The sequence below is a fragment of the Watersipora subatra genome, chromosome 1, assembly GCF_963576615.1.
Source record: "Watersipora subatra chromosome 1, tzWatSuba1.1, whole genome shotgun sequence".
NCBI lineage: Eukaryota > Metazoa > Bryozoa > Gymnolaemata > Cheilostomatida > Watersiporidae > Watersipora > Watersipora subatra.
In genome coordinates this window covers 69,458,918-69,593,225 of record NC_088708.1, presented here as the reverse complement: position 1 = coordinate 69,593,225, position 134,308 = coordinate 69,458,918, and the positions used below count along the sequence as shown (strand labels likewise).

At 36.7% G+C, this 134,308-nt stretch overlaps 6 protein-coding genes and 1 pseudogene across 6 annotated transcripts; 6 read left to right on the top strand and 1 right to left on the bottom strand.

The window, feature by feature from the left end:
- Positions 1 to 2,074: 2,074 nt before the first annotated feature.
- On the top strand, positions 2,075 to 22,920 carry LOC137385561 (folliculin-interacting protein 1-like). The gene is made up of 19 exons (XM_068072045.1): positions 2,075 to 2,223; positions 2,968 to 3,100; positions 3,284 to 3,394; positions 3,555 to 3,661; positions 4,684 to 4,749; positions 5,514 to 5,686; positions 7,421 to 7,623; positions 9,047 to 9,253; positions 12,290 to 12,462; positions 13,582 to 13,696; positions 14,100 to 14,263; positions 17,393 to 17,559; positions 17,730 to 17,908; positions 18,715 to 19,451; positions 19,656 to 19,772; positions 19,872 to 20,010; positions 20,222 to 20,434; positions 21,195 to 21,310; positions 22,071 to 22,920. Exons 1-19 carry the CDS (start codon positions 2,135 to 2,137, stop codon positions 22,147 to 22,149), a joined length of 3,288 nt encoding a protein of 1,095 aa, XP_067928146.1. The 5' UTR covers positions 2,075 to 2,134; the 3' UTR covers positions 22,150 to 22,920.
- A 1,039-nt stretch (positions 22,921 to 23,959) lies between these two features.
- LOC137385562 (glycerol-3-phosphate acyltransferase 3-like) lies at positions 23,960 to 42,038 on the top strand. Its single transcript, XM_068072046.1, has 10 exons — positions 23,960 to 24,135; positions 24,276 to 24,539; positions 27,349 to 27,391; positions 27,497 to 27,692; positions 28,800 to 28,889; positions 35,244 to 35,337; positions 36,095 to 36,210; positions 36,418 to 36,559; positions 38,731 to 38,939; positions 41,128 to 42,038. Exons 1-10 carry the CDS (start codon positions 23,998 to 24,000, stop codon positions 41,216 to 41,218), a joined length of 1,383 nt encoding a protein of 460 aa, XP_067928147.1. The 5' UTR covers positions 23,960 to 23,997; the 3' UTR covers positions 41,219 to 42,038.
- On the top strand, positions 30,012 to 31,684 carry LOC137385434 (tigger transposable element-derived protein 6-like; annotated as a pseudogene).
- Positions 42,039 to 47,922: 5,884 nt separating the features above from the next.
- On the top strand, positions 47,923 to 58,171 carry LOC137390875 (QRFP-like peptide receptor). Its single transcript, XM_068077193.1, has 6 exons — positions 47,923 to 48,295; positions 49,644 to 49,808; positions 50,853 to 51,121; positions 53,195 to 53,296; positions 56,014 to 56,134; positions 57,942 to 58,171. The coding sequence occupies exons 1-6, from the start codon at positions 47,923 to 47,925 to the stop codon at positions 58,169 to 58,171; spliced, it is 1,260 nt and encodes a 419-aa protein (XP_067933294.1).
- Positions 58,172 to 62,828: 4,657 nt separating this feature from the next.
- LOC137385632 (uncharacterized) lies at positions 62,829 to 74,733 on the top strand. The gene is made up of 9 exons (XM_068072135.1): positions 62,829 to 62,955; positions 63,325 to 63,376; positions 65,734 to 65,864; positions 67,251 to 67,353; positions 67,618 to 67,755; positions 68,005 to 68,122; positions 68,647 to 68,880; positions 70,968 to 73,658; positions 74,005 to 74,733. The coding sequence occupies exons 2-9, from the start codon at positions 63,347 to 63,349 to the stop codon at positions 74,712 to 74,714; spliced, it is 4,155 nt and encodes a 1,384-aa protein (XP_067928236.1). The 5' UTR covers positions 62,829 to 62,955; positions 63,325 to 63,346; the 3' UTR covers positions 74,715 to 74,733.
- A 311-nt stretch (positions 74,734 to 75,044) lies between these two features.
- LOC137385633 (26S proteasome non-ATPase regulatory subunit 9-like) lies at positions 75,045 to 78,461 on the bottom strand. The gene is made up of 6 exons (XM_068072137.1): positions 78,369 to 78,461; positions 78,160 to 78,262; positions 77,721 to 77,908; positions 76,376 to 76,477; positions 75,718 to 75,806; positions 75,045 to 75,180 (listed from the first exon to the last, which is right to left on the bottom strand). The coding sequence occupies exons 1-6, from the start codon at positions 78,459 to 78,461 to the stop codon at positions 75,150 to 75,152; spliced, it is 606 nt and encodes a 201-aa protein (XP_067928238.1). The 3' UTR covers positions 75,045 to 75,149.
- Positions 78,462 to 85,591: 7,130 nt separating this feature from the next.
- Positions 85,592 to 116,344, top strand: LOC137386030 (DNA topoisomerase 3-alpha-like). Its single transcript, XM_068072683.1, has 22 exons — positions 85,592 to 85,628; positions 91,427 to 91,612; positions 91,748 to 91,881; positions 98,016 to 98,091; positions 98,260 to 98,368; positions 99,439 to 99,582; positions 99,980 to 100,147; positions 100,539 to 100,584; positions 101,314 to 101,443; positions 101,531 to 101,711; positions 102,233 to 102,339; positions 102,430 to 102,540; positions 103,368 to 103,493; positions 110,365 to 110,554; positions 110,715 to 110,784; positions 110,883 to 110,911; positions 111,008 to 111,145; positions 111,239 to 111,459; positions 113,056 to 113,491; positions 113,579 to 113,828; positions 115,269 to 115,525; positions 115,827 to 116,344. Exons 2-22 carry the CDS (start codon positions 91,436 to 91,438, stop codon positions 115,862 to 115,864), a joined length of 3,138 nt encoding a protein of 1,045 aa, XP_067928784.1. The 5' UTR covers positions 85,592 to 85,628; positions 91,427 to 91,435; the 3' UTR covers positions 115,865 to 116,344.
- The last annotated feature ends 17,964 nt before the right edge of the window (positions 116,345 to 134,308 follow it).

Below are 134,308 nucleotides of genomic sequence, written 5' to 3'. Positions count from 1 at the left end.
TTTGTTCAACATACTCTCAGTCAAGTTTAACAAATAAAATAGAAAAGCACAAAGTATCTTTACTTTTGCATATCTATAAACATGACAGTAGCTATAAACATATTTAACCACATAATAAAGCGATCAACTTTTTTACTTCCATGGCTGGCGATGTTGACTTTTAGCACTAAGAGATTGGCGTAACGAAACAGCGTCTTGTCGGCTCGGAGAGTAATGACCTGCTCGGTCCATCGAGTCAAACATCAATGGTGTTGAAGTTCTGGAGCTATCCCAAGGTGCTTTCCACTCCTTATATTCCGAGACCATGGGTTTTCCAAACAACATATCATCACACTCAGAGGGTTTACTCATCCTCGGTCTGTATCTATTTTTAGTTTTAGACATGCTTTGAATTGTAGGACTGTGTACACGTTTATTCTGATAGGTTTCACACGCATCTTTATGCTGTAGTTGTTGTGGAGTAGCTCTAGTAACGAGAGAAGCATTTGGTACCGTTTGGTAGCTAGATGGCCTGTGCTGGAGACTAGCATAACTGTCATGCCCCTCAAAGGTCTGCAACATTATCCAACCGGGTTTAAGAATAAAAATGATTTCAATTAAAGCAGCCTTCACCTTCTATTTTAGGCAAAAGTTAAAGATCAATTCTTTAGGCTACTGACAACAACAACTTAAAAAATCATAAAAAAGTTGAAAAAACGGAAACATAGTTAAGCCTAATTTTATATCACTTCTTCACATGAATTTCTTTTAATCTACTGGCATGAAAATGTGACATATCTTGAATATTGACATGCAGATACATTTCAAGCTGTGAGTACTAAAAACCATTGGACAGGTTAAGACACTAAATTGACAATCTATTTGATATCTTTATTCAACATATAAAGAAAATAAAAGTTAACACTGAAAAGATTCTACTAGCAAAAGTGAAACGTGATATATAGTTGTAGTATACTTTGGTTTGTTTATTTGTCACCTATTGTTTCAAGTAATATTGCCCTGCTCTATGTTATAGCATGCTACCTGTTTGCTTGTTTTTTTCCATAACATGCTTGCAATATTTTAATAATCTTTCTTATTAGTAGCCTATAATTGTTTTATGTGATATATATATATCACATAAAACATATCATATATATATATATATATATATATATATATATATATTTTAGTTACATATTATATTATGTTATTTAGCACCTTATTGTTTTAAAAATATTTAAGCAGATCGGTTAGATTAGGATTAGTCAAAGCTTATAAGACTAATAAAATGCTTGTAAGATTTAGAAGTTTCCACAGCACCCATTTTACAGTGAAAGTTGTCATTGCCAAAAACCGATAGAGACTACAACCAACTAAAACACATAAAACCTAGTGCATAAACTTGTGTCGATGAGTAACTTTCATGAAGAAAAAAGGTGTAGCAGACTCCCACCAAATACCGTTTTGAGGCACAGAAATCAAAGCCCTGTTCTCTTGCTTAATGTTACATACAAACAGATTACATAAGCTACAAGTCTGCATACAAACGCCTTTTTAGGCTTTTAACTAGCTGTAACTAACAATAACCTTTTTATTGTAATAAGTGATAGATTGTCGATCATGTCGCTGATCATGGTGATGATCTTCCAATTGAGAGTCTACGTTCCTAGAAGTGCTTGGCAAACTATTGTCACCGAATGCATCACGCTGACTATGTAGTTCATATAGTCGAGATGTTGTTCGAGAAGCAGGCCTTCCGGTAAGAATTAAATCAGTAGAATAACTCATTGTCTGAAATTCTTTATGAATAATAAGGTTAGTTTTGAAGTGAGTCACGCTGTGACTGTCCCATATAGGAAGTAGTGACTCACCAGGCAACGGAATGCTAGGTAGCGGATGCGATAATTTGCTATTGGGTTGTCGCCGACGCTGAAGTTCGCCCAAGCGATGACTACGTTTGTATTGATCACATGACCTATCTCACATGATTGGTCTATAGTTTGACGATAGCTCAGTGCAACCATCACATGACCTATATCAAACAAAAGTGTTATATTGTATATTGACCTGTAAAATAAACGTCTGTGGGATAGCAGTGGTATATCCACTACATGATGAGTACAGTGTGGTATTGTTACTAGTTGTAGAAACTATGGCACAGGTGTTTTATAAGATCTTCCAAAATAAGAAATATCAAACTTGTAGTCAAACCGCAAATCAGCAGAAAAAATCGAACACAAAGTAAGTCTTTCAAAACGATGATTTGTGTGATATTTATACAAAGTAGCTTTATTAATTTTCTGTTATTTATCTATTTATTGTTAGCGATGTATCGTATCTATAGAATGGTGGGTTATCAAGGTTACAGGCCTATTTCAATGAAATATGAAAGTACCCGTTATATATAAATCCTCGTACGTCTGTAGTCGATTTTTTGTTGTAAATCTTGGTTCTAAATTTTGGATTGTCTGCTTTCAAAATAGTTGTTCTGTATAAGCACCAGTATACATATGTTCAGTATACTATTCCTGTTAGGCAACTGAGAATGAATTACTTAAGACCTGTGGAGTTAAAATAAAGAAAATATGGCTGTGTTTTTTTGCAATATATATATATGTAAATATATAGTGTAAAGAAATTTTTATTAAATATATTTAAAGTAATTTGCTAATTATTTATTCAAAGTTCTGTAATCCCTTTACACTTTAATTATTTTATACATACTTAGTCACAATGGTTTTTACCAATGATATACAGCCCCCTGTAAATCATTGGGGGCTTTATATCATTGTTTTTACTAAAGATATTGCGAAGATAATTCAATGTGAATTTGTTTTATTTTACTGCTGTAACAGATATTGCTGAAAGTTATGTGGGTACATATAAAAGATACTTAAGTTTTTTGAGTTTAGATTGGTTTCAATTCAAGACTGAATTTGGGTTTTTCAAAACTAACCAGCGTAAAATGTCATCTTGGTGTTTTAGATGGCATGTTACACGGTTTACCAAGGAGGATATAAATCTGGTATTGTTCAAGGACTGTGGAAGCAGCGAAAAACAGGCTATCCTAGATTCTCGTTGTCTTCGACGAGTCACCCTCGATGACCTGCTTTGTGATGTAAGTTTTTGTTACTATAATGATGATCTACACAATGCAATCTGCTACAACAAGAGAATTATCGTTAAACTTTTGTCAAGCATTTATTGCTGCCATGGTGCACTAATCAACTTTTTGGTGTACTCTGAAATGCTGATACTCAACTTGCATTGTTTATGTTTGTATCTCTTATTGACGATATAGAAATGCTTAAAATTGAGGAAATGCGGGAGAAGGCCATCATTATACAGGCCAAGGTGTCTCGCGTGTCCCGGTGTAAATGCCACTATATCAAGTCTTCCCAAAAAGTATAAGGTGAGCGATTTTGTGAACTTGTTTAGATTCATAATTAAAAGGCTTTTGCACTTGTAAATCCAAGTAAGGGATAATGCCTAATAGCATTCATGAATTCTATTGTTTGATTGCAATACACATATCTACATGTATATGTATGGTGATTTTGTCATCACTGCAGAATGTATGTACGGGCAACAAGAATGATGTAACGCTGGTTGGAGAGATGATATTTGGCACAACTCCTCTGGCTGGCTCTGGAACGACTATTAAAGTTCACTCTCTAAAGTATGTGATCACCACTTTTTCCTTGACAAGCTGAAAACACACTTCAGACATGATTTATGACCTTGCAACTGAGTATGAAGTCTCCTTATTGCCAATGGTGTTGTTAATCTTAGTTTTACTGTTCATTATTAGGCCTACCCAATTTCAAAATTGTTTTGAAATAATGGTTAGCATTCTACGTAATAACATGCGAACTCATTGGCTAATAACATGCGAACTCATTGGCTAATAACATGAACAGGTTACTATATAGATCATTAGCTAGCCCCATGTCTAACTACTATCTGGTCTCCCATTTTCTAGCATGTGATTTTGATTCACTGATGGGAGAGCCTTGGCGACTATGTCATACCAGAGTTTCTAGTATGTTGTTTGTTGTCTCACCAACTATCAAATCCTTGGCCATGGCCCTCATCAGAACAATCTCACATGGCACCGGAGTGCATTACACTCTTTATTTCTATTCTAGGGATTTAGGATTTGCTGATCAATATTTCTTATCTTCTTTTTAACACAATGAAGTAGGAGCTAATGTTTTTATTGGCTAACAGAAATAAATTTATCTGTGGTTTACGAATAAAAGCTAGTACGCGATTGCAGATTCAGCTGCCTTCTTAACTGAGGAGCAATGGTGCGCACCACTTTTCTTTCTTCACCCATAACGGCACACCGGCGGCATTCCGGTTCTTGTGCATCACACTAATCTTTTATACGGCTTCTGCAGTAGTTTGTGCCAATCTGGTTTCATACTCCAACTCCATTATTTTTTACATGTAAAAACATTTACTGCATTTGTTACACTCAATTAGTGACATTGTCTCATAATTCGACCGAGGAAAAATTAACAGATAACACATAATCTACTGCAAGTCATGGTATGAGAATTTGGGACATCATCTGTGATACCTTTTAGCATCTCAGGTCAAGTTTCTTTATCTAAAATTGTTATCTTCTGACTCCCACATATGATGAGAGAAATAGAATGGTGCATAGGGATGTGAAGAAACACTTGTCTTTTGCAGAAATCCACATCAGCTCATGTTGTCCAGTGTGTTTCAGTACAAGCGTTGCAAAGACCAAGCTCCGAAGTAAGTGTGATAAGTACCTGTACCAGGCAGGGATGCTTGCTCTAGCATGACTACAAACTTATGGTTGTTCAGCTTATGGTCGTCCTCTGTTATCTAATCCTTGGACCACCCTACTGAGTCACTCAATCATATGATCATTTTGTTTCCATTAGGCAACAGTGCTTCCTTCTATGCATTAAAATTTTATGTTTAGACTTTGTGAAAAGCCTAATCAACGGTAAAACAACTGATATAGAGGTTTAAATATTATAAATATTATTATGTTTTGTAATTTAGGGTCTTTATTGGTTAAGAGTTTGTCAAAGCAGTTCCATACAGATAATATATCAATTAACAAGATTATGTAATGCATTTCAGTGAAATAACCCAGAGTGTGTTGATCAACCACTATTCAATGTGCTGGCTTCGTTCCATTTGTCAACTAAATTTTCAGCATACCACTCTTTCATATAACCTCAATGATTGTGTGAAACTTGTGTTACCTGGGAAATACCTGACTTTCAGGCATATACCTGTCTTGATTTTTGTCGCAAACTCTAACAAATAAAAACGCTGTTTTGTCGGAAACTTCAAGGTAAGGTGAACCCAGTTTATTTTTTTATCATCTATATCGTTTGATGCTACGGGTTGATGCGGTGCTGGTAGATAAATTGTTTCACCAGGTTACGGGAGCAAAAAGTAGTGGCGTTTGTCACGCACTCGATATATGTATCTCTTATCTTGTATGCCATTTAGTAAGACAGCTCATCTTCCTTCTCTTGCAGCGACTTCGATGAACTTGATTCATTTGAATCATCCATGTATGGGCTGCCGAGAAGAAACAGTGAAAATAACCTTGCTAGCCTTAGTTCCAATACGCCTATTGGTAGTCGTCCCATGGACATGCCCTCATTAGATTGCAGCTATTATGGAAGTGACAATAGCCTAAATCTCTCAGGTATGTTTTTTTATAAGCATCTGCAAGTTTAACATACAAAGGTTTACAGAAATCTATGTTGCTGCATGTTGTAGCTAGTTCAGTGAAGACCTTTAATTCCAATCAAGTCAAGGTCACTTGAGTCAGGTTTATCTTTTCAAGGGAGCAACCAATGAAAATATTAGACCTACTCAATGGTGTCCTATTGGAAGCTGTTGTTCTATCCCTTCATGGTGATCTGATGGTTTGAAGGAAGTTGATCCAATATATGTATGTAGCATAGTACAATAGGTTAGACTCAGTGATTCACTAGATGTGTTGCAACAGCCTAGTTAGTGTGCTTTGATTACTAATGTGCCCATTACCTTGAGTTGCCTTGGAACACATCATCGCCAAGAAAGCATTCACTGCCAAGAATGCATTCTTGGCGGTGCGCCAACTGTCTAGTCTTGGCGTTTCTCCAATGAACAAAATTTCTTAGCCCACTCTTAGAGCAGATTACTCCTGACTGCTGTTCACATGTCAGGATTGGATCACTCGAGAGAGCACTTGAATTAATCTTACTTTTCTATTTTTGACTGGCCTATCTGCTAGTCAGTTACGATTAGCTGGAGTTATTTTAGCAGCGGAATCCTGATCTTATTACAACCTTGTATTTCCTAGTTTGTGTAGGCTGCGCTGGTAGATAACGGTGGTTTATCTACCTTGGTCAGGTATGCGCGTGACACATGACCCAGAGATAATGACACATTATAGGCTGCAAATTGGGCACTTGTGGTATTGTTAGTTTTTAAAGGAAATGTGACACATTTTCTAGATTTGAATTAACCGAGCAAAATGGTTTTTAGAATTTTAAGAGCCCAGATTAGACATTGTCTAGTTTTCCTACTACTTATGATCTCTGAACGTCCATCCTTGGTACTAGTCATTATTCTTCTGAAAATATAATTCACTTAATTTCCTATAGTTCGAAAAAATTTTTTTAGTTAAATTTTAGTCGAATGGCATGTCGGAGAAATAATAAATTGAACTATTTAATTGCTGAGCACATGTTACATGATGATTGACCTATCACACTCCTTCATCATTGTACGATGTCGATAAGCATTTCTTGCAAGGGATTTATAATTAAAAGTTGATTAGTAATGATTGTTGTTTGTTGTTTACAATAAAGTTATGTTGATTTATTTTTATTATAATAAACTTGCACGAATAGCTAAAGCTTTCATGTACACCCGCAGTCGTTACCGTGTACTAATTGTCTCACACAAGAATTATCATATCCAATCACTTTCATTGATTTCCAATCAATTTCATAGGACAAGCTTCTTCTAAAGGAGCGAATCTTTGTAGTTCTGTACAGTCCCATACGTCACAGGAACAGTCTAAAGCACATTCAATAACTCCTAGTATCACCTATAAAATTGCCCTGCATCATTTTTATATTGGCGACATTCCTAGTTGAGTCAGCAGGGAAAGTTTCCAGCATGCTGCCTGATGGTTCTTTTTTACAACAGCCAGGAATATGAGTTGCAGCAGTAGTGCTGGCAGGCCACCCAATTCAATTTTACCTATAGGTTATGGATGGTGTATGAACTGCAGTCATTCAATCACCTGTCACTCGGAGGGGTAGTGGCCTGGTTTTAAAAGGTTACTCACTCCACAATCCTTTCAAACCACCTTTTGAGCGTCTGTGGTCTTTCTTGCATTGCTACGGGTACTCGTTTGCCTAACAGTCTTGCTGTTATTTTTTAGCGGCATCAGCTAGCAGCTTACACACGCCACTTCCTTCCCCTGGTGCCAACTCCGCAGCGAGCATAAACTCCTGCAGCAGACTTAGCATGATGAGGAGAATACGACGTAGCTTCAACTCTAGCTTTCAATATAACCCTGCAACTTCAAGCAGTGCATCAGCGCATGTCTCTGGCTTTGAGTCGCCCCAACATGCCCTCAGTGAGGTAGGAGCCTAAGGCTACATCCGGAATTCAAACACAGTACAACTAGTCTGGTCAGCGAGTTAACTTTGAAAGGAACTGAGTAAAACGATGAGGTGCATCTAGCTCACCATAGGAACCCTAGTAAATTCAAGTTCTCAGACACCTCATTGGGTTACCCTAGGACACTTATGTATATGCGTCATCTAACTTTCGCGTTTTCGCGGAGTCATCCTCTCTCGAAAATTTCATGAGCGAAACTAAACTATCATAACGAACGAGCGAAAACGCGATTTAAATAGCTTTGTTCATTGATATCCACAATGAAATCGTCACATAGAAGGACCTAGACGTCATTGATAGTTTAAGAAACAAATGGCAACAAGTGTTCAAATTGAATTATGGATCTCGCTCACACATTTCTACCTGCGGTTTACAAATACAAACTAGTCCCAAATCGAAAAATTTTTCTTACTAGCGAACTGGACCTGAAGAATCTAATCTGTTTGTTCCACTGCATTTATTTTCACATCACTGTATTTTCGCACTCATCAGAGCTGCGAAATTAAGTTGCAGCGAAATTTTACTCTGCGTGTCCTATTCAGGAAACTAAATACTAGCGAAATAAAAGTGCCCTAGGGTATGCGAGCTTTTCTTGGGACTAAAGCTAGTCAGTTACGATTAACAATCTTATTACAACCATGTATTTCCTTGTGGCTTCATGTAGCTTGTGTAGGCTTCGGGTTGATAGCGGTGCTTTATCTACATCGGTCAGGCATGCGCCCGTCACATGACCCAGGGATAATGATGATACATTATAGGCTGCAAACCAGGACACCTGAAGTATTGTGAGCTATTAAAGAAAATGTAGTGTTTTCTAGATTTGAATTAGCCGACCAGAATGGCTTTTAAAATTTTAAGAGCTCTGATTAGACATCGTTTAGTTTTCCTTCTATTTATGATTTCTGCGCTACCATCCTTTTTACGAGTCATTATTTTCCTGATGATAAAAACAAGTTCATTTCATTTCCTATAGGCAGAAAAAAATTTAGCTAGCTAAATTTTAGTCGAATAGCACGTCAGAAAAATAATACATTAAACTATTGAACTGCTGAACACATTTTATGTGATGATTGACCTATCATCATGTAAATCGTAATGTTCTTGGGACAATTTCATTTTTAAAAAACAAAAGTTTTTTAAAAATGACATTGTCTCAAAAACTTTTAGCCAGTCCAATATCATTAAGAAAACCTTTATTTATTTGGCCTCTGCCCGTATACCAATCATCTTATCGGGATGGGTTAGAATGGGATGTAAACAACTTAATACTTTTATAAAAAAAACCTTGAACCTATTATACCAAGCATATCATTAGGTTAGATTAGTGTAAAAAACTGCCTCTCATGCCATTTTTTGTTATGGTCCTGTTTACGTATTTTTGCAGTGCAGCCTATCGTCATCAGGCCGGAGACGCGGTGCCCGTATTGGAATGGCTGTAATCTTCACTCTCGACGAATTTGATGATTCCAGAAGAGACTTTGAGACATTCTTCTTCTCACACATAACATTGATAGAGGGACAGCTGGTCGCACTGCGGACTGCCATAGAGAATTACGCCTGTGAGCCCAAAGTCATTGAACTAGTCATGGAGGTACGTGCACAGCTCTTACAATAATCTTATCTATTACAATTACAGTGATGCTTCAAAAACATTTTCATCAATTCCTATGCTCGTGTGCTTCATTTAATAGTAGCATTTCTCATGACCGCTCTATAGGCTCATAGCAGCTTGTACCACTCTATTTCTGCCACATTCTGGAGGTTCCACGTGGTTGTTGTGCCAGGCAGCATTTACAGAATAATCACTGAGTATTGTGAACAGTCTTGTCGTGCTTTCCTTGCACTGAGTATACGTTTATTCGTAAAGCATATATTCAGTTTAAACAGGCCTGTATTCCTTTTATAACTTTTCAGTTATTTTTGGTGGATAAGTACTAAGAATTGCAGTCTAAGCTCATTCACTTGGAATTTCCAACCACTAATACAGTATACCTACTAGCAACTAGCATTCTATATTCTCTTCATGGTGGTCTCGCCAAATGAGTGATCTTGTGAGACTTTGTTAAGACTTGGAAACTGAACTTTATTGCTTATAGTGGGTGTGTGAAGAAGACCCCCCAAACTTGCATTTTCCTTATCATAACATAATTGAATCAGAACATCGATGAGGAGCACTATGGGGCAGGCTCGTCTAAATAATCTTCTAATATTACACATATATAAAGATGTTGAAATAGATACAGAATCAGTTTGAAATATTTCTGCTATGGACACATTGACAAAACAAGAGCTATTGCAACAAAAAAGTAATAGCTCTTGTTCTGTCAATGTCTCCTACAGAAATCTGTAGTGTCATGAGTTTTATATCGTAATTTTATTATCGTCTGTTGAATAAAAAAAAAGTTTTGCTTTCCGTGAACCATAAACAATATATTTATGTAGATTTTGAAGCTTACTATTGATTGCATTTATGCATACTTTGCGGGTTGTTCATGCTTAAAAGGTCCAGAGCTTCAGAGGTCCAGAACCCAGTTGGGGGGAAGCGTAAGCCCCCCAAGCCCCCAGGTGTTCATAACTAGTCTCCTAACAGTTGCCACCCCAACTTGCAACTAGGGAATACAGGCCTGAGTTTAAATTTGCTTTTTTACAATATGCCTGATCTTCCAGTCTCTTATTAGATGTATGAGTTAAGGAATTGATAGTATATTCATTGCTTGAGAAGCTTTAGTCATCTGATCTCGCCATAGAAAGGGAACGTTACGCTATGTAGGTAACTTTCAAGGTTGACTCGCAACAAAATTCACATTACATATATTTGGTATCAAAAGATTCACCATGTCTTACTCTGCTGTGTTGTAGGTGCAAAATATGTGAAAATGTGATTACAAGCTCTTAAAAGCTACAAAGCGAAAAGCCGCCGTAGATTTGAATCAGTTTATTTCTCTGACGTTGTCATTACATTTGGTTATTGTTTTGTCGCGTGATGTTCTCACGTAAATTGAAAGGCCAATAAAAGGCTGAATATAAAACTTCTCATAGCACTAGTTTATGACAAACACTTCGTGTTTTATTGAAGACCCCGTATCAAATATAGATACTCGCTACTTTACAGTTTTGTTTCGGCTTGGTCTAATCGTCAAGTCGTAATCTGATCATGTGACCCATACTTCGTGATTATTTTCTGCAGCATTTTTCGATTATCACAAGTGACCAACAGGCTCGGCATGTTTATCAGACAATGATATGTACTCCTTCGAGCTAAGGTTAAAAAATTGAACGAATTTTCACGGTAGGTTATAAGATATCAGTGCTGAAAGTGACAGCATTACAATGACGATAAAATAGACACGTAAGAACAATAGACATGGTTTTATTGAATGCGTGAAGTATATTTGTGAAAATATTTTGACGAATGAGGTAGCGTAAAAGTGTAAACAGAAGCCATATTGTACAACTACGTCCCATTTGAGCCGTTTTGGAAAGAGGTTCTAACCTATGGCGGTCTCGTGATGGCAGCGATTAACTGTTCGTTTTTGAGCTTTTATGAGCTTGCAATCACATTTTCACATATTTTGCACCTACAACACAACAGAGTAAGATATGGTGAATCTTTCGATATCGAATAACTATAATGTGAATTTTGTTGCAAGTCAACCTTTAAGCATATGAGAAAGTTTTTTTCACCTATAAAATGCTGATCCATTTTTTTGAGTGGGAATATGTTTACTTGTTAAGCGACTATACTGGCCTTTGGATAACTGAGACTATCTGGGACTGGAGAGTTGCAATACTAGTGAATCAAAGCTGTACATGAAACATAAGTATGTGATCGTGACGGCCTTGATTTTGTTGTTTCTACTCACGTGCTTCCACAGTTCACTCATATGTCATGTGATGCGCTACCTTGTCTCTTCGAGCCCATTCATCAAGTCATATGACTGACTATCCACTGGAAGAAATCTCTCTCGCAATTTTAGAAACCTTCTCATCTTAGCAATTGCGATAGCGCCCAACTGCTGGCTGCTTGGTAGAGTTCAGAGGCTATTTGACCATACATTGTTGTTGTCCTTTGTCAGTCTTAAAATGACTTGACCCAGCTGACTTTTGTCACTCGTTGGTTGCCTAGTTGTTTCCTAGGTGAGCGGGACCCTAATCACCATCACGTGCCGGGCAAAGTTCAGACAATGGATTTTCTTCCTATATACTTTTCGCTTCACCGATTCTGCATTCTTGTCTGTCATTCGCGTCTGGAATAAATCCAGATAGCTTTATTGCTGGCTAGCAGAACTGCTGGCTAGCAAAATTGGTAGCTAGAAGAATTGGTAGCTGGCAGAACTGAAGGATGAATGAAAGCAAAATTTCCATAGAAAGCCTCTTAAAGCAAAATAAAGCGTAAATGAGAGAGTTGATTATTTTTATTGCAAAACTGAACATTTAATGCCATACAATTTTCGCTTTTCCATGTGAATATTTTTATTAATGAGATGACTTTAGAAAGGTACAATCACTGCACCTTCAGCTAGCAGCTAACAAAGAGGCAGGCAACCTGTGGATTTATTTTATGTCATTAAATTGGTACAGTAGCCATTTGTGCAGTGAGCTCATAAAATGCTGTCCTACTTTGCAGGCATTGGATGAATTCAAGGACAAAGTGTATGACCTATATACCGCACGGCGCCTTGCAAATCCTGTCTGGCTTGCCATGATGGCCACCTCAACCCACCGGTACAAGGTCTGTGAAAAGTTTGTGCGAGAGTTCACCGTACTCATAGAAAGATATGACACAAAGTCTACAAACAAGTAAGCTATGCTTTTGACTTCTATGAGCTAGCATAGTTTCATTCATTCCATTCATTCGTAGTTAGACACAAATGTAACCTAGAAAGATTCTAGCAGAAGCCAGCTTGTACCAGTGAGTATGTCACGTAGGGAGAAATTATTTTAAGAATGCGCTCGATACGCGTCATTCATATGGCCATGCTTTGTGTATAATAGGAATAGTTACGCGTTGCGATTGCTCTTCATGTTATTAGACAATTTTTGTTGTTGTCGCATGCAGCTTCCCGTTTGTAATCGCGATTGAAAAACCTGATATTTTGTTGTTGAAAGAAGTAATAAAAAGAATGGTAATAAATTATTGCGATAGAGAACCAGCCAAAACATTGGCCTGCCATATCAAATATTTAAAGCAAGACCTCTATGTTCTCCACATGGCAATCGTTGTCACTATTCGTTTGCAATCGAATAGTGACTTCATCATTTGAAAGTTTTTTATAGCTTGGCTCAGCCAAGGATCCACTAGTTGGTCACATTTTGTAGGCCAACATTAGTTGGTAGCATCCGCAGCATCTCTTCCTAGCGCTATTCTAGAGATAAGTTCGTTGATTTGCTGATCGATTTTGGTAATATCACTCACTGCAATACGCCACCTTGTTGATAGTTATCTCCCTTGTTGATAGTTATCTCCCTTGTTGATAGTTATCTCCCTTGTTGATAGTTATCTCCCTTGTTGATAGCTATCTTCCTTGTTAATAGTTATCTGCCTTGTTGATAGTTATCTCCCTTATTGATAGTTCTCTCTTACTTGCTGATAGATATTTTATTAATGTGAATTTTTTCAAGTTGGCTTGTGAAGTTTAAAAGTTTCACCTGGTTGCAAACCACGCCTTTTTGAATGAAGTTGATTCAGCTAGCTCGAGGGTGTAGCAGTTCCTGGAAAATCTCTGCAAATAGGTTTGATTGTGCAATAACCTCTGCTACCTATAAAATCAGTGGGTGATTTGGTACAAATATGCTTTGACATCAATGATAGTTGAGAGACCTTGTTGTCGGTACTTCAAGCTGGTAGGAAGTTGTTATGACAATCTGCAATCCTGTTTATTGCTCAGTCATCCCATGCAATACTTCTCTTTTCTCTAGCTTTGTGAGTACATTACTCACCGGAGTCCTCATGTACCACTTAGCCTGGGTGCCTACGGTTACGCCCTCTGGTGAAAATAACTCTAGTTATGCTGACCGACATTCTGCGAAATGGGTGAGGAACAGTTTGCTTATCTTAATAGTTAGATTAGCTTGAATATTCTTGCAAAGCATCATCATGGTTTATGGCTAGTTAACTTTGAGTTTCTTCTGGATGGCGGTTGTACTTGAGTCAGAGTCATGAGACATAGTTTCAGTCTTGTTTATATGACGCTCACGAGCCCCAAGTTCCTACTCTTATTCACGTGTGGATTCTAGAGTATCATGCTATGTTTATAATCTTATATGACTCGGTAGGTCATTCTTCTAGCATTTTAGCGCCAACAATCTATCAGGTTTGACAGATTGTTGTGGCACGCTATCATGTGACTGGCCTACCAACAGAAATCTTCAATCAATATTACCCTGACTATGTAACACTGTGAATCCCTACAAGAAATATTGTTATGTTATTGTAGTTGGATATGTTAGCCAAATCTCATCCGTATAATCCACTATGGGCCCAGCTGAGTGACATGTATGGGGCCATCGGTATGCCACCCCGACTTGCACGAACTATTGTCACGGGTAAGAAGACAGACACCATCGTGAAGTTTCTCTTTGTACTGAGCTATTTCATCAGGTGAGTGGCAATAAATATGAGGGTCTACATGATCAACTCTCGATGCTACAGTACATGGTTGTTCATAATTTTGGCATTCTAATAGCATGTAAAAGTCAGTTAATGCTTGACTTCCTGCTCAGCAGGTCCTTATTTCAGTCAGGTGAAGGTTGCTTGAGCGTGTCTCGATATAAGCTATTCTACTGTACCTACTTGCTTAGCGTCATATTATTTTCATGTTATTAGTTGTGCATTTATACTGGTTTTTTTCAAAAAGCAAATTGCTACTAAATATTGCTAAACTACTAAATATATATAGAATTTGACGGAGTACTATGATTGTGCTCTGATTACTAGTAACTATCCTAATAGTTTGGAATAGTATACAGAGATAATAACATCAGCGACTACTCATCTTGAAGATATAACCATTTACTAGGGCGTATGATATGAATGTTATTAAATAATGCATTGATTGCTGTTTGTTGATTAATATGCTTGTTGATTAATATGCTTGTTGATTAATATGCTTGTTGATTAATATGCTTGTTGATTAATATGCTTGTTGATTAATATGCTTGTTGATTAATATGCTTGTTGATTAATATGCTTGTTGATTAATATGCTTGTTGATTAATATGCTTGTTGATTAATATGCTTGTTGATTAATATGCTTGTTGATTAATATGCTTGTTGATTAATATGTTTGTTGATTAATATGCTTGTTGATTAATATGCTTGTTGATTAATATGCTTGTTGATTAATATGCTTGTTGATTAATATGCTTGTTGATTAATATGCTTGTTGATTAATATGCTTGTTGATTAATATGTTTGTTGATTAATATGCTGATTAATATGCTTGTTGATTAATATGCTTGTTGATTAATATGCTTGTTGATTAATATGCTTGTTGATTAATATGCTTGTTGATTAATATGTTTGTTGATTAATATGCTTGTTGATTAATATGCTTGTTGATTAATATGCTTGTTGATTAATATGCTTGTTGATTAATATGCTTGTTGATTAATATGCTTGTTGATTAATATGCTTGTTGATTAATATGCTTGTTGATTAATATGCTTGTTGATTAATATGCTTGTTGATTAATATGCTTGTTGATTAATATGCTTGTTGATTAATATGCTTGTTGATTAATATGCTTGTTGATTAATATGTTTGTTGATTAATATGCTTGTTGATTAATATGCTTGTTGATTAATATGCTTGTTGATTAATATGCTTGTTGATTAATATGCTTGTTGATTAATATGCTTGTTGATTAATATGCTTGTTGATTAATATGCTTGTTGATTAATATGCTTGTTGATTAATATGCTTGTTGATTAATATGCTTGTTGATTAATATGCTTGTTGATTAATATGCTTGTTGATTAATATGCTTGTTGATTAATATGCTTGTTGATTAATATGCTTGTTGATTAATATGCTTGTTGATTAATATGCTTGTTGATTAATATGCTTGTTGATTAATATGCTTGTTGATTAATATGTTTGTTGATTAATATGCTTGTTGATTAATATGCTTGTTGATTAATATGCTTGTTGATTAATATGTTTGTTGATTAATATGCTTGTTGATTAATATGCTTGTTGATTAATATGCTTGTTGATTAATATGCTTGTTGATTAATATGCTTGTTGATTAATATGCTTGTTGATTAATATGCTTGTTGATTAATATGCTTGTTGATTAATATGCTTGTTGATTAATATGCTTGTTGATTAATATGCTTGTTGATTAATATGCTTGTTGATTAATATGCTTGTTGATTAATATGCTTGTTGATTAATATGCTTGTTGATTAATATGTTTGTTGATTAATATGCTTGTTGATTAATATGCTTGTTGATTAATATGCTTGTTGATTAATATGCTTGTTGATTAATATGCTTGTTGATTAATATGCTTGTTGATTAATATGCTTGTTGATTAATATGCTTGTTGATTAATATGCTTGTTGATTAATATGCTTGTTGATTAATATGCTTGTTGATTAATATGCTTGTTGATTAATATGCTTGTTGATTAATATGCTTGTTGATTAATATGCTTGTTGATTAATATGCTTGTTGATTAATATGCTTGTTGATTAATATGTTTGTTGATTAATATGCTTGTTGATTAATATGCTTGTTGATTAATATGCTTGTTGATTAATATGCTTGTTGATTAATATGCTTGTTGATTAATATGCTTGTTGATTAATATGCTTGTTGATTAATATGCTTGTTGATTAATATGCTTGTTGATTAATATGCTTGTTGATTAATATGCTTGTTGATTAATATGCTTGTTGATTAATATGCTTGTTGATTAATATGCTTGTTGATTAATATGCTTGTTGATTAATATGCTTGTTGATTAATATGCTTGTTGATTAATATGCTTGTTGATTAATATGCTTGTTGATTAATATGCTTGTTGATTAATATGCTTGTTGATTAATATGCTTGTTGATTAATATGCTTGTTGATTAATATGCTTGTTGATTAATATGCTTGTTGATTAATATGCTTGTTGATTAATATGCTTGTTGATTAATATGCTTGTTGATTAATATGCTTGTTGATTAATATGCTTGTTGATTAATATGCTTGTTGATTAATATCAGTTTGTAATTTGATTTTTTATTCTATTTTGGCTTTTCATAAATTTATTAATAATTTTTCATAAATCTGCATTATCAATTATTAATAAAGGTTTACTATCTCTTGCATTCTTAGTTTTACATACAATAAATTGGTTTGAGTGCTTTATAACAACTTCGCTCGCATTTCTAACTCTCTATAGATTATTTTATTACATGTAAAGGTTGTATGGTTGTAAAGGCTGTAAATTGTTTTATATTCACGAAACTATTCACAACAAAAACTGTCAGTTATTTTAATAGCAAAATACATGCACATATGTTTTTGTTTCTCAACTCGAAGTTATCCTTAAAGTATGTAGCTACTCATAAATTATAGCGGTTGTTTAGTTGACCTGAATAATCTAGAATCTATAGCCAATGTGACACAAGATACATGTAGATAGCTAACGCATTACTACTCTCTTCATAGCGCATCTGTGCTGTGTAATCATCATGCATACACCGTTAGACATCAGATGTTGGGTGCTTGCAGGTGCTCAGAGATTCATGAAACACTGGACGAGTGCTTTGATGAGGAGAACCTACTTCAACAGCTTGAGTCAGCGCTTGATGACATCTGTGTCAATTCAATGGAGAAGGACGCTGAAGGCAGGGCAGACTTTGTTTTAGTCGATGCGCCTGCCAATTCTGTCTTGCAAGGTAAGACCCCATCAGAGATTCACACCTACAACATGCAAATTATCCAGCCATTATACTTAGAATATGTTCATGTCTTATTGGTTGCTGTAGACACAGAGGGTGAGACCGACTCCAGGCTAGTCAGCCATTATACTACTTAGAATATGTTCATGTCTTATTGGCTGCTGTAGACACAGAGGGTGAGACAGACTCCGGGCTAGTCAGCCATTACACTGGTCAAAGCAAGCAGCGTCGTAAGTCCTGTGGAAAGCAGGACACAGTTGGTGGCGAATCTGGTTTCACCGAGTCTCTCGGAGATGGATCCCTCGCGGATGTACAGAGGGTTCCCTCTAGCTCTCCTGCTGATAAGGTACAAAATTGGATAATCTAGTCTGGTTTTGTGCATCTGTAAAGACTGGTTGACTGTCTAGCTGATTGCAGTGAAGATTGTTCACATGAATGGGAATAAAAAGGAGGACAATCTTTACAATCAGTTTATTTGTGCTGTTATGACCTTATGCCCTTGGACTCTGTCTGAGAATCTGTCTGTAACGGAGGTGCAGCCCTTTTAAACAACTGGGTTGCAAGATTACTAGTAACTCTCCAAAGTGTCAACGATTTTCTACTTGAATACAAACAGGAAGGGTTATAGAGACTCGCGCAATAGAGTTATTTTTATTAACTCATATAGTACCTTTTTATTGACTCATATAGTACCTTTTTATTAACTCATATAATACCTTTTTATTAACTCATATAGTCCCTTTTTATTACCTCATATAATATCTTTTTATTAACTCATGTAGTACCTTTTTATTAACTCATATAGTACCTTTTTATTACCTCATATAATACCTTTTTGTTGACTCATATAATACCTTTTTATTGACTCATATAATACCTTTTTATTGACTCATATAATAACCTTTTTATTAACTCATGTAGTACCTTTTTATTACCTCATATAGTACCTTTTTATTAACTCATATAGTACCTTTTTATTGACTCATATAATACCTTTTTATTAACTCATATAGTACTTTTTTATTTACTCATATTTAGCCCGAACCTGACATCTGTAGAAAGCGGTAGTAACGTGAACTAGGCTTTTTGTCGTATCACTAGCTAAAAAGGCTACATGATGGAATAATTGAAATTAAATGCTATGCCTTGCAGGTAAGCGAATGGATAATCTCAAGTCAACTCAGTGACTCCCCCAGTGAAGACGGACTTGTGGAAGCTTGTACAGACTCTAGCATTAATCTCCACAAGTCTGCTACCGACTCAACCCTGGTAAACAGCCTAGCCAACAGTGCGGGCTTGACTCCTATGTCTCCCGCGAGGATAACCTGTCTGCCATCACCTACTGAGGCTAGAGTTGAGCTCGTTGCTCCAATATGTCGGGCACCCCTCATATCATCATCTCCTATTCCTGAAACGCCGGACACCAAACCTTGGATTAAAGATGGTCTCAATTCTATTGGTAATCTTCGAAGACTCTTTTCATCTGAAATAGACGAAATGGATGACATCTTTGATGGTAAGCCTCCTTCGTTCAGTCGACAACCCTCCAGCACTAGCCAATTTGACGATTTGTTTGATGGCTCCAACCTTGACAGCTTCTCCATGCTTGTGCCTAACCCGGCTGAAGAAACAGAGACCGAGCCACCGACTCCCACCAACAATAGGAACATGCTTTTTAAAGTTATGAAGGAGGCAGGATTTCACCAACATAACAGTTCTACGCAACATTCTGACTCTACAGAACAATCAACGAAAGAATGTAAAACTGGTCCTGCCAAATTCACCCCCATGTCTCCGGCCGTATCCAGTGATGACCAGTTTCGTGACCGCAATATGAGCATAGGAAAACAGAGCAGCCGGTGCAGCACTCCTCAGACTGTGCTTTGTGGGTGAGTCTTGCATAGGAGAGTTTGACTAGTTGTAATCCTTTGTAAACTTCTTTCCTTTGCGCTTAGGCCTGGGAGCGGAAGCTCGCTTTCTACGTAAATGGATAACACCGCACTGCAATGTTTGCGCAGTGTAGTTACTGCATGGTGAATAATCACAATGGCATTACCAAACCATACATTATATTATCATTTTTGACTTCACAGAGGGACTACTCAATGCTCAGGTGGACGATGCAGAAAATTGTCCGCTTATCAGACCATGGAGTTGGACGATGAGGAACCCGATCCTTTTGCTAAATATGAAGAACTAAAAATGCCGAGGTAGATAACTGTGATTATTCCATATTTGAACATTTTTGATCATATTAGAAGTATGACTCGTCATGTCTGGTATAATAATTTTAGCTTGCACTCTCATAGGTCTACAGAGGTGTCAAAACTGGCAGACACGTCGATATCTACCACCAGCTTTGGCAGGCAACAGTTGGCGAGTTTTTCTGATCACTACCTCTCAGACTTTGTCCTTCATGGCACCTCTGATGATGAGGTCTTCACTAAGGTATAATGATCATTTCTGATTATTATGATTGGACTGGGTTATACGTATTTTTCTCACTATTGGATAACTGGTTCATGACTTGTAGGCTGTAGCGCATTTAGCTAAATGTGTGTTGCGAACTTGTGCTTGTAGCAGAAAATGCATTGTATGTCTGAAGTGGCGCTAAAATTGGCCAACTTTTTATTGTGTACGGTTTTATTTTCATTTGCAGGTGCAGAAGGACCTAGTAGCATCCGTCGAACATTCAGTTCTTGAAGACAGGATAAGTGAGGCTGTGTGTATTGTGGCAGACACAGAAAGATGGTCTGTAAATGTTTCCTCTAGCATGCGAGAGCAGCCTAAACCGTTATCTGCATCACATCTGGTCATCAATATGGTTGAAGCTGTTAGTTCACTCTCAAAGCTCAAAATGTCTCCTGAATTTGTAAGTAACACTTACTATCAGTGCTTGCTGATGCTACCCAAACGTTTGAATTTCCATTTTGATTATAAAGATTTGCTAGCGTGCCAAATTTTTTCAAATGCAAAGCTGGTGATGTTATTTTATGTAAAGATGATATCAATTATACTTACTACTATATACTGTACTATATACTATTCTTCAAGAGTATTTCTTCAGTGTAGTTTGTAATAATATATAACATACATCTAAAAATCTAGCATTTACAGAGATCTATAAGCATATACAGACCAACCTTGTTTTTCAAACATCTCAGAGCTGTGAGAGAGCACAAACAGCTCCCAAAGCTTCAACTCAAACAGAAAATTTGTGATTTCTGTTGCTTCAGAAGCCGCACGAGTTATTTCAGATTATATCAAGTTTTTATGTTGCTAAAACTAACATGTAAATGCTTCTGATACTGCCATTTTGTCCACAAACAGTTTTGGCACAACATTAAGCTACAAGAGAAGACAACTACCCTAATTATTTTTTTTGTAGTCGAAGCAGTTATTGTATATTTTTAGTACAACACTAAAATATGTTTATATATAAATACAATTACATGCAAAACTGAGACCCCTAAATTATTTAATTTATAAACTTAAACATGGTTTTCCTTTCAGAACCTTCTCTTTCAATCAATTGATCTTCTCTTGTTTACTCTATAAAATGTTAGCTTCTCTTGTTTACGTTATAAAATGTTAGCTTTTGAGATATCTGTTTATTTTTTCTTTCATTCCAGATACTTATGCACATGGAAGACCGGCTACAAGAAATGTTTTTTAAAAGTCGAATGCTCTCCAAGTACATACACAGTAGGAAGAAGGTAGACATGGATGAATTGGATGCGATGTTTGGGTGAGTCTACTGTTAATTCATTTCAACATCTGCTTTATTTGTCAAAATTATTGCATGTTGGAGCAGCTATCATATAAGAATACACCTTATTTAATTTAGTTTGTTTGACAGCTTGAAAGACACTAAAGTATTATTGTTTTTATACAGTTTCGTTTTTACATTTGTTGTCTTTTAATTTCATCTAACATGATCACAGCCAGGTTGTCGTTTTCCCATTTCAGGCCTCTTTTTGCATCTCTGTCATTTTATTCCTTATGATAATAACCTTACAGCTGGGGAGATTTTTTTTAAAAGTGATCCAAAGATATATGTTTGTTAGTAGTAGTCGGATTTCTAAAAAAGTTTTGTTTTTATTCCTATTTACCACTTTTTACCACCAGTCATCTTAGAACTGTGATTTTAAAATTGCCAAAGGATGTTGTGAGTTAGTATTAAACGTTGTTTGAGCGATGCAGAATCAAAGCATGTGAATAAGAACTGCTTTATGTACTGATTTAAAGACTGCTATTAAAATAAGTTTGAACATCATTAAATTGGAAATTACTTTGTATGTTGCGACAATTTTTGCTCAAATTTTATGTTTTATGCTGAAAAATTGGTATGTTGAGATGATTGTAAGTCGTAATTTAACTGTATATTCTATTCACTCCGGAGGTGACCGAGTCCCTGGCTGACTGGTTGAAGGAACTATAGAGTATCCTCTATGAAACATCCGTGTGTCTAATTGTAGTCAACGCAATAGTTAATATTCATATTTCAGGTTGGAGGTAAGCGATATAAGATTCCTGCTCTCTGTTGCTGCTACACACTCCATGGTGAATGTACATGGTATATACTAACAGTGGCTGTTATACCTTTCAAGTGTGAAAAGACGACTTCGACTCAAAGCCATTTTTAATAACGGCTACTTGGAAATATTCTATATTTTAATTTGGTGATCAAACTGTAAATATTTTCCTTTATACATAATTTTTAACTTTGCTAATTTTTGTTTAATTGTGTAAGTCTATTTGTCCGTGAATTGTTCATGGAGGATCCATGCTTTTTTTTCAGACTGATGCTACCTAGTACCATGTAGGACTTCTTAGCGCTAGAGACTAGCATATGAATTCGGATTTTGTTTCTTTGATGTCTGTGATATGTAGTACACTCCTTACTTGCTGTTGCTACTTGGACTACACAAAAGTATATATCTCGCTATTTTGTCTGTTCACTGCGTTGTGACAGAAATTGTTAACTACAAAATTTTTCTACTGTTACTAAAATATAGCATACTATGTATGTTTTGTCAGGATTTTAGACTTTACTTCCCCTCCTCGCAATATTTGATTCTGACAGGTGCCAGACCAATTCTTTCTTTGTACTGGTTACTTTCCATCCACCCAGTCATAATGTTATTGTACACAACATTTGCTTCCAGCTGTGTATATTTCTATTAAGCAGTTGCTCACTGCCTATTTATTTATTTTGTGGTATCTCTTTGTCCCTGTACACTCTGCAGTATTTCCATATTAGCCATCCTTAACTTATTTTGTTAAAAACTTTTATTCTAGTTAGCGATGTGCTTTTGTGCATTTGATCTGTTCAATTGAAATAAACATTACGCTGAACTTAATATCTTGTATTTGTGTGTCATCTGTTTGTTAAGTGATCAGAATTTAAGAAGAGCCTTCGGACATAGGTCAATTTGTAAAATGTTTTATCATCTGTGATTGTGTAAAAGAAGATAACTGTCCAAAACTATGATACCTATAATTTACCTTACCTTCGATAATTTAAATGCCTTAATTTACAAGGTTGAGCTTATCCAACCCTTTTCTTCATAACGCACATTTGTACACACTTCACAAAGGTTGTCATTAAATAAGCGTTGGCATTACTAATCACAATATTCACTATAAAACATTAGAGGGATGATGATAAAGCTACAAGGAAAATGAGTATGCAGCCTTCAATGCTTTTTACAATCTTGCTGCTACCAATGATCAGACCTGCCAACCTTGGAGTGGGGAAAGGAGTGAGAGTCTATTTTGGGGGCAGTGGAAACCCGAGGATTTCATAAGTGGGGTAAATTTTCATAGCGTATAAAAACACCATAGCGAAAGATAATATAACTCCATATGGAAACTACATGTCGTAGAGGTAGAGATTATTGATAGATGAGAATGCCACAAATATGTTTATACATGGTTGTTTATTAGTAGTAAGTATATGATTACTGTTTGAAGATTGGGGCAAAAAAGCCGGTTTGCTTGGGTAAAAGGGGCAAGTGCGTGACACGGGCGTGAGATGCGTGAGGCGCGTGAGGCATGGGGCAATTGCGTGAGTCTCACGCATAATGCGTGAGAGTTGGCAGGTATGCCAATGATATACAGTCCCCCATGGGGGGCTGTATATCAATGCTGCTACTCCTATTAAATGCTTCACGAGTTGTTCAACCTTGTCCTACGTGTACCGTAAATATTACATCATACCCGGCATAACTCGCAGATGTCAAATTGCATGCCGAGTTTCACAGTTGCGGTCGAAATGGTAGGGACGGTCATGTTAGAGTCTCGCAATTTTACCGACGAAGTCGCTGAAAAACGTCCTTGGTTGATAGCTAAGAAAATGTATTGCTAGCATGGCTTACAAATTGGAAGCGTAGAACGAAAAGCCTCTGCGGATCGTCCGGTCACAGCTAGATTATGTTTTTTGGCACCGCAATTTTTGCTACTGGTTTGGCTGTAATGGCCCTAGTTGTTCTAGCAATAATTTTAGCCATATTAGGCAAGTCATTCGGTCTTCGTAAATTCTATGTGAGCGTGTTATTAAAAGTTTTTAATGTAAGTATTTTCACATCTGAAATTTTGCTAGTGTATTAGTTCGCTTGTATGTTATTTATTTGGTTTCTGTCAAAACTAGCTTGACATGCGTTGCTTATTCAGATTTTTTGGAAAACTTCTGATTGTTTTGTTTGTGATAGTTTGGAATGGAGAAGTCTAACAGCTATGCAGCATTGCAACCTCCACCAGATGATAGCTCATCTGACTCAGACGATGAAAGTGCTACAGCTCCAGTGTCTTCGAAGTCGTCTTTCAATACTAATGGTGACTCAAGGGCTAGTTTAATAGCTCGACAGACTAAAACACATACAAGTGGTGTAATTCCTAACATAAGATCATTGGCTACAATGGAACACGAGTTTCAGCTGGATGACGCAATGTATTTCTGCAAGAGTGGCATCGAGGTTTGTAATAATAGCTACGTTCTATGATACTAAAAAGGTAGGAAAAGATATCTGTAGTTTGTTTACTATTACTAGAATAATAAATAGATGATCGGTATCCTATTAGTCAGTGTGTTTATTTAGTGTCGTCACAACAATTTTTGTGTTGTCTAACGTTCACTGTTGGGCTTCCTAGTCTGGCAGCTGAGCTTTCTTAGATCTTCTTAGCTGTCAACTGGTTACTCTGGTTTTGGCATTCGATTTATTATGCATCTGGTATCCAGTACAAAACTGCTGAGGAGGATATCTGTAATCACACACACACAGTTCAATTCTGGCGGCTAAGCTGGTTATTATGATCATATTTTACTGGTTTGGTGTGCATGTTGCCATAGCAATTTAGAACCAGGGTATTGTGATGCTTTTCCTATAGGATCTTCACTGGTTCATCAAGCTAATAGTTGTTTTTTTCCTCTGCTTGTATATCAGATTCAGTCTTGATTTCCCTTACACTCATAGAGTAGCGTGATTAATATTTTCAATAGTTGAGCTTGTACAGGACTCCATCCTTTATGTCTCATCTTTAGCCAAATCACTTTAGTGTTTTTACATTCAGTGCGTGTTTCAGTTAATCATGTTTTAATGTCAAGATTGAGATGATATCACATATATGTATCAGCATTTTACATGGCCGAATAACGCATGAAAAGTCAAGTACAGTGCATCCTCGAGATACGATGTTGATCCGTTCCAAGGTTGGCATCGTATAGTGAAAAAATCGTATGTAGGGGTATAGAAACCATTGTAATTACACAATGCAAAGATGAATGGTAAAAATCGTCCAAAGTTTTATAAAAATGTTGTACATATTAAAAATTAGTAACAAAATAATATGTTAACTTTAGTAACTATAGTTACCTACAGTAGTTGCATTGTATTAAGTGCACCTAGTGATTATAATCTGCAAAACTGTAAAATGCAACATCATGTGTGTACGAAATGCTGTACGCACGGTAAGGAGTTCTTACTATCAAGACGTACGTACAACATAAGCTTTTAATTCACTTCAGATATGTTTAGCTTACTAAACACACATTCAAAGCTGATTAAAGCTGAGTTTTAGTATGTATTTTTAACTATTTCATTAAATTTTAACTTTTCATCACTAAAATCTTTTCGCTTCCCAGCTTTTACTATAGCCTTTAGTGAGTCTGGTTAAAATCTTTTTAAACCTAACTTGACCGTAAAAGCCGTGCGTTGCAATCTTCAAAAGCGGCCTCTCGTACACTTGACCGTATAATGGCCATCAAAAATGAAATTTTATTTACTATACAGTAGTGTACGCACATACCTTTGGAAAAACGTGACTTGAGCTGTTGATCTAGTTTATTATTTTTGGGTCGTGAAAAGCAGAAATTGCCAGGAAGACACAGTTTTGCTGCTGGTACAGAGAGTGCTCGAAGAAAATAAGCTAACTAAGTGCAGGTTATTACTTATTGAGGATGGCGCTTGCTCGTGCACTGTAAATGCTGGTGCAGTGCAGAAAATTGCTAGCCAGCTAACATTTGTAAAAGGATTCAGAGAAGGTTGTACAGTAGTTTGTCTTGAATGAAACGTGCACAAAAATCAATGTGCCCATACATACAGAAGTTGGTACGTATTTATACCCTAAATGGCATGGTTTTAGCATATTTTAAAAAGTAATATGGATGCGTCAACTATCTTGAGTAGCTAGTTATATATGAGTTACATACATACGACGATTTGTATTTACGTAGTAAAAAACAGGCCCATCTGCAAAGACATGGTTAAACAAGAAAATAAAACATAAAATCAAAATGAAATAGATAAAACATAAAATGTATTGAATAAAGCACAAAAAAATGCCACACAAAGAAGATAAATAATGATATGCATTGTACAGTAATGTTTTCATGTATCAGTTCACATCGGTAAATTAACACTTAACACTTTTCTGTCGATGTAGGTTTTTATGTCTCCTCTACATTCCGTGTATTGCTTTCAACTCCTGCAAGTTGTCAGTCGTAAGCTCCTCCTTGTGCTTGCTTTAACAAATTTCTTATTTTTAATAATTGCAATTGTTGACTGGCTGCGAACATATTCCTTGGCAATATTAACAATACAGGCGTCTTCTTCCTATTTATTTATGACCTCCAACTTTGTTGTCATGGTAATCATTTTTCCTATGTTTTGTAGAGGGATTATAACGCTAAAAATGGATATTCGCTCTATTATGTGCTTTTCACAAATTTCCCACGTGGAACGCTGACCTGAGAGAAGTTGGTCATCGTGTCTCTTCTAAACATTGTGAAATGTTTTCGGCAAACCGCATTTTGGCGTCTCTGTTATTTCGACATGCGTTATGAGCACACCGACCGCCAAATTTTAACTCGGGCGAAACTTTTCTCAAATTCGTATCGTGAAATAAAATTCGTATAGTGAGGTGAAGATCTCAAGATGTTCAACTTTGTAAGGTGAAAAAATTGTATATCAGGGTAATCGTATCTCGAGGGTGCACTGTAATGAAAACGCTGCTTGACCTCAAATTGTCCTCTAAAACATTAAGTTTTACCAGGATACTATTTTATTCATACTAGTTAAATATGACCAGTTTGAATCCCTTATAATGTGATTTTTTTCTAACCTTGACCTTAGACGAATTGTCATGGCTCTTATTATAATAAATATTGTCATGGTTTGAATTAAAATAAATTAAACTATATTTTTCAGTGTATGGAGCTTAACGTATCTGCAAGATTCTCCGGATTCTTCTAGAATATTCTTACACTTTTCTTTTTTTTTTCTATAGGCCATTGTTGAAGATGATGTCACGCAACGATTTCTCTCATCAGGTAAAATCATTTATTTAGGATATATGAGTAAAGGTCCTATTCAGACGGATGAGTTTATTGTGAGTGATTAATAAATGATTTTTAATCTTGTGCTTTTATTTTCAGAACTGCCATCTTGGAACCTCTTGACAAGGACAAATGAAAACTATCAACATATCAGCAATAGACTAACTGTTCTCTGGTTCCTGGGAGGTCTCTTTAGATATATATGTTTATTGCCAGTTCGTCTCTGGATTGTCTCTATAGGCCTCATTCTGCTTGTCATCACCACAGCAATCGTTGGATATATTCCAAGCAAGAGGTATTTCTAAAATTCTTTGGGCTGTTCAGTTGGCCTTCACTTTCATCCATCAATAGGATGGGGCAGGCATAGAAGTACATGTGTGCTCGCATACATGCATTTGTGTATACGGTATGTATGCGAATATATTCTACATAACCTATTGATAGCATTGTGTAAAATCTTTTTGCCAAGTTTTTGTAGCTCTTGAGTGTTCAATTCAGTGGTAGCCCAATATAAGACGCAGCAGATCGGAAACAGATAGATTTAAGGCTTGAATTAATTATGTATAGTGCTCGAAAGCCATTTTGGAGACTGTCTAGGAGACCTGTATTTTTCAACAAAATATTTTCATAGCAATTGTTGATAATTGTGTTGTAGGTGCTCCGATACCATTTATGAGTCACTTGTCTACACAGTATAATATTATGTTTTAAATAACAGCTGAGATTCTTGTAGTTTATATCATGCGTTGTAACATTTGGAAATATGTCCTGGTTTTATTCGAGACTTCACCAGCCTTGATGTCCTCTAAAAAAATTTGTTTTCACTTTTATAATATTCTGGATAGGTTATTTATATTTAGATCACAAATTGTCTAAATATCTTTAAAACTTGTAGTGTTTGTCTAGCTGCTGTGTATGAACAAGAGTCATACAGTCAGAGCAGCCATGCAGTGTTTAGTTGAATCATATTAAGAGTAAGGAGCAAGACTGTGACTCATTGCGTCTACAGTCCACTAGTTTATCAAGCTTTTATACTTGCCGCTTAAGTTTCTATATTATTTGTGTCCATATACATCTATTGTGTGTTTCTATTTGAATCTGTCATTTGAGTCTATATACATCTATTGTGTGTTTCTATTTGAATCTGTCGTTTGAGTCTATATACATCTATTGTGTGTTTCTATTTGAATCTGTAGTTTGAGTCTATATACATCTATTGTGTGTTTCTATTTAAATCTGTTGTTTGTGTCTATAGACATCTATTGTTTGTGTTTGCATTAACAGAGAGTACCAGAGTATACTATACTTTTGGTTCCCTCACTGATCTTACACTACGACTTTTATATGCAGCTATCAGCTCTGGATGGTTTGGCAAAAGTACTAAATATGAGAGTGTTTGTAGGATGAGGTATGTGGCCAACAGGTACTTTACCATGATGAGCTGCCGAGTGATAACTCGAGCCTTTGGAGCTGTTATTAGATTTCACAACACGTGGGTATCCAGTCTCTTCCCCTTTTGCATAGGCTGTCAATTGTCACAGGATTTTTCATAGAGTGGTGTGGTATGTATATCACACCACTCTGAAAGATTCATAGAGTGGTGTGGTATATCATGGCAACTGAATATTCATCCATGCATGACATCCAGCTGACTGGCCTTTTTGCATGCTGCTTATAATTGGACATTGATAAGTCGTAACTCTGGTGGAAAATTTCATTGAGAGATATTGAGACTCGGCAACCCAGTTCCCTCTACAGTGAGCAGTTACTCCTGTAAGGTGTGCTTGATCAGCTGGCAGTCTTGTTCGGTGTTTACCTCAGATAACAAATATAGTTGTTGTAACCTAAAAAAAAAATCCTTCCGTGGTATGGGCAAGTGTCAAAATCTCCTCATCGTCCCTCCCCTCGTGTACGCGACCAATTGCAATCAGCTGTTGGCTTGTTTCCCATCAGTTTTTTGTACTATGGAATGTTACCGTGTACTTTATACACATTGTCTTATCTCCTATCTACTATATGTTTGCTAAAGTGCTTGTCCTTTGCTCTAAGGCTCACCTCTATGACTATATCAGTGAGTTAAATTTGAAGTTAACATATACAGTCAAACATGGCTAATTCGGCCACGGATATTTCGAACACATTGTTAACTCGAACGGATTTCTTTGGTCCGCCCCTATGCAATGATACATTGCTTTAGATAACTTGAACTTAACATCATTAACTCGAACAGTTTTTTGCCGAAAGAACAAACTTAAAACAAACCAAAGTTTGTTTTAATCCGAAGGAATTTACATTAGTCGCGGAGCTACGACAACTCTGCCTTCCTAGAAAAGCGCTCTCTATATGTATATAGTGTACATATATTTCCCTCGTACTGTATAATGGAACCGAATAGGAAACCGTATACAACCTGATTAATGGGGTCGCTAACGCGTCGGCTAAGTTATGGCCAAACTAGATAAGGCTAAAAAGTATTAGCGATAAAAATTCAATAAAGATCGACACAACATGCAAAATGCATATTGTAGGAGTGATTATATACGGATATATAAGGATAAAATGCCAAAAATAGATTCGTGGCCTCGCGTCTGCTATACCAAACATCCGCTTTGCAATGGCCTCACGAAAACAAGGAAAAGCGTGGAAACCTTTGGAAAAACTTAAAATAATCGAGGAAATTGAAAAAGGACAAAAGCTATCTGCAATGTCAAAAAGAGAAAATCTTCTAAAAGTACAGTGTCAACATAAATTAAACAGAAAGAAAAGATAAGATCATTATGTGACCAAAGTTCATCAAGGCTAAGAGATCGTTCAACGTCGCACGATGATTTGGATGGTGTGTTATTGACTTGGTTTAGACGAATGCGTGGTGAAGGCGTACCTATCGATGGGCCAATTTTATTAGAAAAGGCTAACAAGTTTCTACAGGATTTAGGGAAAGATACTATTGTTTCTCGCGGTTGGATCGACAGGTGGAAGAAAAGGCATTCTATTGGCGGTCAGAGTTGTTGGAGAGTCAGCTGCAGTTAATGTTGGATAGGTGAAAGAGTGGAAGGAGGAAGTGCTAACTCCATTACTCCAACTGTACACTTATAATGGCATATTCAATATGGATGAAACTGGGTTGTTTTACAAGCTCGTGGTTGACAAAACGTTGCACATTAAAAGGGAGAAGTGTAGTGGAGGGAAGTTGTCAAAAGAAAGACTGACTGTGACACTTTGCGCTAATATGTCGGGCACTGAGAAGGAAGTTCCTATTGTAATAGGAAAGTTTGTACAACCCCGCTGTTTCAAAAATGTTACTAACCTTCCATGTCAGTATTACCACAATAAGAAGGCTTGGCTGGCGAGTGACATCTTTCAAGCATGGGTAAGAGATTTTGATCGGCGGATGACCAGAAAAAACAGAAAAGTGCTTCTCATCATTGACAACTGTCCAGCACACCCAACTATGAATAGGCTTATTTCAATCAGGCTTTTATTCACACCACCCAATACCACAAGTGTGCTGCAACCTATGGACCAAGGAATTATTCAAAATTTCAAATCTTACTATTGTCAGCAAATTTTGCAATTCACTGTTGATTACATTGACACTCATGGAAAGAAGCCAGATGCATCTATCAATGTCTTACAAGCTATACACTGGGTGCACAGAGCATGGAACTGTGTCACGAAAGAAACCATAGCCCGTTGTTTTCACCACGGGCTTGGTCATACCAACCTTGATCAAACAGATGTGATTTCAACTGTTGATGATAATGAAAAAGCTGACACTGTGAGAAATCTAAATCTGCTACTACGTACCATAGATCCTACATCAAATGTGACAGCTAGTAGGTAATCTTGAAATAGCCTATGCGGTTAAATTATGAATTCGACCCAATAAACGGCTACATTTATGACAGTCAATGGTGCTTAACAAATGTTTTAAACATAGTGTTACTTTCCCTTAAATTAAAGTTTTGTTTTGCAGATGAGCTTTTAGTGGTTGATGCGAACGTCACTGTTGCTGAGCATATGAGTGATGCGGAGTTTGTGCAGTCTGTGACATCTTGGGGTACTCTGGATGATTCCAATAGAGAGGATGAGGCTGAGATTGTTGAACCTAATCCACCTACCATGGCTGATGCAAACAATGCTTTAGATGTCCTCAGACGTTTTATTGATACGAGAGAGTGCAAGGACTATAATAACTGCTTAAAAGCTATATCTACACTCAGTTACACTGTTGATCTTTTTCAACAAAACATCTTTTCACAGACTACATTCGATAAGTTTTTTTAAATGAAACAACTGATCAGATGTAAAGCATGCGTTTTTGCATTGGTCGTAAATGTGTACTCGTGTGAAGTTTTAAAAATTATCCGAAAATTTAGATATCGTTTTATCAGCTGAGATTTGTTTGTCGTTTTAGGTGATGTGACTGCCAGGATGTTTTAAGATTAAAATTGGCAAAATTGATCTCTGTTAAAACACTCAAAAGAAAAAGATGGGTCTTTTTCTGAGTGTTTTAACGGCGATCAAGTTTTTCCAATTTTAATCTGAAAACGTCATGGCAGTACATCACCTAAAACAACAGACAAATCTCAAGTGATAAAAAATATCTATACTTCCTGATAAATACTTTTGAAACTTTACATGAGAGGCCCTATAACTTGCAACAAGCAATCTATGATTTTGCTTTATACATAGTTTGTATATGTACATGTATCTTCTGTTAAATTCATGCACTTGTGACAGTGCTCTGATAACTTGAACGCTCTGATAACTCGAACACTTTTGCTCGGTCCCGTGAAGTTTGAGTTATCCATGTTTGACTGTATTTGAGGCAAGAGTTCAACCTGTTATCCCGCGTATGAGACTGGTTATCCCGCGTATGATGTGAATACAAAGGCAATAATGGAGGATGAATTATTCTGTTCACTGACATAATGCAACACCTGCATTGCATCATTGAAAACAATAGCTACGCATTAGGGCTTCGATGGCTCTTGCCTGCCACTCAATCTATAAGATAATCAATAGATTCAGGTTAAAGGATGTACATGTACATGAAGGTCTGAATCAGTTGTGACAATCATTCACAAGTGAGTGTAGCTGTTTTTTTGAGTCCAGTGTTAGGTCATGCCCAGACATTCTTATCTGTCTACCTACCACATACGCTCTTTACTAGCAGGTTTAATAAGGTTTATCCCGATCAAGAGATTGCTAATGATATATCAAAAGGGCGCCATTTGTAGGAATTTACTATCCGTGTGCTGTGATTTCTCAGTGGCACTCATGCCTTGCCGCGCTTTGACCACAAGTTATGAAAATCAAGTGATATTCTGCCTTGTGAACTGAGTATTTGAATGTATCATTCAATATTCAGGCCAACAAAATTACAGATTAAATATATTATACAAGCCTGAAGGTATCTAAGAAGATCCAATATTTTAGTCATTGGTCTAACAATAATGAAATTCTACATTAATCTAGAGTTGCCCGGATTGTGGTATTGGCATTTTTACCGACATAGAGGTCAAGTATATGAATCCGTATCTCTACTGACATGGAGGTTAAGTATATGAATCAGTACCGCTACCAATATGGAGGTTAAGTATATGAATCAGTATCTCTACTGACATGAAGGTTAAGTATATGAATCAGTACTTCTACCGACATGGAGGTTAAGTATATGAATTGGCTTCTACAAGTTTCCTGTTATTAATGGTAATAGTAGGCCTATCTTATGCTCCTGACAAATATAATATTCTGCAAGCTTTTATCCCTCAGATACAAATATCTAATGAATGCTGGTACTGGTAGAATATGTTTATTCGTTTGTGCCTGAACAATACGACTAATCAACTAAATGAGCAAACCTTTTGGTTAAGATTATAATACTGCCCCGTATTTTCTCATTTACCGTCATGAGAATTCTTACCACCAATTACTGGCTACCAATGCAGAATAACACTTCTATTTTACAGCATTACTAAACTAAGATGACTATTTTCTCTTCTTAAAAGTAAAGCAAATCAATCAATGTAGGTCTGTATTAAATTGATGTTTTTGCTATAAAAAAAACAATCAATTGGGGAACAAAAAAGCTTTGTAGTATCTGTGGATCAGATCATTACTGGATTGGCTCTTATATTTTGAATCTTAAAGTGTCTACATTAACCTAGGATTAAACAATTGAACAAGCCAAAAGATAACACATTGTATACTTGTATATCATTGGTTGTTTAATGTAGCTTTTCACTTGAAGAACAATGACTTGAGGTTGCAGTTCCTAAACAAGCAATAAAGCAATGTTGTGCGATGATGTTGCATTCAATAGTGCTGAACACCAGACTTCATATATCATAGGCGTACTTTTTCATTTGAATTGCCAACTAAGGAAATGGCAGATGTTATGACTCATAGGCACATTGGACAGCTCAAACAGCAGTGGGGATTAAAATGGCGAACTAACCTAATCAAACAGTAGAAATACGTAACCTCTGAAAACAGTGAATGTAACCCGCTCTGATTTTAGCCTATGCTAAAATCTTCATACGCTACTCATGACTCACCTTTGATCGTACTTTGCCCCCTGATGGGATGCCTTGACCAGTTATCACTATATCGAAAATGTTATGCTTGTTGCTCTCAGGTATACCTTGTTATTATCAACGTACATGTGCTGGTATCATTTCTTGCAGCATTCTAGTGGCATTGCAGTCAGGATTTTTCAGTTGGTCTGTGGCTTTTCTTAAAAATGACATTATTTTAATTGGTTACGTAATATTTTCTTCTGTCGGTAAACACTAAAGTAATCCGTCTAGCGGTCATGCTAAAGCATTGTCAAGGTCAGTGTAAGGTCAATACTTAGGATTATTTTACTTTTTAAATGCTGTTACCTCAAATTTCTAGCTGTTATATTTATTGCTTTCCAATGATGTGGCTACTTATTAGCAAATTCCTGGATAGATATTTTAGGGCCATAAGTTTTTCATGAGCCATATTTTTTGACAGAATCATTGTATGAAATCGGATCATAACAACTGTATCGACTCTATTCCGATTGATCTTTGGTGGCAGAGTCAATCTGGCGGTGTTTTTAGCAATCGTTTAAAGTATCGACCTTTTATCTGTGAAATCTGTGGCAGAGACAGTTGGTCATTGACTCCTGGAAAACAGGCGCTGTCTGAATAGTTTGGCTGTCTGAATAGTTTGGCGCATGAATCCATGGCATGAGGGTTGCTGAGGGCATGAGGGTTGCTGAGTGTCATCTTAGTGAGATTAGTATTAGCCAGGCTATTTAGCTGGCACTCTGTATAACATCTTCGTTGCCTGACACTCCCCTACCCCACACTAAACTTTCGTTGACTATCATCTACTTAAACTAGTTCTAATATTGCGGTCATGTTGTGAAGTGTAATTGAGATAAAACTGCACGGCTGCTATTTGTAACTTCTAGCCTCTGACTCGTTATATGACTCAGTTGAACTGTTGACCTGGACCTGACCCTTAGTCAGCATCAGATAATTTGCTACTCACTCTCTCATGCTTATCAATTGCTTGTCAACTATAAGCCTGCTATACCTCGGGAATCCTTATAAAAGAGAATTTCTTCTAAAGTTATCACTTTAGCAAGATCTTCCTTTGAATGTAATCCACTCCTATTATTACACGCTAACACCGAATGCATAACTCTTCTTTCTTACACCTACTGCACTGTTGTTGCAATACTTTGCTCAACTTCTTTGCTCAAGTGTTAGCCTTGGCAGCTCATCACTCGAGTGCTGTCGCTGCCATGGAATAAAGAAACGAACATATGTGGCTAGTTTCCTTAAAGTTTTGGTTTTGATTGTAGTGAGAACCGCGCAAAGCCAGGTGGTATCTGCGTCGCTAACCACACATCTCCTATAGATGTCATCATCCTGCAGAATGACAACAGCTATGCGCTGGTAGGCTGACAACTACTGTAGGTTACTATATAAACTCGGACATTAGCTGTTTTTCAAGGCAACTCTTGTGCTATGCCATGTAACTAGGTTGTTCTTCAACTAACCCATGGCACTGCAGAATATGTTATATAGAGTGATCCCTTGTATGTTGACCCTGTCACACTGGAATGGGACAGGGTCAGCATGAATTCAGCAAGGTTTGAACAAATAAAAAGCGAGCTATTCACCGTTAATTGAACTCTTTTTAAAGTAAAAACTAGATTTAGAGAAGCATTACCGAACTAGCTTATTGTTTTTTAAAGGAAACATGGGTGAAGGTCATTCGAAAATTTTTTAAAAGTTGTATGATCTCCATGAAATAGTTCTTACGGTTAAAAGATGAGCAAGTGAGATTGGACCATGGTTTTTAGATAAAGCAATACGGTGAGCCAAATATTTTAATTATACGTTATGATCATTTATACCAGCTGCCTCACAATGGTTGATATATAGTATTTACGCAATAGATTTTATAATTATGCCAACTGCCTCACAACTTGTAAATTACAGTTGATTTAATGTACATAAAAGCTAGTGTTGGGCAATGCAATTTCACAGTTTGTCACTTGTCGCCATCTGCGCTGGTCCCCATTAACCGTGATAAATGAGCAACTACCATATGTACTCTTTTTATTCTCGCTCTACTAGGCAAAGCCAGTTGTTGTTCGCTGTTAAGTTGGTGGTATGTTACCACAAAGATTTTGTGCATCATTTCTAGATTGGACAGAGACATGGAGGGTTTATGGGCATGGTGCAGAATGCCCTCTCTAGGGCTGCAGATCACATTTGGTTTGAGAGATCGGTGTCAAGAGACAGAATATCAGTTGCCAATAGGTAAGGGCACTTGCTGTTGCGCGGCTCACCTCTACAACACGCATGCAATGTGATCTTGTTCATGGCATCTGTTAATAGTCCTGTGTAGCCTACCCTTTCCTTGAAAAAATACTTGTGCTATAGAAAGTTTGCTGTTGACAGGATTTCCTACATTAAACTTAGTGAAAGAATGAACACGTCAGTTTAAGTGTTTCTTGTCTTTTTCAGGTTACGGGCGCATGTTCACGATACAACCAAACAGCCTATCCTTATATTTCCTGAAGGAACTTGTATCAACAACACTTCTGTTATGATGTTTAAAAAGGGTAGCTTTGACGTAGGGGGAGTTATCTACCCAGTAGCCGTCAAGGTACGTTTATACAAAAAGGAAAATATTTCAGAATAAACCTGATTAACAAAATTGTAACCACTTGTTCAAAGTAGTACAGTCAAACATGGATAACTCGAACTTCAAGGGACCGAGCAAAAGTGTTCGAATTATCAGAGCATTCAAGTTATCAGAGCACTGTCACAAGTCCATATATTTACTTATTTATTAGTAGATACATGTACATATACAAACTATAATATAAATCAAAAGCACAAATGGCTTGTTTCAAATTAAATGCTTCTAATGTAAAGTTTAAAACGTTTTCATGAAAAAGTATAGAGATTTTTCTATCACTTGAGATTGGTTTGTTGTTTGAGGTGATGTTATTGCCAGGACGTTTTTCAGATTGACATTGGCAAAACTTGATCGTTGTTGAAATGCTCAAAAGAAAAGACATTTTTTTCTTTTGGGGTTTTACCCACAATCAATTTTGTCGTTTTTTCTTGAAGTTTATGCAGATTACCTTACTCTACCTGGGATTCGTTAAGAGCAACACTCCAAGGCAGTTCAATTAGAAGTTTTACGAGGTTTTACGGTACATTCTATATCACTCACGCTTTTTTAATAGATACTTATTGAATGTACACACGTATTCTGTGTTTGGGTCAAACGATGAATAGTTTTTTGTAGCTCAGACAACGTATACGTTTAATTACAACATTTTTTAAGACGTTTTAAACATTCAACATTCCGACGTTGATTCAACACGGAATCAACGTCGGAAAACTATTCATCACGGGCTAGCCGAGTCACGCACTCAAGGGTTTTCGCCACGCACATACAAAACAACATGCGATTTTTGTTTTGTATGTGCGTGACGAAAATTCTTGCGCGCGTGACCCGGCTAGCCCGTGCTATTCATCGTATCGCAGTATAAATCAAATTTCACCAAACTTTTAGAAAAGTCGTTGACAAAAATATTTTGCCGATGGTGGTAATAACGACGCTTATGAATTACAAAAAGATGAAGTTTACCTCTATGACTTTGAATAAAGTGATTTTCTAAAGCGAACACAACCGTTTCGGTAGCTGTTGGGCAAAAAAACAGTTCGAATTAACAGTGTTGAGTTCGAGTTATCTATAGCAATTTATCATTACGTGAGAACGGACCAAAGGAAATGTTCGAATTAACCATGTGTTCGAGCTATCCGTGGACGAGTTATCCATGTTTGACTGTAATTATAAAACATGAAAATTATAATAAATGTATCTGGTGTATTGGAGTGAGCTAGGAGACTTGGAGTTATGGTTCTGTTAAATTAGATACTATTACATGCGAAAGATATATCTTTTACTAGGATTCTAATTGGATAAAAATTTCTTTAAAAGGTTGAAGTATGAATACAAACTGCTCTAGTCGTGATCATAACAATTATTTGTAAATTGCGTGCTCAATTTTGGTGCATGCAGTGAACAAGTTGACTAGGTTTCACGTACTGCGAATCTTTTAAAATGGGTAATGGTTGGCATTTTATATTTTAAAGGCTTGTACTGCTCCTCATTACATGGATAAAACTCACGAGTATATTTACGCGGTACATTCTAAGCTCAAGTCAAATAGAAGTTGTTTTCTCCTTTACATATATTTTGACATAAAGGTGGTGAAGTTCTCCACATTCTTTATACATATATAATGTAGAAAGCTAATTGAATCTACAGCTATAAAAAAATTTAAGGTCACGAACCTAACTTTGGTAAAAAGGTTTTTCTACTTGTCTATCACTAAAAATTATGCCAGGCTGTTACGTTCAATATTTTTCACTTTCACATTTTGTGGAGTTGAGGTATTTTTTCAGTAAATTGTTCAGGTAGTGTAGGCATTGTGCAGGTATTTGCTGGAGGTGATTGCTTGTTGGAGAAAGCCAAAGTTGTGTTTCAGATGCTGGTTATGTACAATTCAGAATATTATACCTATAAATTTTAAAATGCTAACTGTTTATTTTTATAATGGATTTGAATTATCTATTTAACATGAAATGGTACATATATACAGTAATATCCTGACATATTCCTGGCTATATGTTGTTGTATTACCTTGAGACTGTTAAGTTCTGATTGAGGAATTGATGAAATACTATTTCATTGGGTAATTGGAAGAGATATCATATAAACTGATCAAACTGTTTATTCATAGCAGTACTATTATACAGTATGACTCGAGATTCGCCGACTGTTTCTGGAACTCGAGCAAATATAACATGCTCGAGCACATTGGCATGCTGTTGACGAGCTGGGCTATCGTGGCAGATGTATGGTATCTGCCTCCTGTTACCCAACAGGAAGGGGAGTCGTCCATAGCTTTTGCTAATCGTGTCAAGTCTGAGATTGCGAGACAAGGAGGCCTTGTTGACCTTGAGTGGTAGGTCATCTGTCTTTAGCCATTTGTGTATTTTACATTTGTCTGTGTCATTATTGCTTGCTTATTTGAGAATGAAATTTTTATATATATGAATTTTAGACATTTTTAAGTTATGCCGTTTTCAAATTCTAATTTATGCCTAAGCTAAATTTGGATTTGTCTCCACTGGCATTCCTTTTGCATGGTGGTGCATTCAAGCATTGCCAACCATGTCTGTTTGCAAACATTTAACTCTAGCTGTTTTGATATAAATTATACAAGTCAAGTAAACAAGTTTACAATCTAAACTTTTATTAAATCCATTTATATGTAAATTTTATTACAAAAGTTTGGAAATTGTTTTGTAGTAAGCTTTCCAACTTGGAGAATATTATTATAGTAATATTACACGGTTGATAATAATTGATGGGACTCAGAGTAGACTTGAATTACTTGCTTATGCAATTAGGGAAATTAGGTTTGGGAACATAAAAACACTTACATAGATAGTAGGTGTCATTGTTTGTACTGACTCTGCCCAAGATTTCATAAAACATAAGATAACAAACAGTGAGACAATGATATGTCACTTATAGCATAGGCCATTGTTAACATTTTACATATGTTGTGGTTCCACTCGTGGGTATGGGTGCCAAATTTCTAGAGATTATTCCTCAAAGAGATTACTCAAGAATAATTTGGGGTTGTCTGTCTCATAATCATTTGTGTAAAACTCTAGACTTCATTACATTATTTTGCCTCCTCAAACACGCATGCGCACACACTTATCAAGCATTATAGAATATTTGTTGTGATCAATTACTTAGTTTTGATTGGCTAATCACATTCATAGCGACTTGTGATAAATCTGTGTTTAAGCTTGGTTCCAATGGAGTTGGCATTGCTATCTCACTTCAATTGGAATGTGTTTCACTTCTGACTCGCTGATAGATAGGAAAAATGTAGTCAAATAGAAAATTCGAAAGGTTTTTACCTTATGAAACTGACAATTCACATCATGGACTCTAATTCTCTGACCGAATAAGTTTATCGCAGCATAGCTTACAGATTTGAAGGTGAAAACTCTCTAGCCTTGTATGGATTCTATTGCCAGAGAGCATGTACCTCATGAGCCACTATCGTAAACAAACGCACTGCCGTGACTTTATATTAAAAGTGCTGCTAGTGCAATGAAGATTTCTGATGAAGAATTATGCACATTTTTTTAGCTTATGGAGCTGCATGATAAGGAAAAAAAATATTGAAAACATACTGGGATCAAATGAACGTTAGCTGAATTTATTTTTGCAAGTCTCTTTGGTTTAAAGTAAATAATTGTGAAAAAAACTTGTTCTTTAAGTGCAATAGTGTCTACTTGTTTCCCTAGCTAAATAGTAGCATCCAGAATTATTTGTTTCTTTGCAATAATTAGTGCAAATGTTTGAGCTAATATAGTGCCGTGTGAGTGTATGAATTCGTAACCATTGTAAACCAGACCTCAACTCTACATAAATATTCTCATTCTGTTACTAAATATTTTCAGTCAGTGAACTCTGTTGTATGGCTAAACACGAGCAACTCGAACTGTTGCATGTTTAGCGCGCTCTGTCCTACAGTTTTATATGTATCCAGTCACTGTAGAGGTTGTTTAAGCTTGCTTAGGACTTGTATGTATCATCAAGTTTCAATAAAGGATTAATAGCATTAACCTCTTCCCTTAGCGTGAGTTGATGAAAAAGTTCGAGTGTATTTTTAATTAATTGGTCCAGCTTGATTTTTACTTGTTAACTTGAACTGATTTCATTGTATCGTATGTATTGTTTGATTTGGGTGGTTGTTATAAAATACAAACGTGACCACTACAGTCACCGATCAGAAAAAAGACTCAATCCGGAGAAATTCTTTTGATCAAAAGTACCATCAGAACAGATATTTTGAGTATTCTCAGGTAGTGAATAGTTTGGTTGTTGAAGCTCTCTAAATATGCTCACCAATTCCATCGTTATTCCCTGATTATTTATTGCGGAAAGGGTGCATGTCTATGGAATACTTCGCTGATCAGAGATGATTTATGCACCGCTTGTTGGCGATAACCATAAAATAATTCATTTGTTCGGACTGCAGCCCTTTCACTCATTCCATAAGATATACATGCATGCCTGGACAGCGTCTAACCAATTGATTCAGTTCTGTTCTCTAACACTCACAGGGATGGAGGTCTGAAGAGAGAGAAACCCAAGGCCTCGCTCAAGCAGCTGCAACAGCGCATGTTCTTTAACAAGCAGCTCACAACAGATTGAGTGCACAATTCCAACACCTATGCTCAATTGTACAGACCTCTAAAATTGACTATTTTTTATCTCGATGAACTGCGTAGCTTGGTAACGCAGTTTCGAACTTTCATAATGTAAAAACAATGAGTGAGTTTTTTTCGACGGAATTTGGAGCTTTGGAGTGGACCCGTTTCAAGGACTATTCATTCCATAAATCTTTGAAGTGCTCCATTTTCTACATTTTGGCTAATTACATTATTTGATGAATCTAGCTGTAGCTCTAACATGCATATTATGGAGTGAGTTGTATAGAAGAGTTGTTAGTCTCAACTCATTACCTCTTGGTGGCCTTGACCTTCCACGTGGTCATTCTGTGTATAGACAGGTCATAGGATATTGAGCCTGTTTTATAAATATTCTTGGCCAACCTACAAGCGTAGTCATGAAACCTCAGATATCAATGTATCGGTGCTTCATACATACGAGATTCTCCTATGGTTTGTGATGAAAAAGATACTCAAATAGCTCTTGTCTAAGGTGAATGGGCATTTTCTTATCAAGCTAGATTCGTATTGGAGGCTCATTTTTATATCAGACTAATTTTTGTTTTATTGACCCTCTCTACTCTATTGGTCTCACTTGTGTCCGCTCACACTGTTAGCTCATGTATATCTATGTGTTTTGTTGAGATCTGGGAGCTGGGGAAGACCTTGGAAGCTTTCGTACCTCTCAACATATTCGTGTAATTACTTTTCTGTTACATTTTTTGCTGCCAGCAGTATCTGTGTTAACTTTGGTCAGACCGTACACTGTTTTTATGCACTAATATATTAGCTATTAATTCTTATCTTCTGATCACCTGCGATAAGCTCACTGCATGGCGTATGGCCACCTGCTCTACCGTGTCACTTATGCATGTATAGTAATGGTAGAACCACATAAAGTCACTTTCAACTCTAGGCCATACACAGTAAGGGTTCTTGTAGCAATTCCATACTAGAACATTCTATAAACAATGGTCGTGTATGGTTTAGCAAATTTAGAGTACTAGTAGGGTCCAGTTAATACACGATACGCGAGTTAAAGTTTACGTTAAAGTGAAGCTATGTTAAGATGTACCGGTTTGAACAAAAATTTTTAATTGCCGCAAGTGTTCAACCAAGCAGCTCTGCAACACAAAAATAAATATACACACACATCAGCCACATTTGGTGACCATGCAGAGGAATATGGACTGGTGTGGTAAATTAAGTAATAAAGTTTGGTAACCATGCAGAGAAATATAGACTGGTGGGGTAGATTAAGTAATAAAGTTTGGTAACCATGCAGAGGAATATGGACTGGTGTGATAGATTAACTAATAAAGTTTGGTAACCATGCAGAGGAATATGGACTGGTGTGGTAGATTAAGTAATAAAGTTTGGTAACCATGCAGAGGAATATGGACTGGTGTGGTAGATTAAGTATAAAGTTTGGTAACCATGCAGAGGAATATGGACTGGTGTGGTAGATTAAGTATAAAGTTTGGTAACCATGCAGAGGAAGATGGACTGGTGTGATAGATTAAGTAATAAAGTTTGGTAACCATGCAGAGGAATATGGATTGGTGTGGTAGATTAAGTAATAAAGTTTGGTAACCATGCAGAGGAAAATGGACTGGTGTGGTAGATTAAGTAATAAAGTTTGGTAACCATGCAGAGGAATATGGACTGGTGGGGTAGATTAAGTAATAAAGTTTGGTAACCATGCAGAGGAATATGGACTGGTGTGGTAGATTAAGTATAAAGTTTGGTAACCATGCAGAGGAATATGGACTGGTGTGGTAGATTAAGTATAAAGTTTGGTAACCATGCAGAGGAATATGGACTGGTGTGGTAGATTAAGTAATAAAGTTTGGTAACCATGCAGAGGAATATGGACTGGTGTGGTAGATTAAGTATAAAGTTTGGTAACCATGCAGAGGAATATGGACTGGTGTGGTAGATTAAGTAATAAAGTTTGGTAACCATGCAGAGGAATATAGACTGGTGTGGTAGATTAAGTAATAAAGTTTGGTAACCATGCAGAGGAATATGGACTGGTGTGGTAGATTAAGTATAAAGTTTGGTAACCATGCAGAGGAAAATGGACTGGTGTGATAGATTAAGTAATAAAGTTTGGTAACCATGCAGAGGAATATGGACTGGTGTGGTAGATTAAGTATAAAGTTTGGTAACCATGCAGAGGAATATGGACTGGTGTGGTAGATTAAGTAATAAAGTTTGGTAACCATGCAGAGGAATATAGACTGGTGTGGTAGATTAAGTAATAAAGTTTGGTAACCATGCAGAGGAATATGGACTGGTGTGGTAGATTAAGTATAAAGTTTGGTAACCATGCAGAGGAAAATGGACTGGTGTGGTAGATTAAGTATAAAGTTTGGTAACCATGCAGAGGAATATGGACTGGTGTGGTAGATTAAGTATAAAGTTTGGTAACCATGCAGAGGAAAATGGACTGGTGTGGTAGATTAAGTATAAAGTTTGGTAACCATGCAGAGGAATATGGACTGGTGTGGTAGATTAAGTAATAAAGTTTGGTAACCATGCAGAGGAATATGGACTGGTGTGGTAGATTAAGTAATAAAGTTTGGTAACCATGCAGAGGAATATGGACTGGTGTGGTAGATTAAGTATAAAGTTTGGTAACCATGCAGAGGAATATGGACTGGTGTGGTAGATTAAGTAATAAAGTTTGGTGACCATGCAGAGGAATATGGATTGGTGTGGTAGATTAAGTATAAAGTTTGGTAACCATGCAGAGGAATATGGACTGGTGTGGTAGATTAAGTATAAAGTTTGGTAACCATGCAGAGGAATATGGACTGGTGTGGTAGATTAAGTAATAAAGTTTGGTAACCATGCAGAGGAATATGGACTGGTGTGGTAGATTAAGTAATAAAGTTTGGTAACCATGCAGAGGAATATGGACTGGTGTGGTAGATTAAGTATAAAGTTTGGTAACCATGCAGAGGAATATGGACTGGTGTGGTAGATTAAGTAATAAAGTTTGGTAACCATGCAGAGGAATATAGACTGGTGGGGTAGATTAAGTAATAAAGTTTGGTAACCATGCAGAGGAATATGGACTGGTGTGGTAGATTAAGTAATAAAGTTTGGTAACCATGCAGAGGAATATGGACTGGTGTGGTAGATTAAGTATAAAGTTTGGTAACCATGCAGAGGAAAATGGACTGGTGTGGTAGATTAAGTATAAAGTTTGGTAACCATGCAGAGGAAAATGGACTGGTGTGGTAGATTAAGTATAAAGTTTGGTAACCATGCAGAGGAATATGGACTGGTGTGGTAGATTAAGTATAAAGTTTGGTAACCATGCAGAGGAAAATGGACTGGTGTGGTAGATTAAGTAATAAAGTTTGGTAACCATGCAGAGGAATATGGACTGGTGTGGTAGATTAAGTATAAAGTTTGGTAACCATGCAGAGGAATATGGACTGGTGTGGTAGATTAAGTATAAAGTTTGGTAACCATGCAGAGGAATATGGACTGGTGTGGTAGATTAAGTATAAAGTTTGGTAACCATGCAGAGGAATATGGACTGGTGTGGTAGATTAAGTATAAAGTTTGGTGACCATGCAGAGGAATATGGACTGGTGTGATAGATTAAGTATAAAGTTTGGTAACCATGGGGAGGAATATGGATTGGTGTGGTAGATTAAGTAATAAAGTTTGGTAACCATGGGGAGGAATATGGACTGGTGTGGTAGATTAAGTATAAAGTTTGGTAACCATGGGGAGGAATATGGACTGGTGTGGTAGATTAAGTAATAAAGTTTGGTGACCATGCAGAGGAATATGGACTGGTGTGGTAGATTAAGTAATAAAGTTTGGTAACCATGCAGAGGAATATGGACTGGTGTGGTAGATTAAGTAATAAAGTTTGGTAACCATGCAGAGGAATATGGACTGGTGTGGTAGATTAAGTAATAAAGTTTGGTAACCATGGGGAGGAATATGGACTGTTGTGGTAGATTAAGTAATAAAGTTTGGTAACCATGCAGAGGAATATGAAGTGGTGTGGTAGATTAAGTATAAAGTTTGGTAACCATGCAAAGGAATATGGACTGGTGTGGTAGATTAAGTAATAAAGTTTGGTAACCATGCAGAGGAATATGGACTGTTGTGGTAGATTAAGTAATAAAGTTTGGTAACCATGCAGAGGAATATGGACTGGTGTGGTAGATTAAGTAATAATGTTTGGTAACCATGCAGAGGAATATGGACTGGTGTGGTAGATTAAGTAATAAAGTTGGTGTGCGCTATGTAAGTAACTAATCGCTTTAATCTTTTGATTGGATTCTGGTCAACAGTGATTAGTTCAATGAATGGTAACTTAGTAAAGTTGGTAGTCGCTGGCTAGTCAGGAGTCACGAGATTAAGTCATTAACCACAGCGAGTTTATTAGTGGCTAGGGTATATACTCAACAGGACCAGAAGTCACTGAGTGAAGTCAAAGGGTCTTAAAATATGTCAGCACTACGCTGGCTTAGTTCTCAAACCAGTCATGTGGGACACAAAGGTAAATTTACAAAATAGATTAAAAGTTTTGGTCTTCTGTAATTCCATTTTAATATTAGTTACAATTTTCAAAATCCAGTAAACAATATCTTAACAAAGATGACAATGAATAAAATATTCTTATCTTATCGGTATACTTTGTGGCTAAAACTTCTTTCCATAATTCCAGTTGACTGGTTTGTTCACAAACCAGTCAACTGGAATTATGGTGATTCTAAGCAACTAGTGATTCTAAGCAATGATTGTCAAGCCATTGCTTAGAGAAAAATGCTTAGAATATGGTCAGACAACATATTAATCACTGCCCACAATATATGACAACATATTAATCACTATTCACAATATATGACAACATATTAATCACTACTCGCAATATATGACAACATATTAATCACTGCCCACAATATATGACAACATATTAATCACTACTCACAATATATGACAACATATTAATCACTACTCACAATATATGACAACATATTAATCACTACTCACTATATATGACAACATATTAATCATTGCTCACAATATATGACAATATATTAATCACCGCTCACAATATATGACAACATATTAATCATTGGTCACAATATATGACAGCATATTAATCATTGGTCACAATATATGACAACATATTAATCACTACTTACAATATATGACAACATATTAATCATTGCTCACAATATATGACAACATATTAATCATGGCTCACAATATATGACAACATATTAATCATTGCTCACAATATATGACAACATATTAATCACTATTCACAATATATGACAACATATTAATCACTACTCACAATATATGACAATATATTAATCACTATTCACAATATCTGACAACATACTAACCATTGCTCACAATATATGACAACATATTAACCACCGCTCACAATATATGACAACATATTAATCACTATTCACAATATATGACAACATACTAATCACTGACCACAATTATATGACAACATTAATCACTGCTCTAAATTTATTAATATGTGTGGATGTATCAGCAGCATGTATATATGTATGCTGCTAAAATATGGTTGTAGTGATGGTGATGGTGGTGGCTGTGTCTGGCAGGTTGCCAAAAATATCTGATTGAAAATGGAAGAAACCCTGGCATTGCCAGGCATACCACTAGTTCTAGCTAAAATATTTCAATGACAACAGCTCTTTGTTTTTCCTCATGCAGAATTAAACAATCAACTGCAATAGCAGCTTGTTTCTGTTGGAGGGCTTTACAAACAGCTTGTTGAGATGAGTGTCACACCTGAAGCTCAGTGCAGAATGTCAGAAACTCAATTGTCCTTAAACTTAATCGCTTGACCTTGCAACATGATGCAGTGACATTCTTGTTTCTGGGGATTATTCAATGTTTATTTAATTCAATGTTTCATTCACAAACTCACGGATTAAAATTGACTTCCTTGAAAATTATACACCCTGTATTTTTCATCGGCTTTGCTGTTCTTAGATATTAGATATTGTTGATTATTTGATGTTGTTAGATATTTTGTTATCTAAATTGTATTTTTTCTGAGTTTCCTTTACTGATTACCGTCCTACATGTACTCATAGCATTAATGTTCCCAGCGCATCTTGCTATACATAAAAAAAGAATGACTAGCTTTGATTATAGAGTGTGTATGTAAAGTCCATCGTGATTGCTTATGCATCTGTTGTAAATTTCTATAAGTACTATTTCACTTCAGCTAGAAGTTTTAGACAGAAGTTGATGTCAATTTGCTCTTCCATAATTTATTGCTGCCTCTTTAACCCAGTACGGAATAACATAGCCTGGGGTCCTATGATTATTCATAATTTGCTGAACTTACTTTACACTAGAGCTTGAAAGCCTATTCATGCAGAACAACATCTCTTTTTACTCGCACAAGTGTTACAGCTAAAAGAAGTACAATTGCCTTGGATTCTCCGCTGCCAGTGCTGACTACGTGAGGTTTTTCAGTAATTGCATTATACATTATTTACAATCCTTCAGCGGTGGAAATATTAAGTGTCCTCAAACTACGAGCTTCCTCAATTCACAACGAGCTCGTGAAGTGTCCAAAGACTACGTAAGATCAAATCGAGTTAAAGCTTTTAAACTTCTTGCAAAATCGCAAGCATTTTTCTCTGTTCGGTCGTCATGGCTGGTGTCACCGATATGGTCTCTAAAATGAGCCAAGAAGAATTCGATGAATATTTTAGAGAATATATTAAAACCCAAAACTATAGCCAAAGTAAGGATACGTGGAAAGAACTCCCTACATGGGAAGTTGGACTGAAAATAAGCATAGCCGTGGTAATACTACTCGTCTCTCTCGTGGGAAACGGTCTCGTGCTCGCTGCTCTGCAGAGAAAGAAGAGTCTTCGCAGTGTCACCAACCTTTTCATCATCAACTTGGTCATAGCCGACTTGCTGGTTACCCTCTCCGTTACTTGGATCCAGTTGGTTGATGAACTCTCTAATGGCTGGCTGCTTGGTCCAGTTCTTTGTAAATATAACCCGATGCTCGGAGGTGAGTTGTCATTTTACATGATCACTTGTATGCCGTATGTAATAGGTCATGGTGTGACATGATCACTTGTATGCTATATGTAATAGGCCACGGTGTGACATGATCACTTGGATGCTATATGTAATAGACCATGGTGTGCAATGGTCACATTATGTCAGGACCAGCTGCAAGATAGAGCAGGAATTTTTAATTTCAAATCTTAATAAATAATGAATAAATTCTTTTTGTTTTGTTATAAAGTTTTCTGCCAGATAAAAAACTTCTGCTTGATTATTATAATTATCGTAATTGTTAGCGGATAAAACAGCTCGTTTATAAGTATTACTAAATCACCAAATATGTCTTCTAAAATCAGTCAATATCCTTTCATGTCACTTTTGCAGCTATTATGTGTTCAATGTATTGAATAATGAATTATTATTTTATTATTAATTATATTGAATATAATAATATAATAATAATGAATTAAAACAAAAAATAGTTGGCAACAAAGCAAACATTTTTTATTCTGTTTTAGGACTGAAATACAAAGAAGATCGATAATGTCAGTTTCACATGAAAAATTTTATGAACTTTTTCTAAATAAAAACTTACTTGCATATAATAGCACAAGAACTCTGCCCAAGTACTTAGGCGAACTTATCCAGCCCCACAATTTAACTAAAGAAATATTGTTCAGACTGTAACATTTATAGCTAACTGGCTTCAGTACTGAAGATTGGAATAAAAATTTAGTAAAAGTTTTAAACATTATAAAACCGTCACAAGCTGCGTTTCTAGTTTTTAAGCATGCCTCCTAATATAATAAAATATCGGTATGTACTTTGCATGTTTAATCATTCAAATTGATGGAAATAAACACCAATAGTATCAGCCGTCCGCAATAATTCTTTTGAGGAAATAAAAGTAGGCAATTATTCAAATACCGATCAGCATGAGATTCTTGAGATGGTAGATCAGTTAACAACACTGGTATGTTGCTGGTAAGAAAGCTTTATGAAAGGAGATAAAATCTACTCATGTTAATTAGTCTAAAAATTATTTGCGAGCTATTCTTTGATAGTCCTTTGCAAAGACAAAATCAAAAGTATTTTTAGACAATAACTCAATAGAATATTTATATCATCAAATGTCTTTAACGAATTAAGGAACTTGACTGTTTAATAATTATAATAAGGTTCAACCCTCTGTTCGGGTGGAGTAAGAAGCACCCGAAATCTGTAATTACTAGGCAACTTTCTCAGGCCAAAGTATGAGAGTTAGTGAACCCTTCTTAAGTCAAGGGAGTTGTTTTTAGAACAAAATTTTAGTTTAAATATTTCTGGAACCACAAACTGATGCATTTCAGAAGTGGCATTCATCTCCTCCGTATTAACTATGACCGCCATATCGATGGAAAGGTTCTTTGGTATCGTCACACCATTTATGTTTTGCTCGTATAAACGAGAGAAGATGATACTGACAGCGGTTGCGATATGGCTGACTGCAGTAGCTGTGGCAACGCCCTTATCAGGTAAGTCTGAGAGGTCAATACTTACTATAAACTGTATTTCTATTTTGACCTCCTTTCTATTTTGACCTCCATTCATAAGCTCCTATATTCTTTTATATAGGAGCAGGCAGCGCAAACAGTATAGAAATGATATTAGTGAATTATGGTGCTGTCCATTATAGCCCAGGCATCAAGTACTGTGTAGTCAGTGTAAGTCATGTATATATATATAGCACACGCAGAACAAATTCTAAGTTTAGCAAGTGACTAAATGAGATTACAAAGGCATATGTGGATACAGCTGTTATCCCAGTTAAACTGTTATGTGATCACATATTTATAGCTGTTGGGAAGGTTGGTGCTTCGGTTAGGTTCCATGTTAGTTTCGCTCTCCTCCCTAGAATAATGGTATATATACATATGACATTATCATAAGTGACACTAGTGATCAGTTAACATATGGCAATTTTACTCAACACCTGCAAACATTGCAATGCTCAGCTGTGGCACATGCATACATGTGCGTGCAATAAAAATTACATACTTCAGATACAAGAATAGTGAACAATTTTAACAAATCAAGTGTTTGTACTAGGTTAGTAAACCACTGTAGTAAGTGTTAGTTCTAGGTTAGTTAACTACTGTAACTACTGTCAAGTGTTAGTAATACTGTAGGTGAGGTTCACAGAGGTTGTGCTCCTATGGAGTTACTAAGGATTTAGTCTAGGTTCCATTTATCCGTATTCTAACATATGTCTTATTATTTTAAGTATTACCGTGGTAACGCTACAGCATCCTAAAACCTCCATGCATTAATGGAAAGGTTGAGAAAAAGCCTAACAGAGATATGGCAGCTTTAGACAATTTTATCTATGCCAAAGGTGCCAAAAGATCTTTTTTGTTCTTTTGCAGTACTATTGTGAAATATTAGTGAAAAGGTTTTAAATAGTCAGAAAAGAGTCTTCCACTCTTGTGAATCTGTGCTTACACTTACGTGTCTACTAGCTACTGTATAAATCCTGTTCTTTAGCAGTAACTGTCATGCTGATTCTTCTTGTCTCACAGTGTACACTGAGCAGGAGACTCGTGATTGGGTGGATTTCCGTGAGGTTTGGTGTGTGTCGCGGTGGCAAAGTGTTGCGCCCAACTCTGAGGTAGCAGCGAGTATAAGAAAGGCCTACTTCACAGTACGCTTCTGTATACTCTATGCCCTGCCTATGCTCATAATGACTGCTGCCTATTCAGCCATTATGGTCAAACTAAGGGCAAAGGCTTCGGAAATTACTGAGCTCAACCACAACCTACAAAAGCAGAAGCTGAACAGCAGAAGAAGGGTTAGTAAGCAATAGTCAGTAGACAGCTAAATTAGAGTTTGGGCTCAGTTAAAGAAGAGTTAGTGTTCAGTTAGGAAGGAGTTGGTGAGAAGTAGAGAAGTCAGTATGCTTTAGTTAAGGTCAAGTATACAGAAGGAAAAGGTTGGTGTGCAGAGAGAAAAGAGTTAGCATGCAGTAGGAGTGTTATGAGTATCCAGTCGAAAAAGAGGCGGGTATGAAGCAGATGAAGAGCCAAGGATACAGTAGAAAAAAGGCCGTAGTTGGGAAAAAATTAGTTATTGTATGGTAAGGGGAGTGTTCAGTATAAAGTACCAGTAATAGTTATTGTATGGTAAGGGGGGAGTGTTCAGTATGAAGTACCAGTAATAGTTATTGTATGGTAAGGGGGGAGTGTTCAGTATGAAGTACCAGTAATAGTTATTGTATGGTAAGGGGGAGTGTTCAGTATGAAGTACCAGTAATAGTTATTGTATGGTAAGGGGGGAGTGATCAGTATGAAGTACCAGTAATAGTTATTGTATGGTAAAGGGGGAGTGTTCAGTATGAAGTACCAGTAATAGTTATTGTATGGTAAGGGGGGAGTGTTCAGTATGAAGTACCAGACCTACGACGGAGAGCGCCTATAATAAGTGAGTTTAAAGTGTTCTAATCTTTGATCATTTGTACGTGAAAAAAGAATTGATTATTGATTATTGATGACAAACTGATAGTCATTTGAACATACTTAATCTGCCTAGCTTTCAACATCTTCAATTTCTTGACTGCAAAAAGTTGCCTTCATACGTTTTCACGGTTTTTTGAACTAAAGAAGATTTTTGCCTAACACATACGCCCGCACGCGCACACGCGCACACACACATGCACACAGACGTTCACGTTTCAGTTAAGTTCTTACACAGCCAGAGAAAGCTATTTTTTATGATTTGATAAATTATACCTAATACCTAATCCGCAATAAAATCAATTCTGACGTAAAGCTAATAATTTGAACAGCCTAATTTACGAGTTCCTGCATATTTTACAATAACAGTAACTATCTTGTTATGAAAGTAGTGGAGTCCATCTAAAAGTATCTAGCTTTACTATCGTGATGTATTTTTCTGAAAAACCTGGTCATATATCTGAGAGCTCAGCTGCAAATCGATAGAATATCTGTTGCTATCTAGCACTGTTTGATATAAATTTTCCCAATGTCAGCAATTTCATTGGAGCAGCGGTCAAACCATCGCATAGACAAATACTGATTAAACAGAGGAAGTGTTACTTTAAGCTCTATGTCATGTTGACTAAGCCATAGAAAGATTAGCCAATGATATCTCCTGCTCAAATGTAGGGTGTCAGATATTTTTGACCGGCGTCTATGGAATTTAGTGTTCTTGCAATTAACATGATCTAGTGTCTCTGATCGTATCATAATACAGTATCAATTTAACTTTCTACTCTATTATTTCAAATTTTTGGTGGGACAAATACCTGAAAACTGAACTTTTTGCTCATGTAATGAAATTGTTTAGGTCAGTATCCGATGTTGTAATGTGATTGTATATGGGCGGAGATGTTGTTACGATAAAATATGATGTATCAGCCCTGCATTTTTTTAAGTAGGCAAACATGCTGTAATGATATGCGAGAACAGCGGTGTTAAATTTAAGTAGATGAATATGTTGCTATAGCAACGTGTAACAGCCCAGTGCTATGTGTACACAGCAGATCATGCTAACCATGGTTTAAATGCAAGCAAGCATAGAGGTTGGATGTACAACAGTCCTCCGCCCTTGCATTTTGAAACAAACTAAGGCTAGGGCTCTCTTTGTAGGGGTATATTTATAGAGCTATCTTTATAAAGCTATCTTTGTAAGAGTATATGAACAGATAACTGCACAGTTGCAGTATAAACCAAATAATCATGCCTCATCATATATTTCCTTAAACTAAACTATGGGTGAAGATATTTTCCCAGGAACTGGCTCATGTAGTCAATGTGAAGGTTACTTCTTGGTTGCCTGAAATACTATAAGAAACAGCTGTATGTGCATATTTTTAAATGCCAACAGATTCTTTTTATATTTGCAGGTAATATTTATGCTGATAGTCTTACTGACAGCATTCACCATATGTTGGCTGCCGGTGCAAGTCTTCACACTCTTGTATGAGCACAGGCTACACAAAGTTTATGTGAGTTTCTATTTTTCATCATACAAATTTCTCCGCTATGATTTTGACAGACAAGACAAGTGCCGCTCATATTCATCATCTGCACAAAGTTAGCGGAATGAACAGTATAGGCAGAGCTTGTATTTCTGGATAATAAAATGTTAATAATAACACAGCAAAAGCAAACATAATGAGAATGTTCACTGCTTTTTATACAGAGCAAGAGCAGGTATGTCAATAGGTAATTGGAGAAACTTTAAATAGACTATTAATTAAAATTTATGGAAATATGAAAAAAGCAAAATTTATGGAAATATTAAAAATTTAAATTTATAGAAATACGAAAAATTTAAATTTATGAAAATATGAAAAATAAAAGTTTATAGAAAAATGAAAAATAAAAATATGGAAATTAAAATTAGCCTTTGATCTGTCATCAGAAAGCAGACGTGGTGAGGGGGTTGCGCTCAGTGGTTCAATCCTTGGTGTGGGATCTCAAGAAAAGCATCAGGTATTAAAGTACTTTTGTGTTCTGAAGATGCACTGAACATGTTGCTAGCATGCTAGGAGGCTAAACATCCTCCTAGATGGTCTCACAACAGAGTTACTTCAGGCCTTCAAAAGCTGTAGGGGTATAAGATTGATTATATGTCTGTCATACTAAGTTCTAATACAGTAATACTTCAACTTACGAGTGCTCCAACATACGAGAAAATTGAGATACGAGCCAGCTTTTAAGCAAGTGTTAGCACTAACATACGAGCCATGTTTGAGATACGAGCACGTGAGTCACTTGCCAAGTATGCCGGAGGTGTTTTATGAGAACAGCATCACTTTGTATTTTTCAACTGCTCAGGTTATACTTTTGTATCGTGTTTTTTTTTGTGCGCGATTTTCAGTGCAGAATTATGTGAATTAAAAGTACTGTGCGTTGACCGAAAGTTTGCCAGTAAAATAAAAAATGTAATAATGCAAAGAAAAAGCGAATGATAACAGTTGATATTAAACGAGAAATTATTGAAAAATATGCGAAATATATATGTGTGATTGAGCTAGCTCAGCAATTTGACAGAAATACATCCGCAATTATCAAACAGAAGGATAATATTCAGGGCATTTAGTTCGCAAAAGGACTAACGATAGTTTGTAAACGACACAGCGATCTTCACAACCGCTTATGGAGAGACTGCTCAGACATTGGTTAAAAGATAAACAATGGGCCGGTGACAGCGTACTGAAACGATGCTATGTGAAAAGGCCGGGTGCTATCTATCAAAACTTTAAAAATAGACATTCGGACAAGTTGGCTAGTGGTCGTGCATTAACCCTTTGTGACGACACCTGTGTTCGTCCTAATCGCAACATGTTGAAATGGCGACAAAGGCAAACGTCCTTAGATAAGGTTTATCTTAAAACGGCCGGCTGGTCGTGAAAGCGAAACAAAGGAAAAATTGGCTAACCAGCGAGAAACTTCAAACTATGAACGCCGAAGAAATTTTAATTACGTTAAGTTGTAAATGAAAGTTTGCTTTTAGGTTTGCTTCTAAGTTTGTCTGTTAAGACATTGATAAAATCCAGATTTATCAAAGTCAACTGTCGTAATGAAGGATAACTTATATCTCCCTCGCTGGCAAATGCTAGCGTTAGCTGCTATTGTATGTATTTAATTTTACAATTTAATTAATCACATTTCCTTGCATTATTTTTTAATTGTTGCTTTTTGAAAGCATGTGGTAAGTTAGGACAATAACCAACATGTTCTTTCTGTTACAATATCTTGTTTTGAGTGTTTTATTTGCATTTTTTAGAGTATGGAAACCAATCAATATATATTTAATTGTTCTATATATAAATAAATTGTACCAACATGCGAGCAAATTAACATACGAGCTCAGTCTCGGAACGCATTAGGCTCGTAAGTTGAAGTATGACTGTAACTCCCTGTTTTCATTGCCAAACTGTGACGTCAGTTTAATGACATCAAGGCCAGTTGACCATCTCTAACTAGAGATAAGAAATGGTATGTTCAAGGTGTATCTATAAATCAAGGAGTCACCTGTTGAAACCTGATATACTTGACAATTCAACCCATGTCTAACATCTGAATGGATGCTATTGTTTATATCCCACAGCTGACTCAGCTGCCTCACTTGACTGATCAGCACGTCAGCAGCCTTTTATACTTCAACCTTGTACCATATCCTGTTTCCTAACATGTGCTCACAAATCTATACAAGTTCCTGACTCATACATTGAAAACTCAACAAGAATAATGTTTTATATAAAAGACTTTTTTATAACTGGGACCTTGGTTTATGCACAGGGTCATCGCTGGTTCTGATGACCCTGTGCATAGAAGATGCTGCTTCCCTGACTATTATCAATATATTTCTTATTTGTTTACTTTTTGCTTTAATTTGGTTATTAAACAAAACTAATATTCGACACAAATTATATTTCTATATAAAAATATTTTGCATACTTTAATAATTCTGTTCTCTTAGTTGATTGTTACATGTTTGTGCAACACCTGCGTTACACTAACTCTCCAGGTGTTCCAACTCGTCATGAAGGGAAGAGCTGCATTTGCTCTGATGCACCCATCACAAATATTTTCCTAACGCGCAGCTACTTTGCTCAGTTTTTGCATCAATAAAACATGTAGAACATATTGTGTGCACATAAGTCTTATTGGAAGACCAAACCTGTATTTATATACTTGCTATTTTACATTTTAGTACATTAATGGAGAGTGGGAGTTGTTTCATAAACTTTCTTTTGGTGTCAAGTTCCTTGCTAACGCCAACAGCGCTTGCAACCCGGTCATTTTCATTTGCTTCAGTCAGAAGATTAGAAAAGGTGAGTGCATCGAGGAAAGTCTGAGAATAATATGGAACTGCTTTCTTTCAACTATTGAAGAGAACACCAATAAAAAAGTCTTTATCGGGTAGTAAAACTAAGATTAATGATTTCCGGAAAAAATTCTCAATGGACTAAACTTTTATATTCAATATTCTCAGAAGTCTAGTTTTATAAGCTGCGAGATATTAGCAATGAAAATGCAAAAATCGAGAGATGCAAGACAGCCCTGACTAGCAACCAGAGCCCAAACCCTAGTAATATGAGTTGCCCCCTAACATATATTCAAAGCACAATATGTAGGTAATAGGAGATGGCTTATAATGCATAAGAAGACAACTTCTCTAGCCTCTACAGCCTGCAGGCATGCTAGACCTATGTTATGCCAAATGTGTCCTAATTAAAAACTGCAACTTGTTGTAGGTACTATGAAGTTTGTTTGACTATATAGGAATGGGTGCCTATTTTACAAGTAAGGGATTTGCCATCACTATAACATCTATATGGGAACAACATGAAAAGTAGAAAGGGAAGGGCACTGACAAAATCCCTGGTAACCCAATGTATGACATATCGATCGAGATGGTGCTAAGGCTAAGATAATGTGAAAGTTTTTTTGGCTCACCTTTTTGAAGAGCTGTGTAGACTGGCTCTGAGAGCGTATTGTAGGACTTCTGGATAGAGGTTAAAGCGCTCACAGTAGGAATTGCGAGTGGCGCCTGTACGCTTGTCTCACTGAATTATCTCATGGACTTACCCAATACAACGCTCAGTGGTGGTGATGACAAAAACATTGATACCATTTTGCTTTTCAACATCATCACAAGCGTCATGGGTAAAGGCTTCTAACAAAGAGGGCTCATCTATTAGCTTCTAATGTTAAATGGAGAATCAATATTTTTAGGCCTGTTATTGACTTGGAGAAGCAGTCTGTGTTGGTACGGAGGGGGGACCACTACTCATAAACTATAACTACATGCATTTAAGTCTGTATCAACATTTGTGCTGACTATGCATAGAAATTCAAACTGCCACTGTACATGTATATCCATCAATGCAAATGTTCTTGGAAACATTTTACTCAGAAAATTTTATATTTGCTCTCCTCCTCTAGCAAGGCAAGCTAAAACAGAACTTTTGTCATCATGGATAGCTGCAGCTAGATGAGCTTTGTAATAGACCAAAATAATTCATACTTTGAACGCAGTAGCCAATATCAATGATAGCAATGATAGCAACTAGTGATGTCATTTCCTAAGTATTTTTCTTCTGAGCGTTTTAACCGCGATCAAATTTTGTCGATTCTGATCTAGAAACATCCTGGCAGTCAGATCATCTCAAACATCAAAAACAATCGCAAATGATAGAAAAGTACCGATACTTTTTGATGAAATCCACTAAAATTTTGTGCGAGTTCACCTTTAACGCCTTCAAGTATTGTTCCCACTGTTCTTGCATAAGAAGATAACTATTGTTGATAAATACAATGGCTGAGAAGACAACTTTACGCCATGCAGGAATACGATTTTACTGCATATGTGAGCAATTTGTGCTACTCCTCATCCGCTTCTATTAAAAGCACCTTCATTCTGTGCTACGGGGCTGATGACCCCAACCACCATGAGCTGTCTGATATTGGCTATAAACTGTATGCAATATCAGTCAGTTTTCTGTCTATCAGTAGCCTACCTCCTGACTGCTGGTCAATAAACCCAATTATGCTTTAGGAATAAAATGCAGGCGCGTTTGTGCACAAATTCTAGCAAGAATCATGCTTTGTAAATTGCATTTCTGCAACCTCACATAGAGCAACCTCACATAGAGCAACTTCACATAGAGCAACCTCACATAGAGCAACCTCACATAGAGCAGCCTCACATAAAGCAACCTCACATAGAGCAACCTCTCATAGAGCAACCTCACCTAGAGCAAGCTCACATAGAGCAACCTCACATAGAGCAACCTCATATAGAGCAACCTCACATCGAGCAACCTCACATAGAGCAACCTCACATAAAGCACCAGAGATTGCACTAAAACAAAAAAGCTAGCTTTAATGAAATACTCCATTCTACAACTGCTGCCGACATGCTCCCTCATTGAGTAATTCATTTAGTAATTTTAGTGTTTGCAATTGGCCAGTCCTATTGACCATATGAGACCTTTTGGCCAAAACAGGAAATGCCTTTGGTATTAATTGTTATAAATGAAGACCTTCATCTAGTAGGTGATTTCAGCATTTGTTTTTATTTACAAATTCGTTTCAATCAATGCTCATTGTTGTCAGCATTCACTGCACTTACACTCTCAATGCATTCCACTTACACTCTTTATGCATTCTACTTACACTCTCAATGTATTCCACCAACATGATCAATGCTTTCCACTTACATTCTCAATGCATTACACTTACACTCTCAATGCATTCTATTTACACTCTCAATGCATTCCACTTACACTCTCAATGCATTCCACTTACACTCTCAATGCATTCCACTTACACTCTCAATGCATTTCAATTACATTCTCAACGCATTCCACTTACACTCTTAATACACTGCACCTGGAACTGGCATTAACCACATTCCTAGTAAGCACTATAAATATCCCTGCCTTTTGTTCAGCTCCTATCAGATCTCATCTGCACCATCCACTTAATTTTAGCCTCAAAACCTTGGTTTACTAGCGTTTTAGTTAACTCCCAAAATTGAATAGCTCATATTTCTTAAATGTGGCCAGGTTCTCATCTTTAGCCACCCCACCTTTAGTACCATTTTTTAAAATTTGGGTTATTTAAGTAAGGTAAGTACATGCTAACATCTGACATCTACAAACTGCTTGCTCTGTGATAGCTTCTCCCCTACTCTAGACTTTAGTTACAAGTTTTTTTTAAACATAAACTAGGTTACTCAAACCATTACACTGCACTGCTGAAGATGCATACCCATACCATACAATGAATGTCTGCTATGGACAATCTGTGGCAGACTTACTCGAAGGGGCTATCATTGAGCGCCTTCGAGCTATACATCACTATTGACTGAACTTGAATGGCAACCTGCTGCAGTTAGTCAAGATGGCCTCCCGCTGAAAGTAAAATATTTTCTAGTTATTAGTAAGACACTATCCCCAGGCTTATGAGTAATTTATGACCACTCTACTGTCAATATCTATTAAGAAGCTAGCGAAGAGTGCTTATTCAGACCTGTACTGTACTGTCAATTTATGTAGAGATTACTTTTATTAATCTTTGAAATCTGTAATCACATAATGAAATAAATAAAACACTGTCATTGATTAATTTTAAAATAAATTTAAAACAAAACTCAAACTTGTGAGTTAAACATAGGAGATATATGAGCCATTTCATATAGTGTTGTTTTTTGCAGCCATAACAGAACTTCCATTTCAGAGGAATATCCTTTGTCGAAGACCGTCTACTCCAGTATCGAGAGCGGCCAGCCTTAGGTCATCGAGTAAACGAACTTGGATCTAAAATTTGATATGAAGTGTATACTGATATATCAAAGGCTATTTTTATACAGTTCAGGTAGTTGTTTAGATAACCTTTTACTCTTTGTCTTTGACAGACTGTCATTAATTTATAGCATCGCAAGTATGTATGCCCCCTGACTGCTGCTTATATGAACCTTGGCTACAAGAAAGCTAGTCTATTGTGTATAAAAATAATACCTTAAACGAATATTTTAACACTGCCACTCATCATTGTAATGTGGATTAAGACCTTTTTTTAAAACAGAGAATACAAAATGTCATAGGAAGTTGTTAGAAACGTGAATTCTTACCAGCTTAACACAATTTACTGATACAGGTTTCCAACTAGAGTTGTCTTCTCAGTATATATCTCCTAGCAGGGTTCTTCCCTAACTTGTTCAATATGTTGTGCCTAAGCGTTACTGAATGTCAATCAACATCATTATCTAGTTGTAAGTTATAAATAACTCTTTACTGTTTATTCTGCTTTTCAAAGCTAATTTAGTAAAGAATGCTATCAAACAAGTTGTCACATCTGATGTCCATAAATCCATAATATTTTTGTATATCTTATAACAATTTTATTAGTACTAAAGGATATAACTGGCACACATACAATATTCTTGGTTAATACTTAATATTGTTTCAAGTTTTGTTAACCAAATACAACTTATTACCATGGAAGCTTCGTATTTATATGTGGCCTTAGAGCTTCATTTTAGTCATGATGAAAGGTTGCTACTAACAGTGAACAAGTGATTTGAAAGACTCTTGCTGATTTATTAAGTAAATTATGTCAGTACTATGACTAGAGTTATAAATGACTATCTTAGTCAATACTAGTGACTAGAGTTATACATGACTATCTTAGTCAATACTAGTGACTAGAGTTATACATGACTATCTTAGTCAATACTAGTGACTAGAGTTATACATGACTATCTTAGTCAATACTAGTGACTAGAGTAATACATGACTATCTTAGTCAATACTAGTGATTAGAGTTATACATGACTATCTTAATCAATATTAGTGACTAGAGTTGTACATGACTATCTTAGTCAATACTAGTGACTAGAGTTGTACATGACTATCTTAATTAATAATAGTGACTAGAGTTATACATGACTATCTTAGTCAATGCCAGTGACTAGAGTTATACATGACTATCTTAGTCAATACTAGTGACTAGAGTTATACATTACTATCTTAGTCAATACTAGTGACTAGAGTTAAACATGACTATCTTAGTCAATACTAGAGACTAGAGTTATACATGACTATCTTAGTCAATACTAGTCACCAGAGTTGTACATGACTATCTTAGTCAATGCTAGTGACTAGAGTTATACATGACTATCTTAGTCAATACTAGTGACCAGAGTTGTACATGACTATTTTAGTCAATACTAGTGACTAGAGTTATACATGACTATCTTAGTCAATACTAGTCACCAGAGTTGTACATGACTATCTTAGTCAATGCTAGTGACTAGAGTTATACATGACTATCTTAGTCAATACTAGTGACCAGAGTTATACATGACTATTTTAGTCAATACTAGTGACTAGAGTTATACATGACTATCTTAGTCAATACTAGTGACCAGAGTTGTACATGACTATCTTAGTCAATGCTAGTGACTAGAGTTATACATGACTATTTTAGTCAATACTAGTGACTAGAGTTATACATGACTATCTTAGTCAATACTAGTGACCAGAGTTGTACATGACTATCTTAGTCAATGCTAGTGACTAGAGTTATACATGACTATTTTAGTCAATACTAGTGACTAGAGTTATACATGACTATTTTAGTCAATACTAGTGACTAGAGTTATACATGACTATCTTAGTCAATACTAGTGACCAGAGTTGTACATGACTATCTTAGTCAATGCTAGTGACTAGAGTTATACATGACTATTTTAGTCAATACTAGTGACTAGAGTTATACATGACTATCTTAGTCAATACTAGTGACCAGAGTTGTACATGACTATCTTAGTCAATGCTAGTGACTAGAGTTATACATGACTATTTTAGTCAATACTAGTGACTAGAGTTATACATGACTATCTTAGTCAATACTAGTGACTAGAGTTAAACATGACTATCTTAGTCAATGCTAGTGACTAGAGTTATACATGACTATCTTAGTCAATGCTAGTGACTAGAGTTATACATGACTATTTTAGTCAATACTAGTGACTAGAGTTATACATGACTATTTTAGTCAATACTAGTGACTAGAGTTATACATGACTATCTTAGTCAATACTAGTGACCAGAGTTGTACATGACTATCTTAGTCAATACTAGTGACTAGAGTTGTACATGACTATCTTTGCATAGGATATAAAATAAACTTAACTAAATTCTACAGCATTCTTAAACTGTTTTTTAAAATGCTTCTGAACATTTTATTCGTTTCATCTCGTGATTTCACCCAGCTACTATGCTTTAGTATTTATTATAAAATACAAATATACTGAAGATAAAAGCCTATCTATGACAAGAAAACAAAATTTTAGCAATTGCGCTATCAGAGTATGAGTGAGTTATAGAGGCCTATTATATAGATGGCAGAGTCATACTCTCCCTCAGGTCCTTCCTCACATTACAAATACATTATATATAATTATATATAATTATATTATATTACTATATTGAAAAAAATATTGAAGAATTATAAAGAAGCAATTCATGCAATGATTCTACAGCAAGAGTTACCTCCTCCAGCCAACACTCAGATAAATTAGCAACTGGTGAGTCATTAATACACAGAAACTTCGTGTCAATAGGCAGTACTGTGCAGACATCCCAAGTTGATGTGAACATGTACATGGGGAGAAAACAACCACCATTGAAGAATTGCAGGAGACAACACTATAAGTAAAGAATACAGTAGTCGTGGGTAACAATTACCACTGTGGAATAATGGAAAGACTATCATAGAAGAGAATTGAGAATTCGCGGAAGCATGAGGTCATTTGTTTCAAGACTCAATATGGTAATGAAGGGATGACGGACGAATTTACATCAACCTAGCCAACTTTCCATATTATGATAATTGAAGCTGCTAATGACAAGATAATTAATAACGTATGTGTATAATTGATGCCTATACAAGTATGCCTAATTCAGTCCAATATATATCCTTCATGCAATCTCTGCAAGCAATTCTTTCCGAGCAGTGCTATTGGCTTAAGAGCCCTTGCTATCTCTCACGCAGACACCATAACTCTGGGGCAGCTGACGGTAGAGCTGGTCATTTCGAACGACCAAGGGTTATAAAGAAGGACGACTCTAAAGACATCCAGGTAGAGTTAACAATTCTATTAATCTAACATTTAAAATTGAAATACTGTTAATAATTCCTGGTAGTAAAATATATGAGCCCTTCGCTGTAAGGTAGGAGGATGCTTTATATATATATTCCTTACTGTTACATGTGATCACCAACACTGAACAAACTCTCCTCTTTGAACTATTTTAAGCATGAAGCAAGTTAAAGTGATAGTTATCAAGTGAAAGGCAGCACCGTCAGCTAGCTAAGATCATTCTATTTATACTGTGATAAAAGGCTGGCAGGAGGGAAAGCCTTGAAGATGATAGGAGTAAAGCTCTGTTCAGCCACTCGCTCCTCTTTTAACTTCTTGTACAATGAAAATGGCTTCTTTTAATTTCAGAGACCAGCTGAGAAAGACAAAGATGGAAGGATCGTACTCTTTGGGCGTGAAGGTAGGGTTTTGACATATTTTTTTAACATATATATAGATATTTATGTTTAAACAAGCCTTCATCTTTTGAATAGATTTGTGTATCTACCAGTTTAATTCTCAATTGTTAAGCATTTATACAATGAGGACAAAATGTGATGGCGTCACCAACTGTTCCCTTTCGACTTCTACCGATATATTTGTGCAACTTCTTATGGTTTTCAATTCAGTTCAGGCTATTTGACCGCTACCTAATATACAGACTCGTTAAACAGCTGTAAGATTTACATGCACATCCCATGCTCAAATTTATCACGAGTGATTTTTATATCAACATTTGGAAAGTTTATCCTTGTACTATACCCTCTCTGCTCATTTGCACGCTTGTGATTAGGCTATTCATGCACAAACCAAGCCTGTATTAGTTAAAAACCAAAAATATATATTAAATCTAAAATAATTTAACCATTCAGAAGTTCAAACTGAATATAAATAAGATAAGCACCTGTTGTTGTATGCCATGTGCCAAAGACAGGCATCTAACCTGTTGTTGTATGTCATGTGCCAAAGACAGGCATCTACTCTGATTTTGCGAAATAATGTTGTTTCGAGCTAAAAAAATAATGTCTGTATTTCATATCTGCTTAAGTTTCTATATTACCATGGCTACAACAGGTAATAGTTACGCATACAATTATTCTAATTCTAACCATAAAACAGAAATAATTTGGAGCGTATGAACATACATGTGTTTACTTACTGTAGGTCCATTCATTGCTTAGCAAGGCGTAGGAAATTGCTCTCTGCTGTAAAATGTAGCTGTTAAAATGTGATAATAATGAAAATAATTATAGTAGTACTGGCAATAGTATAATACATAGTCAATAGTATAATACATAGTCAATAGTATAATACATAGTCAATAGTATAATACATAGTTAATAATATAATACATAGTCAATAGTATAATACATAGTCAATAGTATAATACATAGTTAATAGTATAATACATAGTCAATAGTATAATACATAGTCAATAGTATAATACATAGTCAATAGTATAATACATAGTTAATAGTATAATACATAGTCAATAGTATAATACATAGTCAATAGTATAATATATAGTTAATAGTATAATACATAGTCAATAGTATAATACATAGTCAATAGTCTAATATATAGTTAATAGTATAATAAATAGTCAATAGTATAATATATAGTTAATAGTATAATACATAGTCAATAGTATAATACATAGTCAATAGTCTAATATATAGTTAATAGTATAATAAATAATCAATAGTCTAATACATTGTCAATAGTCTAATACATAGTCAATAGTCTAATACAGTCAATAGTATAATACATAGTCAATAGTCTAATACATAGTCAATAGTTTAATACATAGTCAATGCTCTAATACATAGTCAATAGTCTAATACACAGCGGCTTGTGAACAGAGGTCATTATCTATAGCTGTTGCCAAACACAATTGACTAAAAAATGTCAATACATTGGAACACCACAAACACTACTGATCAGTAGATGTCAATATCTATAGGTACCTACTAATACTACTGATATATACAGGTCAATATTTATAGGTACCCACTAATACTTCTAACTCATGCAGGTCAATATCTATAGGTACCCACAAATACTACTTACTCATACAGGTCAATATCTATAGGTACCCACTAATACTACTGACTCATACAGGTCAATATCTATAGGTACCCACTAATACTACTGACTCAAATAAGTCAATATCATCTCTTATAAGTACCCACAAATACTAATAACTCAAACAGGTCAATATCTCTTATCGGTACCTAACATAATTTAATGAACGTAGTTAATTTAATAGTAGACGTAGTCCCAAGTTTACATGTTTTTTATGTTATTATAAGCCGACATAATCTTCAAGGCCTTCTGGCAAAACAAAAAGGCTTCATGCACACCCGCCAGCCTATAAATAACTCTGGTAATCATTCCGTACCGTACACTTTAGTGTTTATATAAAATCATACAATACATTTAAAACAATGGCAATAGATAGATGTCAGCTTGTAATGGCAGAAGTGAAAGTTGGTATCTTTATTAAGCTTCAGTTTTCTCAACCAGAAAGAACATTTACTTGCTTCCCCATACTAGGTGAAAGTATCAGTGGGTGCTGGGTGGGAGTCATCGAATAACTCTGTCAAATGAAACACAAGCCTCTATTAGGTGTCTCTCAATGACCCGCTGAATTATTAGGTGCAAAGGCTATTTATTGTGCCTATGAATCTATGTCTATGCAAACTTTGATCATACATAAAGAAGACCTATATATCAATTAAATAAAAATTACAGAAAAGCCAACTATTTATCTTACAGTTTGTGTCAAAATATGACCCAGGAGCTGAAGCGGAGGCAAGAGAGTGGATTAAGGAGCTAACAGGAACAGAAATAGCAGCGGGCCAAGAGCAGATGTTCAACAGCCTGAAGGATGGCTGTGTGCTTGTCAAGTATGAGTTCTTTAGCTATATTTAAAGAAACTATTAATCTCTGATCTGTTAACCAAACATATGTATCCATCAGTAAGATTCTCCAGCTTCCAAGGCTAAATAAACTACTCATATTTTACAAAAAATAGAAAGGTTCCTCCACACTATATTTCACATTAGTATTAGAAGTAACTCAATGTTATAGGTTAAGGCGACTGCTACTATGCTTTCACTTCATACAATGTAATGTCCTTTATTAGTGAAAATTTAACTCCCCCATTCCCATCCGGGTCTTTAGCAGCCAGGCACCAGCCTGTTTAGACCTCTTTGACCAAAGATCAACAGTCAGAGAGATTCTTAATGAGCCCTTAAGTTGCTGTCAGACTGCTGTGAATCACGGCTGATCCACAACTAACTGGCAGCAGAGTTCACTCTGATCAGAGTTACCCCAACTCTGCCTATATCATGCTCAATACATGCTCAATTATTCAAATACCGATCAGCATGAGATTTTCGAGATGGTAGATCAGTTAAGAACACTGGTATGTTGCTGGTAAGAAAGCTTTATGAAAGGAGGTAAAATCTACTCATGTTAATTAGTCTAAAAATTATTTGCGAGCTATTTATTTCTTGTTAGTCCTTTGCAAAAACAAAATCAAAAGTATTTTTGGACAATAACTCAATAGAATATTTATATCATCAAATGACTTTAACAAATTAAGGAACTTAACTGTTTAACAATTATAATAAGGTTCAACCCTCTGTGATATCAGAACCTGTTCTTCTTAATGCTTGAAGACACTTTCATATTGACAAGTCTGATTCACAGTAATTTGTCTTATATACCAACAAGAGAGCCAACTAGCAAAGTAATAGGTACAGACTTGCCGCTGTACAATCATCTCACAAATTGTTTGTTTGAAAGGTTCTATAGGCAAAACATGTGCAACAGCAAAGCCTCTTTTATTTCCTGAAAAAATATTACTCAATTGTCAGCTAGTATTAAAAAATCAATACAGCTTTTGAAAAACTGTAAACAAAATGATTCATAAAATAAAAAAAATATACTATTTAACAAATTTGACTTTGCTACAACAAGTTACATATTCTGAGCTAAAAAATGCCAAGTTTTAGACCAGGACCACGTGTTAAACTTATCCCTATTGGATGAAGAGGACACATTCTGATTGAAAAAGTTTCGTTTACCAAAAGGAAGCACTTATCCTCAAAGGAGTGATGCCGGTTATTGCTGTGAGACACCACGGGCACCGCATTACATCTTAATGTATTCTATATACAGCAGACGCCTCATTGGCATTCCTAGCAAAACATTATAATGTGTACATCATCTAAAGAAAATATGAATTACACCTGTTCAAGCCTAATAATCGATATCATTGATTACAGACTTGTGCAGGCTGTCTACCAAGGAACAGAGAAGTTACCTCTCGCTGCCCAGCAGTATTCGGAGTTCATCAAGGTCAACAGTTCAGTTGTTCCATTCAAGCAGGTGAATTATCCAACCTCCATAAGGATATAACACACTGGGAATTAAATTTTTCAGCAGACTCAATTATTCTATAGAGCTGTTTAATGGCATCTCTATAACACCAGATGGAAACATACACTGCTTTATAATCTTTTATATTCTGATGTCTATGCACACGCGCAGTCATCAGTTTATCATAAACAACTATTTTATATTATTAATAAATGCTAGAGTTTAGAACAATACTAGCACGGTACTTTGTAAAATTGTCTAACAATGATGCAGATGGAAAATATAGACGTATTTCTGAGAGCTTGTGAATCATATGGCGTGGCACCTACCGGTATCTTCCCTGTCAACAACCTTTATGAGAACAAAAACATGGGCAATGTGATTGACTGCATCATCCAACTTGGCACTGAGGTATGTTAAGTGAGTGAAAGTATTTCCTCCCTTCTTGACAATTTTGGAACTGAAAAGTTTTCAAGTTGTCAATAGCTAGATGGAAAGCTTCCTCGGTTTCTCCTTTTGCTCTTAAACCTGGTTGAAGGTGAATTCGCATGTCTTCATAATATAAGAACTTCCTACGAAGTATCTATATACGAGTCTATGATATCACGAGCGGCGCTATAATTTGTCAATCAATGCTAATTGCTGCTAAATATATCACAGGCTCAAAGGCACGGCTTTCAAGGACCTTCCTGTGGACCTAAGCCCACAACAGCCAAGAAACGAAACTTCAGTTATGAGAAGTTGAAGGCAGGCCAAGGGATCATTGGACTGCAATCAGGTACTCTTCTCTGCTTTATCTCATCCACTCAATCCGTTTATGTTCATTGACGGCGTAGTAACAAGCTAAAGCATAATTTATTACTATTTTCCATTTTATATGCATGTAACTAAAAGTAAATGACATCATACTGCTCTCTGGTCAGTAACTGAAGTACAAGGTTTTGCAAGTTTCCTCATATATACACCTAGGATTTATAGCAATTCATTTAAAGCAGTGAAAAATTCGGATACAATATTTTCAGAAATGAAATATAAAAAAAGTTATTTTTTCAGAAGTGATAGTTTTTTGTAAAGCATACCTAGTATCGATGAACAGTTTAACACGCAAAAAGCAAGATATCTTGTCTATAGTAACTTCTGCTTGTACCTAGAATCAAACTATTTTGGCAAGTGAGAATATTCAATGTCATTGGCATATTTACCCACAATACAACACATAATGTACTATGTCAACTAACATTGAACATATATATAAACATTGTAAGCATCAAATGAAAAGCTGCAACTCTGGCATTGTTGAAGGTTCGAATAAGTTTGCTAGCCAGAAAGGCATGTCTATTGGATCAGTCCGTCATGTTTCGGATATAAAGGCAGACAAGATGACTCGTGAAGGACAGGGGATACTCAACTTACAAACCGGCACCAATCAGTTTGCATCCCAGAAGGGAATGAGTATGGGAGCTGTAAGACACGTTTCCGACATTAGGGCTGGTGCCATTGCACCCGAAAGCCATGGACTAGTCAATCTTCAAGCTGGTAAGAAACCTTCCCTTGAGTGTGCTATGTTCCTCAGTCTGTACATTCTAACAACCATACTTTCCTATGCTGTTACAGTTGATGTAAGAATTCTCACCTTAAATAGCGCATGAGTTTTATTAGACAGATATTTGCAAGGTTTTGCGTATATTCAATCTGTTGAGTGCTAGAAATACTAACAAGAACTTATGACAGAGTATGAATTTATTTAACAGATACTTATCATGCAGTGCAAACAATTGCTTGATTTCCTTTGCGTGAAGTTGTAGACAGTGCGTAGTAAGGCAACTCCTGAGTGTGTTTGTTGTGAGCCGGTAGCTGCTAGATGAAGCAATTCTTTCCCCAGCGTTCCTTTTTGCGGCCATCCTCAATCATCGATGCTTGCTTTTCAGGCACTAACAAGTTTGCTTCTCAGAAAGGTATGAGCATGGGTGCAGTGCGGCATGTGTCAGATATCAAGGCTGATGATATGGTCCCTGACTCGCAGGGCGTCATCAATCTGCAGGCAGGTACCAACCGCTTTGCCTCGCAGAAGGGCATGAGCATGGGTGCAGTACGTCACATCTCTGATATAAGTGTTGATCCAATGTGCAGGGGAGGGCATGCGGTGATAAATCTTCAAGCGGGCACTAATCGCTATGCTTCCCAAAAGGGAATGAACATGGGAGGAACGAGGCACATAACTGATATTCCAACAGGCAGACCTAGTCTCGAGAGTGAGGCTGTTATTCGCCTGCAGGCCGGGACTAACCAATACGCCAATCAGCGTGGAGTGAGCTTTGGCAAACCTCGTGGAATTAATGACCTTAATGTAAAACCACACTCATCCGATTATGACATGAACAACCTGCATAGAAGATATTATGATTTTAACTATATACCTAGTAACTATTCGATGTCAGCATATCAAGATGATAACGATGGCTGGTTGTAGGTAGATATAGTATTACTAGGAATAGCAGCAGTAGCAAAATTTAGAAGATGCCAAATAGACAGGGACGAATGATAAGATCCAAACATATCTTTATATACATATGGCTGGCTACAGACTAAAACAATAATTCTTTCTGTTTTTACAAACCAATTCGTATACAAGCACGATTAATATGCCAGTTTACAAAAGCAGCTGATGTTGGGTCTAATAGCCTAGCACACAATCAGCTAATATTCTGAACAAAGTTTACATACTACCCTGCAGTCTATTTGCATGTAATAGCTGCTGCGCATACTTATTAGCAGGCAAGGCTAAACTTGTTAAGGATGGGCGAGTCATGCATCCTTCCACCCAATTATGTTCACGTATTCTGTAATACAATTGCATAATATATTTACATTTGTACATACTTAAGAACAAAGGGCACGCGCCACCCTTCTGGCTGCAAGGTTCTAAAACGGTGGTCTTAGAGGTAAGTTGTGGCGAAAATAACACCCACCTTACCCGCTGTATAATAAAGAGAGAGCCTTCGGCAAATCACCTTGTTTAACATTGCCACCTCCTATCCCTGTCACGCATGCACCTTTCTTTCGAATAAGACTACTAATGATCAAAAGTTTTAAACTCTAAATATGAAAAGACAACTTCTAGGAAGAAAACTTGAGAGAAACATGTGCAATTGAAGCCACAACATAACAAGAAGCTTGTACTAATAAGACACATTACCACCTCCTAAATGGAACCTTTTGTCAAACTTCCCAACTCCTATCTACCTTTATGTACTACTGATATGGTGAGACTCATGTCCTATGCTTAAGGATCATACACAAGGCACCAAGTCTATGGTATTTGCATCTGCCCCGACTGCAACACCGCCTAATTGGTTTCTTTCCCGCAACACATCCGTGTACATTCAGGCTTTACACTGCTTGTGGCATTCTTGAACATATGTTATAGCTCTATGTACATGTAATTGGCTAATTATTCGTACAATTCCTGGTGTATGATCAATTTACAGGCACAGAAAGATGGTAAAAACTATTCTTATCAGATTATTATAAAATGAGCAGAAAAACTAACGTGTAGTTGTAACCTAGTGCAGACTGAAACATTATTTATCATAAAAGAAACACATTGACTTATGTTTTGATAGGTACGAACCAATATGCCAGTCAAAAAGGAATGTCACTTGGAGCCGTGAGACATGCCTCAGACATTAAAGCTGACCAGATGTCACAGAAAGGTCAAGGTATGCTGACACAACAGACGGGAACAAATCAGTTTGCATCCCAAAAAGGAATGAGCATGGGAGGAGTAAGACACGCGTCAGATATAAAAGCTGATGACATGTCACAAGAGGGTCAAGGAATTCTGAGCTTACAAACCGGCACAAACCAGTATGCGTCACAAAAGGGAATGTCCATCGGAGCAGTTCGTCATGTTTCTGATATAAAAACCTGCAGCATGTCCCAAGAAGGGCAAGGGATGTTAACCCAACAAACTGGTACTAACCAGTTTGCCAGCCAGAAGGGCATGTCATTAGGGTCAGTTAGGCATGCATCCGACCTCAAAGCAGATCAAATGACTCAGGAAGGTCAAGGATTTCTCAACCAGCAAACAGGAAGTTATAATTTCGCAACCCAAAAAGGAATGAGTCTTGGATCCTTGAGACATCCTTCTGATATAAAGACAAATGATATGGCTCAAGAAACACAAGGTTTTCTAAATCTGCATTCAGCAACAAACCAGTTTGCAAGTCAAAAGGGCATGTCAATGGGTTCAGTAAGACACATTTCGGATATTAAAGCAGAAAAGATGACACAGAAAGCACAAGGAATGTTGAACCTGCAGACAGGAACCAACCAGTTTGCTTCCCAAAAAGGTATGAGCATGGGAGGGGTGAGACACGCATCAGATATTAGAGCAGATGATATGTCACAAGCAGGTCAGGGAATGCTCACTCAGCAAACAGGAACCAACCAATTCGCAAGTCAAAAAGGAATGTGCCTTGGAGGAGTGAGACATGCATCAGATATTAGAGCAGATGACATGTCACAAGCAGGTCAGGGAATGCTTACTCAGCAAACAGGAACCAACCAATTTGCAAGTCAAAAAGGAATGTCCCTTGGAGGAGTGAGACATGTCTCAGACATAAAAGCAGATGATATGACACAAGAAGCACAAGGAATACTAAGCTTACAAACTGGTACAAACCAATTCGCAAGTCAAAAAGGAATGTCTCTTGGTGCAGTCAGACATATAGCTGACATCAGAACAGATAAAATGACGCAAGAAGGCCAAGGTATACTTAACCAACAAACTGGTAGCAATCAGTTTGCATCACAGAAGGGAATGAGTCTAGGTGCTGTCAGACATGCATCAGATATTAAAAGTGGTGACATTTCCCAAGAAGGCCAAGGAATTATTGGCCAACAAGCTGGATCCAATCTTTATGCTAGCCAGAAAGGGATGTCCATTGGCTCTGTCAGGCATGCATCAGACCTTAAAGCTGAGAACATGACCCAAGCAGCACAAGGTATGTTAACTCAACAGACTGGAACAAATCAATTTGCTTCTCAGAAAGGAATGAGTATAGGATCAGTAAGACATGTCTCAGACATTAAAACTGAAGACATGTCACAGGCTGGACAAGGAGTTCTCAGCTTACAGACTGGAACCAACCAATACGCCAGCCAAAAGGGAATGTCTATGGGAGCAGTCCGACACGTGGCAGACATACAGACAGAAAAACAAAATCAGAAAGCTCAAGGAATGTTAAATTTACAAACAGGAACAAATCAATTTGCATCTCAGAAGGGTATGAGCCTAGGATCTGTCAGACACGTGGCTGACATTAAGGCTGACAAAATGTCACAAGCAACTCAAGGATTGCTTAGCCAGCAAGCAGGAAGCAACCAGTTCGCAACTCAAAAAGGCATGTCTATGGGCTCAGTAAGACATGTGTCTGATATCAAGGCAGATCAGATGAGCCAGGAAGCACAAGGGATGTTGAGCCTTCAAACCGGAACCAACCAATTTGCTTCACAGAAGGGTATGAGTATTGGATCAGTGAGACACGCATCAGATATAAAATCGGATGACCTTTCCCAAGAGGGACAAGGTATTCTCAGTCTGCAAACTGGTACCAATAAGTTTGCAACTCAAAAGGGAATGTCAATGGGATCGATGAGACATCCATCCGATATTAAAGTTAATAACATGAGCCAAGAAGGCCAAGGAATTCTGAACCAACAAGCCGGATCAAACCAATATGCCAGCCAAAAGGGAATGTCATTAGGGTCGGTCAGACATGCCTCCGATCTTAAATCTGAGAAGATGAGTCAAGATGCGCAAGGCATGCTAAATTTTCAAACTGGCAGCAACAAATTTGCTTCCCAGAAGGGAATGAGTATTGGATCTGTTAGACATGTGTCTGATATCAAGACTGAGGGAATGACTCAAGAAGGGCAAGGTATTCTTGGTTTACAAACAGGCACAAACCAGTTTGCTACACAAAAAGGAATGTCAATGGGTGCTGTGCGCCACATCGCAGATATTAAATCTGACAAAATGACACAAGAGGCACAAGGAATGTTGAGTCTTCAAACTGGAACCAACCAATTTGCTTCTCAGAAGGGCATGAGCATGGGAGGTGTAAGACATGTGTCGGATATTAAAGCGGATGAAATGTCAAAAGAAAGTCAAGGCATGCTCAACCCACAAACTGGTACCAACCAGTTCGCCTCACAGAAAGGAATGTCTATTGGCAAAAGCCGACACGCTGCTGACATCAAAAGTGATGGAATGTGTCAAGAAAGCCAGGGTACTATCACCAAACAAGCAGGTTAGTGCGAATTCTTCAAAAGTAAAAACTGGTGTAATTCGTTATTGAAGATAAATGCTTTAACATAATGCAATATAAGAACAAAAGAGATTATGTTATTCCAGCAATCATATTTCACATTTTATGAGCTACTTTACAATCAACTCATTGATGAATGTTAGAGTGAAAAACTAACCTGCAGTCAATTTTTAAAGCCGGTCACACCTCTGACCACAATTCTGTGTGTATGTAAAACGAATGACACTAGTAGTACTTGTAGGTATGCTTAGAATACTTAAATTCAGCACAAAAGTGTTATTCCATAATCAGGAAAAGTATGTGTACATCATTATGTATGTCATTACAGGAACCAATGAATTTGCTTCCCAGAAAGGAATGTCAATCGGTGCCATCAGGCATGTGGCTGACATCAGTGGAGGCAAGATCTGTCAAGAGAGTCAAGGGCTTTTGAACCAGCAACTCGGAACAGGGCAGTTTGCTACTCAGAAGGGTATGGCCATGGGCAAAACCAGACATGTTGGAGATATTGATGGCGGTCAGGTGTCTCAGCTGAGCCAGGGCTTTGTCGGACTGCAAGCGGGCACAAACAAATTCGCAACACAAAAGGGAATGAGTTTTGGTAAAGGACGAGGTATCAGCGATGCGCGGATTACACAAGTTTATGATGGTTATGAGCATGAAAATGGCTTCGCCGATGAAGAGAATATGATAGGAGAGCAAAATGGATATTGTGCTGAAGAGCCTGCCTTACCTATCGAAAATGGATTTGAGCCTGAGGAACTAGGTACTTATGAATCGGGAAATGAAGAACCAAACACGAACGAACCTGAATATGGAGAACCAAACACGAACGAACCTGAATATGGAGAACCAAACACGAACGAACCTGAATATGAAGAAACGAACACATACGACCCCGAGGAACGGAATATGTACAACTCAGGGGAAGAAAACAATGATACCTATGACCAAGATGAAAATGCTGGCAATGAATCAGAATTTGGTTTTCCTGGTGCAGACAACACATTTGATTCAGCAATAGAGTGTGAAAACTAAGGTAGCTGTTAATAGATGTACTTCATAAACAATTTTCCTGGTAATAGTAATAGTAAAGCATTTATAAATAACAACATCGCGCATACATGAGCTGCTGAAGCAAATCATGATGCAACATCCAACCCCGTGTTTTTCTACAATTAGTCTATCTGACATATTAGGAAAGAGCTAAAGGCATGACTTGAGTTAATCTATTTGTTGATTATACATTATTGATTAGTAGATGTAAATGATTTTAACTCACGTAGCTAGTTATAATTGCTTTGCAAGATTTCAATCACGTTTCAACCCCTTTAAACTGCCAAGCTGTATTTATCTCTAATTATTTGTGAAGGAGTTTAATTATATTTTCATCTCCTATATACCGGTTAGTGTCATAATGAATGAATAAATATATGCAAAAAATCTTAAACAGTTGGGATTGTCTCTCTTCCTTTATGGTTTCTTATACTCCACCACATTGCACCTACAATGAGCCAAGGAAGAATAACTCTGTGAACCAAAAGTTTGTAATATTCTATAGATAATTTCGCACAAGTCTGAAAGCAATTTATTAACTAAGTCATTGATAAATGGAATTTCATTACTGGAAACAAACCACACCCTATACTACCATATCTACCAATTTCATGGTGAAAAATGCTGGAGACACTATTGTATTATTATGTATCCAAATGTATTATGTATCATGTATTATTATATATCCAAATGTATGTTAAAAAATTCACCAAACTGGTATAATGCTTAAATTTGTAATGCTGTCATACGATTTGTCACGTTCAAATAGCTAGAAAAAACTAGTATTTCTTTAAAAGATTGTTCTATTACTCTGCTGCGAACTATTTCAATAAAAAAAATTCTACACATTTGCAGAATCAGAAAAATTGTGAGCGTGATTGGTATGTAAGGCAATGTAATATTACATCTGTTGCCAGTCTAATGACACGCCACCAGCTCCACCTTAAACTCTAAATCAGGTAAAATGTGCATGTTGTGGACATACCCTAAAAGTCCTCTACCAGACCACACACGTGGAGTCAGCTCTAGTCTGTAATCTTGACCTTCACGTTCGATCAGTAGCTTCACAACCTTCTGTAATAAAGAGACGAATGAATATCTACACATGGTATTGTATACAACAACTACTCATAGACAACTACCTATGACTCCACTATTGTATACAACAACTACTCATAGACTACTATCTATGACTCCACTGTTGTATACAACAACTACTCATAGACTACTACCTATGACTCCACTGTTGTATACAACAACTACTTATAGACTACTATCTATGACTCCACTGTTGTATACAACAACTACAGTACTCATAGACTACTAGCTACGACTCCACTATTGTATACAACAACTGCTCATAGACTACTATCTATGACTCCACTATTGTATACAACAACTACTCATAGACTACTATCTACGACTCCACTATTGTATATAACAACTACTCATAGACTACTAGCTATGACTCCACTATTGTATATAACTACTCATAGACTACTAGCTGTGACTCCACTATTTTATATAACGACTACTCATAGACTACTAGCTATCTCATATTATTTTATATAATATGAGATAGCTAGTAGTCTATGATTGATGTCTACATCAATCATAGACTACATTGATTATTTTATACTCACATCCTTACTATGTTGAACAACAAGTGCAATATCTTGCAAGTTCTTGAAGTTGCTGCTGTTCACACTTCCAAACTCTTTAATCAAATCTCCTGTTTGCAAACCCTGTACAAAAACATTTTTCATCTAACAGCTGAAGACAGTTACAAGCATGCAAAGAAGTTGTCTCCACAACCAATGAAAGAATGCTAACTTCTAAAATGCGATACTCCATAAGACAGGCTTCTTACAAATATTTGTCAACCCAAAAATAATTTAATAGATGAAATCAAAATTTTTAAAGGTTGACTTGCAACAAAATTCACATTACAGTTATTTGGTATCAAAAGATTCACCATGTCTTACTCTGCTGTGTTGTAGGTACAAAATATGTGGAAATGTGATTACAAGCTCTTAAAAGCTCAAAAACGAACAGTTAATCGCCGCCATCATGAAACCGCCATAGATTGAAATCGGTTTATTTCTCTGATGTAGTCATTACACTTGGTTATTGTTTTGTCACGTGATGTTCTCACGTAAATTGAAAGGCCAATAAAAGGTTCAATATAAAACTTCTCGTAGCACTAGTTTATGACAAACACTTGGGGTTTTACCGGAGAGCTCTTACCAAATATAGACGCTTGCTAGTTTAAGGTCTTGTTTCGGCTTGGTCTAATCGTCTAGTCGTAATCTGATTATATGACCCATACTTCTTGCCAAACAGTGCGAATAATTTCTGCTGCATTTTTCGACTATCACAACAGGCGACCGACAGGTTCGTCATGTTTATCAGAGGATAATATGCACTCCTTCGAGCTAAGGTTAAAAAATTAAACAAATTTTTACGATAGATTTTGAGATATCTGTGCTCAAAATTACAGCATTACAATGATGATGAAATAGATGCATAAGAACAATAGACATGGTTTTATTGCATGCGTAAAGTATATTTGTGAAAATATTTCGATGAATGAGGTTGCCTGAAAGTGTAAACAGAAGCCATCTTGTTCAACTACGTCCCATTTGAGCCGTTTTAGAAAGAGATTCTAATCTACGGCGGTCTCGCGTGGCTGCAATTAACTGTTTGTTTTTTAGCTTTTAAGAGTTTGTAATCACATTTCCACATATTTGGCACCTACAATACAGCAGAGTAAGACATGGTGAATCTTTTCATATCAAATAACTGTAATGTGAATTTTGTTGCAAGTCAACCTTTAAGTTTGTCTTTATCGAGCAGTGTTAGAGACAAATGTTTAAGTCAAAGGCGATAGCTCTGATTTGACAATGATCCAACATGACGACCTGTGTAAAAGAACTAATGTGTTACTATATTAGGTTATTGCATCAAGGAAATAAAATTGCAACTAACCGCATGGGCTGCTGGACTCGCTGTCATAACCTGATTGACTGTGAGAAAAGGTTGAGGTTTGACGGTTTGACCACTCGTGCAAGTTGATACTCCACTAGAGACAGTCTGAGTCTTCCTGGCGCAGTCGTGTATCTGATAGAGCTTCGCTTCAAGATCTTTCATGACTCCTTTATGATCATTCTGAAGGCCTGTATAATGGATACTTGCTACTGCAGCGCATACACAGATTTGGGATGCACACGAAAGATAAAAGTAAAACTGGCTGTCAATATTTGCGTTCAGTCAATACCAAACTGTCACAGATAAAATTTGCCAAGAATTTAGATTCATGTTATCCACAACTTTGGATGGTTCACTCAAGATTCATGCGCTAGCTTCTAATATTTGAAGTTCAAAGGAGTTTGAATGTAAAAAGTATATTCAAAACCAGACAACTCACAGATAATCTGATGCCGAGAATGCCTCACAGAGTATACATCAATGTCTGATCTGGGGTAACCATCACCGTCCACCAAAGGCTCGTCCATACCAACATTTCCATTCTGTAAAACTGACATAATACAGCGCAGAAGTATACAACTCCCGTTTACATATCGAGTAAGAACATAACAAACAACTCATAGTAGCAGAAAATGAAGAGCCACGTACGCAGTTGAGTATCTCAGTTAGATTAGCTATCTTCTCTTCAATTGTATCTTTTTGCTTGCACAAATCTTCGTATTCACTTTGGAGCTCTTCCATGTCTACAGGTAACATGTCTAGTGTAACAAACTGACATAGCAATAGATTAATTGAAGAACTCTATGATTGTTATTTACAAATTACAATGAATGTTCAGTGTTGCATCAAAATGGTTGTAGAAGCATGTTACAAAAAACACCATCTAAATCTGAAAACAGACAGGCATATGGCCTTACTGAGTCGGGTCTCAGCATGATATCATACAAATCCGTTTGACTCAAAATTGTCTCCATGATACGTGTAGATTAGACTTTACACAACTATTTTGAACTCAACTAAAAGCAACAAGTCATGATGTGATAAGATTTAGCTGTCAGTACAGCTCTGATAGTTGTTCAGCATGAAAAATGTTTGTGATCCAACAGTTAACAAATATAAATTAGGTGAAAGGAATACAGAAATATGACACACTGTAATAAAAGCGCTATAACATTATGATATTCAACAGGAAACAAAATATAAAAAACATGGCATGCTATAATGAATCAACTATGAAAATACTTTGATTGCATAATAAAGGACCATTTTCCAAGAGAAGAGAAGCTAATATATAAGCCATCGCATGCTGGAATACAGGAAATGCAGAAAAAGGGTTTTATTTTTATGAATCAATGCCTTAATGGTGAAATATCTTTCTCAATTGCAACACGACTAAGATGAAGTGGAGCGCATAGCATATGATAAATACAATAGCATACTAACAAATGTCCAAACAACATCTATACAAGGTTTTAGGAGCAGAACAAAGAAATACAATATTAGCTTTTAAGGTTCGGCAATATATTTATAATCCTTCCTATCTAAATGTCTTGATAGTAGTGGTATGTTAGACATCCGAGAAGACGAATCCAATTAAATGCTTTAATTGGTTCAATCAGTTGCTATGTGGCAATGGGGGTGATTTGCAGACAGAAAAAAGCTAGCTAGACATTTGGATACAGTTCCACAAATGAAAGGGTATTTCATGACCCTACAGAGAGATCTTTGCACGCTATGCATACCACTTGGGGAAGGTATGCATACCACGTGAAGGAGTTGTCCCACTCCTGTGGTAGGCGTAGATAACATGATGTCTAATAGATCACTACAACTGTAACCTCGCTAGCTTATCTACTTGTAGGAAGAGTCATGAGCTCTCAGAGCAGCTTGTGATTGGCAAGGCTGATAAATTAGATTGTCCAAAGCAGTGTAGACTGTTGTGTCTATAGAAACTTTGACAAAAATTTATATGCAAAGCTTGCCCGTATTTGCTTAATCTGCAGAATGGACATTGAACTCAATTCCGTGCAATATCGAAATGAGGGTAGTTTGAATGAAGTCTGCATATACTTTGCTAGCTTTATCTTACATGTAGATAGGCAAAAGAAAAGAGATGTACCAATAAATAGACTTCACAAAAACGGTACATTAATCTTTGCTATAATAGGAGCCATGTCCGTTCATTCGGAGGAATAGGAAAAAATTTCCTTCAATCGAACCCAGGGCGTCAGACTCATAGGCAATCCTACTACAACATCACTCTCAGTTCCCTTACTGTCTTTGTGTATTAACTCTATATTTGCGAGCAGCGTAGTTTGACTAGGCAAAGCGTTTCCGTATGGTCAAGAGCCGCATGATGCATCTTTATTAGGATTTATACAAATTGTTTCTGATTAGTGAGTAGTTCATATATTATCCTATCATATCTTATCTTATCTGTACATAAATGAAAGAAAACAATTATCTGCATGTGTTGAGCCAATAAAAATATGTTAACAACCCATCCTGAGTGTAGTTTTGTTTTGCGATAAAACTTGCATTTTTATCACATTTATTGTTAACAATGTCCAGTCGTGTTAGACGCCTTACAGCTCTGAATTTCGACAAATTTTAAATCTATGGACTTTGGGTGATTTTTATTAAACGTTAATTATTATTACTACTATTATTATTATTGTTTGATACTACTGAGAGTAAGTATTGATATTTTATCAGTAATAATGATGCCATCAACTGTGATAATATTGATAAACAATCCGACTAAGACATTTCAAAAATGCCCAAAAAGTTTTTGTTCCTATTTTACAAAGGATTTGTGGTATTTTTCATTGCATCAGCTGATGTAAAATTTTATGATGATTGATTTCGTATCAAAATATTTTTATAGACCGGGTGGTTCAAAAGTTATGAAGATTTATACACCCCCATGTGAAATATTAGGTTTTATCAAATATGTAATTCTGTTTCGGTAAAGAAATTAATTTGGTAGCGAAAGAGTTGATTATGCGCATACTGATTACTCTTGACGATCTCTCACGGTGAACGAGACTGCCGAGTGTACTAGTATATTATAGTAGTTGGCAGCCTTTATGGGCACTATACATGTTTTGATCTTATGGCAAATTTATGGCAGAGAACTGCTTGTAATTCAGCTGATTGGAGATCTACTATCATACGTAAACCACAATCATAGACAGTCTTAGTTGCCTCGAGTGACTACAAGAGAGAGAGATTACAAACATTTAGCATAGCTAATTAGCAATTATGTACTGATGGCATGAGGTGAAGCGGGCAGGTAGTGTGTGCTCAGGTATCTGTTCATTTAAACTCACATAAAGTGTATAGGTATTTTTTAGCCCTCGTAAACTGTATGCAAGGCACTGCCCCGTTTTGACTTAGCATATTAGTTATGTACATTTTGTTTGTTTTTCAAGAATATATAAAACTCTATTAACTCAACAGCTAATAGAATAGTCTAAAATCTGGGAAGTTTGTAAGACATATGGAAGTGTGCTTGCGTTGCTGATCTCTTCCAGGGTCATTTAGAATTATTGCCTACTCACCAGCAGTAGAGCTTATGTACAGACAGAGAATGGCTGTGTCTTATATTTGGTTACCAGTCAGCATTAATATGTGACCACAACAGAAGGTTCTCCTCTACTCTGTTTTAAGCTCTACTGTTTAGCAAATGGTGATGGGAAATAGACCCTTCTTCTAAGGTGCATGCTTCCTCAAGAGCAAGCAACCCCAAGAAGTAATGCTTTCCTATACTGCGAAAGCAGAAGCACTCCAGATAGATCTCTACGAGGAGTGAAAAAACCCTAGAGCAACCTCATTCAGAAGGGAGGGCTAAGGCAATATGGACATCTAATGAGACTACAATAAAGATCCCAATCAGATTTGCCCTGAAAGAATAATACAGATTATTAAATATGTCTAGAGGAGCCTGGAAGTTTGCATGACAGAAAATTACCAGCAATTGATCAAAATCTGGCTTTAACAGACAAATAACTGAAGACCCAATTGGAACAGAAAGAGGTGTCAAGAGAGCATCATATGGAGAGTTGGTAGCTGAAAGGCATGAGGTTAAACGCACAATCTAGTAGAAAAAAGCACGATGTGAATCACTACAGTTTGTAGCATCTGCGATACAATAGCTTACAACAGCTCGATGAAACTAAGAATATAGCGATATTTTACCATATATAATAATATATATGGTACCTATACTATGGTATTATTATACCACAATATAATAATAATACCATAATATAGGTACCATCTACTCCAATACAAACTTTGGGCATATGTGCATATTCCAGAGCAGATCTATTCTACACGTTTTGAGACGACACATACAATACACACATAGACTTTCAAATGCACTTACAATTTTTTAAACATTAGGCAATCAAGCTAAAGGCGGACTAAACAAAAGTCACACAAGCAGGCCTCAATATCTAGCTATTCCAATAACTCATTTTACTTTCCTTAGCATTCAAAGTAAGAAGCCTGAAAAGGGATCATATAGTAGGCCTACAACATGTTAAGTCAACTACAGAAATCATACAAATCACTGGGATCAATGATATACAGCCCCCATGGGGGGCTGTATATCATTGCTGGGATCTTTTCAGAGTTTTCTTTCGATTGTGAAAAACTAAAAAGGTTTTAGTTAAGAGAATGAATTACGACATTTATCTATATTTTAAATGGTACAAGTATACCGAATACCAGTTTATAAATATATTTACGATCATCTATTCCATTAACAATAATTGAAGCTATATGTTTGACTTTCACTGTTTAGCTTGTTTCAATTTCTGGCGAAACAAAATATGGTATGGTTATAACAACTATAATTTTCTAAAAATAATTTTTGTATTTTTCCGTATTTCTATTTAGGTGATTATTATCTTTGTGAGGTATGTGTGCTTTATATCACAATGACATCACCGGATAACCATAAACCAACACGACATTGCAAAGCCATTCTTGCGGAGAAATGTAATTGTTTGAAAACTTGTGGTAATTCCCAACGTAAATTTTTTCGATCTACGTCCAGATGCACCGCGATTTTCTTAGACGTACTTTACTGGTCATAGCCTGTAATTTTTTGACATTCGTATTATGCACAATAGTTTACGTTGGAAATTGAAAAGGTTGATAATATTCAAGGCTATTTAACGGAATTATGGACGGTTGGGCGACAGTCAATAGGGCGACAGACACTTAGGCGACACTTTCGGTTCGAAAGGCGACAACTTCAGACGGAAGGGCGACACAGCGGACAAACAGGCGACAATTCTGGACATTGAGGCGACAATTCTGAGGGCAGGATTAATTCAAAATATTAAGTCCTGCTATGGCCTGTTATGTTGTTGTGAATTAGTAGTGAACACTAACAAGACACCAACTTTATTGATGCCTAGATCGGAAATATTGCATTAGCATACTTTGTACGCATTGCTCCACCTTATTTCCTTGGCATCTATTACCTGCTTATATCCTCATTAATCTGATTACATTATTCTTTTACACACAGTAGAGTTTCATATTGTATTAATGAATGTACCAAATATTTATTTAATTGAGATAGTTGTTATTTTAAAAAACTGCTGAGATTAATCTGTCTTTAATCGCCCAACTATTCTTCTGTTCATCCTTTTCCACAAATTTAACTTTAGAGTCTGTCAAGACGCTCAGAAGTCATTTAGCCAGACACTATTTTCGTTTTCACTTCCTTCCTTGAATGCTTGGAAAAACTGGCAAGTTGCTTATCAGTGTGGCAAGAGTCGGAGATTCCTTACCACCTAATTTATGACATCATAGAGGTACCAACTTTTTCAACCCCTTTGAAGCGATGCATTCTTGAGTCACTAGCATACCGCTGTTGATGAGTCATTATACTACCTTTGGCTCATGTATCATGTATTAGGACCCTCAGTAGTAGCTTTCAAATTAATGTATATTCTTGTTCTAATTGCAATATAAAAATAAATACATATGAGTTTAGCTTTATACATTTTAATAAATTTGCTTTTTGGTATATTTATACAAATAGTAAAGCTGATTTTTATCATATATAACTTCAAAAATACGTATATCAAGTTTGCAGCATTTTTTTTACAATGACTTTATACTGATTAATACTATGTAGATAAACCCATCTAGCGATAGAACTTCTCTTTCCTATCTAGAATGACGAGATCAAATTCACGGTTATAAATTGGCAACTGAATATTACTTTCTACTAATTCTAAAACTTACATGAAGAGATAATTTGAATTACAGGAGTATAATTGTACACAGTTACTCGCAGGTGCTCGAATGCACTTGCACTTCCAATCATACACAAAAATAATTGCAGGAAATTCTCTACACCACTATTTAATAAAGTTGTTATTAAAGTTCAAGCCAATGGCTGTCTATGTAATATCTTCCCATCTTTTCTGAAATCTGTCCTTTGTTAAAATAGTCGCATATAAAAAAGATTCATAGTGCGTGTTAAAATGCAAAATATAGTATATGATGTGGTACATGGCAGCATTAACCTGCAACTGAGTATATATCACAAAGGTCTTTGAGGTGTTGATCACTCCTCATTGTCTCAAACTACAGGTTGTGTATGCCATCGGGATCTGTGACAAGGGTAATTCAGTCAAATATCTCAAGTGACTCTAGGGTAACATGGCATCAGGACCAGTTGATTTCTATGTTTTGGAATGGATCATTTCTCCATAAGCTTTCTGTGATGCTGTTTAGTCTTCTTGCAACAAGCTGCAGAAGTTAGTAAAATATGGATATATCTTAGGCACCTGTCAGAAAAAGCCTTCACTCTTCATACTCAAATAAAATCTCAACAAACATAGATCAGTGTGAACCGCAATTTAGTCTATTGAGTCTGCATTATAATGACATTGAATTATTTTCATAATTGTAAAGAAACAAGGATAAGGAAATCATTATTTCCACAAGTAAATGAGAAACTACAATAATAGGGAATTGTCTTTTCATCTCACACAAAGAGCAAACTCTTCTCCCAGCTACTGTGAATTTTGACAATCGAAACCATAAAACTATTTCTTCTCGAGGTAAGATAACTCTAAGGTTTCAACAATCAGAGAAGGGATAACTCTAAAGTTTCAATAATTAGAGACAAGATTGTCGACAATTCAGCCGAGAACGTGACTTTTCGAACAGTTTTGAACAAACATGCTGATACAAAAACAAGTTTTGGTGTTTTAATTGAATAAGCTAGATGCATTTTTAAAAAAAACTTTAATATTTTGTTAATTGTCTGGGCTAGCATAATCAGAGAAATCCCAATCCCACCAATGGCGTTTAAAAATACATGTTGCAATTTCGATTTATATAAAAGTCTGCAAAAAAACAATAACACTTTCAAGGCTACGTTTCAAAAATATACGTAAGCATAGCACACAACGACAGCATCTCATAGTTTGTCAGTACATTATTACCTTGCCTTCAACCAAACAGCAAACCAATTTGTCGCCTTTGAGTCTAGAATTGTCGCCGGTTTGTCTGCCGTGTCGCCTTTCCGTCTAAAGTTGTCACCTTTCAAACCAAAAGTGTCGCCTAAGTGTCTGTCGCCCTAGTGACTGTCGCCCAAAAGTCCAGTTACCATTTAACGAGCCCTTCTGGAACTTTTATTTTTACCCGCGTGAAAATTGTCCAGTACGATGAGTTAGGCATATACTAGTTTTTATTATTGGCATTAGAGAATTATTTAGATAATTATGTGAAAATTTTGTTGAACCGTGTTGTATTCATATAGTAGTAATAGTACGTATTATGTTGTTCACTTCGGAGTTAACTCTTACTGCAACAGAACTACCAAGGAATAAACTCTTCCTCTGGATTTTTGTCTCTCACGTCGATGAGTAGGTAAGCAGACAAATCAGGCTTAAGCAATGAACATTGTAAATTGAGCCAACGCTTTATATAAGGAATAGAAGCTTAAGGAACAAAGTTTACAAAGAAAAAAGACGCTGGCAGACAGCAATAAAGAAGTGTAGGCCTAATGATCATTTGAGAGAATTGCGCTGACGTGTTGTGACAACTTGTCTCATGCGGTTAGTTAATTGCTGCTAGGTAAAGGAGTGGCGTAAGGTGGCAATTTGGTTGTTACGACGTCATGTGTTAATTGCTAGATTCTAAATGAGGTAGTGACTCAGCAGGATCGTAACAAGTATCGTTCTCATTGTCTGTTATTAAAACTTGTTTGACCACAGGGGTCTGCATTTCTCACCCGAACAACTTTCAATCACTGCACTGCTGTTTTTTTTCCGATATGGATTCATTTATACTTTAGCTGCTTATGTCCATTATCAATGAGAGAGGATCTGAATTTTCTTCAATCATCGCTGCTGGCTTCCAGTATTATTGCTTTTTGGTCCTGAATTCCTGAATAATGCTTTATCACCATTATGATAAATCATTAGATGCCAGTATGATAAGGTGGTAGGGGAGGGTGGGGCACGTTGCAACAAAAAATGCAATTTTGACTATAAAGTTTTACTAAAACATTACAACATACATACAATACATAACATTACAATACATACATACAACATACACATCGTAAACATGTGAACATCGTAAGCAAGTGGAAAGCCACTGTTTGAAAGAGCTTGAGAACTTTAGGCCAAACAAGCTGAAACAACACTCGTGCTAGATGATGTTCACAACTAGGATCAGTTGTTTCTTTATACACCTACAGAGAGGTATGAGAATTTTGCTTGAACTCATTGGCCTTTTAAAAAAAGACTTGATTGTTTGCGCAGTGTTCTTCCATGCTGTTGGAATAAAAGTAACTTGGAAGTCCAGATCCTCAATCAACGGCAAAAGCTAATATATAACAGCTTTTGAATATCTAAATATCTTTTCAGCATTTAAACTTACTGAAAAGCAGTTTGTCAGCAACCATTTCTATTGCTGCATCATAAGATGCAACTATGGATCTGAGGGTCTCAACCAGGCCATCACCAGTTGTTTTCTTGGACAATATTCTCATTATATGAAAAGAAATATACTACTACCAGAAAGTCTTTACCTTAAAACTAAAGAATGTTCATGACCGCTTTCGGTGAAGGAGGTTTTGGTTCATTATGTAAGCTAAGCCTGTATCTTTCTAAAATGTTTGTTACAAAATGCATAGAAATACAACTTTTAAATGTGTCATAAACCTTGGCCAATATTCAGACTGCGTGGCTCTATTAAAGGGTTTGTAAAAGTGTATGAGGCATTTGTAGATGGCATGAAATTGAGTTGCCTTTCTAGGGCCTTAGGACTTACTAGGCAAGCTCCAACATGGAAAATACCACCCTCACCATGTAGACAACTTTTTGCACACCTGTAAGATTTACATGTATTAGAAATAAATTTTACAGCGTTTCCCCAACTATACTCTTTAAGTAGTTTGTCATCATTGAGCATCATCAGTAGTTAGCTAGTGTGCTATAATTATGTCATCTATGGAATTGTTAGTTTTCTATGCTGAAATAGGCAGATAGACAAGTTGCATCTCTTTACGTGATATATATTCAAATTATGTTATATAAGTCTAACAGAATAATTTTCTAGTTTTTCAATTTTTTTCTCAAACACCCTTGCTGAATATATAACAAATGTAGTTTCAATAAGTGGTTAGAGCCAGAAATAGTGTTAAAGATGTGGTTGCGTCAAATTTGGGTTGATCTTAGAAGAAAGTATTTTTTTTTCCTCTATCAGTTGATATGTTGGTTGTTGTGTTAGGTGATCTCATTGCCAAGATATTTGAAGATTAAAATCGAAAAAATCTGATCGCGGTAAAAAGGCTCAGACCAAAAAAACATGCCCAGACTTGCCCAAAATGATGTCACGCGTGATATATCTGTCAATATATCTTGTACTCACATCGGCTATTTGTGATAAAAGTCTAGTTCTACGCGGCTCTATTGGCATATATTTTATTTTGTATTTGCTCATGTTGGCTAGAATAAAATTTTAAATTCCGCTACAGATACATTATTGTGAATGTTTCAAAGGCCTCAAATAATGAAAATTGAAAATTTTCTTACTCACTTTCTCCAAATGCTGTGTAAACATTTGAGTACCGACTACCAATTCTACCAGTCTACGGTAATTCTGTCAAGCAAACTATGTAGAATAAGGTCATTTATCGGCACAGTTCCGTCGCTACCCACACTAACGATATACAGCCTCCCAAAAGCCCCGCCCACATTATGCCCGTCGCCTATCCTTGGGGTGGGGCTGTATATCATTGCCCACACCGAAAACTAGTTTTTTACTATCGTAAGTAAAATAAGCAAGCTGCGTCTTTGAAAAGAATATACATAGGGATAGAGCTTTAAGGATGAGAAATCTGCTGCAAACTGAATTTGAACTCACATTCTCCAGTTCTGCTGACATCCATATGCCGTATCCAATTCACTACAATATTCTGCAAATCATGTTTTGCATCATCTTCAACAATATAATTTTATTATATAATTTTTACAAGCAAAAAGATTTTCATCTCGGCATAAAGCTATTAAAAATATTCATCAAGTTGTGGCCACTCACATAGTTTCAGCTGATACAATAAGACAAATTCATCTACTGCAGCAAACTCAAACAAAACATCATGGTTTATGCAGCACACATTCAAGTCTCTCTTTCCCATTTATGGCAGTTTCCACACTGACAAAGCTGCTTCGGCTGGTGGGACCACATAAACATTCTGTAATCAGTAAAACAAATGCAATAAATATATGTCATTCATAGATATGTCGTTCTAACGCGTATCTACCGAAAGCTTTCAAATTAGGAGTTAGATAGATTGCGAGTGTAATTTTAAAAATGAATAAATGTTTAACAAAGGCATAAGTACGCCAAGCCAACGATTCGAAGCTTAGGTTCTGGAAGTTAAAGATTTGCATTGATCAATCGATTTTCTTCACTTTCTACAAGTGAGAAGTGAACATCTAAAGTCAAATCATAAATCTAATTTACTAAATAAAACTGCCACAGAAGATTTGAAGCAAATGTAGCTAGGTGAACCGATAAAAAAATATAAAACGACGATTAGTGATAGCAAAAAGTTATAATTTTATTAATTAGTACATGTATTAATGAGTACTAAAATATTACCTTTAGTATATTCATCAATCTAAGCCATTGTATTGCTAGATGCTATGGATTAAAGAGAAGCCGTCAAGAACTCACTGTACATACGTATCTCGCACGCGCAAGAAATTACATTTTAGCCTCAAACAGGGAAATATAATCTGAATGTAAACTCAACAGGAAACTCTATAGGAGACTCAAAGTAAAAGATAAATTTACATCCATTCTCCGATCTTCCTCCGTAAAACTTTAACCACCTGATGCTCAGAAAACTCGGAGTCACCTTCGCAGTAACTTCACAGCAATTTGTACAATTATGTTGTTCGCCAATAAAACGTGTCGATCGAGTAATTCATTAAAGGTTGACTTGCAACAAAATTCACATTACAGTTATTTGGTATCAAAAGATTCACCATGTCTTACTCTGTTGTGTTGTAAGTGCCAAATATGTGGAAATGTGATTACAAGCTCTTAAAAGCTCAAAATCGAAAAGCCGTCATAGATTGGAATCTCTTTATTTCTCTGACGTATTCATTACAGTTTGGTTATCGTTTTGTCACGTGATGTTCTCACGTGAATTGAAAGGCCAATAAAAAGCTCAATATAAAACGTATCGTAGCACTACTTTATGACAAACACTTTGGGTTTTACTGAAGACCCCGTATCAAATATAGATGCTCGCTACTTTACAGTTTTGTTTCGGCATTATCTAATCGTCAAGTCGCAATCTGATCATGTGACCCAATACTTTGCAAATAATTTTTGCAGCACTTTTCGATTATCATAGGTGACCAACAGGCTCGTCATGATTATCAGACAATGATATGTACTCCTTCGAGCTAAGGTTAAAAAGTTTAATAAATTTTTACGGTAAGTTATAAGATATCAGTGCTAAAAGTGACAGCATTACAATGACGATAAAACAGACGCGTAAGAACAATAGACATAGTTTTATTGAATGCGTGAAGTATATTTGTGAAAATATTTCGACGAATGAGGTTGCATGAAAGTGTAAACAGAAACCATCCTGTAACAACTACGTCCCATTTGAGCCGTTTTGGAAAGCGAATCCAAACTACGGCGGTCTCGTGTGGCTGCGATTAACTGTTGGTTTTTTTAGCTTTTAAGAGCTTGTAATCACATTCCCATATATTTTGCACTTACAACACAACAGAGTAAGACATGGTGAATCTTTTGATACCAAATAACTGTAATGTGAATTTTGTTGCAAGTCAACCTTTAAAGTAACGACGTTAATTAATTTAGTAAATATCGATGTCCATGCGATTTAATAATAGAGTAAAATCCCTAAATTTGAGATCACAGACAACTCGTTTTACGAGTGATAACATTTATTACGACCTATATGAAAATTTCGCGCTGATGATTGGCTAATGAAGCGACCTTATATTTATCGCTCGTGGTTTCTTTTCAGATGTATCACTAGTGACGGCACGAAAGAAGCACCCGCTGGAACGTGAGCTTTTTAAAAGAGGGCCTCATTCAAACGCATATATCTCTGGACAGGGTTGGTCTACAAAGACAAAAATGGCATCAAATTGTAGCTGATGTTTTAGCCTTTTATGGGTCTTAATTTTATTAAATCGACCTTTTTGACGCAACCACATCTTTAAAAGTAGTAGAAAGAAGGCTGCTCTTCTGCGACAAAAGAATGCACATGTCAACAAGGGTGAAATGTTCATTCCTCCTAACCTCAGACCAACATCTTCAATATATTCTTTTTTTTTACATTTTTTACACTTTGACACCCTAAATGGTATACACATGTAATAAGAGGGCAGGTATTATGTGAAATACAGTGACTGTCTCATAAAAAATCCTTTAATAGACTAGGTTGTGGAATGTACTGTGCTGCTATATCTATAGCAACTTATACCTTATCCTTGTTTACCCAGAGTTTTGTGTATTGTATATATGATAAATAGAAATTTTAATTTAATAAAATATATCCTATAGTATGTTTTATTTTTTACAAATTTTAACATAAACACTGAAGTAGTGAAAGCTGGCCTATGCTAAAGATATGATTTAAGAAAATTCTCATGAAAGAGTACATTAATGTACCCTAGCAAAGATCATAGGAAACAAAAATGCACAGCAGAAGCATTTCTTGCCTTCTATTTTTACTTTTGTAACCAAAAATAGTTTAAATACGTTAGGTTACGGTCGAAATCTGAAGGCTCAGTTGAAGTCTGAGGCACAAAAATCACAAATTTCCTGGTCAGTCTTATTTTGTTGAGGTAAGAAGCATTTGAAAGCCAAGGTACGACGACAATCATGATTATTTTGCTGCTGTCACCATTTTTGGGTATTGCTATTAGCTGAAATGCATGAGAATAATATTTCCAAGAGATACATAGTATGGTTGATCCTCATCATTTCGCGATAGTGTATGCTAAGGAGTTGTGATGTTTCGATGATCTCACACTAGTTCCATAGTCACAATACACTAGTTATGTTTAAAAGATTTGCAACCAAAGAGATCTTTATAATATTTCCAAACCCTCTTTGTTCTCTTTGCACATCTGCTAAACGGTTCACATAGTCCTATATAGTTGCAGGTTATGTTCCAGTTTTGCCGAAAACACTGTCAAAAGGCCATACATAACTACATTACTGTGAGGTATAGTACTGCTAAATTACATGAAAAGACCCACCAAATGAAGATACTCAATGTTGCTGAAAAAAATGATGCTGCCAAGTCTATTGCCGCCGTTATGTCACGAGGAGCATCACAAAGGGTCTGCTAGAAACAACTCCAACATACTCATTTCATCTGTGCTAATAAACTTGTCAATCAATCAATACATCAGATATTGATACATCAGATCTTGCTATTACAACAATTGATACATTGAACTTCTCATTTGTTCTAGAGGGAAGGCTTTTCACCATACAACAAGATCTATCAGTTTGACTACATGCTTCAAGGTCAGCAGGTGACTATGAATATGACCTCAGTATCTGGGCACCTTCAAGCACTCGAATTTACTGGCCAGTATAAGCAGTGGTGAGTTAGAAGTTTGTCATAGCGTGTCAGGAATAGGTTTAAATATTCACTTTCCTTGCTCGTTTGTTTTAGTTCTTGATTTTGGTTGAGGTAGGATGGCAAAATTGGACATTAGACCAATATTCTATTAAGCCTGGTTCCCATATCGATTGTGAGACTCCGGCGGTAACTTGCGCAGCGAAACGCTTGCGACACTAGGCTCGGCGGCATATGTTCACATAAAAGCTGCATCGCTAAACATAATCGCGTAATCAAATAAAATGTTCGCTCGCCACGCCGTTTCTATAATGGTGACCTTCACTCGTTTATTGCATTTCGGGAAGGTTTTGCCTGCGGCCTTTTGTGAAATTTGAACAGCGCTAAAATGTTGCGTTGCCGCCGGCAACTACCGGCGTACCTCGGCGCTACCCGTTGCGTAGGTTCCCATTTCATCTCTAATAGCCTGCGGTGCTGTCGTCGGTGCTTTGCGACGTATATGGGAACCAGGCTTTATTTTTATCAGAAATCATTTCCTCAAGGAATTATTAATCGTCATTAGCTCGTCTTGCCTGCTCAAGAGCTGTACAAGCGCAGATTATTGTCATTATATCATGATTGTAGTCCACTATCACATCCTTCAACTCAAATGCTTTATTGAGGCAACCCAATGTTACCAGATCATTTTCTCTTATCTGAAGTTGTAGTAGAACTTTGCTTAAAGGCTGGTACACACAATATCGCCGTGTGTCGGTGTTTTCCTTTCAGCGTTCTTCGTCGATTATGTGAACTGGGGCCGATAGTATCAACAAAGTGAGTACGTAGGGAAAGTTTGCAGCTGTCAAACTTTCCTGATATTTTGCGGAGCGTCGATGACAGCCCGTATAATGTAAGTCAATTTGGTGATAGTAATTCGTGGTCGCTGTCAGTGTGATTTATTTCCGTTTATGATAGTCGCTGCTGGCCTAGGATTTGACTCAAGCACACGGCAACAAAGAGGTTTTTGCGAAAAATTAAAAGGAAAAATTAAAACACAACATCACTGAGTATTTGCTGATGCAAACATGGATGGGTTTGTGATAGTGTGAACATTGTTATCATCGACGACCACCGAAGTATTGCAGCATTAATGCCGAGATGCGAAGATATAGTGTGAACATTGTTATCATCGATGACCACCGAAGTATTGTAGCATTAATGCCGAGATACAACGATATAGTGTGAACATTGTTATCATCGATGACCACCGAAGTATTGTGGCATTAATGCCGAGATGCGAAGATATAGTGTGAACATTGTTATCATCGATGACCACCGAAGTATTGTAGCATTAATGCCGAGATACAACGATATAGTGTGAACATTGTTATCATCGATGACCACCGAAGTATTGTGGCATTAATGCCGAGATGCGAAGATATAGTGTGAACATTGTTATCATCGATGACCACCGAAGTATTGTGGCATTAATGCCGAGATGCGAAGATATAGTGTGAACATTGTTATCATCGATGACCACCGAAGTATTGTAGCATTAATGCCGAGATACAACGATATAGTGTGAACATTGTTATCATCGATGACCACCGAAGTATTGTGGCATTAATGCCGAGATGCGAAGATATAGTGTGAACATTGTTATCATCGATGACCACCGAAGTATTGCAGCATTAATGCCGAGATACAACGATATAGTGTGAACATTGTTATCATCGATGACCACCGAAGTATTGCAGCATTAATGCCGAGATGCGAAGATATAGTGTGAACATTGTTATCATCGATGACCACCGAAGTATTGTAGCATTAATGCCGAGATACAACGATATAGTGTGAACATTGTTATCATCGATGACCACCGAAGTATTGCAGCATTAATGCCGAGATACAACGATATAGTGTGAACATTGTTATCATCGATGACCACCGAAGTATTGCAGCATTAATGCCGAGATGCGAAGATATAGTGTGAACATTGTTATCATCGATGACCACCGAAGTATTGTGGCATTAATGCCGAGATACAACGATATAGTGTGAACCAGCTTTAAGGTAGCCTATTATTATTATTATTATAGAGTTTATAATTGTTATTGCCTATTATTTGTCATGAAAGCGGTTTTATTACCAATAAGATTAGAATTGATTTAACTCATTTAGATATGCAATTCCAAGGAATTTAAATCTATGACACGCAGCTAGCTGTATATCAGTATGACCAATATTATATTGAGACTCCGATACATTAAAACCTCTAGTTATATTCACTTCAACATACAAACCTCTAGTTATATTCACTTCAACAAACAAACCTCTAGTTAAATTCGCTGCAACATACAAACCTCTGGTTATATTCACTTCAACATACAAACCTCTAGTTATATTCACTTCAACATACAAACCTCTAGTTATATTCACTTCAACATACAAACCTCTACCTAAATTCACTTCAACATACAAACCTCTACCTAAATTCACTTCAACATACAAACCTCTAGTTATATTCATTTCAACATACAAACCTCTAGTTAAATTCACTTCAGCATTCAAACCTCTAGTTATATCCACTTCAACATACAAACCTCTAGTTATATTCACTTCAACATACAAACCTCTAATTAGTTTCACTTCAACATACAAACCTTTAGTTATATTCACTTCAACATAAAAACCTCTAGTTAAATTCACTTCGACATTCAAACCTCTAGTTAAATTCACTTCAACATTCAAACCTCTAGTTATATTCACTTCAACATACAAACCTCTAGTTAAATTCACTTCAACATTCAAACCTCTAGTTAAATTCACATCAACATACAAACCTCTAGTTAAATTCACTTAAGCATTCAAACCTCTAGTTATATCCACTTCAACATACAAACTTCTAGTTATATTCACTTCAACATACAAACCTCTAATTAGTTTCACTTCAACATTCAAACCTCTAGTTAAATTCACTTCAACATTCAAACCTCTAGTTATATTCACTTCAACATACAAACCTCTAGTTAAATTCACTTCAACATACAAACCTCTAGTTAAATTCACTTCAACATACAAACCTCTAGTTAAATTCACTTCAACATACAAACCTCTAGTTAAATTCACTTCAACATACAAATCTTTTGACACTATGTCACACTTGAGCCAATGTTTGACTTTACACCCGAAGTACTTCTCAACATACGACATTTGAAATCTTTGTGAAACTGCAGTCTTGTAAGTAGAAGCTGAAATGCTGGTGAAAATTGAACATAAAATGAGAGCAAATATAAAAATAAAATATGTTAATTAATTTAGTTTAAACTTTACATAGTCCAAGTGATTTATGCTAAATGTCTGTAGCACCATCTCTACCTCCAAACCCGTACATTACCAAGCTTACAATTCACTTAGCATGTATTTAGGTTGAAGGATTTAGAATAAACCTCCTTTTATTGATTTACTACTTCAGCTTTTTACATATGATTTAGTTTTTAATGCATTTAGTTTTGTATATGGTTTTATATAATGCATTTGATGTAATGCTGTGTATAATTACATAAAGTATTTATTGAAGAGGTATTTATTGTAAGTTCTCAGGTGGTGCAGCAAATTAGATGGATTACGGTATATTATGGAAACATGTTCTCCAACATATGACAGTTTTAACAGGCGCAGCCGAAGTGAGATGACAGTTTTATATGTAGCAGTTTGACTGTAGTTAAAAAGTCAACAAAGCTACTGATTTTTATTTTTGTTTTTATGAAGCTTGTAGAGAATACATAAAAACTGCATTTAGAGTCTCTGTTAGCTACACAAGAGATGTAAAATATCCTCTTTTTAAACTCATTTCTGTATACATTAATATTATTTATCAAATAGGCAATAGTTTACAAATACAGTCGGTTGCATTTTAATGTTTAATGCACCTGGAGGACAGACCAAACGTGACAAATCTAAACTTTGTTTTGACACAATGCAATCTGTGTATAGATACATATGTACATATGTATACATACATAATACATTAATACATACACTAGATTAATGCCCAGGTAATAAAAAAGTCTTTGCACAAAAAATCTATTTTTATCTAACATAGACAACATTTACCATTCTAACTTTTAAACTTCATGTCACAAGAAAAGTGTTTTGGGTGGTTAAAATAATTTGAGAGAAAAAATAAAACAACTGAAAAGGTGTTTAAATGTGAAATAAGTGACAAGTAATAGACTAGTGAAGACTAGATAGTCTATTTTGCTACAATGATTACCATAAAAACAATTTGATACGGATACAATTAATACAAACAGACATAAAAATAAAAGTCATGAATATGTTGAATTAATAGTAACGATGACTACATAGAAGTGTGTGTATAAACAAGGTTACTGTTGCAGCAGAAGCTCGTTGTATTCAAATTTTGTATGAACTATACTAGTACCTCTCGATACTGGTACAAACGTGTAGCAGTGAAGCGCACGAGGGTACGTTATTTGTGTAATTTGTAGATTTAGCTATCGCCCTTAGGAGAAACCGGAAGTAGGAGTGTAACGACTCATTCGAAATTGAAACGCCACATTTGAAAATTACAAATTGAAAAAATAGGTAATGGACTTTGAAATGGCTTTTAAAAAAATTTCAAAAGAAAAAAGCGCAAAAGGTATTGTTTAATAATAAAAAGTACATATTTAGTTTGTAACCTGTAATCTTGATAAGGATAGATAGAGTTGAAATGATAAGAATGGGCTAGTCTAGTGGTTCTGTTTGTTTGACTTGCAGTTTGTATGTCGCGAGTTCAAATCCTCAGTAAAATTGATTTTTTCTTTCTAAAACCTTATCGCTATAACTGGAAAGAGGAACGATGACAGATGCTCACATTTACATATATAGATTTATTCATATATACTTATATATATATATACATATAGTTAGTCTGATTGTGGTGGCTTCATATATAAAGTGCTCCACTTGAAAAGGAGCAAAATTGAAACAAGTTATAGAGTGACTAAAATTTATTGCATTACAATGATATATATATATATATATATATCATTTCTGAAGTTATCACCTGATGAATACAGACTTATATCTGTTTGAAACAGATCTGTAGTAATTAACTAACAGCTAAGAGTTCGTTATATTATAGGCCTACAGTAGACGCTCCTACAACGTAAATAATCCATTCCAGGAGCGTTTACGTTATAGGGATTTTACGTTATACAAACAGTAAGATACAAGTAAATTGTCTAATCTGTTCCAAGAGCATTCAAAACCCACTCCTTTTGCCATACAAAAATAAGAAGCTAGACTTAACTTTTTAATTCATTCACTGTATCGTATATGTAATATCATTAGTTTGCATTGACAACCTGACCTTTTTTCCGATCAATTTCACCAGTTTTATATAAATTTATAGACTCTGATTGCGGTAATTTTGCAATAAGTTGATTGGTACGAAGATATTTGAGGTCCATTTACAACGGTTTGTTTATTTTTCCTCTAGACAGTCTATTCTGCAAAGTAAAACTAATAACAAATAAGTCTACAATAAAGCAGAACAAAAATATATTTTTATTATAAAAAGAGCGGTGTCTGACCTGTTCGTTGTCTATATATATATTTAACCTTCGGCGATACTCCCAACTCGTGACATTCGTATTGGTAGACTGACGCTGCAACACATGCACAAATCGATCGCCTTTAAGTATTTATTAACAATTACACAGCTATCCTACTCTTTGTTTTATTGACACATCTGTCGGTCTATCACGACGAACTACAATGTCATGTAAGCTGTATATATAATAGACATAACGCTATATGCACGTTGTTTTTTCTCACAAAATCGGCGAGATATGTTACCATTCAAATCGAATTTGAGAAGTTGCCCTTACTTGACACTTTATGTTATATGGAAATTTTTATGTAGTACGAAGCAAAAACTTTGCATAAATTTTTTTCCTTACCTTTTTCCTGGAACGTACATTATAGGAGCATCTACTGTAGATTATACTATATATACATTATATTGCATAACGGAGAAGCCAGATTTAGATACTAATGTAGTTATTGTATAAAGTTTGTAAGTTGTTGTGTCACCTTTAAACACCTTTGTTCTGCTGTTCGTCTGAATAGTAAACATTTAAACTAACATATTCTTGTCTGTTTCATAGGAAATCGTGTTCTCCTCTCGCTCTCTTTGATGCTCCTGTACTCAAATATGTACCAGAGAAGTTTCAACCCATTAAGGTTAGCTGAGCTTGCGAGCGTAAAACTTAACCCACTATCACCGGTGCTGAGCTATACCAACACATCTAAATTCTGAAGGAAAACAGTTAATTGTCAAGCTGGTTGTTTATTGTAATAAAGTAAGCAGGCACTTAGTATTATCATTTATTGGAATTCTATTTTTTAAAGCGAACATTAGAGAGGGAGGCGCGGGGTGCCAAGAAGTTAATAATATGGACTGACTGTGACAGAGAAGGAGAAAACATTGGATTTGAGGTCATCGATGTTGTAACCAAAGGTAGCTCTCTTAATTTCAATCTCTCACATTTTATGGTAGGAATAGACAATAAATACTAATATGCTAATATCCTATCTTTGGGAGTTGTCTTCTTGATATATCGTGTTACCGATAACTACCGGATATTGGTAATGCAATCAACTTCCTACCGAAATAAAATAACTATCGACTTATCGGTCAAATAAAACATTGACAGTTGAGACATTGAGTTGACAGTAAAGAATTAAAGAATTTCAATAATTATCAAGGGAACAAGGATTGTCATGGCATAAGATCTACTGAAATGATAAGACTGTGTGTGCAAAAATAGTCTTAAAAGATTCAGTTGGATGCTTAGGCTTCAGTCAGCATTTATTAGGATAAAGAAAGTACCTTTGATTCAGCAACAAAATCACAGCCACAGCAATCGTGATATCGTGATCCATGAATAAAAAGGATGAACTGCAGAAAAAAAATCAATCTGCTGCAAAAAAAAAAATTGACAAACAATATATTGAGGTGTGAACTATCGATGAGAAAAAGAAACTACCGGTAAGATAGATAACACGATAGGGCAGTTTCACTTCGATTTGTATGATCGAGAAGACAACGACCAAATATCGCTATCGTTTATCGTTATTTTTTCCATCTCTACTTTATAGAGTAATTGTTACTCTCAGCTCATACTTGTAATTGTGTGATGAATTAGTTTCAATGGTAGCATCAGATGTCATTGGAGTTAAAGAATAGGAGGCAGTGAGTGGTCCAAGGATAGATACAACATGCTTTACTTGTCACAAGGATAGGAGGCAGTGGGTGGTCAAATGATTGATACATCATGCCTTTCCTGGTAGCAGAGTGTATATAGAGTGCAGGATTCAAAGGTTTGATGTAGAGTGCATAGCTATGTAGGTAGCACGTTTAGTTTTAATTGGTTTAGAACAAGATTATAAAATGGCAATCACTACTTTAGCTGTAGTATTGGATACAGGTGATACGTGTGTATTCATGGCTTGACTAGCCAAGCTAGACCCAAATTTCCATTGCATTTATAAACAGAATCAATTTTTGGTGTTTTTTGTTTTGTATAGTTAATCCAACAATTCAAGTATTGAGGGCAAGATTCTCTGAAATCACCAGCAGCTCTATAAACAGAGCCATTTCTAACCTTGTTCCTCCCGATCACCTTCAAAGTGCTGCTGTTGATGTCAGAACTGAACTCGACTTGCGAATTGGTAATGCATATTATCACCTGAACCTTAATACACTCTTATATGTGTACATATATTCACAATTGTCTGTTAGTCAGTTTTTCACTGTTATCTATTTTCAAAACACAACTACTCATATCTTGTTAATGTTCAAATTTTGATGACATGACATTCTTGAATTTATTTCTCTCATCTCCGCCCGAACATCAGCTCACTGTTCCATGAAGTGTCATCACAGAATCATTCCATGTGTATAGCAAAATATTTTTTATCCCATAAAACTCTTCTGACTTAGTCATTGTTTAATCAGTATCACTAGAGTCTGTACTCAGTCTTATTATCAGTTACACACTAGTATCTCTCTATTTCCCACCTGTAGTATCCACTAATCGGACTAAATCCACTGTTTTATCTTCTGCAGGTGCAGCTTTTACCAGATTTCTCACCCTCCGCTATCAGGCAGCTTTTCCAGAGCTAGCTGAGATGCTTATCAGCTACGGCAGCTGCCAGTTTCCTACGCTTGGCTTTGTGGTGGAGCGGTATAAGCAGATTCAAGAATTTATCACTGAGCCCTTCTGGAAACTGAAAGGTTTGTGTCTGTAATTATGCTGTGCAGCTTGTTGACGAAGCGCTGCTGCACTGTTGCGTACATGTAGGCAGCATAGGCCAACTGAAAGGGCCTTAGTAGTTTGCTTCCTTGGGAACATCTTAAAACTACAATACTAAAGTACAGAGGCTTGTTTGCAAGGTAAGTCTGGCATCGGAGTGTTATAAATGTATGGTTCTTGGATTCAAAAAGAAATCACTCAATTTGGTCAATTTAAGTTTTATCATCTATCGAGACCAATGAGGTGTAACACTGTCATCAGCCATTATTTATCCTTACCAACGGCGGAAGTAACCTGCTGTACCTTTGCTGCTGTTACTTCTGTGTTCATCCAACTCTAAAATAGGATGTTTATTTTCCTTACTATTTGTAGTTGTACTTGAGGAAGATGGGAAGAAAGTTGACTTTAACTGGAAACGGTAAGCACAATCCCCCACTAAATCCCTCAGAATGTTTGCGTTCTATATTTTACGAGTCTATATTCTATCAGTCTATATTCTATCAGTCTATATTCTATCAGTCTATATACTACGAGTCTATATTCTATCAGTCTATATTCTACGAGTCTTTATTCTATCAGTCTATATTCTAATCTATATTTGTGAAAATATTGTACCATCTGATTCGGACCTTTTTCTAGTCGGCAGTGGTGGCTGAGTAGCTAAATAAGTGGCTACTCAGTGAGACCAACAAGGACATACCATCAAACCTCTATTTGAGCCGCCATCCCGCTGTATTTTTCAACCCTTTCGTTATAGTGCTTTTCTATTAGAGGCGGTGTTCTGTTTTTTGACTAGCTAGTCAGAATGCCGCTTATATTTGCACTCTCTCAGGGAAAGCATCATTAATGTCACCGGCATCAACTTTTTTCAAACGATTTTTCTTATAAGTCAAAGTATCAGACCGAATTAAACAAGAGACTACTTGAGTAAAACATGTTGAACCGTGTTATTACTTATTTCAATCGTGTCACTTTCAAAGTTTTAATAAAAAAGCCGACAAACCTTGGAGTTAGAAAACGGACTTCGATAGGCCGTAACAATGGCGGCTCCAAGTACTAGTATGTCTTAGGTTGTTCCTGAGGAGAAGGTAGTGAAAGTTGAAGGTTTATTACAATAAACTAAAGCAACGACTTTTCTCTTACATAGAGTACGCCTGTTTGATTATCAAGCCGTGAGGTCATTCTACGAGTTGTGCATCGAACAGCCAACCGCAACTGTAACAGAAGTGATTAAGAAGAGCAAGTCAAAATGGAGACCAGTAGCCTTGGATACTGTGGTGAGTCTATTTCTACGACTAGCTCTATGGAAATGCAGTTATTTGTTTCATACGTTACTTTTAACAGACAGCGTTTGGTGTGTTTAGGAGTTTGAAAAGAATGTGAGTAGAAAGTTGAGGATAAATGCCAAGACAGCTATGCAGATAGCTGAGAAGCTCTACACAGCAGGTTATATAAGCTATCCTAGGACTGAGACAAACCAGTTCTCTAAGGACTACAACCTCAGAGAGCTCGTACAGAATCAGGCAGCCAATCGTGACTGGGGAGGTGAGCATCGCTTCTCATCTCCAAACCTACACCCGCTTCCTTGGAAAACTGAGAGGATGGTTTTGCTGCTGGTACTGTTGGTAACACTAGGGATATTAAGTTAGTCATACTAAACTGTCTGTTATCTTATCATGCAGACAAGAGGTGAGTGCCTACAAGAGGACGGACAACTGCAGGGATGTTTTGAATAAAAGCAATCAGTACACGGAAAATATTTTTATAACATCCTGTTGTCTCAGCAGTCAAGCTCGATACAGTTGTACAGTTTCTCAACCTATGATGAAAACGATGTACAAATACGCAGTAGCATCTCTGGCTTAATTTAAACCATGACTCGTGTTTCCAGCTCCAGTGGGCCCTGTTTTAGTGAATGCTTTTCCTATGTGTTCTTTGGTTTGGTAATCAACACAAAGCAAAACACAAAGTTTCACAGAGAGTTTCTTCTGCTTATCAATGTCAATAAGGAGATGATATGAGTTATGGATCGACCTCTTCTAGTTTGTGTTACTTGCGTATTGCAGACTTTGCTGGAAGACTTCTTGAAACGGGGATAACTCCTAGAAATGGTAACAAATCTGATCAGGCTCACCCTCCCATACATCCTACTAAGTACGCTGATAATCTAACTGTAAGTACACATCCATGACCTCCATAGAGTGTAGCTGTAAATACATGACTGTTTCTCATATTGATTTGTAAACTTGTGTGTTTGTTTCAGGGAGATGAGAAAAAGGTTTATGAATTTATTACTCGACATTTCCTAGCCTGCTGTTCCCAAGATGCCAGAGGATTTGAGACTACGGTAGAGATTGCGATTGCCACTGAAAAGGTAAAATATGGTTATTTGTGTTACATGCTTTTTAGGTTGTAGCTTAGAAACTTTGTATCACTTCCCGAGTGTTCTCAAGTTTGTTTTACAGTTGTCATGGAAACTTTTATCAGTTGGGGCTGATAGCTCTTACATATTATCATAAGGGAAGATGGTTTGTTATATAGGAGTAAGTTATTAAAATGTTTGACCAACAGATTCAGATCTATAAATATGTACTTCGTTATCTCCGTATTGTTATCCCCAAATTATCCCGTATCACCTATCATTATTATTATGCTGTTCAAACCAACTTAGACAAAAAATAATAAAGTAAAATTAGGTGTATTAAAGAAAAAGCTTTTTTGCATAAGGTTGTTCTATAATATGGATTATATTGTTTATTTTAAACTTGATGCCGTCACTTGTGGTAGCTTTCCTAAACTCTGTTTTTAATAAAGTGGATATGTTGTAGCAGTTAAATTTTGAGATTGTAATTAGGTTGTACACTGCTGCTAATCTGGAAGGAGGCAGGTGAAGTTGTCCTCACTAATGATATTTAATATCATGATTTCAGCCCATTTATTTATTACACAGAAACTACCATTGTTGTCTCGTTTCATGTTGACCTAAAACCTCTATTAAAGATACTACCTGCGCCTCAAAAACTAATTTGTTATGTTTTCTGACCTATTAATAGGACGGAACCATTATTTTAAAAACTCAGATACGGTATGTTTACTGGAACCTTTGTAACTCGCTTGGACTGCTGCAGATAACTGCTGGTACATGTTCCGTGGAAGAGATCTATTGGTCCAGTTGGTTTTGCAAAGCTGGTTCTGTTGTAGTTTACAGCAAGTGGGTTAGTAATCCTGGAACGGAATTACCTAGAAGTTTATCCATATGAGAAATGGTCTGACAAAGACATACCCAACTTTGAGAAGGGAGACCTTTATCAACCTAATCTCATAGAGGTACTCACCTAACCACACCTTTATAAAACTAATACCTAATCTCATAAAAGTACTCACCTAACCACACTTTCATTAAACTAGTGCCTAATCTCATAGAGGTACTCTCCTAACCACACCTTCATAAACATAATGCCTAACCTCATAGAGGTACTTACCTGACTTCATAAAATTAAAGTACATTTAGTAATCCTTAGATATGCTTAACTTACCCAAACCAAAGGAGAGAAATCATAATTAGGTTAAACATTGTTGCATATGCCCATATTTTTCTTTTTTCTAGCAGGCTGTTTATCCAATGCATAGTAAAATTATTGATAACAAATCACACAGGATACTGGCCTGGAGATAGTTGGATATATATCTCAGGTCTGAGATCCAAAAAAGATTATCATACAGCGCAAGTCTACCTATATAATAGGATCTACAATGTAGATGTAGGTGTGCCTTCCTTCATTTTGTCTCAGTTCGTTCTAACATTTTTTTGGAAATTTTAAAGGCAGTAAGCAAAATGACACATCCTTGCCATCAGTGCAACACAGTTTCGATGCAGCAAGAATCAGTTCTATAGCAGTACTCTTAAAAGAGGGAGACAGAAAGTTAGGGTGAGTTGCAAATTGTCAGAACAGAGAGCCTTTCAACCTAGGTTTGTCAGGTCATAGCTGTTAGTGGTAGCAGTCATTGTTCGATTCCTACTGGTCACTTATCAGGAAGAAGATATCAAGTAAAAGAACCTCGTTGCCTGGTCATTTCGTATATATAGCGTTTACGTCATACGGCGTCCTAATCCTGATCCTCGGACTGGCTAGTCCCGCATAGCCTTGGAGCTTATATATGCATAGATGCCTATATAAGCTGCCCTTTTTTGAGCCCTGAGCATAGACACTGTAACCATTGGGGTTCAAACATTGGGAAGCAACAGCTCCAGATATGGTGGCTGACATCTATGTATACTTGCCGCTGGTACACTAATAGGGCCTGCAGTCATCATTAGCTCGCCAAAAAGTTGGCAATGCCGGGAGCAAAAGAAGTTAGAAAGCTCACCCAAGGTGTCAGATGGGAGCATAACACTCATACATGAACATGAAAATAGCCTGTGAACCAGATGTTGACATACTAAAATTAAAATTGGCCTTACCTGTATGAGATAAGTTGTCCTCCTCCCATACTTGCTCTCCGGGCCGTAGTAGCTCTTGCCAACCTAGAAACCTGCTGCTTTCAGTTCACACCTGTAAGTCCGGTGCACATACCTGTTCCTGTTTTACCTGCTCCGTGTTTTGACTAGGCCCCGCGGTTGCCCTCTTCTCCCTTTTCTCCCTCTTCTCTTATTTCATTGATCGATGTATATCACTTCTGTACAAAACTTGTTTTAGCTATTTATGATGACATCGAGTCATCCGAGTCATACATCGGGTAAACACCAAACTCTTCATCAGAACATAACTCCTCGGCACTCCTTCCCTCTGTTAGGGCTTCCTGTGCCTCCATCTCATTAGCCCAAAAAGTGTGTTCGTATGCCATCATTCCACCATGTTTCTGTATGGTGGCCTGAGAACACACTTGCAGCTAGTACACTTGCAGGTATTGCGGCTAGTTGCTGCGAAAACAGAAACCTCTGCACTTCCCCGTTTCGAGGTTAGGGGAGCTGAGCCTGTTTGCTGACAGACAGCTGGTTGTCTGTAGGTAATTTTACCCGAACTGGGGTAGCAGATAGTTTAGCATCCTTCAAAACCTTGTTCTTCAGGGTGGTCAAGTTTGCCAAGGCCTTCTTGAACTCCTATTTTTTCTCAATTTCCAACTGGAGTTGGCGTTCATCGACCTCTACTGCTGCAACAGCCCTCCTGTACTGCTCCTCAATTCTCAACCTGTGTTCAGCAAGGGCATGTTTACACTGTTCAATAACCTCACGTAACATAAAACCTGACTGAACATCATTGAGGCCGCTGATCACCTGATTCAGAAAAGGCTGCGGTTTACTGCTAGCTGCCTGTACATAGCTTCTTCTGGCTACAGACCTAGAGCCAAGCCTAGTCTTTGCTGCTGGCCCCGAGGAGGGCATAGCCTTTCTTTTACTACTTGAAAGGTAGTCCTTACCTCAGTTGGGACAGGCGGCCATCGTATGTCCCTCCTTGGCACGCCAATCACAAACCTGTTTGTTGCACTCCCTGACCCAATGTCCTGGCTTGCCACACTTATTGCAGATGTTGCTAGGGCAGGTAGTTGCATCATACTCCCTGAAAGCCGGACAAAGAAAGCAACATTGATTGCTTGGCTCACAAAGACTTTGCTGGTGGAAACTAGAGATGCCCCGATTCTAACTTCACCAGCCGATTCAGATACCGATCCGATATACCGATTCTTATAGAAAAATAATCCGATTCAGATACCGATTCAGATCTTTTGTGTTGCATAGATAATTGTTAATTTTATTACACAAATATAATGCAAAGAAAATATAAATATTGATGCATTTATTTGTTTGTATTTATGGAAAAAGATATACATGTATATTAAATTCACATACTGACATACCGTTCATCTAGTAACAAAACAGTCCATGTTTCTTGTAATCTGCTATTAATAATGGTAATTACTGTTAGTGGTACATCTTTCTCTGTGATAATGAAGTCTGTCTTTTACTGCTGAACGAACTGATGCACCGGTACAAGTTTAGAGTAAATAAACGTTTATCTAAATTACCGTTAGTGATTCAATTATCTCAGTGAGACGTCCTTATCTTCCATCACTAGCGATGTAGCGAGTCGTACTGAAGAAGGATTCACTTGCAACAGATGATGGGGGGACAGGCTAAATACCGATAAGCCACTCAGGTTATTTTATGCAATGCAAACGATACATCATATCATCAGGATCAAGAGAGATACGTAAATAACTTTATGCATTGACTGCTCAAATTACTTTCGTAATGCTAGTATTGTACATAGAAATGTTACACCGCACGCACGTTTTCTTGTTTCGATCAATAGTCTCTTGTTCGTGATTGGCTGCAATAAATCATATCGCTGTAATTGGGAAATACCGCACTTGTTGATTACGTCCTGTCTAAAGCCAAAAGATTCCTCAGCTGTGTTGACGTTTATCAGGCTATAGACATGAAATAGATTGTGTGACAGGCTTGGAATTCATTAGGTGAAAGTAAGGAACTTGCAGCTGATGAATTTTGATTAGTGCAGCAGGCTAAAATACGGTTTTCTGCTAAATAGTTGATCTACAAAAAGTATCTGAAGTTTCCGATTTTTTAAGAAAAGATCGGCCGATACCGATTCAGATACTTAACACCCATATCGGCACCGATACCGATTCCGATATTGAAATCGGGGCAACTCTAGTGGAAACTTTCCTTTCCCCCTTACCTGCCTTGAAAGAGTCGTCTGTCTCCTTGGAGGGTCTGTCTCTTTCCCTGGATCCCTGATCCCTTCCTGCACCGGAGCTAGAGCTTGACGTGTGTATCTGTATCTAAAACTACAAATAGACCTCAATAAATTTCATAGTCTTTCAGTCTAGCGGGTGGTTTGCTAACTATGCTAGAACATGTCACCTGAACATTGCTTTGGCTCGCACCTTGAGCACTTATGGGTTGCTCACAACTTACAGGGGTGCCATTTTCTGTTGGCATCACATTATCGACCAGCTGTTCATCGACTGGTGTCATTCGCTATTTCCTGGCTCCACGCTTTCAGTTGGCATGACATCCTAAACCTGTTGCTTGTGTCTGGGGAGGGGGATTGCAGTCCTGGTATTTTTGTCAGTCCCTGATTGGTGGTTTTTGCTACCCTTGCCTTCATCAGATGTGTCACAGCCACCCGAAGTATCAGGGTATAACACAAAAAGGTGTTTTCTGTTCCTCTGGATTTCACTCTGTTCCACCTTAACTATCACCTAACTAACAGTAACTATCAAAGAGGTATCCGTTTTCAGTGCAGTACTTTTAGTCCCTATGTAAGTAGAAGATTTAACATACATAACTTGCCCAAGTAAAAGTTTGGGGAGTTGTTTGGCCTTGTATTTCCTATCCCAATTGGATTTAATCTTATGCTTATGTGATGTCTCCTTGTCTTTGAACTGACCATAGTCTATATCACTCACATCGGGTATACCTAAGGTAGACCTTATTGGTCGGCTAAACATGAGTTTACTAGGTGAATATCCTGATGGCAACGGAGTTGTCCTATAAGCTGACAAAGCTACACTTTTATCGTGGCTCTTATGCCACAATGGTTTTTCTGTTTTGACCACACTCTCTGCTAAGCCATTGAACATGGATACCTGGGACTGCTAGTAGCCAATCTGAAACTGTGTTTCCTTGTGAAATCTCTAAACTCATGTCTGCCATAATTAGCGTCATTGTCAGACCTTATACACTTTATGATTCTGAACCTATAGAACACATCTTTTTGACATTAACCATCTCTCTAGATGTCTGAGTTTCTTTGGGTAAAGCCTCGATCTATTTATAAAAGTAGTCAATAATAACTAGATACAAATCACCCTTGAAAGTGAATGCATCTGTGCCTATAACTTTCCACGGTTGTGTAACTCATCTTCTGCATCGGGTGATGCTTAACCTGGGAATGCATAATACAAACATTGCATCTGCCTACCATATCTACAATCTCACCCTGACACCTTGCCACCAAAAGTGTCGCTGCGCGCATCTTCGACATTTTGTATTACCTTGATGGCTCTCATGAAACTTTTCTAGATACTCAGCTAGCATTAGCTCAGGTGTATAGATTCTGGAATTGTATAATAAAATTTCATTATAGACACTGAGCCTGTCCCTAGCAACCCTTATGCATGTACACTAAACATTTCCTAGTGCAGCTTTTCCTGCGTAGCCTTAAAAATTATTTCTTCCCTAACATTCGGATATGTGCTAGAGCAAACGACATCATGTACATAATTTTCTATTGCATGGCATTTAATGTTTGCTATCACATCGCAAGTATATCCATTAGGTCGACCCAAGGAGCCTGCCAAGAACCTATTTTTGCCTGGTTTATGAAAAAGAGTGTAATCATAACTCATTAAACGTAACTTCAAATGTTGTATCCTAACTGGTAATGGAGAGAGATCATTTTCACCTAAAATTGCTATCAAAGGCTTATGGTCAATCTCAAGTTCGAACTGGCGGTTTACGAGGTAATAATCAAGTATCTCACAAGCCCATGTAATGGCAATTGATTTCTTTTTTACTATAGCATATCGGGTCTCTGTTTCAGACATTTTCTGAAAGCATATCCAACTGGCTGCCACTCGCCACTTTTAGTCAACTGTTGCAATACTGCACCAAGAGCGTTTTACTTGCATCTGCTGACATCCTGTACTTAGCATTTAGGTCAAATGTACATTACAAGGGCTGCTTAGACATTTCCTGTTTTACTCTGCAAAATGCCTCGTCTTGGTCCGGTTCCCAGAACCATTTAGAATTTTACTAGAAACCTCATAAACCTCAAGTTTACTACTAAATTTCATTAAGTAGGTAATCATACCAAGGAGCCTTTTTGTCTCCGTTATATTAGTATGAGTTAGCATACTAAAAATAGCCTCTACTTAACTGGAGTCCAGTTTTATACCCTTACCACTAACTATGGTCAAGAAACTTGACTCTGAACATCCAAATTCACATTTCTCCTTGTGGAGTGTCATGCCTGATTTTTCAATCCTTTTTAACACTCTACTGAGCCTCTCCCAGTGTTCTTGAGGGTTTGACTTATACACTACATCCATTAAAATGACTCTTATTTAACCTTTCAATATTTTTTTTGCAGCACGCTGAAAATATTCAGCAGCTGAAGGAATACCAAACAGCATGCTTTTGAAACAACCTACCCCAAGGTGTGACAAAGGTTGTTTACAGTTTGCACTCGGGGTTCAATTTAACCTCCCAAAAGCCAGAATTAGCATCTAGTTTTGCAAACATAGCTCCTCTGACAATTTACATTGCATATCAGAAATCATAGGTAAATGATAGATTTCTCTCCTCCCACATTTGTTAAGACTAGTTAATCTACACACATCTTTATTTTGCCTCCTGTTTTGGGAGCAATTGTAAGGCCTGAACACCAATCAGCAGACTCTCTTACTGATTCTATGGCGTTATTAGCTAGCATTTTATCTAACTCTGATTTAGACTTATCCTTTAAACCTGCAGCTATTGGTCTTGATGAGTAGAGCCTAACAAGATCAACACCATGCTTTAAGCTGATGGTGAACATGCCAGGCATCGTTCTAAAACCCTCAAAAGCCTTAGGAAATTCATTTATAGTATCAAACTCATTTGAACATATAGCATTGATGCCAACCAGTAAATTTAACCTTGCAATCTCTGGCATGCCAAATTACTGATAGAGCGCCAGGACGCCAGTCATAGCAGCATGCAACTATGTTAACAACAAAATTTACAACGGTTTTAAGGATAGTAGTTCTGCTATATCAGATATCGTTAAAAGCTACTCATAAAAATACAGGCTAGTTGATATAGGCTAGTAGTTTTTCACTTAATAATAATTAAACATATTCAGGTTTTTATTAAAAGTGGTAGGAAGACAAGATACATTATTATTCCTTGTTGGAGTTGCCAAATCTCTCCGTGACAGTTGCCTTTGTCTTCAAAACTACTAGTACATTTGATTGCAAGACGATTCCAGTTATCATTTCATGATAGTCTCGGTTTACATAGTCTGCTTGTTCTATTTATATACTACTGAGTTGTTTCATTTGTGGAATAGTACATCTCTGAAAGTTTTTTTGTGGTGCCAGTATGTGTAGCTAGTTTTTTTCGATAGAGATAAGGCACTATCCAGACTTTTCAGGCATCACACACTCATATTTATTCTATAACGAACTACAGATACAATCAGGGCAGACAACTCCACCAAGCTTGCTGACTGAAGCTGATCTTATCGCTCTTATGGAGAAACACGGCATTGGCACAGATGCAACTCACGCTGAGCATATAGAAAAGATACAGGAGCGAAGCTATGCTGGTGTGCAAGACAACAAGTTCATCCCTGGCAAGCTCGGAATGGGACTAGTTGAAGGTAGAATGTTACCATACAATACCTGATCTAGTACAAGTTGTTGGATAATTGCTTGTGCCCTGACAACTTTCTTAGTCTTTCCTAGTACCACCCTTTACTAATTCACACCAGTTCTAGTTCATCACAAGCTTGACAACCTGCCTACTGTTTTCATTTACAGGATATGATGCACTGGGCTTTGAGTTCTCCAAGCCCTATCTCAGAGCGGGCCTTGAGGCAGATCTGAAAATGTACGTATTTGTAGTGGTTTTTACTATTTGCTGAGCTTGTGACATTCAACATATATGTAATTATTTGAAGTGGAAATTCACGTTTGTGTACTTTGTAGGATATGTGATGGGAGGCGACAAAAGGAAGGTAAGACAACTTCACTTAGTTTTGGTCTAAGCTTTGCTGCTGTTTGCTGATATTTTGAAAAACCAACCTCTGCTTAATGTCCTACGTCATTTTTAGATGTATTGAGGGACCAAATAGCTACTTACAGAGAGAAGTTTGAGATTTCTCTGCAACAAGTGGCAGATATTGACAACCAAATGAAGAAATACCTGGACACACAGATGCATGATCCAGGGCAAATACAGCAAAGTGAGGGTATGTACACAGCATCACTAACACAGTGCAGTCATCTAAAACTCCTTTCCAAATGTTAATCACAGCGACAAAATGGTTCTGTTATTCCTGTAGCCTTATCACCAGTAGTTAGAAAGTGTCCAAACTGTGGCAATGACATGACCTTGAGACAAAGAAATTCAAGCAGTGGTGATCAGACACAGCAGACTCAGACTATGCAAGGAAAACGAGCCAGCTACTATATAGGGTGCATGGGTTACCCTGACTGTCGCAGTGTCATGTGGCTGCCAAGGGAGATGCAAAACATCACAGTTCTCGACAGTACTTGCGTTCAGGTGAGTACTCGCGTTCAGGGGAGTACTTACGTTCAGGTGAGTACTCGCGTTCAGGTGAGTACTTGCGTTCGGGTGAGTACTTGTGTTTAGGTGAGTACTTGTGTTTAGGTGAGTACTGTGTTTGGGTGAGTACTTGCGTTCGGGTGAGTACTTGTGTTCGGGTGAGTACTTGTGTTCGGGTGAGTACTTGTGTTCGGGTGAGTACTTGTGTTCAGGTGAGTACTTGCGTTTTGGTGAGTACTTGCGTTTAGGTGAGTACTTGGGTTTGGGTGAGCACTTGTGTTCGGGTGAGTACTTGTTAGGTATGCTACTTGCACTTGGTTGAGTATGTATGCGTAGACATGTTTGTATCTGACGCTATCAGTATGTAGTTCTCCAAATTATCAATATACAGTTAAGTGCCTATGTGTAAGTAAATATAGCTTTGAGATATTCCTGTGGAGGTAACTTCATTTGTGTAGGTAAGTACACGCTTGTGGTTTACTATGCATGCACATGCAAATATGTGAGTAGGTAAGTACAGATGAGTAGCTGAGCGTGTGTTGTTTGTAAATACGTACAGGTAGGTAGGTACACACATCAGTTAGGTAGGAACACACATCAGTTAGGTAGGAACACACATCAGCTGGGTAGGAACACACATCAGTTAGGTAGGAACACACATCAGGTCGGTAGGAACACACATCAGTTAGGTAGGTACACACGTCAGCTGGGTAGGTACACACATCAGCTAGATAGATACACACATCAGCTGTGTAGGAACACACATCAGTTAGGTAGGTACACACATCAGCTAGGTAGGTACACACATCAGCTAGGTAGGTACACACATCAGCTAGGTAGGTACACACATCAGTTAGATAGATACACACATCAGCTAGGTAGGTTCACACATCATCTAGGAAGGTACACACATCAGTTAGGTAGGTACAAACGTCAGCTAGGTAGGTACACACATCAGCTGTGTAGGAACACACATCAGTTAGGTAGGTACACACATCAGCTAGGTAGGTACACACATCAGCTAGGTAGGTACACACATCAGCTAGGTAGGTACACACATCAGTTAGATAGATACACACATCAGCTAGGTAGGTTCACACATCATCTAGGAAGGTACACACATCAGTTAGGTAGGTACAAACGTCAGCTAGGTAGATACACACATCAGCTGTGTAGGAACACACATCAGTTAGGTAGGTACAAACGTCAGCTAGGTAGGTACACACATCAGCTAGGTAGGTACACACATCAGCTAGGTAGGTACACACATCATCTAGGAAGGTACACACATCAGTTAGGTAGGTACAAACGTCAGCTAGGTAGGTACGCACATCAGCTAGGTAGGTATACACATCAGTTAGATTGGTTAACACGTATGCATCTTCCAACTGTTTCTTATTCAGGAGCTAAGCTCAGGTAGCCGCTGTGTTCTTTTCACAATGATTCTAGCGCCATATTAAGGGAAGCAAGTATGGACCGAATAGGAGTACTACTTGCTGTGAGAAAGTTATTTAGGTGCAACAACAATATTTGCTCTCCTGTTTAAGAACATTCAAACATGGTCAATGCTGTTCCTATATTTTCTACAACCAGTGTGGTCCAACAACAAAGCACCTGCACATTCTCTTCAAGCCTGGCTCCATCCCTCCTTTCATAGACACTGACTACACAGGCTGCATAATGTGTGACACTGAGTTGAGAGATGCGTTCGACTTGACACTCAAGTCTTCCAGTAGTAATACTAATCAAAGACCTTCCACTCAGCGCCCTGTTGCCAGAGCAGAAGGAGGAGGAAGAGTAGCGAGCAGGAGTGAGGACAGAGGAAGAAAAAGTGGTGGCACAACAGTGAGAGCTGTAGTGAACAGAGGAACAGGTGGGTCAACGTTCAGCAGAGATTCTGGAGTATATCTCACCCCGACTCAGTCTGTGCAAGGGCAAGTAAATGGAGAGGGTCGAGAGAATTACCCGGTGTGCATGTGTGGACAGCAAGCTATATTACTCACAGTCTCTAAGGAAGGCCCAAACAAAGGTTAGTGTTGACAATATTTGTTTTAGACTTTTCAAGTTATATTTTAAATTACTTCTGACATCAAAAAGATTTGTCTTTGTTTTACAGGCCGCCAGTTTTACAAGTGTCAGGAAGGGGGCTGTAACTTCTTTTCTTGGGCAGACCAGCCAGATACATCTGCTGGAAATCACCAACCGAGAGGTGCTGCAAACCAACCAACTACATCTGGAGGAAATCACCTATCGAGAGGATCTTACTCAGGGTCTAATAACAACCCACCTTCAAGGGGTATGCATACCCAGAGACAGACTGATGGGGATGGTGATGTGCTCTGTGCCTGCAGCGAGCCTGCTAAGAGGTATACTCTATAGATTGTAGCACCTGGATGATATCTACATCAACATTTGTTTGTGACATGGACAGGCAGCGTGTATTAAGTTATATCCTTCGCACACAATCATTGATGCTATCCTATTTTAACGCTGTGATTGTAGTATGTATCCTAATTCTGCTATATCTCCTAACTAGATGAATGCCCGGCGTTGTACGGGTGATGAAAAAATTTTTTCACAGAAAATTTATTTTTAATCAAGTTATACAACATTTACTATTCTAACTTTTAAGTGAAGGCATTTGTTTGTTTTTGTGTGTGTTTGGCCATTGCATAATGCTTGAATGCTAATGCATGAATATTTGAAACCTCAAAGCATAGCCAAACCACGTTGTTTGCAAAACATTTCTTACTCCTAATGCTACACAGCCATATAAGATTTAATGTGGCTTATAAACAGTGGCAGGTAATGTAGTTGCTATTGGCTAAGTTTCTTTACCCAATGAATTTGAGTAACTTAAGCTAGTCTAAATCTTTACTATAATAAAAGACGTTATTATAACGTAAGCCAGCGCTAGAAAAAAAGACTGCGTCATGATCTCTCACGCAGCTATGATCTCTCACGCAATCATGATCTTCAAGTGTGCTAGCTGAAGCATGCTATTTTAATCGATCCGCATTGAAGATTGGCAGTTGTAATAAGTATATGAACAGTTATACAATTGTATGGCAAGGAAAGCATAGCGTATTAGATAGCACACCTGTCTGCAGGACGTGTGTTTCAAAGTTTGATTCCAGTGCGAAGTAGGTTTTTCATTCTTAGAGTTTAATCGCTATAACTGGACACACGGATGACAAATGACAAACACTGAGATTTATATACATGTATATATATTTATATATATACATGTATATATATTTATATATATATCCATATATATAAATATATATATTTGAAAAAATATTAAGAAGAAAGTAAACTTTTAGTAATTGCGCTACAAAATCTTTCGTGCGATGCACTCATCTGACGCGGTTGTACTAAAATCTTCTAGTACAACCGCGTCTGATGAGTGCATCGCACGAAACAAATTTGCAGCGCAATTACTAAAAGTTTACTTTCTTCTTAATATTTTTTCAAATATTTCATACTCCACTAATTATCTTTTGGGTTTTCAGTGTAGAGTTCTCTTTTTATATGCTTTTGCATCTGCTTCTAGTTACTATAAATATATATATAGATGCCTAGTTCAAATTATTATCACCAAACATGCTCTGGGAGTCATTTGAAGTTAAAAAAATTCTGAACTGAAATATGACTTGAATTGACTTGAAAAATTGTTGCATGTAAAAAATTTGAACCTGTTTTGTCAATAGCAACCTCCAATATTATTAACGTGATTTAAACTTCATCTGATTAAAAGTACAGGCGTATTTGCTGCTGTCACACAGAGGCAGTTTTTGCTTTAGGCTTACAGTTCGGAAGGAAGGACCAAACACAGGCCGAGAATTCTACTCATGTTCGAAGCCTAGGGAAGAGAGCTGTAAGTTTTTTCAGTGGGCAGATGAAGGCTCGTCTAACATATCTGGTAATGCTGGTACCTCTGCACCGGGCACACGGAACGAGCGAGGAAGAGGTGGCGCAAGAGGAGGCGCTGTCAGGGGGTTCAGAACAAGACCTGTTGCTGCCGGTGGGAAGAGGAAGTGTGGAGAGTGTCGGCAAGAAGGTGTGTGCATGTATACAAACACAATTTTCTGTAATGGAATCAACTTCAATTGTTTTCTTGCTGTTTGATGGCTCATCGATCGGTAATTCACCTCCTTTAATGTCTTTACTTTTTTAGTTTGTATTTAATAACTTTCTGCTATTTGTAGATACATTGTGGGTGTCTAGTTTTGTTTAATGCATAATTCTTTTGGTGATTATGAGCCTGTATATCTCTAAGGGAATATAAACTACTGCATAACTTAGTGGTCTGAAGAAGCAGTTTATGATGCATCTAGACATCTGCATGTTTACTTGTCTAGGGCACACCAAGAAGACCTGCCCTCAGCTGCCACACTGACACTTCATCACCTGTACAGTCTGCCCAACTTTACTCTATAGAAGTACTTCCTGTCACTCTACTGCATCTTCGTCCTACACCTTCTTATTGAAACACTCTGATCCACTCTCCATTATAAAAGTACATCTAGTTTTCGATATACTTTGTAGAAGTTGATGATATAACAGTCTGGTAGGTTTGTACCGTGTCAGCCTATCTAGGTCATATGGTACATTACGTAGCTTTAGCGAAGAATATTGGTATTTATTTCATTGATCAAGATATGTAAATTCTGTACAAAACTTGTTTTAGCTATTTATTTATTATAATTTGACAACCTTTATTGCAGTTTCCTGTAAATATATTGCAGTTCGAGCAAGTAATCCCTGACTCGCGTGCTTGTTATCTTCTACCGGTGTCGGTCTCGCAAAAAGACTCATTTCAGCTCTATTTATGTTCTAGTTCACCGTGTATCATGTAGTCTAGTTGATAGCGTTAGAGTATGCAGTATGTTGTGCTATTGAAGAATATGTGTATGTATAGGTGCAGTGTACAGGTTTCAATGCTTCACTCACCTTTTTGTTGTACCTTATTGCCTGTCAAAAAAACAGATAAATATGTTGTTATTATTAAATCACGGATCCTGGTTTGTGTACACTATTGGTATACAGATTATCTAGTATTTCCAGCTTTTCTCTCTGCATACTGTGAGAGACGGCTCATGTTGTCTTGTTTGCTTATAGTAATACTGGATATACTGTATCCTCTGGTTGACACGACTGTTTCATGCGTTATTCTGTATGATTTGAGTGCTTCCAACAGACTCTGTTCAAACACTTTCATGTCGTATCGCCCCTTGAAAGTGTTGCCCTTAAGTTGGGAGAGAACACTTGACATACTCCTTTCCTTTATTCTGATTCTATCATTAGTTCTATTCCCTGGTGAGTACCATCCTTCCCTAAGAAGATACGGTTACCATTACAGTAATAATCATAAAAGAAACTGCTGGGATTAGACACTGTCGCTATTTTCTTTAAAAACAACAAGAGCAATCATAACAAATTCACTTTATGTGGAATACAAACGAGCTATTAGTAATAGTGATTATTACTGCGTGTATCTTATACTGCTGTATTAGTTTTATTGGTTCACATAAGTCTATCTCTCCATATTATACTCCACATTGTGGAGTATAATATGATAATGCGTAATGCATAAGTGTAATGCGTATAGAGTTTTCCTCTCATAACTGATGTCCCATTGTTAATTTGGCATGTGATTCACAGAAACTCATATCTCAAATTTCAGTAGACTGTAAAGCTGTATCCTGACTAAATCAATAGGGTTTAAATATAGTCGCTACATATGATTAAAAAATAGACATATATAATGAATGGATGTAGTTCTTAATGGCAAAAATCACTGTTTCCACTATTCTCAATAAGTCGGGGGCTGACTTAGTGATAGTAGTGGAAACAATATGAAACAGCAAGAGCAAAAAATTAGCGACTAGACAAGCATTACACATAATATAAATTGATCAATTCGCATGACCAATTGAATAAGAAAAGATAAGATGATAATTTGAACATAGGTAGTCCACGGTATGCGCAATAGTGATCAATACAGACATGCATCATGCTTTAAGAATTCAAATGGTGCTAGTTTGAATATTACTAGAGTAGCCATACTATTTGGTAGGTAACGACCCATAAGACTAATAAAATCTAAGGCTATGACCTCCTCTCTAGAAGGCTACAGTTATTGGCTCCTGAGAAAAAAATATTCCTGTAGCCTATACCTTGACTGCCCAGATTGTTGATTATTTCGTTTTCATTCCTGTTGTTGCCATTAGAGTCTTAATATCCAGCAGTTTCTTTAGTTGTCTACACAACGCTCTTAGTCATATAATCTGTTTAGAGCAGAACTACAACTGGTATTTCTTAACTTTTGCCTCACCCGGTTGTAACAAGCCAACCACAGCATGCCAGGCCATTTTATTCACCGGCATTAAAATGGGAGTCTCCACGGCAATGGATACAAATTTCTTCATCCTCACCTGATCACCGGTGATCAGGTAATTGCCAATTCTGATTGCGGTATCTTAGTGTTCCTGTTGACTATGCCGCCGGACTGGAGGCGGCATAGCTTCTTTCAAGAATAGATCAATCAAGAGAGTTTATATTGTAAACGGATTGGCTTCTCCAGTTTGATTTTCTGTGACTGAAGTTGCTAGGGTACGAAAGCCTCAAGAAGCCGCGAGTATGTACTATTTTTTCCCAAGCTCAGACTCTTTCCTCTCCTCGTGATTCCAAAGTGACCAATGCCTGTCTCACTGGGGTCTCACCTTAGGAAGCCAGCCAGCTCTCCTAAGAACAGACCACAGTCTTCTGTCGTAAGTGCTATTGGTGTGAGATTCTTGCACCACATTCAGTTGTAATTTCGGTGTTTACCATTTCGTTCTTTTCTTGTCTATTGTTACGTAGGTCTGTTGATTGATATAGCAATGATTTCTGTAGGCCTGTTCTCCTATTGGCTCGCTTTTGCTGGACCATCAGTAGCATTTCTTGAGTCTCTTGTAGACACTAGGATAATATTCTGCTGAAGGGTTTGCAGAGATTGAGTATCAGGTGCACACAAAAGGCCCATATGAATTATTGCAGCAAAACTTCTCACTCTCTTTGGTGAGTCTCCAAGAAATCTTTCAGCAAATTTTTCAATCATCAATTGCTGCCTTTCACGGATTTATAGCCTAAATGTGGCAGGAGTTTCAATTTGCTTCAATGAGACATCGATGCAGCGTCTCCTTGCAGATTCAAGGAGACACTTTTTGTTAAGCAAATGTGGTAGAGTTATAATTGTTCATTACTCAAGATATAGTCGGGTAGCAGCATTGGAACTGCTAAGCATCCTGCCATCTGGAGATGTGATCAAAAAGGACCCTGTTTCAGTGGTTTCTGTAAGCAGTGGCTGGCAGAGGTTCAACTGGGTCAGTGGGTATTTACTGTTGAGATTTGCCTGCCTTGATCTCTTGCGGCCTGCTTTCAGTGAATACAGAGCTCTGGTTAGAAGTCTTGCAGGTTTCACAAGACAATACATCAATGGATCTTTCTTGTCATTTCAGGTCAGTAGGCTAGGTAGATGCTAGTTGGCACCTTGCTCATGCCTGCTTGGATCATATTGTGTGCATCACAGATTGCCATTTTAATATGGTTGCAGAGAAGGCAGCCACGAGATTATCATCATTCTCAGCTGGCAGTTTGAGGTGTAAAACTATTGCAGTCCTAGCTTGTGAAAGATGGCAGCCGTCTTCTCTGCACTTTCATTTCATCTATTAGCAGGGTGAGGGATTGAATAGTAGTTGCAAATTCTGCTAGAAATTTCTAGTAGTAGCCAAAATACTCAAGAAAAATCTTCAATTTTGTCTCATTTTTGGTGCCAACCAGTTTACCATTGCATGAATCTTCTCCTTATCAGCTGACTCTCTCATCGAACTCAACATTTACCGAACTCTACAGCAATCTGCCGGTTTCCTTTACTCTGCACAAGGCATTGAAACAACAACAGTTTTAATTGCCAATGAAATATATATTTACTGAATAAATGTATAAGTTTACATGCATGACAGGCAATAAACCACATCCAAAGCATGCAGAGAGGGTGCACATACCGCTCTGCCAAAATGATCAAATCTTCTTCTCCCCTTTATCGTTTTACTCAAGTTTTTAGGCTCCGCCCTTTCTCCTTTGTTCTTCGCTCGGTTTCTCTTTCAGTCTTTGTGTTTTCTTTTTGGTAGCCCGATTGCCCTAACGGTGGCCGGGCTTTCTCTGGTGTCTCAAAGGCTCAGCCCTGCAACCGTGGTTACCAGGAGGCCTATCGCTACAGCCCCGGTCACAGCCCTCTGCCGTAACAAAACATTCAACCTGACATCGGAAAAATCTATGCCTGGCTGCTTTCAGCTTAAGATCAGCTCAATAAAGAGCAGCAACGCCTATTGGATAGGCACATTAATATCAGTTTGGTGTAATGGCTACCACATCATCTATGATATAAGAGATTTTTAACGTTGTTTCAAAAAAGTGGTCTAAAGCATAGCACCTTCTATTTTTTCAGCCACTCAAGTAATGAAGGCAGCTTTATCCTGTACATTAGCACTGAAGTGCACCTGCCTATACTTAGCTAGCAGACTCAGAAGACGGAGTCTTAGAGACCTTTTATCTATCTTAGCAAGGAGTAGGTGTCTTGATAACTGCATTCAATTGTGGATAGTCGATGCACAACTGCCTATAGCCATTCTTGTCCTTGACCTGGATGAATATAGAACTTGATGGGTCGCTTCGATCAGGTGCTTTATTTAAAATATTATATACCTGGCGCTTGACACCCTTTTTCAAACTGACTCACGAATTGAGTTCTCGTGGATTGCGGGCATCTCATGTTCTACAGCGGTAGTCCTTTTTATTATTTTTTGGTCAAGGAGTAAATGTCTTGCCATTTACTTTCTCAAGTTCAGTCTAGCATCCTTCATCCTGAAGGTATGTAAGTGAGATGGTAACTTTGTCAGGGTTTCTGGGTCCTTTCTCTCGATGATCTGCTGGACTGTACTTGCTGCCCATTTCAGGCCTGACTTCGCTAGGTTCCTGTGCTGTCTTTCTCTAAAGCCATGCACATAAACACAGTTTGAGTGCTTGAGTTGCCTTCTTGGAGGTGCCATTCAATTTTCTGGGTGAGCACAAACTTTTCTCCCGGTGCAGTCTTTGTTAGTCTAGTTCAAGACGGTCTGGTGGTAACAAGCTTACTTTTACTTCGAACCTGAGGAGCTTCTCAAGTGAGGAGTTTTGCTCCTGGCCTCTGTCTAGTATGTCCATAGTTTCCTTCAGCAAAAAGTTGTCATACCCTAAGGCTTTGGTTCAAGTCTTTATACCAACAACCATCTTCAGCCCTTTTTCAATGGCTTGAGTAAAGTTTTGCTGTCCATGTTCACATGTCTCTCAATGAAGATTGGTACACAATTAAATACAGCTACTTCTGGAGTCTAACCGATGAGATCAACTGCCACTAAGAATCGATCCATAAACAGCTTCACGCCATCCTTGCCAACATAAAGAGTACAACATTCGACCATAAGAATTCACTGGTGCTGATTGAGTGCCAGGGTTTGCAAAGCTCCTGTTCTCCACTTCAACACTTATCAGCTTTTATTGATTCGATCAATCAACTAGCATTCACATTTTCTTTGTTTTGTTCAGTTGTTCAGCTGCTACCACCAGTGTTGTAGAACATTTCTTGGTAGGTAAGAATTTATTTGTATCCGTTTGACCATAGCCATAGTAGACTCATTTTAAAAAGAGGACACAACTCTGGGCTGGCTACTTAATCTCTAAATGTTAGTACTTGCGCGTAGGGCTAAGCTTCACAAAGCAAGAGTATCATCTACCACAGCTACAACATACCTCACCGTGCCAAGTTGATGGTTTAATAGTTTGCTATTATTTTTAAGAACGTCTGCCTTCAAGTCTTTGGAATCTTCCGAGGGCAGCATATCGATCATTGCACTGTATGAATGTCTTTCAGGGGTCACTTGCGAGCCAGAGATTTTCCTAGACTTTACTGAGTGGAGAGATGTGTTCTTCTTAATCTGTAATATTATTGTAGGTATTGTAGATGCATTGCGTCTATTGAGTATACCAGATATTACACTCTATAGTCAAGATATGCCTCCAGCTGATGAGTTTTTAAATTGACTCTATGGGCGAGATTTGTTTACTTACATCTTGCATTCTTGTATCTGAATGTTTATTTTTTAGTATAGGTATGAGGACTTCACTTGCTGTTGATTCAGCTTGAGATTCATCAATTGTGTCCTGTAACTAATCAAATCATCATTAAAAACACCAATTGCCTCATATGAAAGGGAAAGTGGGTTTCATGTGGGTCGGTTCCCATATATTGCGCTAGGTCTAGTAATTATTGAACAGGATAAATAACTGCTAGATTTGCAAGAAACATTGTTCAAAGTATGCGTGAATAGTGTATAATGCTCTGTTGTAACTTTGTTGCTTGTTTCCTATTTTTTCTCATCATATGCTATCATATTATCACATCACAAATCTTTAACTTGATTCTTTTTCTTTTTTTATTCAACTAACTTCAAATCTTCCCTAACTCTGCTTCATGTAAGAACATTACCTGTTGGTGACCGGCTTCAAAAGCTGCTTTGGACAGTCTTTGTATTTCCGTGTCGACCAATGCATTCACTGGGATAGGTTCCATGATACTCCATGTTTTCTCCCTAATAGCTACCGGCTGGTCGTTAATTTTAACACTTTTCATTGAGGGCTTCTTTTGGGGTCGGAGGGAGCCCGTTGATCCTCTGAGAGCTTGAAGGGAAACTCTCCTGGCATCCTTACCGGTTGAAATTGCTGAAACAGGCTTCTCCAATGTCTTATAGGATGAGTTGGTCCGAAGAATCGCTATAATTTAGTTACAGTCATGTGAATAGGCGGCGCTACATCTTATAGGTGAATAGAATATGTGTAATGTGACAGAAATAAGTTGCTCAAGTCAACGATCAAACTAAACTATTGTAGAATTATATGTATTAATTTTGGTCCAATAAAAACATGTGTAGGCTCTATACATTTGGTTGTGTGTGTATCAGACACTTGTCTTATGCTGCCACCATCAATTCCTAGTCTGGATCCAGAATGACTAGAGTCGGCTGGCTTCTCCAATGACTCTGTAACACATCAGTAGTGAATGTCACGGAGACTAAATGCACAGGCCATTGGCAAAACTTTGTTCCTAAAATCCATCAACTTGATCTATAAAACTTGGACCGTTTGAGGATGCTTAGCAATATTTCTAGTAGAGAAATGTGCTTTTTGTAGGCATTACCAAGTCTAATAACTGTATGAGTTAAATTTTTTCATTTGACACAATAACAAAGAGTTCGTAAAAGATTTCTGATTTGTACTCCGTAATTGATTATTTATGCTATCTCTCAGGCCTGGCGTGTGGTGCCAGGTTGGGCTGATCTATAGGAAAGACTCTCCGTGGCATTATTATACTTAACTGTTAATTTGGGCTGCAGCAAATTTTCCTTTTCGTTTCTGTTGCCAAGAAATCTCTTTTCTACAACAGAATAGATCAGTCTATTTTATTCATTTTCTAATATAACAACAGTTTTATATTTAATCGCCATAAATGAATCTTTCAGACAATAAAATTAGGTCAAACACATCCTAGTAAAACTATTAATAATCGTGCAGGGTCTTCGTTCAGCTGATCTGACTAGCCTGTTGTTCATTGTTTTCTCAGCTGCTAACTGACATTCAGCTTTTGTTGGTAGAAGTACACAGATGTGGTTCCTGTTTCTCGCCGACTCAACAGCGGCACGTTGCACCTCTCTCGTCCGTACTGGTGGGAAACTAGGATGGTTTCCTTTTCTTGACTCAGGCGGATTGGCTTTTTCTGCAAAGTAAATATTACAATTTTTAAGAAAATCTCTGGAAGTGAGACCCACAAGCATTAATCTAGTTTGGGTTTCAAGTGTTTGCGGCTTTATAGAAATATTCTTATAAAGTTCTTTTGCGCATGGCAGTGAAACTGCTTTTTACGAATTGAAATTTTAATTTGCTGCTGCCTACACGCTTACAAGAATAATAAGTCTACCACCGCAGCAAACAGTCTGCGTCTTTTGGTATACATTGATCTACAAGATTTCCTGCATCTAGCTACCAAGTTGGACTTACCTAAATATGAATGCAGGCTAAATTCTCTCTTGGCTGCCTCTATCTTTATTGCGTGGAGGCACGATTCTTTCAGTCTGGCCTGGGAAAGCTTTCTGGATTCATCTCGTTCATGGATGATGTCTATCAGCTTTATTGGTTCATTGCTTATGGATTGAGAGTTACTCATTTCTGATGGAGATGTATCTCTCTCCCAAGACGCAAAATAATCAGAATCTTTTTGTCTTTCAGCCCTGCATAACCATCAAATAGTTCTTTTGATGTCTGTGCAGCTTCAGGTTAAACTGTCATTTCTTTACAGAAATCCCATGGTCAGAGTTTTTAGTCTACAATAACTGTGTGTCATACAGCTGTATATGTTAGAGTGTTTAAAGTGGTAAAAAATATATTTAAATATTTGCATATTTAAATTCATAATAAATTACGACATATTCATTATTGTTATTAATATTACTAATAAATTTTTATCAGTAATTGTCATATGAGTGTAAGATTGAAAGTTTGCACGATGTAGTTTTTTTGGAGACTACACCATTTTATACCAATTTCAAAGCTAAGTTAGTCGTAAGGTGATTGTAAAAGCACAAGGTGAATGCCCAGTGTTGCACCGGTAATTAAAATATTTACTATGCTAGCTTTTCAATGAAGCTGTTTGTTGATTTCTGTGTGTGTCCGGCCAATGCATAATTAAAATATTTAAAAGCTAGAGGTATAGCTAAAATAGATTGTTGAAAAACATTTACTTCCTTTGCTACACATTTGTTCAATATTTAAATCAGCTTATAATCAATGGCAGGTATTGTAGTTACCTTTGGCTAAGTTTATTAACCCAATAAATTTGAGTAACTCAGTCTAAATCTGTGTGTATATATTAATCTCAATGTTTGTTTGTCGGCCGATGGTTATAGTAGAAGTTATAGCAATGAAAATCGCTTTTGTACTGGATTAGAACTCGTGAGTCTATCAACAAGTGCACGTAACCACAAGGCTAAGCCGGTCTTATAAATCCCATCGCTCTTACCATATACTGTATATCTTTTTCGCGATTGCACACGCTAAATGTGCACTTTCATTATTAGTTACATGTAATATCACATTTTGTGTTTGTTTTCTTTCAACTTTTTTTAAGTCTAATATTTTTACCAGCACCAATTTTTTTAATTTGTAATTTTCAAATACGCCATTTCAATTTCAAATATGCCGTTACACTCATATTTCCGGTTTTTCCTAAGGTTTGGTCACTAAATTTGTAAAGGCTAAGTAATTTTCATGTGGAAAACTGTATTATCTCAAGTAGGAATAGTCTCTACATTCTCTCTCTGTTCGGTCAGATGAACTATCAGACAAAGACAGTCCTATGTCTCATTTCCACGATTGTACCAGTATGTAGAGGTACCAGTATCATCCGTCAAAACTGTGAATGCTACGAGCTTATACTGCGACAGTAACCTTTTTTATGCACACCCTTGTATGTTATTGCTATTATTAATTCAACATATTCATGATTTTTAGCTTGTTTTCTCAGTTTGTGTTAATTGTATCAGTATCAAATAATTTTTCATTGCAATCATTATAGCAAACAGACTTTACGTAGCCATTACTTGCTAATTATTTCACATAAACATTTACAGTCTTTTTCTTAGTTTATTGGAACTGCACAAAACACTTTTCTTATAATATGAAGTTTCAAAGTTAGAATGATAATTGTTGCTATATGTTAAATGAAAATAGATTCTCTGTGCAGATTTTTATGTTGCCAGGCATTCAGCTAGTGTAATGATAAATCTCAGTGTTGGTCTTTGTTGGTCATCCCTGTGTCCAGTTATATGGATTTTAATCTAGCAATGAAAAATGTACTTCACAGAGGATTTGATCTCGGTACCACCAGGTCTGAAGACCGGTGATCTAAACCACTACACTAAGATCATTCACCTGACCATGGTGGTGAATGATTGTGATTACATTAATTAGGTACATTGGTTAAAATACACTTGAAGCGCTTAGGATTATTAGCTAGCGCAGTTGATCGCTATGTATAACGTAACAATTAATAGCTGGCTTGAAACACCGCTATTGTTTTAGTAAAGATTTAGGCTGCTAGCTTACGAGGTAAATTACTCAAATCCTTTGCGCAATTTTTTTTATTACTCGTGCAATGCCAGGCATTCAGCTAATCTTTGCTATAATAACAACTATAATAATAACATGGCCGTCCATCTGTCAGGGCGTTAAAAAAATATTGTACCTCATAATAATCAAACTCGCACATTCTGCAAACACTTGGACGTGAAGCCAAGCAAACTGCCACTAAGCCACGCGGCTAGTTTGCTTTGAAATGGGATAATTGTACTTATAATCTTTACGCATCATGATCTCTCACGCAATCATGATCTTCAAGCGTGTTAGAATTAGTCAAGGGCTAATTATTGCATAGTAGCGCAAGTCAGCCGTATGGTGTAGTGGATAGCACGCCTGCTGCAGAACTATGGTTTCTGAGTCCAATACCAGTCGCAGCTGTTTTCTCATTTTTAAAACTTGATTGCTATAGCTAGACGTACAGACCACAAAATGAATGTATTTTGTAATTTGACCACAAATTTATATGTACAGGTTAAGATTATTTTGATTTTCAGAGAGTATGTTGAAGTTACCTGTCATATATGAAGTGGGGTATTTCATCTTCCACTATTGTATTGCAGCCATGATCTATATCGCTGCTCTGCGACATCCCTGAATGTGTTCTGTGTAGTTTTAGAAAGCGATCTAAATATGCATGCAAAATAGAGCTAGGGGCATGACATTGGTCTAAATATGCATGTGAAATGGATCATGGAAGCAATACGTTGATTTAAATATGCATGTAAAATGGATCATAGAAGCAATGCATTGATCTAAATATGCATGTAAAATAGATCATAGAAGCAATGCGTTGATCTAAATATGCATGTAAAATGGATCATAGAAGCAATATGGTGATCTAAATATGCATGTAAAATGGATCATAGAAGCAATACGTTAATTTAAATATGCATGTGAAATGGATCATAGAAGCAATACGTTGGTCTAAATATGCATGTAAAATGGATCATAGAAGCAATGCGTTGATCTAAATATGCATGTAAAATGGATCATAGAAGCAATATGGTGATCTAAATATGCATGTAAAATGGATCATAGAAGCAATACATTGATCTAAATATGCATGTGAAATGGATCATAGAAGCGATATGTTGATCTAAATATGCATGCAATAAAGAGTATAGAGGCAAAACGCTGGTCTAAATGCGTTCAATTTACTTTTGTTTATATATATGTAGTAGCTAGTTACTACTACCCAGTAATGGTGATATCTTACTCTGTATTCCTACAAGCAGTCAGTGCTTACATACGGATGTGATTAGTGGGTTTAGCTATTATACCATGTCTAGTAAGTTGAGACAGAGTGCTTGCTGTTCTCATCCTGTTGTGTGAGGTCTGTGATGATGACATACGCATCACCCTTTTAGCTCTTACTCCGTATTTTGTATGCCTCTTTGGTGTTTTTTCTTTTTTTCTGTATCGAGTGCCTTCGGCAGCCAAAATTGTTCTTACATAACTTCTGGAGTTGCGCTTCCTCTGCTGCAGGAACGTGCTGCCAAAACAAATAAAAAATTTAAGCTTTTGGCCATTCACAAGCTCTTTACTGTTTAAGGCGCTTCTTCTTAAATTAAAAGTGAAACTGCAAATGCAAATAAAACTGTATTCTGCCAGCAATAAAATTTATTCATTGAATTCTGAGACAATGTTTCACTAGCTAATAAAAGTGGAATACCCCTTTCAGGTTTTCAAACAAACTATTCTCACTGTTTATATGAATATATATCATTATATATACAGAATTATATATATCATTACATATGTGTCTATGTATATATACAGTATATATCATTGTATGTACAAAACTATATGGAACATTATATATATATTTATGTATATATATATCACTAAATATGCAAAATTATATATATCATTATATATAGAATTATATCATTATGTATAAAACTATATGTATATAGTATATATACTATATAATGTATATACTATATATAGTATATATACTGTATATATAGCATACATATTACGTATACAAACATATATATGTATGTATATAATTATACGCATATATATAATTATATGCATGTACTAGCGGAATTCCCGTAGTAGCACGGGTATTAAAAATCAGCTTATAAACAGTCACCAGACAATGTAGTTGCCTGCCACTTGCCATTAGCGTGGCAGGCAACTAGAGAGAATAGGCAACTAGGCAGGCAACTAGGCAACTAATAGAGCGGTACGCATATTTTCACCCACATAGCGTCATATATTGCCCAATGAACCCATCGATCTCACATAGCTCAGTGGTTTAGCATATCAACTAAGGAATGGAAGGTTTTAAGAATTAATTTTAATAGCTATAGCTAGACAAACCCAATCACACACACACAAACTTTGAGATTTGTATACATATTTATATAGATATACAATTATATAGATATATGTATGTATATAATTATATACATATATCTATATATATATTTCTCAAAATTGGTCGTATGTGTATTCGTCGGTTTGATTGTTCAGCTATAGATTTTATTTTAGCATTGTGCCCACATGTTACGAAGCCCTGGTTAAGAAATATTTTGAGAACTATGTCTATGCAGCACAATGCTTCTTCGTCTTAATTTCATTAGGGCTAATCTGTTCAGCCCCATGATATCGACAATAATTTATCTATGAACTTAAAATTTGGTGATTTGTGTACTGATTATATACGTTACTAGCTGCATTACCGCCTATGGTAACAGATTCATGTGCAGCATGAGGTTTATTGAGAGTTGTCTTTCATACTGTAAAACAACTCCAAATATGCATTCTACTGAAATTGTTGCCCTGATCAGAGTATGCATACACATAAACATGTCAATAATGTTGGGGAAAACAATGGAAATCTGCAATGTGTTTTACAGCTAGATGTGTGTAAAATCTAGTAAATGTTTTAGATTCATGTGTCTAGATTCATGCACCCGTTCATAACCTTATATATTTGCAGCTGACGATTGCGCACTTCTGCCGCCGAGCTCACGCCTTGACCGACCAGTCTTTACCCGTCGAGCAGTTGACAATTGTGCTCTTCCACTCGCCTCGCAATCAATCGCTTTGCACTCGCTATCAATCGCTTTGCAATCAATCCGCCCGCACTCACCTCACAATTAATTGCCTTGCACTCACCTCGCAATCAATCGCCCCACAATCAATCGCCTCGCAATTAGTTGCCTCGCACTCGCCTTGCAATCACTTCGCACTTGCCTTGCAATCACCTTGCACTCGCCTCGCAATGACCTCGCCTCGCAATCAATTGCCTCGCACTCAATCGCCTTGCACTTGCCTCGCAATCAATCGCCTCTCAATCAATCACCTCGCATTCGCCTTGCAACCAATCGCCTCGCAATCAATCACCTCGCAATCAATCGTCTAGCACTCATTCGCTTCACAATCAATCACCTTGCACTCGCCAACTCATTCATCTGGAGCGCTGCACCTGGAGACTCTCGCTGCACTCGAGGTGAAGAGGGTCTCACGGGCATCCCCGAGTGATGCCACGACCCCAAACCCGAACCGGTAGCTGCATTACCCATCCACGGGAACAGATTCACGTACAGCAAGAGGTTTATTGAGAGTTGTCTTTCATATTTTAAAAAACAACTCCAAATATGCAGTCTACGGAAATTTTTTGCCCCGATCAGACTATGCATACACATATGCAGTCATACATGTCAATAGTGTTGGGAGAACAATGGAAATCTGCAATTTGTTTTACAGATAGTCTACAATGCATCAGCCTCAATCCACTCAAATCGAAGTTGCCCTATTTGTGTACAGAGAACTGATAATGAAATTGACATTGCGAGGCAAACTGAAGTTCTTCAAACTGGCAGTATTGAAAAATTTTGTATTTTTTTAAGAAATTATACAAAATATTTTACTATCACCAGCATTTATTGAATGGAGACTTTTACATGCTTAAAACACTAATCATGGCTCACCAGTTCTTCGTCTATAGCCTGTGTTTTGACATGGTATATACAAACAGCAATGAGGTTGTGTCAATAAAATTTATAGGTATAACAGCACAGACAGTATGGTGTCAAGGCAGATACAGCATTAGCACCTTACAATAATAAAACATAACGCCAACATGATAGCCTTTTTATGAGATACAATAAGGAAAACGAATGCATGAAAATATATATACATATGTATACTGCAAAGTATGTTAGAAAATACTGCATGTGGATAATATGTAGGTATAGCAGAACATGAAGAACATAGCATGACATACGGTAACAATAACATAACGGAAATTAAATGCAAGCATGACATAACAATCATACAATGTTAGTTCAACGCAACACTTGCGGATAGACAACATTTTTTGTTTTTCTGTCGGGTGTATAAACAAACAGTATTCGGCTTTTGCCTACTTTTGAGCAGGCGACGTACAGCTGGTCATGGCTAAAGCAGGGTGACAGTAAGTCGATACCAGCTGCTCTCTTTTTTCTCACCATCGCCTATCGCAACCCTCGGAGTACCCGTGCAAGTTCTGTAGTAGTAAGTTACGGTAGGCCTACCCGTAGCTGAAAAAAAAAATCAGTAACTCAGCTGCTGAAGGAAATAAACATGTTTACTATCGCGAACAGTGGCAAATCCAACGTTATTAAGTAGTGGAGGTGTGGCAATTCATAGACAATACGACATTGAATGAGACGTACTTACCTTTTTGAAGTAGAAATTTAGTAGGTAAAACGCAGTAGCAGTACCCGTGCAAGTTTTGTAGTTCTGTAGTACTCGTAGCTAGAAAAAAGTAAAAGTAAATCGTCTGTTGAAGGAAATGAACATGTTTACTATCACAAACATTGGCAAATTTAACGTTTTTAACCCTTTCACTGAAGTAGACTCATTTATGCGTTTTCTATGATCGACTGACGTACACACATTTTTGCGACTTTCCCAGCAATTGCTAGTAACTGAATTTTATTATTCGTTGATAACATAACCAATGATCTTTAGGACTTTTATGGTAGTGACAGTGTTGCCCTATGATTTCTCTATAAAATTGGCCTGAAGTTTAATTTTTTAATCTTTGTTTGGGAATTTCCAACTTAAAACGAACATTTTTTGTGCAAGTCTGTAAACGTCTCCGAGTTACAAAACAAATAACTACTTATGTTGATGACATTATAGCCAATTCAGATTTTTGTGATTACACAGATAATTAAAATAGCAATAGCAGCTCTGACTCTGATGGTGGTGAAAGAAATGGTTTTGTAAGAATAAGGAACATTGTAGAGGATCGTTTTAGCTTCGTAGCTTCACATCGCTTTATCAATGCACAAAGTGTAGATAGAAAGAATTTTTTGCATAGCAGTGTTTGTTAACATGTTGGCAAAATGAAATATATAACCAAAACCAATGTTCTAGATGGAAAAAAATATTGTATACATATCATGAAGCACTATTGGCAAAATGGCTGGCAGTAGGCTGATAGCTAAATTTGTACATGGACGCAAGTGAAAGGGTTATGTGGTTGAGGTGTGGCAATTCATAGACTGTACAACAGTGAATAAGAAGTACTTACTTTTTTGATGTAGAAATTTAATAGGTGAGAACAGCGTTTTTTCGAGTGGTCGCAAGAAAAAACGTTCACGTGACCTTCTCGGTACACGTTGGCAGTAAATACCGTATTAATTACACGTAAATTGCTACTCATTAATTAATTTAATTAATGAGTAGAACATTTGTATAGCTGTATAGGCACCTTTGTATAGGCCGCAGAACTCAGGACAGTGCTTTTTAACACAGCAGCAACTTTGCTGTTTAAAACGGAACAGTGCCGTTGGGCACTGTAAAGAGGCACACTAACCAGAGATTTCGGTTAATGCTCCTTAGTGGTGAAAGAAAAACCACAGAATCACCGCACCATTATATAAGCCGCTTGGCTAAAATCATCAGAAAAAAGTATCGGCTAATAGTCCGAAAGTGCGTTATTTACTACTAATATTACTTCAGTTGGCTTCGTACGACTGAATGGGAAAAAGAAAGACCGCTCTATAATTTATTTACTACTCATATCATATTAATTCAGTTCGCTTCGTATGACCGAAATTCGTACGACAAAAAAGAAATCACTGCTCTATAAGGTGGACCAACAAGCACGCACACACACAGATTGCCGTTTATATAGTAGATTAAGACATATCAGTTGCTCGCCATGGCGAGTTCAGTGTTAATCGTTACGGTAAAACGGTTTCGCAAACATAAAATGAATTAATGATAAAAAATCAGCCAAATGACATATTTATTGATACATTGCACTCACGGGTTACTATGCCCCTATAAAACACGATGTTTTCCGCCAAACCGTAACAACAAACATTTCTCTCGAAATAAATGATTGGTGACTGTTGGAGTGCTTTTTATTTGGTCACAGCTATTTTTCTTTTGTATTAATTGTATCATTACCAAATAATCTGCTTTGTAGTTTACATACTTGCTATTTATTTCACATTTACATTTAGTTCTCTTCTTATTTATTCCTGCTGCTCAGAATACTTTTTCTTCAGCTACACTGTTTCCTTGATTCTCGTTTGGTACCCTGCGTTCCACATTCATTTGTTACGAACAAAATATTTTTCTTTTATTTACGGCTTTTGCGTTATTTCTTTTAGTTACATCTAAAACATCGTTGTTTATATGAATATTTTTCAACTTGTTATTTAACGTTTATTTTCATAACCATATAATATATTAACAAGCGCAATTTCTTTCCTCAACAGACGAATATTGAGTTGTTACACAGGTGTTTCACGAAAGTTTCTATCAGTGCTCGCTTTGTGTATTGTCTTACACATCTTTCCGTTTAAACCTAACCAATTAGTAATTCGTGATTAATTTCACATTTTACAGCAAACATTTGTAAAAATTCCTTTAAGATTATCTATTAGATTATCTGTAAGATTTACTGGACTGTCATGTAAGATTAGAAGTTAAGTTCGTTACCGTTATTACTTCAATTCGCATTGTTTAAACATAATTTGAATATCGTGTTTTAAGTTTAAACATTATTCATTTTCCTATCACATTCTATAACAAATATCTGTGAAATTTACTGTACTATCGTGCAAGATAATGTGCAATTAAAAGTATCAGTTATTCCTCACTTTCTTATATTTACATTTATATATTACCACAAGCTGTACTACCAAGCGTTGCCGGGTAATAAAAAAGTCTTTGGTTAGAAAATTGATTTGTATTTAAAATATAACAAAGTTTGGCATTTTAACTTTTAAACTTGATATCATGAGAAAAATTTTTTGTGCAGGTCAAATAAATTTAAAAAAATAAAACGACTATAAAAAGGTTTAGATGTAAATGTGAAATAATTAGCAAGTAATAGCTAAATTAAGTCGGTTTTGCTACGATTACAATAAAAGATTATTTGGTAATGATACAATTAATACGAACTGAGAAAACAAAATAAAAATCTTGAATATGTTGAATTAATAGTAACAATTCTTGCATAACAATGTGTGTATAAAAAAGGTTGCTGTTCCCCCAGAAACTATCCATCAAAACTTTTCTCATGATATGCAGTTTAAAGGTTAGAATGTCAAATGTTGTTATGTGTTAAATACAAATCAATTTTATGACCAAAGACCTTTTTATTACCCGGGCAACGCTGGGTAGCACAGCTAGTTTAATTATATACATATGTATATATATACAATTAAACTAGTAATTATATGTATATATGTATGTATAGTATTATATACATATATATATATATATTTATAAATTATATCTATAATTATATGCATATATGTGTCATGTATATTCTACAAGCTCAACTTTTTAATGAGTGACAGGTTCATATCATTTCTGTCACATTAAACAAACCTTTTCAAGATATTTAAAGGCATAGCATCTCCTAAATGCGCAGAATCATCAGAGAGTTCAAAAGAATTTTGACGCTGTTGTTTTGCCTCCCCTCGCGTCTCATAGATGAAGTATATTCTGTACTCAAACTTCCTTATGCATGGCGACTTCCAATCAAACATAGAAAGTTTACGTATTCGCTTTTTTTTCTTTTTATTAGAAGCAGGTAGTAGTTCCTCTTTAATCTAAACAAAAATATAAAGCGATCACTTAAAATCCTTCAGCGGAATCAAAAATTTCTTGTTTTTATGCATTACTAGTTTAGCTGGCTTTGGAAACATTTAAAAAATTAAGAATGTTTGATTACGTTATTGTAGAAATTCTGAAATTTTAAAAGGCTAACAACCAGCATTTTTATATTAAACTAGATGAATATCCGGCATTGTATGGGTAATAAACAAGTTTTTGCACAGAAAATTGACTTTAAATCAACATATACAACATTTACCATTATAGCTTTTATGATTATTATAGCTTGTACTGTGTTTATTTCTGTGTAATTCATACTGTACCGGCTGCAGTGTCTACTACGGCACTATACCGATTGCAATAGTCTTTCTGGCCATGTGAGTTTAAGCAATTTTCTTTATGTATGGGGACATATTTTTCTTCTGGTGTGGTTTCATGCGCAACGCGAGTTGCAGTGTTAAGCGTGAAGCATTGAAAGATTGACAGGTGTAAT

Excerpts from the sequence above, each read along its gene's own strand:
- LOC137385561 (XM_068072045.1), top strand. The coding sequence starts at position 2,135 with ATGGCACAGGTGTTTTATAAGATCTTCCAAAATAAGAAATATCAAACT. Across the intron at positions 4,750-5,513 it reads TGCAAAGACCAAGCTCCGAA|CGACTTCGATGAACTTGATT; the intron begins GTAAGTGTGATA and ends CTTCTCTTGCAG. Across the intron at positions 5,687-7,420 it reads CAATAGCCTAAATCTCTCAG|CGGCATCAGCTAGCAGCTTA; the intron begins GTATGTTTTTTT and ends GTTATTTTTTAG.
- LOC137385562 (XM_068072046.1), top strand. The coding sequence starts at position 23,998 with ATGTTTTTTGGCACCGCAATTTTTGCTACTGGTTTGGCTGTAATGGCC. Across the intron at positions 27,693-28,799 it reads GGATATATTCCAAGCAAGAG|GATGAGGTATGTGGCCAACA; the intron begins GTATTTCTAAAA and ends GAGTGTTTGTAG. Across the intron at positions 36,211-36,417 it reads AGAATATCAGTTGCCAATAG|GTTACGGGCGCATGTTCACG; the intron begins GTAAGGGCACTT and ends TGTCTTTTTCAG.
- LOC137390875 (XM_068077193.1), top strand. The coding sequence starts at position 47,923 with ATGGCTGGTGTCACCGATATGGTCTCTAAAATGAGCCAAGAAGAATTC. Across the intron at positions 49,809-50,852 it reads TGTGGCAACGCCCTTATCAG|TGTACACTGAGCAGGAGACT; the intron begins GTAAGTCTGAGA and ends CTTGTCTCACAG. Across the intron at positions 56,135-57,941 it reads CAGTCAGAAGATTAGAAAAG|AGCAACCTCACATAGAGCAA; the intron begins GTGAGTGCATCG and ends AACCTCACATAG.
- LOC137385632 (XM_068072135.1), top strand. The coding sequence starts at position 63,347 with ATGGAAGGATCGTACTCTTTGGGCGTGAAG. Across the intron at positions 65,865-67,250 it reads GATGGCTGTGTGCTTGTCAA|ACTTGTGCAGGCTGTCTACC; the intron begins GTATGAGTTCTT and ends CATTGATTACAG. Across the intron at positions 68,881-70,967 it reads ACTAGTCAATCTTCAAGCTG|GTACGAACCAATATGCCAGT; the intron begins GTAAGAAACCTT and ends ATGTTTTGATAG.
- LOC137385633 (XM_068072137.1), bottom strand. The coding sequence starts at position 78,461 with ATGGAAGAGCTCCAAAGTGAATACGAAGATTTGTGCAAGCAAAAAGAT. Across the intron at positions 77,909-78,159 it reads TTCTCGGCATCAGATTATCT|GCCTTCAGAATGATCATAAA; the intron begins GTGAGTTGTCTG and ends TCCATTATACAG. Across the intron at positions 75,181-75,717 it reads TCTGGTAGAGGACTTTTAGG|GTGCAATGTGGTGGAGTATA; the intron begins GTATGTCCACAA and ends GGCTCATTGTAG.
- LOC137386030 (XM_068072683.1), top strand. The coding sequence starts at position 91,436 with ATGTTCCAGTTTTGCCGAAAACACTGTCAAAAGGCCATACATAACTAC. Across the intron at positions 100,148-100,538 it reads GCCCTTCTGGAAACTGAAAG|TTGTACTTGAGGAAGATGGG; the intron begins GTTTGTGTCTGT and ends TACTATTTGTAG. Across the intron at positions 111,146-111,238 it reads GCAAATACAGCAAAGTGAGG|CCTTATCACCAGTAGTTAGA; the intron begins GTATGTACACAG and ends TTATTCCTGTAG.